This window comes from Thunnus albacares, chromosome 17, assembly GCF_914725855.1.
Source record: "Thunnus albacares chromosome 17, fThuAlb1.1, whole genome shotgun sequence".
NCBI lineage: Eukaryota > Metazoa > Chordata > Actinopteri > Scombriformes > Scombridae > Thunnus > Thunnus albacares.
Window position 1 is genome coordinate 20,507,512 of NC_058122.1, and position 133,758 is coordinate 20,641,269.

The window sequence follows — 133,758 nt, forward strand, 5'->3', positions numbered from 1 at the left end:
ATTTTAGCACACTTTGCAGTATATAAATCTTACTTTCTAATATAAATCACTGTATCAGCGGCAGAAGACTATATAATCACTTTTCAAGGAGTAATTCTGCTGGTGAAATACTCTAAATCCAAGTGATGAATGTATACTTTGCGAGCAAATTAGTGATTTTAAAACCTGTTAGTAATGTTTGAAACATGAGGCATACTGGTAAAATAGTTTTTACATGGGATACTTGATCAGGAAGATTTTTCTGTAATTTGCCTGCTGCAAAACTCTCCGGAGTGCAACATAATTATCTACATCATCAAAAGCAATTATGGATGCATAAATTGAATGCATGTCTACATCCCATTGTCCCTTGCATATTTGTCCCTTGCACAGATAACACAACATTAACATTACAATGGAGGGGGAATAATGGAGTTGCCCAGCTGGGGTTAAAGGGACATGACAATGAGTGTGACAGGCCTCAGTCAGATGCTGGGTACAAAAAAAAAACAACTTTTCATCCCATTCAAATGTGGGCGTGTAGAGTCAAATGAATCACAGACATCATGGCTTCAGAAATCCTCTGCCATGCTAAACGTATACCCAACATTAACGTGGATATAGCACCTAAAAGAGAACTTCAGCATTCAAATGGAGTGTTTTTGCAACTTGAGACAGCCTTAATTTTTATTTTAAGAATGAAGAACACACTAAGTTGTTTCTTTAGTAGGGATGTGCTTATATTTTTTGATGACTGTTGTTCCTCTGGAGGTTGAATGCACTTATTGTAATTTAATGTAATGTAATACACAAGAAAGAAGGTGAATATATAAGCTTATTAGGTTAACATGTTCTTGTGTTTTTCTGTGAATAGGCCATCAGGAAATGTACCAGTTGTCCTTTTTTTCTCTGTTTAAACAGTAACAAACCTACTTCTGCCTACTTCTGATTTATCCCCCACCAACCTCCAGTTTGTATCCCTATAAAATACAATTTTGTTGATGCTATGCAATGATATCCTTCAGAAAACACACTTAGATCTGTCTCTGGCTGTCCGAGTCAGTCTTTGTTCAAATTAATCTAACACTTTGACCAGAACTGTCAGTTTGCAATTGAATTAAAACATTTTTTTGAAACATCTGTGAGTATGTCGGTCGACTCCAGGACAGATTTTGTGGTTAGAAGCAGACTCCTCAGTCATTATTTGGGAATTGCACCACAGGTCAGTCAGACAGGCTCATTTGTCATTCACTATTAAAAACACAAATACTACATAAGTCTGTTTGTTGTATTCTGCAAGAAACAATCCACAGTACACAAACTGCAGTTATTTTGCCTGACAGGGACAGAAATATGCCAAACACAGCTACTGCTTGCAAGTAAATTAAGAACATATTCAATATTTGATAACGGTGGCAGAACGGTAACTGTTTGCTGTTAAATATTAGAATTATTTTTAAGCCTCTTGAGAGTCTCTGAAATTATTTTTCTCTTGTTTTATCAGAGGACCAAAATCCTCTATAGACCCTTAAAATAAAGCATTCCCAAACTGACGTTATTCAGAAATTTGAAATATTCAGACATGCTCCAGTGACTTCAAGTCAAGTTTCTTATAATTTGTCATTAAAAAAAGGCTGCACATTTCTGCACTGATCAACAAGTGCAATGATAAAAAAGAAAAGCACATCAAAGTTGAGTAAGTATTCACATTTAGCAATGTTTAATATTTCAACTTGTCATTCAGAAGTTGGTCTTTGTCAGACAGCGAAAAAGAAAAGAGAATATCTCATGAAATGATGGATTGTCAAACATCAATTCATCCCCTGATCTAACATCCTTATCCTCAATCAACAAGGAGTGATAAACGTCTCCAAATGCTTGATCCACATTATTATCACAGTCTGCTGCAGTGACTCATTTTGGGCCTCTTTCCTGAGCTGCAGTCAGCACACCAGGCCTTCTTCTCCTCAGCTGAGACACTCTGAGAATCCCTGGCAGCTCATATATCAAGGGAGATCCTCACAGCAGTACTCCTCTTCCTTTTTCAATGCACAGGGTAAGTATTTTAATTAGTTGGCTAATTGTCTAAGTAATTGGAAGACAACTTAGCTCAAAGAGTAATCAATCTCTACAGGGCTGTGTTCTATCACATCAAAGGATCTGTAATTAACACTGCGAACCATGGGATGGTCTTTGACTGAGCTCGATAGCGTGGGGGCGTATGATCACAGATAACACAGAGGTTGAGGAGACAGATCTGGGAGGCCTCCATTGAGCATGGAGAGGTGTTATCATTTAGACACAACCAGAGTCAGACCCAAACACTTTAAAGGCAGAGACCTTGTATATGCAGACTGTGATGCAAGAGTTGCACTCTAAACAAAAGGCAGATAAAACCACTGCTTACCAAGTACTGTGTGCGTGTCTGTGTGTTTGGCTAACAGCGTTTATCCTTCAAAATTCTGGAAATCAGTATGTCTTATTGTCAACAACAAAAAAAAAATTCAATATAAATGTCTTACTGCAAAGCTTGGATGTTCAAATGTGCATTCTCCCCCCTAAATTTCCCAGAAGAATATCTGTTAGCTTGATTTTGACAACAGAATTGGCAATTCATTAAATGTTTTCATATACCAAGTATCAATTTCACTTTTCAGCAAAGCTCACGCCAGGCATTAAAAAAATTATACATTTGGGATGAACAAGACTAATCATGTCTCAGATTCATCCATTTGAGGCCCCTTAATTTCCCCATTGTAGAAAACAAGACGTATAATGAACAATTATACATAAAGTCAATTTCAGTGTTGTGCAGAAGACTTAATTAAAATTACTAATGAAAAAAAAAAGACTGCTTACAGTGTGGAAGTTTACTCATCAATTTCAAAATGAGTAAATGCTTTGTCTTCATGGACTGTAATGAAAATGACCTGAATGGCAATACAATCCATTTTTTTGTTTACAAACAATCATTATGAATAGAATTAGTCATCACCAACACATCTTTTTATATATTCTGAAAAGAATTTGCCATAATTGGCCAAATTGCAGAAGGAAACAGCAGCTAAACATCAATACCATTACATTATTCCTGGGCAACGTATCATTTTATCAATTAACAAATGTATTCAAAATGCAGAAATGAATGTCATGCTTGTGGCAGCCGCCTAAAATGGATAATTATGATGAAACATCCAGAGGAGAGCATTCATTGGAAGACATGATATTCCCTGAAGTGATCCCCTCCCCCCTCCGGCCCCGCGCTCCCCGCCGCAAGGCACAATCCTCACTGTGGCACTGACAGATTGACAAATAAGGTTAATAAGTACTTTCCACCTCTCCTAAAGGCTAATCAAATATTAATCCTTGAGGTGTGGTCAGCAGAAAAAAAAAGAAAAAAACAACAAACAATTGGTAGAGGGGAATTGATCGAATTGATTCTCTCTCGTAATGCTCAGGGCTGGGGAAGAAGAAGAAGAGGAAGAGGAGGAGGAGGAGGTGAGGGTGTGGGGTGTTGGGTTGGAACGGTAGGAATTCATTTCAGACTGAGAATGGACAAATATTTGGATATAAGCGCTTAAAGCAATTTCAATTTTTAATCCATCTCCACATTCTGGTGGCTCAGTGGGTGAAGTTTATGCGCCACATGCTCACAGCTTTGTGGGTGTGAATCTGGCTCATGACCCCCCACCCACAGCCAGCCCTTCCCAGTCCCTACACTCCCCCTCCCCTTCCTCCCCCCCTACAAAAAAACAATGGTTTATATGTCATTCTACATTGTGCACTACCGACCTTTCAACAGAAATGGCATGAAAACTGTCCTTAATTTAAAAACAACAACAAAGGGATGAAGCGAGTTAAGTTGGTAAAACCTATACACATGAATATGATCTTTATAAATGCCACCTTGTGCACACAAGGCCAAGAATCAAAAATGGGACCCTTTAAAAAACATACTATTGGTGACAAATTTGAATTTTACACAAATCTCTTTCCCCCCTCGAACAGTTTTCACTAATCGGAAGCCCCGGGACATCTCGAGGCCTAGTGGCTAGTGGACCATGTGAGCAGAGCCACACACTCATGTACTGATAGGGCAAAATTGGATCCAGTGAGAATGCAAAGAAGCTTATCAACCAACACTTCCAGGCAGTGCTCTCTGCAAGAGCATATGTCAACATCATTTATTAGATGTGGCCAGGGACTAAATTATGTATGATCACAAAACGGGAAAAAAAAGGGAAAATAGGATCACACGCAGCAGGTGGATAGAATAATATTAGGAGAGAATATGAAATTATTAATAGAGGCCCTTAAGGGAGAATATTTGTTAACATTAACCGGTGACTCATTTGTAATGCTTTGAGTCTATAATTAATCATATTGGACATTTCAGAATCATATATAGAGTTAAGTGAATGTTTTATTTGCTTTCCTGTTTTGAGAGATCCAGATTATTATTGGCACATATATCTTTATATTAATGTGTACTGATACAACAAGAGGTAAATCAAACACTTTAAAATTACACCCAGTAAATTGTATATATATATATATATATATATATATATATATATATATACATATATATATATATATATATATATATATAAAACTGCGTGTGGAATTTAAAAACCTGTTAACTGTATTTCCTTCACTCCAGCCAAACATATACTAAGTAGCTTTAATATTGCCAGATGAGCAATCTCTCAAGCAAAATACTCTTCAGAGATACTATGTAATTGACTCCACATCTAACAGTATGGAACAAATCCCACTAGCAGAGGGAGTTGACAAATTGCATTAAAAACACTCAATTGGGCCAGGATTGGATAGAAGCTCATGTTCCTCCTTATCCCATTAAACATGAAACAGTTTAATCTCTAAAACTTGCTGACATACGGGGAAACGCTTAAGCATGCGGCTTGTATTTGATTTGCAGAAGAAAATCGAGGTACAACATGCCTCTGAACTACTGTACATCTCTGTGTGTGCGTAACACACGTAAGACAAGAGCAAGAATTTACACTCGCCTCAACAAAGAAACAGCATTATTTTAATCAACGTCAATTACAACATCGTTTAATAGTGCGGTAACTGCAAAACCGTAGACGTGCATGTCATTTGTTTCAGCCGCCTCAAAGTGAGCGATATTAAAGAGAGTCAAACTGTCAAATCATCCAAGTTTCTTCTTCAATAGCTTACCCGATTTGAACATGTTCCGCTTCTTTTCAAGACATGTAAACAGGTTTTGACATGGGTCTAGTTAAATGTGTAAGACATGCTGAAAAAAAAAAGGAAAGGGAAATGCCTGTGCAAAAAAACCCAAACCTGTCAACACACAGTATACCTGCTTTAAATCTGTTCCCCATTTCAGGCAATCTGTGGGAACCAGGCCTGTGGAGTCTAATCCTGTTTTCATCCGTACCCCCCAACACCCCCCTCATCTGTATCACACTTTCAATTCCACTTGCTGGTGCCTTTGTGTGATTTTCATTTGATCTCGCTTTTAAAATTCAAAATCTATTCAAGGTTTTTTTAGTTGGATTCACGCTGTTGCCGTGAAGCCCTATTTATGTTCTAGATTTGGAATTGCAAATCAAGAGTGTGTGATTTAGGGGGGAATGGAAGTCCAAAATTCCCTGGCATCACCTTTTATGATTCTGTAGGTTTAAAATGTTAACAAGGTGTTTTAGCAGGCTGATTTGTGCACTATCAGCCTGTGTCTGGCTGTGTGTGTGCAGAAGACAATGATCATGGTAAACTTACTCTTTGAACACATACAGAGTATTTACTGAGTCTGTGGCACAGGAGCACTGTGGTGTTTTTTAAGTCTTGGGTCTAGACATACCCTGCGTCCTACATCCATAGTACTATAAAGTACATGCTAATGTTGACAATGCACTGGTTTTGTAGTTTGTATATACAAAATATGAATGCAATTATTTTTATTTTATTTTTATTTTGTATCAGGACACATTTCAGATCTGAAAACTTTAGAAATAGAAAGTTAAAATGCAATAAAAATGCTCTCATTTCTTGTTTACTGTCTGCTTGTGGATTTCATTTTGGTTAATGCATGAGTACTTGACATATCACTAATTTGCTCTTTCTGTGGCTTAACAAACTTGAAACACCATCCCTATATTTTATTTTTTTTAAATTCAATAAAAAAACGATCACAAAAACAAGAAATAGTGAATAAAAAGACATTTTTACAAGGATTTCTTTTCAGAACTGTTACCAGAGCACTACTTTTCAGCTTTGCATAGCTTCTCCGCTGCTGTTAAACTTTGCACTGTGGTTGCACTGTGTTATGCAACATGCTTTTTTTTAGGTACACTTAATTTTGTCTTTTTTTCCAGTATGAATGTACAAAACATAGATAGCAGACCATTAGTATGCGGTTGGGAAAAAGGACAGTTCTTAATCTTCTTTTTTAGAGTTTTACCAAACATGCAGGTACACGCTGTGACGCAGCTCCTGACACAGCTGTGGCTGTTGGGAGCCGTTGTACTCCTGAGCCTGCACACTTTAGGCCTGATCATCACTGTCTCGTTAGTCTCAAAAGCACCAAGATAACCAGATATAAACACATGAATGATGAGATATCTTACTGAAACTGAGAAATAACCTTTTCATTTGCCAGATGTAATCATAATATTGCGTGGAGTTGTCTGCATGTACAAGAAACATGAATTCTTTGATCAAAAGTATAAGAAGCCTATGTACCCTTACAGTGGAACAGAGTGGTTTGAGAAAACATCACAAAAGCATTAGCATCCAAGACAGCATGCACTTTGAATAGATTCTTCCTCAGACCATTATAGTGATACCAATGGGGTAATATCAGTATCGGCCAAATTAATAACTTCCCCCATTGTGAAAGATCTCAGGCTGTGCTGTACCTGTATCTATTCAGAGTCCATAGGAAATAGTGAGAAAACAAACTTTGAATCTATTGAATAAATTCCTATGAGCAATTTATGCAAAGAAATTTAATATTGCTGCAGACTCTCATCCACTCTGCAAATAAATGGTTACTTCTGCACTCAGATATGATTCTAAAGAGCACATCATAGAGAATCCACACTTGGCCCATTCATATTCCTGAATCACTGACGTTAACATTCAAAAAAGGTACACTTTGTTGTTTTTCAAATGTCACGCCGTAATAAACAACTGAATATTTCTTACGTGTGTGTCCCAGCTCAACAGTATGTACTGTAACTAAAGCATGAGCTTCACTAAGTATATGTGAGCCTTTGATCATCACTCTTGAAGTCATATTTGTTTTGGAATAAAATATAACTAATAATCATGTTATGGGAAAACAGTATATCTGCTTATCAGAGAACAGTATTGCCTACTTGATGCCCAGTGAGGGATTTAGGTGAAGCATTATTAACAAATCCCACTTCCTGTGATTATCTGACACAAGGTGCTGACAGACGCTCACTGTTGACATTTCTGTTGATATTGGCAGTGAAAAGGACAGCAATGGCAGAGACTTACAGTGCTTACAGGACTTACACACTTGTATTTTCCTCTTTGTCGGCCTGCGTTGCAGGACTTAGCATATCATCGTCAGTTGAATGAGCTGTGGTACTGACCTGTCGTGACAGACCGGGATCATACATCAGGGCTGTTTCCTCTCTGTCATCACAGTTGTATGGTCAGGCCTGACACCTGGAACAGCTGAAACATCACAAATGCAAAATGTAAAAGCCTCATTGTAGCGCAGCATGACAAAAAGTATGTGTAATGGAAAGAGGGTCACAGTGTCGCTGTTTTTTTTATGTTGTGGTCTGATCCTCACCTGATTGGTTTCTGTTAGAAGTTATTATTAGAATAACACAGACCCTACTTACCATAAAATAACAGGTGAGGTTAATGGCAAATGATTTGTTGCATTAAAACCACAATTTTTGCATCTCTCTCACTTTTTTTGCCCTAATGGATTTTATTTTACTGAATATTCTCTGAAAGCATACATAATTCTGTGTGAAAGCAAATCTATTTTTCATGAATACAAAGCAATATTAAAAGCACAACTTAAGAGACTATGAATTAATAATTTTGCATTACAGAACATGAAAAATGCACAATTAAGAACATTTTTCCACACCCTCCTGTGTGGTGGCATAGCAGATGATATACTGTATAATATTATACTCTGAAACAGACCTTGAGTTGTTTAGGTCTTATTACACAGTCCTCACTGTGTTATGTTATGTTATGTTATGTTATGTTATGTTATGTTATGTTATGTTATGTTATGTTATGTTATGTTATGTTATGTTATGTTATGTTATGTTATGTTATGTTGAGTTCAGATGTAATTTTGCAAACATCAGTATAATATATAAGTTACAAATTGTAAATAAGCATCCACAATACACTTAGCAGACAACAACAGATGCATTGGATGATGCTGGAAAAGTCAATTCTACATCAGCCGACATCACTAACACGCTGGTTATGATTGCATCCATAAAAAAAACGTGATACTTGATCTATTGTGCCTCCATGACATCTCCAGAGGACAAACTCTGGAGTCCCATAAGAGCGTCAGACTAATTAGACCTAATCACACCTTCCAGTAACATAATATGTCCACAGTGAATGAATATGGCTGGTGACAACAAATCCTGTGCAAAGATCAAAACCAACAATATGTTAGTCGGTCTTTCAATACTTTCCAACTTACCTACATTATCTGTGGCTCTCAACCCCAAGCCCATCTGTTTCTACTGAGGATGCAAATCTTTAAAAACAAGTCATGAAAGTAAGTATTCTTTTTTTTTTTTCAAAAAAAAAAAAGCTAAATAATCTCCTTAAATAGCTGGGCGCTGTCCTTTTAAACAAAAGTTACCCAAACAGGAGTGACTAGTGACTATTTTCTGCTGTTGATTTGGTGCGCTAGCGAGTATTTATGGTAGCAAGATGAATATGTGGGATCGACTCAAAATAAACTACAGTGCCAGTGTTAATTGTAATGAAGGAATGTGTCATCCATTTTTGGACAACGATGGTATGACTAATAAGCTAAAGAATAAGTTAAAGTATATCAGGCTTCAGCTACACATGCGACACTTGTTAGCAGGATCAATTCATTGTTGGTGTTTGTCTTTTCATGGGATTTGTTGACAATAAGGGAAATATAAAGTATTACCAGAAATATCCTTTGATCTACAATTAACCTTCAAAATTAATATTAAACTGTGTATCAGTAAGGTAATGGTACACTTTTGGCTCACTAAGACATCCAGAAGTGCCAAACATCAGAGACTAACGGAACAATTGACGATCATGGTTCTTGGTTGAATCAGCAGCCATGGTTGGATGGGTGGCAAATTACAAAGCAACAGATTTGTGTGTAAAATCCCTATGGTATTGATATATACTTTTCAAATGCATACTTTAATTCCTGTGTATTACTGTATATATATATTCTGTCACTGAACCTTATACTGTACTTGAAGCACAAGCAGAAATGGCTGTGGCACCGGCTTTTCCCATGACATTTGGAGGTTAATTTGCATTGGTTTCATGGTCATTTATCGATGGAGGGTTCAGAAATTAACATTCACCACGCTTTTTATTGACAGAAGTGTTTAATAACCCATCAAATCAAACAGGATGGTCAGCCAGGAAGCAGTTCTGCGCAGAGAAAATATGCTCCATTCAAACTAATACATTTTTAGTATCACACGCTACGTATTGTAAGGGATTTATGCCAGGAAAGCTTTGCGGTAAATATTCTGTAGGAAATGATGCCATGATGTTAGGCTAATGTGTGTGGAGGGATTTGCAAGATGATGAACACGCATGAGCTGCTTTGATCCAGATGGACCTGGTCAATGTAGTGGAGACAGGCGAGGGAAAAGGAAGGACTTGGCTTCTTGTTCTCACCACAGGTTTCCTTTAATTTTGACATATTTACAGCCTTGCTCAATCTGTTATGTCTTTTTTTTTTATCACCTATACAGCATGTTCTGTCCTGCACACTGCTTGAGATTTACAGTGTAGCATTTCTCCTCACTTCCTTTCACATCCCTATTCCACAACTTTTTCACAAGAGGGAACATGTTTACTTTTGTGGTTGAATGAAAGATGACTGGCTGCAGAGAAGGTATTGTAGGTTTTGGAACAACGTACCAAATATATATTGCTGTAAAAGCTGAAACATGTGCATTTTTTGTCTTGGAAATTAGTTCAAGCCCATAAAATACATTGCACATAATTTCTGTGATCTCCTTTATAATTCCCAGCTTCCTCCTCCACCCTTATCTTCCTCTAACCACTGTTGTGCTCAAATGTGTGTAATTTCACATCCACAGATTCACACGGCATGTCACCAACTCAGAGTGAAATATACTTATGTTCAAAGGAGATCTAATGTGGAGTGATGGGTGGGCCTACAGTAGCCTCAGAGCCGTTGACACACAGCTGTCTTTGCTATAAATCTTGCAAATCCACTCAAAAAAATTGAAAAAAAAAAAAAAACCCTCTCTCTTGAGACTTCTTTGAGTGGTAAATTGCTTCAGCTCTCAAAGTAAGCGTAGTAAGAATCTTCCTGTATACACCACTATTGAGTGAAATCATTTTAGTCCAATGGAGAAAGTCAAAGCACAATTGCAGTTCTAATAATACGGAGAAATTATTCTAGATTACATGTGTGTGACCAAATGTAAATAAGTAAACAAATCTGACTTCTAACGTATAGTTACTGGACAAGGTTAATCCTGCAGGTTAATAAATACAATGCATCCCTCTCTTAATAGCATGCATGGCCTTGTCAGAGTTCCTTTATCTACAAGCTTTGTCTGTGAGGCCATTATATAATTATATCATTGCATTTGTCATTTGCGTTCACCCTTGGGGTGAAGAACAAATTAAAGCACCGAGTATGTTAGCTTCATAAGCAGAATGTCTGCAACACAAACCACAGCAAAAGTTCATATTTTCTGTGTAATGAATGTTACATTATTTATACTATGAATTATGGATGAACTTGTGCAGACCTGAGCAGCCCTGAATGGGATGGCTTGTAATCAATCCTTGTCTGATGGACCTCTCCAACAAACAGTTATTAGTGGTTACTCTGACTCAAGTGTGCCTGGGAAAACCTAAATAACTGGTAGTGAGAGTAATAATATGAGATATTATTACCTGCGCCCTAGGTATAAATTAGGCTTTTATTCACAGGGAAAAAAAATCATTGCCAGTAATTTGGGAATAAATATTAAGATATGTGACGATTTAAAGATTGTAGAGATTAAGCAGTTCACTGATTTAGCGTCGTTGAAAGGCTTATTGAGGCGGATTGTTAATACTTTTCACAAAATACTAAAGAGAATGCACATTAAATGACAGCATCCTTTGAATTAATACACTTTGTAGCTTCACAGGCAGTGGCATAAGCACTGAGCTGAGATAGGGAGGAAACATTATTCATGGTGTTTTTCATCCTAACTCTACTTTATTAGCTTATTTGATTCCCCATTCTCCTCATAGTTGATTCAATACATTTCCTATTTGCATAAAACTGTCCGGTAAGATTATCTTCACTTATTCGATCTATCCTAAGAGTCACCTTGTTCAGGATCTTATATGAATAATGAGATTTTAAATTGGAAGACACTCACACAGAGAATGAGGCATTTACAGTTAATTCATCTCATTGAGTTACATTGCTTAGAGGTATTGGAGGGTTTAGATTTTCATTCAAGCATCATATTTAACAGTGTCTGCTTCCCCCCACTTTACTGGCATTGATATTTAAATGGCCTGAGCCTGACAGATCCAATATTGCGACCCACTGTTGCTATTTTCCTGGGAGCAAATATATTGTCAAAATCCGTATATTCAGAGAATGAGAAGGCAAAAAAAAGGGTGATCACATGGAACCCCTCATTTCTGTGGTTTACCCAAATATTTCAACAGGACCAAGCTCCACTCTTCACTTGCCTATTTATAGAAACTGAATACATCGGAATGATTTCACATCTCAAGAATTTGCTTTTAAAAATGACTTTTTTTCTGAAAAAAAAAAATTACATACATACACGTTTGCACAATAGCATCACATACTCAAATTTCTGTCACACATGCACACACATTCACAGTGATTTGACAGAGAGAGAAAGACAGAGTGAGAAAGAAAGGGGGGGAGGGGGTTAATTGGCTTTTTATGACTCCAATTAAATAACATTATGCATATACTGGCTTAACGGCTTATATGTGGCCTCCATTAACAATGTCCTCTTGATTGGTTCTTGGGCTTAAGGTCTCCTCCAACTCAGGCAGCACTTGTCATAGTGTTTAAACCCATATGTGGAGAAAAGGCTTGTGACAGTAAGAGATTTTATATGTGTGTGAATAATTTAAAAGGAAAACTACAAATCTTGAAAAGATCGGTGACCCCCCTTCTATACCGACACAACCTGCAACAAGACCGCATGAAACGTTATCTGTCTGAGATGACAATTGAATAAAATAAATCTCATCATTAAGGCCTTTGCGTGTTATCTTGAAAGCAAAAGAGAGAGAAAGAAAACAAGCATGTGCCTGTCCTGAAGCGGAGCTCCTGAGGTGTTAACTAATCTCTGGTGGCCAGTCTATGCACTGCCTCCTCTAATTGCTCCCTGTATTTCAGTCTGGTGTGAGAGCAGCCATTGTAGCGAGCGCCCAGTCAGCCCCCAGAGGTCTCACACCTTCATTATCACTCTTTATTGCAGAACCTTATACGGGCACTCGGCACCAAACAGCCTGCCCGTTAAAAATAGAGCCTTCTCCTCTTCTCTCCTTTTGGTGGTTTCAGTTTTAATTACTAACACAGAGCCAAAGCCAGAGTCCTCAGCAGGCCTAGCGTTTTTTTGTTCACTAATTAAAGCGAGGATGGAGTTTATTGAAGGGACCCTGACTCTGCTCTCTCATCTATTATTAAGAGGGCAGGACAAATCATTTTCAAATTTATATGCTGAAACCTGTCCAGGGACAGGCACGGGGCGGTAAAGGTTGGGGGAAGGTGGGGTGAAACGGTGCTGAACACAAGGGAAGGTGGTTGAGATGCTGTATATGTAGAGGAGATCCTGAAGAAGGATAAATGCAGAACTGTTATATAACACAACATCTCAGCATAAAGGAGGGAGGTACAGTAGATCAATGCTAAATGCTGTACATGTGCAAAGGCACCTGTGATGCAGCACACCTTAATTTAGATCATTAAGGGATGAGAGTCTGGTAGACCTGCATCAGAAGTATTAGCAAAGATAATGGCATTGATTGGAGGACCCCCTCTGTGTGCTCTGTGTAAACAGTGGGCATAAATACCAAAACAGCAGGGTGGTAATGTGAGAGCACAACGTCCAGCCAGATTGATGTTCTTAGTGATTCACTAACCCCCTCTGTCTAGTATTCTTAATTGTCTAAACAGCCGCGACCCTGACAGCTGCACAGGTACCTCAGTGAAAGAACAAAAAGACAACCCTTTGACTGGAGAGACGGGAGGATGCAAGACAGCTGGCAACAAAACAGTAGAGACGGTTGAAACGGATACGTGAAGTCTTTGTACTTTTATGTCATACACATAGCCTTTATCTGATATTTGTACAGATTTTAATTTTGGAAAATCATTTCATTTAAAACACTGAGATGAACACAAGGATTTGGTTTGTTCCTGCCGAGGAACTGTTATATGTGATATCAATTGAAATCTTAAAACTCTTTGATTTGAATATACGTTAGTAAAAACAGATTTTTTTTTAAATTGCATATTGCCTGCTGCAGCACAGCGAAACTGTCAGCACTGGAAAGGCCACTGGGTTGTTAAATGATTTGGAGTCTAAGAGAAACTAACAAGCTGGTTCTTCTGTAGCATTAATTCACAGTTTTCCTTATTTTTTGCACAAAAATGTGGAACATCAAAGAGACATCAGCTGATCATAGCATTAGCGGACATGATTCAACTTAAAAATAAAAGAATAAAACATCCCTGACTCTTCACCTACTTTACTTACCTTCTTTACTTTACTTTCAAACAGTTATATACGAAGGAATGCGTTGTCAAATTGCCGCTATACGTTAAATTGCTCTCTAACAGTCACAGTATGTGAGGTTTCCATGCTGAAAGACACAAGTGGGGAGGAAGGCCACATGGAAAATTAGCAACATACAATTAGAGAAAGAAAATCTTCATATCTGGTCTCTAACCTTTATAAGATGAGGTAGAGTGAATTGAAAAGGAGAAATAATGAATTTAGCTGGGTGAAGAGAAAGAGAATCCTCCCTTAGCCTAACAAGCAGCTCGCATCCTCAGGGCAATTAGTCACTGTCATATGAGGGCAAATGTAGAACCCTTTGCATGCTTGTTAAGTAAAAACTTACACAGAGGTCACTGACATGTAAAAGAAATGCAGTGTAACCACTGAGCTATAGAAGATTTCCAGAGTAAAATAAGCCAGCCAAAACTCCACCATTACAATGAGTATGTGTGTGATTTTAAATAAAATCTAACTTAGTCGTATTAACCAAATGCTAAAGCGGGTAAATGAATGGATGTGCAGCAAACCACAGTTGACTTTTGGGGATTGGAATGGTATTGACCACCTTTATTTTATATCTGCCACAACATTTAATGTTGTCAAAACATATAAGCGTCCAGTACCAAACAGAATAAAGAAATTTAAATTATTTACAAGTTCTACAAGTAAGCATTCAAAAGCAGCCTTCTGGCATACACGTTTAGTGTTTATGTTGGATTTTACTGATTTTCACTCAGCTCTTGACATACTGTGCATGCCTGACATATCTCCATCTAGACAATTTGGCCCAGTGCTTCACCCAGCTAACACCAAACAAATCCTCTACGTACAGCAAACTGAAGAATAAAGTGAATTTCACAACCGTTCAATATGTGATTGTTTAATTTCACCATTTCTATGCATTATAAATGTACATTTCTTTCAGGGTGGATTTTTCCAATACATACAGGGAGGGATATATAGGTCAGAGACCCCAGTGCCTTATCAGTAATTCGCCATTGCCTGGTTATTAAGGACAGCTTAGGTGGAGAGGGCTGGAGTACCAGGAGGGGTTAAGGTGAATTGATTGCCTGTGGACATGTTAAACATGACCCTGTCAGGCCTCCACTCCACTCCTAAAATGCACCAACCTGTGCACCTCACTCCAAGTAATCAGCTGTAGAGGCTTTAATAAAATTCAGAAAGCCCCGAGAACTTCCCCCCAGGGACTGTACCAAGTTGGAAATAATCGAAACCCGCGGCAAGAGACATTTGCACTATGTTACCGTAGGAAGCATAACAAAATGCCTAGTGCTCTGAACCCTTAAAAATGTTTTCAGGGGAGAAAAAAAAAGAAGTTGTGGTTTATGAGCGTAATGGAAGCACATAGGTTGTTGTTGTTCACTGTTAAACAGATTGGAAAGTAATCACCAAAGTGTCTGTTCCTCTGCTGACTGGGTTCAGATGCAGCAGCTTGCAGCAGAGGGGCAGTGGCAGGGTAATTACGGGGTAACTTGGGCTCAATCTGTCTGTAGACGCCCTCCCTCTTGGAAGGGGGTGTTTCCCTTGATTAGCCCGACTCAGGGTGAAGCCCCCTCTGCAAACGGCAGATTGAAGTTCATCACAGGGGTCTCAGCTGCCAGTATGTTGCAATGAATTGCTTGCTGTAAGAAGGTGTTGACAGGAGCAGCTGGACATCAGAGAGTGATGAAAAGAAAGGGAAATTCATGGAGAACCCAGACAGAACGGTCCACTGGGGGAAAAGACAGAGAATTGGTCATCTGCTGGTGGAGAGCAGAACTGCAGCCATTGTAGTGTGGCCTCAGGGTGTGTGCGTACAAGTCATATTTGTTTATGTGTGGCCTTCATTGTGGAGAGAGTTTGAGAGTTAAGAATACTGAAGTTCAGTCACGCTGATTGATTGGATCACTGCAGCCTCCGGCAATTATTCAAGTAGTAACTTGCCTGAAATAGATATTTAAGTCAAATAATAATGTGAACCATTCAAAAAAAATTATGATATGCCTGCAGCATGTTGATAAAATGACAATAATTGTGAAACTACATAATACGTATTTCTATTTTCTTTGTCATCTTTTGTCAAGCAGAGTGCACACAGGCAGGAATTCATGTTAGAAATGTTGACTATGTTTAAAACACAGATCACATCAAACCTTGTTTAGCATCTAAATTATAAATAATGACATTGGACAGGCCTTTCAGGGTGGCTGACAGTGACTGCAGGACATTACACACATGTGTCTATTGTCTCACAAGTGCTGCTCCTTAGCTCAGCAATGGTGACTAATGTTAGTGAAAATGAGAAATGTGTGTGTGTGTGTGTGTGTGTGTGTGTGTGTTTTGATGAATAGAGATGGTGCCCTAAGGTGAGGACAGACTATATTGGTGTGATTCTACCATTCACTATATTAATGAACTGCCTAAAGGTGCAAATTAGGTTTTAATGGGTGTTACTTTACTAGCTTGCTTCTACCACACACAAAGCCTTTTCACTCAATGTTCCTCCTGCACCTTTTTTGAAAAAAAAAAAGCAATTACAATTTGTAGTCTCTTCAGTAATGTCAAAATAAAATATAAACATTAGCAGCTCAACTTCTCAAGAAAAAAAAATGCTTATTCATTTTGTTATGACACTATGTTCTGAGTCTTTTCCCTACACATTTGAAATGCCTTAACTCATACTGCCAAATTTTGTCTTCCTCCAGCTTACTGTGAACAAAGCCAAACCATTTTGCATGCCTGCGCATTTGAACCCTTCATGCTGTATCATTTACAGTCTGTTTTTTTGCAGCGGGAGAATCTGGAAAGAGGAATTGTAGATTGCAACATTTCAAAGAAATCGGTGGAAGGAAAGACAAGTTTAGGGGAAAAATAGACAGAGAACAAACGCCTTTTAAATCAGTGGTTTTGAGAGCAGCTCCCTGCCTAACATGGTCTCTTAGCATACTTGACACCAGCCACTACTTAATTAGCTGCCATCATCTCTGAGCCCCGGAGAAAGAGGGACAGGCTAATGATTAATGATAAAAATGCCAGGAAAAAAGCCTTTGACAAAACACAACATGTCATCCTGTGTCCTCTACAGATGTGAACTACTGCTGTGATTTACCCTCCTTGAAGTCCATAAAGATTATTTATGCTCACAAACCTGATAAAGCTCAGATTTGTTGTCGCTTTTCCAAACACAGATGGAATTTTAGGACACTGTTTAGAGAAAAAAAAAAAGTCTGTTTCTGCAACATCAGGAACTGATAAGATATGTTTGACACATATATTGGCTGACTTTGCAAAGTCTACAGGGAAATCTGAGGAGTCATGTTTCTGTCTGTATGTAATGGTTAGGCAGTTTTGCATTTTTATGCTTTAACTCCACTGAATCTCCACACACACACACACACGCGCTGCACAATCAATTGCTTTATTGATCTATAACAAATTAGGGGAAGATAAATGGTTCAACTAAACAAATACAGGCTCTATAATGAGCCGATACAGTGCATGACATATTAATTGAGTTCTGCATAATATGAGGCTACCCTTCTATTAGACCTTGCGTGGTGTTCGAGAGCCAATGTGACTGATGTTACGCGACAGATACCCGAAGCCTGATCAACACTGGAACATAAAATCATTTATATATTTTTATATATATATGTTTAGCTTACAGTAGAAAGATGTGTCCACAGCAAGGTATTTTGTGCTCTTACACCAGTGCAGCAAACACATCCCATGGTAAAACCACCTCTCCGGTGTGACTCGTGTTGTGTGCAGTCACCAGCGATCAAAGGCTAATTAGTTTCAGCTGACACAGGGTACGGCCCCCAGGTCAAAGATCATGACTGATGTTATGGAGATGATGGTGGAGAGAGAGAGAGGAGCAGGGGAGAGCCGGGGGAATCCTCATTAACCAGAAATTGTTGCTCTTACATCAAATCCCAGACTAAACCGGACACATTTCTTATTCTAATCGCTTTGAAAAATCTGAACTTTTGGCTGTTTGTGTGAAACACCTTGTTCCTTTATGTGTGTGTGTGTTTATAGAAAAGGCAGAGATAGACAGATATGTAACAAAATCAATCTTTTTTATGTTTCCCCAAAGTCCATTTTACAAAATCCACAAAAATACACACTATGCAATTTACATTAGTGCCAGTGCAGTTCATAGACAGACTCATAACCAGGGGCTCCCTCTACAGGCCGACCGCTCAGTCCAACAGCAGGCAGCTCAGTCTCTTACTGACAACATGCTCTCTCGCAATGCTTCATTTGTCATAGCAGATGCTCAAAACTATTTTCCCTGGAAGCCTAAAATCTGAAGAAGTAAATTAATATCCCCTCCCCTCCCGTTTTAAGTCCCTCAGACTCAGTTCATAGCCTGCACTAAGTGCCCTTGTTGACTCAATTGGATTAGCACTAATATGTAAACACAGGAGGTAAGAGGAGTAATCCTCTAATGAGAGGAGAAAAAGTGAAATAAATAACTTGAAATGCCATGCCTTGCCTTTAACGGAGGCATCTGTCAGGTAAGCTGGATATGTGTAGATTCAAAGCAGGTATTAAATTTGGACCAGGGGATATTCTGAGGTAAACAGTTGTGACCATTCAGTGACAGCGTAATTACTCGTTTGTAACTTAGTTGGATAATAGGAATACAGCCTCCAGGGGATAAGACAAAGACTTGTTAATTATTAAAGCTTACATCAGCCAGGCACTAGAGAGTTGCAATTATTAATGTTGTTGTTCTTGTTTGTGCTTAAACACTACCTCTGCTGTTAATATGCTCATTAACCAAAATGAGTGATTTTATTACTCTTGATTTGGTTTGGGGTTTGTTCAGCATATCAGGGCTCAGCTGTCGTTGTTTACTGAGGGGTAAACACTTCTGGCAGATGTGAACAGGTGATGGGTTTTTGCCACTGATTCCTATTTTCTCTGATTAATTACAAAAAAAACAGAATTGAGAGCACAAACTTTTCTCTCTTTAGTGATAGTGTGCACTACACGGCTGTGCAGTTAACCATAATCCCATAAAAAATATATATTTAATTTAGATTTAATCACACAGATACACTGCAAGTTTAATGTCAGTTAACGTACCACAAAGAATCACTCACAATTTAAACATAATATCGCACTGCGCTCAAAATATACAAGTCGTGTCTAATTATCCTGTGCCGTTGTTGAAATGGTGCACTGCTTTAACATTCTTTAACGCCTTCCTGTAAATGAAAAATTGGTCTATTAATATCTGTTGCATAAAATATTATGGCTCAAAATTTAAGTTGCAGAAGTACAATCCACAAAAGTAATTCGGTAATAAAACAATAGTATTATTATTCTTCATATATAAACTTTTCCATTATTTCTCAAGTCAGGCATCATGCAAATTGAAAGAAAATATTCATTGTGATAAAGAGTTGCTTCTATCTTGTATTTTATGTCACAGCAGCCCCTCAAATGTTTTCTTGGTAAAACACTCACCAATAAATGCTCCTCTTACATCTTGCCAATAGTGATTTCAGATGTCAACACTGTTGATGCTGCTTGTGAAGACTCTCTAATTGGACCTGTCTGTTGATCCACTGAGTGAGGAGAGAAAAAGAAAAGGGATCTAAACTCTGAATGTCACCTATACTACAGCCATAACTCTGGGCCATATGACTGTGACAGTAGTTTTACTTAAAGTGTTATATTTTTGAATACAACAATAATTACCTTCACTGTAAGTCAGATATTCCCATTTTTTATCACCTCACATCTCGAGTTCTTTATTTAGTTTACTTGAGACACAGTGAGCTGTAACTGCTGTGACTCTTAAAACTGCTACCAAGGCAAATGTAGCCATTGTCCAATTTGGAAAAAAAAAAAAAAAAAAAAATTTAACTGAACATATTCTTGAAATACACAAACAACACAAAAAAACATAAAGCAAACAAGCAATTATATTTGTTCACTCTCCATTGTGAGCTAAAGCCATATGCAGCTTTAAAGGGTGTTCTTCTTCCTAATGGGCCCCATGGGAACGAAGGGGTTAATTGATGCAGATGTTGATCGCTTTTACACACGATGCAGGGAGCATCTCCCCGGTGGCTCCTATTAGAGGCAGTTTTAATGAAGTGCTAAACAGAAGGCCTTCCTACAGTGTGGCCTGTCCTCAGGAATACTCGGCAAAGAAAGCACTTCACAGGAAAACAAGGTCCCCTATTGATTGTCATGCCAAATAACTGAATCCTTTCTCAATCAATGCTTATTTCTCAACTTATGGAACCTAATAGAAGACAACATGAAAGAAAGTCAATCAGAGAGGTGTTATTTTGCTTAGGGCACATGAATGAGTGTGTGGTTGTCATGTGGAGAAAAAAACCCTGCTGATTTTAACCTCTTGTTGGCAGTGCTACCGATAATTCAGCTGCAGTTAAAAAAATGTTAATTCTTAAATACTGTTTTATGGGATATTTGCCTTTTTTATTATGTTAGATGCTTTAAAGGTAAGAGGTAAGGTAAATTTACAATACAGTGTTTATGTTGTGACCAGGGTCATCCCAAAATTCATACATGAATTTGAACCCCAAACCATTTTTATTTCTAAAATTACACAAGAAAAAAAAAAAAGTCATACCACATAATGTGTACTAGTCAGTGGAGGTTGGTTAAAGTGATGGTAATGTAATGGGGCTTCTCACGCAGCGTTACCAGCCCATAGTCACTAAATTCTGCTCATTAAAATGACAAACCCAAACACACAGTTACTCAGGCGTGATCTTCAGCTGTGTATGGCATCTGGCCCTGACGCACCTCCGCCCCCAGCTCCCCAGAGAATAACACACACACACACACACACACACACACACACACGCACACACAGAGAGAGAAAGAGAGAGAGTAACCCCAATCAAATTTTAAAACAATCAGCATTCCTTTCATTTCCAATTTAGTCACCTGCCACAGCCTCCTATTAGTGTCCACCATGATACAGTATTAGAGGTTTATAAATGAGCGCCGTGTCTTCCTCCCCTTCCGTCTGAAGGAGTTTTCTCCATTTTCCCCAGTCAGCTTCTCACTCCATCCGTCAGCCTCTTCCATCCTGATTATCAGGAGACACCAATTTCAAAGAGACATCTTAATAGTGATGTCAACGTATTAATTAGAAGTGTTAATGAGCTAAAAGCAACCCAAATTAAATTAATGCAGCAATAGACAGAGAGCGAAATTAGCTTCAATTTCTGTAAATGATTCTGAAGTGTGCACAACATATCAGCCTGTCTGAACATTCCCATCCCCCAAAGCTAATCAAGAGCTACATTGCAATTAGCTGCTTAATTAAAGCAACACTCTGCTCGGAAAATCCGGCACAATTAAGTAATGGCTGTTATAGCATGAAGACAGACTGTATTTTTCTTCTGGAGGAAAAAAAAATAGAAAACAACATATTCTATCCCTAATGGCCTGCAGGGGATTGAGCCAGCCAAGATGTGCCAAGATGGAGAGGTTTCTATCTCACGCTTCAATGGGGATCTTTGCTCCAGCTGGAAGCCTTGTGAATCAATGACAGCGAGGCAGATCAAACTGCCGTGCCCAGGGTTGCTAAGACATCTGAATTGGCACTGACTGGGGTGACTGTGTTCTAATCACCAGTTCTGTTTTAGCAGCTCAATGGCTTCCAGTTGGACAGAGGAGCTCCAGACTATTGACACTTTGCACATATTTCAGCAGTGGACCTGTTACTGATCCCTGTGGCTGTGGACACTGTTGTCCTTCAGTCCCTGATGGTGTGGCTGGAATATACCAGCACTGAAGGATAAACAGTGTTGGAGCCAGGGGAAAGTAGCTGCAGCTTTATATTTAAATTTAGTTTAGATATCCACACGGAAAACACACAGAGTAGATAACTAATTGGAAGATTGTGAAGTATAGATTTGTAAAGATTTGTTTGTCTGAGATCTAATGAAAGGAGCTTATAGGTAAGGTAATTTTTATATGATGAAAACACACATTTCAGCAGCTAAAAGAAGACTGACCTGAAAACTGAGCACCACCCCTAAGTCAGACTATGCAACTTCCCTATAGAGCAAGATGTGTACAGTATTTAAACTAAGTTTCATCATTGCTGGAGCAGTATTTTTTCTGAGGTGTTGTCAGAGTGACAAACAAACACTGACATTTATACACTCCATGGAAGAGTAACAGCTTCCAGAGTCTCCTAAATGCTGTATGTACAAACACAAACACGGTATCATATCTGACAAACAAAAAAAGCACAAGTTCAAGTTATTTGAACCACTACTCAGTTGTTTTCTGGTTTTAAAAGTGCCTGGCTGAGTGGTGAGCTGTGAGTAACAGCCTTCTCGAGGTGGAGTCCAGGGACTGTGGTGTAAACGCCATCCTTCAGCAGGTGTAGGCCACAGCAGAGCATATGCCGTCAGGTAACCAGGCTGGTTTGCTCTACAGAGACTCCACTGTGATCGTTTCCCTGGGCCTGCTTCTGCTGGGAACCAGTGTCACTCACAAACACCATCTGCCAGGAAACAGGTTTGCCTGCTAAGAGCATTTATCAGCAGGTCAAGGAGTGGTGCCTTCTTCTCAAAAAAAAAAAAACAAACGACACACACCTGCTGAAGAAAACAAAGGCACTGCTTTTATGGCTCCTAATTTCTTCTTTAGGAATCAGCCATGTAAACATAAAACAGTAAAAGCTTCAGGCACGCACAAGAGATGGCTCAGACCCCACAGAGCTCCAGGATACCTTTCCCTTTGCTGAAGAGAGGGGAAAAGACACCTGAAGTGTTTGACGCTAAATTAGCTTTTCAAAGACAATAATTAGACTTCTCCCCCTAAAGGTAAATTACCTGCTAACCAACTGAACTGTGTTCTAATTATAGGATCTTGCCCATGAGCCATTGCCAAGGATCCTTGTTCCTAGCAGGAGGATGTAAAACACATTTTGAAAAAAATACATGTTGAAGTGGTAAAAGCCTACAGAATACAGAGTGGAAACATGCTCTGTAACACAGAGTTGAAAAACTGACGGATCACTTGGATAACTGCAGTAACCTTTAGAGGATTTAAACAAGATAATTTCATACAGCAACCAGATGGCAGCTATCGTTCCTTATGTGAATTTTGACAGAAGAGGTTGACTGAGCAACACTGGATGGGTGACAACTAGGTACTTATCTGTGCTTTGCATATTTTGCAATTGATGTCATGACACTGCAAATTGATTTGTAAGACACACAGTCGGTGGAAAGGATATTGAATATTTACAGTCGCCATGTAATAAAACCTATCATGTCTGTGATGGGGAGGGTTTAGTTGGCCTTTAGGTCTATGTAATTTCTCATTGTTCTGCTGGGTTGAGTGTGGAGCCTCCCGCAAGGCGGCACTGTGGCTGCGGTTCGCTGCAAAGCCACACAGCAAAGGGCCACACATTTGAATTCATCACCCGTGCTGATAGCCTGCCACTAATTAATATGTAAATTCAACATTGTTTGTTTGCTGCTGTGTCAAACTTTGATGTGAGGAGCGGCTTCCAGGTTAACAGAGATTTAGCGGAGATTGAGGGCTGGAGACCTGCCGCATATCCCAACCAGCCTGTAATCTAATATTTTATTTAAATACATCGACTAATACTGTATGTCTCCACAGCTTAGAACCTGGGAGACAGGCTAATGATATTTTATTAAGCCACAGTAATTGAGGATCCCATCAAAATATGTAATTAAACACTTAAGCATAATTATCCAACTCAGTAGGAACCCGAATGAATTAATTAAAAAAACGTCAATACATCAATTTATTTGAATTCCTTTGTCCCTTTTCTACTTGTAATAATTAACATTTTAATTGCCTTAATTTGTGATGAGTAAAAGAAATTCATACTTTATTCGACACCCGCAATAAAGCAAGAAATTTGAGCTCACAGTAATGTGTTGGTAGGAAAATGATGATGAATGTTAGCCACATACAGCTCATTGCAGCCAAAGAAAAAAAAACTGTAATTTTTTTTTCTTTTTTTGGTTGTAAAAGTGGGGGATATGATGGGATGTGCATTCATCTCTGTGACTGTGTGTGTGTGTGTGTGTGTGTGTGTGTGTGTGTCTTTGCTTGCTTGCCTGGGTATATGTATGTTCATTATCAGCAGGCTGCCTGGGTTTGATGCATACCTGGAGAGCAACTTAATATCCTCAGGCCACTACTACATGTCAGGCCATGAGAAAGATACACACACAAGACAGAGGAACATCTCTGGCCCCGGTGGAGCCATTTACCTTTCTCCAAGTAGGTTCAAGATATTAATTAAGATAAATCTACCTCAATTCACACATTCTGCCATCTGCCTATTTATCAGAATTATGTTAATCATTTCTGTAGGGCAGAAGAATTATTACCCATTTTGTACGTAATTCGTATTAACATTCAGAACTAAATGATTTTGCATTCTGCTCCATGTGGACTCCTTACACCATGACATCTTTTCAGCATACTGTAGTAAAATAAGGGACACATTCATAACACTCATACAGAGCGCATGACAGCGTTCCCCCCTCTTGTACTCCCACAAACAATATGGAAATGTATCCATTCTAATCATATGCAGCCTCTCAGGATTTATTCGTCATGATGCACCTCGTGCGTTTGAACAGCTTTAAACAAAACAATAATCTTACGATGATCCGTTCTGTCTCAGTGGCTGTGATTTGAAGTGATTCAAGGTTTTTTTTTTTGTTTTGTTTCTTTTGGGCCAATAGATGAGCTAGTTAATTAAACTCTAAGGAGATAATTAAGATGAGACGGCTGCTTGAATCACTCCGGTCATTCTGCCATTATCTGGGGCAGGCCGACAGGTGGCACAGGCCTGCATCAGGTGACAGCTCAGCCAACAGATAGCGCCATATGATGATATGGGCGAATTTCATGGCATCCCCTGATACAAGACACTCCTGCAGACCCACATGTCACGCAATATCCAAATCTACTGTAGAGCTACACTCTGTACAGAGATGTACGGACTCGATCTCAGCTTTGAGTTAGTGGCTGCTGGCTGATGGCATGTCTGGGTCAGAGTCAGGGGCTGGAAGGAGAGTGCCAAGGCTAAAACAGGGCAGATCATACTTCTGCACAAGCCAAAGACTAATGAGGGTGAGGACGGGGCCAGGCGATGCTATGTGATTAAATTTAGATCTGGAGGGAGATCTTGACCCATGGTGGCCTACGTCTAAGTGACATTTACCCAAGAGAAACACACTGCAGCTGAGGCTTATTAACCTTTTATAGATCTAAGCACTGCCGCCTGTCTTAATTGGCAATTGGATTATTAAATAGACCAAAATCAGAGTGATTTGATCCAACAAGGTCTACAATGTGGAGGCTATTTTGAAAGGTCCGGCCTGTGACAATGTGTGCATCCGATCCATGTAAGAGGTTCAATTTTCTAAAGTAAATTCTCTGGGAAGATTTTCAGTCAATTATATACTTGCAACAAGCCTTATTGGAGGTAAGTTGTTGAGTTAACTGTGAATTACAGTCAAAAGGACAGAAGTTGAATCAGTTCTTATAAGAAATATATAGTATAATATAGTATAGTATATATAGTATAATATGTCAGTGCAAAAATCTGACGTAAGAAAAATGAACCAACACAGATAAATGATGGAAATTGTCTTGACTATACTTTATGATTCCTTACTTTTCAAATAAAAACATCTTGTTCATTATTCAAATCTCCATTTAAGATTCATTACAATGAATTTGACAAAGTGAAGAACGATATTTTAATCTGTGTAAACATACTGTCTTCTTTTGTAAATAGTTTAATTACATATAGAATTGTAATATATTGTATAATTGTATTGGACTTTGTACCAATTCAACTCATATAAGTCTAAATTAAGTGAATTGCAAATTGAGACCATAAAAGTGACGTTCCCTCCATGGCAACAACTATGGCCTCTTGACAAATACGTATTTCATATACTATATAAGAAACTGAAAGCAAATATTTGGATGATTTGAACATCTACAATAAAAGAGTAACTGCTGAAAACACATGAATTTATTTAGAAAAGGAATATTAAAACAGCTTTTTTCCAAAAAAAAAAAACTCTTTAATGAATGAATGGCGCTGTGCATTTGTAGAGTATACTTTCCAAAAATTTCATGATATCAACTTTTTTTGAAGCTTTTTAAAAATAATCCTGAAAAAAATCGAGAATATTATAGAGACTTTATACTGATGTGTATGGCATTAAGTACTGTATGTGTTTGTGACTGATGCAGAAGGACGACATGCCTGACTGTAACTGTGGAGCATCACGTGCATATTTTAATACTGTATTCGATTGCATACTGTAGCATCACTATTCAGTAGGTCTTCATAATAATAATCCAAATTTTGGCAGTTATAGTACATGTTGACTGCTTTGTCTGAATTTCATAGATAATTGTGTTCAGCTTTCCTTTTGCACTTGTGTCACTAAATAATTTTGTGGGTGTCTGAAGTTCTTGTTGAGAGCATGATTAGCTTTTTTAAAAAAAAAAAATCACAGTGCAAATATAGTACTATATTACATATTTTCTTTTAAAGATAGTACAATATGTATATCATTTCAAGGAAGAAGAGATTTCTGTGTAGTATTACGGTAACTTACAGTAATACACAAAAGAAAAGAACCCAAAAGATTTCAGACTTTTTCAAAGAACAAGTATTCCTCTTGAACCAAGGGACTGTAACTGAGCATAACTTCACCTACTGACTGATGCATCACATTTTTTAAGTCATATACAGTTTATGTTGCATTACTTATTCTGCCATATAGTATATGCATTGCAGCACCAATGCATATTGTATATTGATATCCAAATACCAGAATAATGTCACCTCAGAGTAAATTACAGCAGTATGTTATCCTGTATGTAGATGGACTTAATGGTTTTAGTCACCTGTTTAACAGTGATTATTGTTTGTGGATACAAAGTTTATTTGCTCAGTGAGTTTAATGTAAAATAAAGAAGACGAAGCAGCTGAGCCAAATATCATCAGTACAACAGATTTTCCCAGCAGCTCCAAAACTTATGTCAGTCTTGTAGTGTTGATGCAGATATTCATTCAGTACAAGACGGCCACTTTTATGGACTTCTTACAGTCAGTTAAGATGACCGACAAGCACTGGGAACATTAGTTTTGTGCCACAAGTCCCATACATCAACTGTCTTGTGACGAGTAAGGGAGGGGATCAACATATTCTAAATGAGCAGACATAATCCCACTGAATGTGGAGTTAAGCCATTTCATAATTAGCAGATTTTCTAATGTATGCCAGGCTTTAATGACCTTTGCAAATGAGAATGGTTGTTTGAATTTCCATCCTTCACATCGTTTTATCCCTGCCATATCTGCCTGATAGAATGAGTGCACCAGTTGATGATATGCATAAGCTTAATGAACAAGTGCACACACTTCTGAATGGAAACTGATGGGCTCAAGCCAGGGAGATTGGAAATGCATTTCCACACCTTGCATATCATCATCATGGCCATAAGTGGTGTCTCTCTGACCCGTTAACAATGCATTTCAAGCCTTTTCCTTTAATTAGGTACACTTCTCACTCAGATTTCTCTCATTAAATTGCTATTAGCATACTATAGCATAAAAATATACTAGAATTCTATAGCATCACAACCTTTTAACTATTGTAAATGACAAGGTTACCATTCATTCAGCAGCACAGATGACACTCACACAGAGCAGAAGACTGTATTTGTAAACAGATTCATTCATGTGTAGATATCTAACCTGAAACTGAAATTATTGAGTATCAAGCCTTAAGTATAAGCTTTAAAATAAGTTGCCACTAATTCACTATCCCTAGTGATGGAAAAGCAAACATGTTAAAGTTGTAATCTGATTACTTTTTGCCCATTTAACCTGGTTACACTAATGCAAATATATTATGTATATATTATATAGTTATTGCAGTGATTAAGTTGATTTTAAGGGATACTCTCACAAATCTCAGCAACATTTTGTAATAGATATGTTTTTTACACATCACAAAAAAAACAAAAAATCAGCTTTACTAGCCTTTTTTATGGATAGTTCAGTTTCATAAATACTGAGACAGATATATAAATGAGATAAGCACATAGGCAATTATGCAATTTCAAATCTATAATAAGGATTTTTTGGCCATTTGGAGGCAGCGGAAAAAGCTATAAACACAACACTGACATATCATCACCTTATGAGGCTGTTATGGTGAACTTAGCAAAGAGTTGCCCATTTACACATGCAGCAGACACAAAGCAACATTCATTTGGAGTCACATTTCTGCCCACCTGATGAATGTAAGTCCAACATTTACTCTCTTTTAACTTTGTTCTCCTGAGGGAGAAATCTTTTTAGTAAATAAATGTGTCGCTTTTTTATTTTTATGTTACCTCTTTACGTTAAATAAGATGTGTTCTAAAAAATGGTGGCCATAATAAACTGTGGCTGTAGTCCACACCTTTTTTGGAAGGCATACATCTTTATGTTGTGTTATTGTGTTGTATTGTTTCCAACTGTGGTATTTGAGTAATTGCCTTTTTATTTGTATGTGTATTACAGACTGAAATAAATTTAAATTACAACTACACAGCAAAAGTCTAATTTTGTCTGTCTGCCATTTAATGTTGCACAAGCAGTGTAAAATGGGGTTTTAGAGCTTTTTCCACTGAAAACCGCTGCCCACTTCCTCAGGAAACAATGCTGATAAGAGTAGTGACAGTCACGCAAAACAGTAAAGTTGTAGGCTGTAAAACTAAAACAATGAGAACCCACTGTTAACTAAACTACACATGATATGACTATTAACAAAAAAAACAAGATTTCATCAAACATCCAATCCACTTTTTATTCATATGCAGGGCAACAAGTATATAGAGTTCAAATTTAATGTGTACTCATAAAAAATCTTTGTTAATACAACTAAAGGCTATGAGTACAAAGTATGAAACCCTCAGTGATGAACATGTATTTGCCTACTGAGCACTGGCTGCTACTGATCCCACAGACAAGTATCAAGTAGCTCAAGCTAAGCTAAGCTCACATTGTAGCATACCCTAAAATTGCACAAGACATTCAAATGTACCCATAAGTTTATTGCAATCTGGATAATGAGGGGGAAATACCCCAAACGTCGAACAATCCCATTTTAAGATACACGGTCAGCAAACCATGAAAGAAAGTTTCATGAAATGACAACACTGATGTATTTGCCGTTCCACAGTCACTCTGCCTAACTCTGTCAGATGCCTGGTAAGGCGCCACGTGGTGGGCTCTGCTAAAAGCCACCAACATTCATCATGGCTTTCATGCTATCAAACTCTAATCTGTCAGGGATTTCATGTGTGTTAACACAGCTACAAATGCAGAGAGCAAACACTTCAACAGCACTACATAAATGTCTCAATATATTAACTAGACAATAAACAACCTATTCAATTCCAGGGATTTGCATGAGAAACGTGAGCATTAGTGAACAGACAAGTCTTGTGCCTTTCTGCGGAGGGGAAGGATTGCTTCAAACATGATCCTTTGTCAGACGGGATGGGAGACACAGACACACAAGCCTCTCGGTTTTGGCAGATCTGGGCTCACAATGCCATAGATTAGTAACAGCCTGACCACAGAGCTGAAATAAGCTAATTGCTTAATTAGCTGACCCAATTCTATAAGCTTCTTTTAGCATATTAACAAGAGCTATGTAACAAATAGTTGTGTTTCACAGAGGCAGTGTTTGTTTATGGAATTACAATAATGAGGATCAAATACAAAACATACGGTCAATGGCACTCCTTTTATGGAATCTCTGCTTTAAAAAAATCAAAGTATTATATGATTTAAGCAACACTGAGGTGCCATTTATTTATCTACAACTGAATTCAGCCTTTGTCTAATCCACATGCAAATTATTCTGGTGCTTATTTGTAATTGACATCAATTTTACGTCTGCTTTCCTTCTATGTTTATGTTTTTTCCCCATTTTGTCCCCTTTTTTTTTTTTTTATTAAACAATTAAGCTGCTTCGGGGGAATAGTTTGACCGCCCTCTCAATATTTCTGGACATTTGAGCAACGAGGGACAAACGAGAGAAGGGAAGGGAAAAAAAAAATCTTATTAGATTGAATGATGATTGAAATGGATTAATTTACATTTTCTGCATGCATACTTTACATACATGATCTTTGCTCAGCACAGGGAGTTCTGGGCAAAAGAGCACTATTTGTATGAGATGAACTCATCTATATGCTAATTCATTGGCATGTAGACCTGCTTCATTTCTTCCATTCAGAACTGTTTACCTATTAGCTCATATAGATGCAAAGGGAATTGGAATATTAAAACCAAAAAGCTAAGGAATATAGAGCATTAGCAGTACATCACCTGTTATTATATTTATATTAAGGTGGCATTAGTGCCCTTTGTTTAAGCTGTAACCACGAGCCAACTTCCAAGACAGTTATTACAAATAAAATAATCCAACTCTTTCACTTTAAGTGAGACTTGTTGCCCCTTACAAAGGCACTGTGTGTTTTCAGAAGTCCTTCTTCAAATGACTGAACCAGACTACACCCTGCTGAAAACCATATGAGCTCTCCTGATTCAAATGAGGAATGATCTGACACTCAAAGATGGAAAACAACTTAGACTGTTTAGCATTTCACAAGTCAATTTCCAGGTTTCAAGGTGCTGTAATGTCCTTTTGCATGTTAGTCTCCAAAATAATACAATTCATAACATTGCAGAGCACAAAAACATGACTTAAATGCTTCATAGAAACACTAACATGGCCTTATAAGGACATGTTTGACAGATCAAGTTACAAGTGATGCCTAAATGCTAATGTAATTTAATATGAACCACGCTGAAAGAGATGCAATCAACCATTCCTGATTCAGACGACTGTTGTGTTTAAGAGGATGACAACCGCCTTTCTTATTGTCTATGTAATTCACCAAAATTGCCACTTACAGCCGCTAAGAGCAGGACGTTTCATCTCCAAGCTTCCTCTGGTCTTTGCTACTCATCCCATTTCTACTTCCTCCAAAAGTGCCACCACTTCATTAACCTTGCCAGGCATGAGATAAGAGAGGCAGTGCATCAAAGCTGCCTGCCCACAGAGAGAACAGAGCCCTGCATGTCTCCACTACACAGCAGCCATGGCACACACTGGCAGATACACAGTCCACAACCCATCCGGCACACAGAAAGGACCTTTTGTGTTCCAAACTGTCATTCAGAAATGTTTTTTTTTTTTCCTTTTTTTTGCACAAGACATCATTATGTTTTAAATATAACTCTTAGAGAAGTGGAAGCATTTGGTTGTTCCAAAGGTTTTAAACAAGTTTGATTAGGAGGGAATGCAAAATAACTGGTCCGGGTCAGACTCGTCATTGCCTCAGACACTACACACACTTATTTAAGGTGTCTCATAGCAGTGTTATAAGAGGAGTTCAGGTACACGGTGCTGTCATCACTATGACCTACACACTTAAAACCTCTAGAATGAGAAAATCTAACAAGAAAAGCATCAAAGCCAACTTCAGCCCGATGAGTAACAACTCACGACTTCCTCAAAACATGAAAGTGGATGGTAGGAAATGTATTAACTGAGTCACAATATTGTTTTACTTGCACCACATACAAATCTCTCTGGTGCATTTAATCCCTCTACCCACAGTTTCTCAGAAAGGAGGATATAAATTATTTTCCTTTGGTGGAAACTGCAAATCCCTGTCTGGATTCTGTTAAAAGGCTTAAAATGTCACTAAATGCCAAGGCTGAGACTCCTGCTAACACGTAGGTCTTTAAGACAAGATGTTAAAGCGTTGAAAGTTACCTGAAATTGATGAGGTTAATATTCTTATCGCAAACCAAGGCTTCTGTGGAAGTGGATATTGAAAATAGCCAGGTAACCCTTCATATTAGAGGCTATCACAAGGATTAGCAGCATAAACACCAATTACACATTTAATTGTTTATTGTCAGTAGTATTTAGAAAATATGCCACAATGCATAAATTAAAAGGATTGGGGTGTAGAGGGAGGAATATAGTATTATCATCATAAGTACGTATTTCAGTGGAGAAGACTGTAAAATACACCCGAGCAAGAAAATGTCCCCAAAATAACAAGTCAAACTGCTGAATGCCGTGCTGTAAATGAGTAATTTACCATGAATATCCTTCTCTATCCCTTTACGGCCATATGAATTTCCAAACCATGTTATACTAGCGTGGAAGGGTCTGTCACTGAAATTTGAAATAGAGGACAAAGGGCTGCCGAACAAATAGGTTTTTTAGACACCATCCTCTGAGTTGTGTGCCAATGTGAATCAGAGGTAAAATACAGTGCATTAAGTCGACCTCTGAGGCAGCACAGAGGGTAGAGTGAGACATTCTGCTATCTATTAAGACTTGCGTTATGTATATATTGTGTTTTGAAGGAATTTTACTGATCCACAAAACCAGCAGGAAAGGATAAGAGTGAGTCCCTAAGACCATGTGGTAAGCAACTGCAGTGCAGAATCTCAGGCAAGTTGAAAGTTGCTGTGCCGTTAAGGAGAAAGTCTGGCAGAATCCTGCATGCCCGCTGATAACATGGTTGGATTAAGGATGTTTAAGGGAAGTGAAAATTATTCATTTGAGATGGATGAAAGCTGCACTTGTCAAGTCTACCAGTCATGCACTTTATACATTTCATTTCCACTAGCCAGCATGCATAATTTCCCCTCAATGCAAATTTCTACACACTGAAAATTGTGAGCATATTTACCCCGCTCCCTTAACACATTCTCTGACACAGAAAATGGATCATCTCTATTGAACAGGGAACAAAACAATGCAATTTTGTTTGCAGAGGTGTGAGAATCTAATTTTGTGCAGGAAGATAAAGTTACAAGACTCGGCAGAATACAAACAATGGCTTTCATTCGAAATCATGCCTGAATCAAAAAGAGACAATGTTTTTTGTGCCCTGCTCATCAGAATGACATCTATGGAAAATAATTTTAGCACATGCCCAATTATGCAAACAGTCTTCATGTCATGAGTGTAATTATTGGTTTTAAGTCACAAAAAGTCTCAGCCTCTGTGTTACTCTAGGAGTCTTGCAGCTGAGTATATGTACTGTATATCTGTCTCTCTGTACAAATATTATGATCTCTCTGATGAGAATTAAGTCTCCAGCCTGGATGGCCAATAAATTAGAGGCACGCTTCTCGTTTACTCATCAGAGCTAATGAGCCTGATAAAATTACCTCGAGGATCATAATTACAGGCTAGTGGCAGAGACTCTGGCAGAGACTGGAATAAGACGACACACACACACACACACACACACGCACACACGCACACAGAGGCAGAGAATTTAGATTGTGTTGCAAGTAGCAACGTACAACGACTAACCTAAAACATTACAAAGCACTCTCGTCTTATTAACAGAATAACAGACTAATGTCAATGTGCACAAGCAGAGACTGTACACCCTGCACATTTTCATTCAGGAATTCTAAACAATTCAGCTAACGAGCCATATAGAAAGCTATATCGTTGGACATCATCACATTAAAAAAAAAAAAAAAAAAAAATGCACAGGATTAACATAATGTAAGGTGCTGAACAATATCACAATTTCCACCTTTCTGTCAGCGCAGTTCAAACAGATTTTACCACCCTTTCATAAAGATTAAGCACTTCATGGGTAATGGCATATTTTAATGAACGATGGCAGCCTGGACACAAGAGCTCACCTCAGAGGATTCCATTTCATCACACATTCACAGGATGAATTGTTTTACTTATGAATATTAATGTCCCTCTAATTTGAGGCTGTTGTTAATGCTTGTCGCTAGGAGCTTGGCAAATCAGGTCCCATTCCTGTTAAAACCATGTATTAGACACCCCCCTGACACTAAGCCCTCGCCTTTGATTCTTAATTGCAGAAGTGCAAGCATTTGCAGTAGATGGGGCGCAAAGCTTTAATTAACTCTAATATCACACATTCAGTCTCGACTGTCACCCACATCACGCATGGCATTTTGTACCAATATCATCCCCAACTCTGCTCAGCTAGAAAGATTGTGTTCCAAGTTCATGATCACAATTTCATGCATCTCAAAATGAGGGATATGTAGTTTGTAAGTAGCTGCAAATATATTGACGCCAGTGAATTATCTTGATGCCATCCTAAAAAAAAAAAAAAAAAAGCCTTATTAAAAAAAAAAAAAAAAAAAAAGCAAAGCATACATTGATGCAGCTCTGATCACTGCACAGCTTTAATGCAAAAAAGGAGTTGCAGCATTGTTGGTTTCTCACTGAAAGCAACGTCTGATCTCGGCACTCGTTGAATCAACAGTCACTGGTGAAGCTTGTAACATGGGGAGTGGAATGATAAAAAGTTCAGTGATATGTTTAAATAGAGAGATGTGTACCGAAAGAAGATATTAAGTAAATAATTCAACCTCACACTCACACACACAGTAATCTTCAAAGGATTTATTGGACAACAGTGTTGAAGTTTAAAATACTATAAATAGTGTACAAGTACATACCATTCAATAATGCTTCTAAAATGCAACATTACAGTACATTCCTCACGAGCACTGCAAATGCCATTTTCACAGATGAGCGACTACACACGTCGTTTGAACATTTTAATAGCTCAGGTGCCGAGCCATTCTGATGCAGATATTAGTAAAGAGTAATGTTTAATTAAACCAGGTTTGAAGATAAAGAGCTCAATACAACCTATAGTTTATAAGCCTTCCCCAGCCATAAGCTACTGCTCTACCTAATCCTCTTTCACATAACATTATTGCATCAGCACAGCTGAACATTTTTGCAGCATTTATAAAATTAGCAAAGAAATTAACTGTCTGTACTGTGGCAAATTGGATTTTCAAGTTCTCGCCTTGTGATACAGCATACCCAGGCTGCCACCTACAGTACAATATGAGAGAGGAACGACGGTCTACAACAGGGCTGCTCAACATGTGTGGCTCTCCATGTTGCACTCCACAGCAATTCAAACTTAATTGTCAAGGCTTTTTCTCCTGCTAATATCCTTACAGGGAAATTTGTTAAAATCCGTTATTAAATGAATACTGAAATAATTTCATTTTGGATGAAGACTGTTGTTGAAGGATTATACATTTATTCTGCTCATTCATATTTGCATGTGGAACAGCCAGTGTTCTCTGTGGAAATTGTAATTTATGATTTGAACTCCCCAACATCCCAGTTTTTTGACCCAGTGCAACTTAATCTGCTAAAAGGATGAATCAGATACCTCATTCCAGTCATTGAATAAATATACAGTATCTTCATATAAACACATCCATAAATGGTGGCATTGTGTTTTGTGACGCTTGAAATGTTTGCAGCAGCATTTGCCACATAATAAGACAAGAAAAAAATAGTGAAAAACAATTGTGAATATACAAGACACCCTCTGTGAGAAATGTGGATGGAAACATAACCTATATAGAACAATCTAACACAAGTAACAGCAAACTGAAGTGTGAATCTTAAACCACAGTGACATTTAAGTGAACATTTAGAAAGTGAAACACAGACAAGACAAAACAAATGATTTGATCCAATATGCTTCTTAATTTGACATCTTCATCTTCCTTTACCTTCTCATTAACGCACTACAGTACAATATGTAATACAGTACTTAAGTATAAAAATCTTAAAATTGCTAAAATTAAAAATAATAATTATAATTATAATAATTTAATCATCATAAACATATTTTCTGTTCATGTAGCAGGGAATAAAAGTTTAGTAAAAAATCCCTTGAGGATCATTCCACTCGCCTCTTACTTCTTCGTCTGAACAGTTTTGAAATGGAGGATTTCCTCTTATTTTTGGCTTTCTTTACTCCTGTTCACCAAAAAAAATATATTATAAAATTATATAGTATATTATATATGGTAAAAACATCCAAAAGAAAAGTATTTTCTACAATACTTACCAAGATTTTGCATCATTTCATTCAACTCTTTATCCTCCTCCACTTCCCTGAAAATGATTAAATATTAATTCCGGTAAGCTCGTTTCTTTTGTTTGCATAACAAAGTGTTATATTATCAGTGATCACTCCTGTAATGTAACAGTTAATTACATTAAAATGCACTGTGTTACCTCAGCCTGTCTTCATCCAGAACCTCAACAATTGCATTTCTGCCATCCACAATCTCCATTAGTCTCTGCATCAACTTCTTCTCCCGCTGTTGCTCCTCTATGGACTTTAAATGATCTGTGATACCAAGTTGACAGACTTGAGTGTTGGAAAAAGAGGAAAAAAAACAGAGTTGATGTTGAGCAGAGAGCCTGTTGTCTCTTACCTGGCTTCTCCAGCAGCCTGCGAAGTTCCCCCTCAACACCTGGCTGCTGCTGCTCCAGCTCCTGTGTCCTGGCTCTGAGATGAGCATTCATTTATCACATGCAAATAAAAAAGAGAAAAGAAAAGAAAAAGGTTAAGATGATCTGTTATGCATGTCACATTTATCCCAAAACTGTAAATAATCTTGAGAAAATGTGTTTCATTTGACAGCTAAAAAGTTTGATTGATTCTTCCCAGTGGCAGAGAGGACGTGTGTGGCGTCAAATAAGGGAATAATGAAAATTATAACGGGCTACAATCTCAGAGGAAAAATATAGGAAAATACCTTAAGGTGAGGAGTTGTTTTATATAATTGAAAATTTAGAAAAATAGCCTTTTTGGCACAAAGTAAAACAGACTGTGTTAATTACAACTTCAACTGAAAGAAAACAAATAAGCTCAGACACAATAAAATGGGAAGTCATTTAACAATCTCACTGTGAATTTGCCCTTCAAGTTTTAAGCAATATGCAGGCAGTACTCACATGTATACAAGCTCTGATTCCTTCCTAATGTACATCTGCTTCTTTCGAATGAGGTTGAACCAGTCGACCATGAGTGGGTCCATCAGTATGTCCCCCTCTCCCTCTGAAAAACACAACAAGTTAAAGTAAATATATATATATAAAAAGCAGGATGTGTATAAAATAAAATGTATTTCTGTCTTGTGAGTAAATGAAATCCTGCAGGACTGAATTAAGCTCAGACAGAAACATTTAAATAACATTTATGCCTTTCTCTGGCATAAATGATACAGTGAATGAGGGTAAAGAACTGTCAGATTATTCTGTTTGCTTTTATCCACAACATATAATTAGATGATTTCAAATATACTAAATGAGATAATTTCAAAAACAACAAAGAAGCCTCCCTTCATCCAGAATTGCGTTCTAATTTAACCAGCTCTTAACCGGTCTGTATTAGTGACACAATAATAAAATTAGGTGCAATAACACATTAGGTTTTTGGATCATTTGGCCAGTAAGCAGCAGGGTGCAGGTTTGTAATGAGTGAGTGTGACTCACCTCTTGGGACCATGTCAACACTGTTCTTAAAAAAGGGGACTGTAGCAGCCAATAACACACAGCCCTGCACCTTAAAATGGAGCCCTGCAATGCTGAGGGTAATCATGAATCTGACACTTTAAATTTAATGACCAGTCAACATGACTGTCTAATGCTGTAGAACAAAGATGTTAAAATAAATCTGTCCTCATTTACAGTATAATTATTATTATTAGTCATCCATGTTGTTGCATATTCTTCAGATTAGAGCGCAATTTTCCTTTATTTTGCTGAAAGCTTTGGCAAATATTTCATTTTAAATTGGGTTCAATTCATTTTCTAAAAACAGTTCATTTTAGATTATATGATTATGATCAACTAAAAATAATCTGCAACCATTATGATCATCACTTTTAGTCAGTTTTCGAGCAAAAAAACGCCCCGAATTCTCTAGTTCCAGTTTCTCACGTGAGGATTTGCTGATTTTCTTAGTCATGATATTAAACCGAAAACTATTAAGTGTTGGTCACACAAAACAACCATTTTAAATAGGTGACGATTAATTGTTTAATTGAGAAAAAAACATCAGCAAATTACTAGATAAAATAATAATTGCTAGTTGCAGCCCTACAGTAAATATAGAGACCCCAGCTTTCCCAGCATGTATTATATGATTCTCTTATCTAAACACTCAAACATCTTAATATGCTGAGGATGTAGAGCAACAAAGAGGGAATACATGAAGAAGTACATATTTGTCTTCATCATATATTTAATAATGATTTAGCAAAAAATCCAGTAGGGATTGGCTTTTTTATGTGCTTTGCAATCTGAAAGGAAAGGAAGAAGCTCAAAAAGTCCTTGCCAAATACCAAATACCAATTTTACCTATTTACCCAACTTCCTATATACAGTTTTAGTGATTTTGTTGGTCCCACTTAAGTATTAGGATAGACACTGCGACACAGCACTGAGCAGAATTGTCCACAGCTTGCATTTTCTGCTTCACCAAGACAGACTAGAATAACTGAGTAGGTGGATCAATTGATTTTTAGATTGAAAATTTGCCAATCCTAATTAGAGGCAAATCAATCAACACACACCAAAAACACTGAGATCACAAAGAGTGATCTCAGACACCGAGGACAAGACAGTCCACATCCTGCCATCACCAGAACAAACATGATTTTTTATTCTGAATCGAACTCGAGTGCCAGGGTTTAGTTTTTACACCGACAAATTCCAGTCGAGAGGTAGATGATCTCCTAGGTGGTGTGCAATTGATGTCAAATTCTGGCCATGCTCAGGCTTCCTGGGTGGCGCGTGGAAAAGCAGTACGCAATCGACCAGAATATATATTACTATACCCGAGTCATGTTGACCTTGAGCAAAGCAATCAGGCCCCCTACTCCCACTACCTCAAAAGGGAAGCAACCTCCCTGTGGGCTGTCTGTGCCTCTCACCTCATTTGGCTGGAGAAACAGTAATAGAAATGGCAGGTAAATCCCACACACACACACACCAGCCAACCTCCAGCTGACGGTGAGTGAATCAGTATGTGTGTGTGTGTGTGTGTCCTGAGTGAAACAACCAGGACGTTTCTTCACCAGAGATACTCTCACTGAAGCAGCGGTGGGACTCAGCAGTTTGCACAAATACAATAAAATATCAAAGTTTGTGTCGAGGTTATTCACTGCAAGAGAGCAAAAGTGACCATTGACATCTTCCGTCGCAGAATAAGTGAGTTGTTTGAGGGACTGTTTATTTTCAAAATTGCATAGCTTGCGTTTGACATGTCAACATTCAATTTTATTTGCTCGCCTAAACAAGAAGTGGGAAAAAATGTCCAGTTGCAGGGGAAGGGAAGGGAAGGGAGGGGGGGGGGGGGGTTGACGAGGAAAAGTACCTTCCTCACAGCTGCGGAGTTTCTTTTCCAGCTCCACACCCTCCTTCTCCAATTGTGCCAGGTTTGTTTCAATATCAATCAGCTCCCTCTCAATCTGCTCCACCGGGATGTTATAAGACTTCACCTGATTTAAAACAAAGAACTTAAAGAGTCACGTTCAAGTATAGATAACTTAAATTTGAAAATTCTTACTTTAGAAACTTAAATGTGAAGAAGGTCGTCCATTTTTTTTTTTTTTTTGCTGGGAATGTAATGACAGCATATTTGTAGAGCTGTTAATTAATCTCTTAAGAGACTTAATGGAGGGAACTTACAGAGGGTGACCTCATTTCAGTCCTGGAGGCGTTGGTGGGTGACAAATACTTTCCCTTTTTAGCACCTAAGAGGTAGATAAAATAGGATTAGATAGTCCTTTCATGGCAGCTTTTCAGAAAAGCATTGTCACATATGACTTCACCTGATTTATTTTCATTTAAAATGACTGCTCATACAGTATGTAATCAACAAGATGGCTGAGGACATGTGCGTGTGCTTCAGATGATGACATTTAAAAAAAAAAAAAAAAAAAAAAAGCTTCAAACCTACCTGACGGATGTCCGTGACTGTCTGGAGCAGTGGTTGGGGAGCTAATAGATTCTACAGCTGGCCGTCTTGGTGGGGATTTTACAGGCGAGTGACCCTCATGTTTAACAGCTAAAATAAGGACAGGGAGGTTTACTGTGTGTTGATCTGCAATAAGTTCAATCTGCAAATGGTTTGAAATGAAAAAAATCACAAGAAAACAAACACAAAAAAGCATGTCCATGTAGGAATCAGTGCGTGTGGATTAGAAAGCCTTTAGCATGGAAGCAAATTGAGCTAGACAAAATTTCAAAATGTTGGATTTGCCATAAACTTAAAGGAATAGTTCCACATTTCAGGAGATACACTTATTTGCTTTCTTGCTGAGAACTAGAGAAGATCAATGTATGTACACAACATATAAAGTCAGCAGCCAGTTAGCTTAGCATAAAGACTGGAAACAGGGGGACGCAGCTAGCGTGTTTCTGTCCGGAGGTTAACAAAATCAATTTATGTAACCAACACATATGACTGAATGACAAAAAGTAATTACTTTACAGATCGATTAAGCCTTTTGTCTTTTTTTTTTTTTTAAACACACAAGTTTTAAAAAATGTTTCAAGCATGTGTTATGCCACAATGCGCTTAGATAATATAGCATTGAAGAAGAGTAAATTCTAAACATGGTGCTTTTTGATATCCAACATTCAACTGATATAAATTGATCCCACTGGAAGACAAATATCTTATTATAAATGCTAAGAGGTGACTCACCCAGGTTTCCAGAGCTATGCTGAGGTTTCTGGGGAGTGACTTCTCTGAAGTGTGCAGGATCAAACAGAGGAAAGCTAACTGGAGGTGCTGCGGGTGTTGGAGCTGAGGGAGGCCTTGTTGCACTGATGGAGACATTAGGGGAAGTCATGGACGTGAATCCAGGCTTATGTTGCTCAGTAGAGGCTTCAGAATCTCTGGAAGAAAGACACAATTAAATTAGCCTTTTCATTGTGTGACCATTAAAAGAAACATGGTGTAGAAGTAGAGCATTTATCTGACACAGATGTAACATCTATAGGCTTAACATAAAGAATGAAAATATAAGAATAAGGCCTCACCTCTTTATTTTGTAATGAGAAAGGAGGTGAAATGGAAGAGTCATCAGCAGGGGATAGAAATGAGTGAATCTAGTGTTAGAGTAGGAAAAGTTCAGGCGTGGCACTCCTTGGGGCTTGTTAGGATGGGGACAGAGCTAGCGGCTGAACTCTGAGCCAGTCAACAATAACAAAGATGGGCGAAGCTCGATGACTCTGCATTCTGGAGAGTGAATAAGCTGAATGGTCAGGAGTCTTTAAAAAGACAAATCTTTCTTTTTTCCACCACCTGTGTGAACTTCCCGCTCCCAGCTTAGTGAGTAATGAAGTAACAGTGGTTATTAAAATGGTTGCACAGACTTACCTTAGTGCTGGTTCGGTTTTCACAGGGTTGACGTTTGTTTGCCGCTCATAGGCTGGATCTGCAGACAAAGAGATTTAGACAGAAAAAGTGAACGAATGACAAAAATAAAAAGGATGATAGTAAAGTTTTTTTACTTATAACTATTGACTTCATGCTTAATTTCAATTAAGGTGGCGACAATTTTTTTTTGATTAAACTGATTAGTAATTTTATCTATGAAATGTCAGAGATTAGTGAAAAATGCCCATCACAATATTTCCCAGAGCTTTAAAGGTTACCTCTTCAAATTACTTGTTTAGTCAAAAAAAAAATTTTACAAAACCCAAGGATATTATTCCATTTACAAAGATATAAAACAAAGCAAATCCCCAGATTTGAGAGACTGGAACCAGAAAATGATTGACATTTTTGCTTATAGGACCAGTGTGTAGGATTTACTGACATCTAGCGGTGAGGTTACAGATTGCAACTAACTGAATACTCCCCTGCTTCCCCTTCCAACCTACGGCGGCCATGAAACTCACGATAAACACGAAAGGTTTGCCAGTGTTTGGTTTGTCTGTTCTGGGCTACTGTAGATACATGGCGAAGCAACATGGCTCTGTAGAAGAGGACCTGCTCCCTATGTAGATATAAAGGGCTCATTCTAAGGTGACGAAAACACAACGATTCTTATTTTCAGGTGATTATACATTGCTTACATTGCCATTCCGCTAGACGCCACTAAAATCTACACACTTCACCTTTAAAAAATGAAACTATTAATCGATTATCAAAAAGTTGGCAATTGCTTTTATGTAATCATTTCAGCTCTAATTTCAAAACAAGTTAGAAATTAGCACATTAACTTTCTTTAGCAATAAATTGTTCACTCAAAGCTAATTTTCATTATCTAGTATCCCACAACAAAGTAGCTGATCTTCACCTGCACATCTGTATTAAAAGACCCAAATGATGCTCTAATCTGTGCACAAACACAAGTCCATTAGGAAGCAACTGAATTAATTTCCATGAGAGCAAGACTTTTACAAATGCTGATAATCTGATGTTGTGTTTCTGCAAAGCTACCAACTGGCAGGATGTTGCAGCCATTCATGCATATCCATCAACACGTGAACTTTCATAGTTCATTACAACACTGAGTTGACATCATGCTAGATGTGCTGGCTGTATAAATAGGCCAAAAAAATGACAAAAGGGCTTTGTTTTCTATGAATGCGTTCTGAGACAGACAGAGAATCAGGGGTGGGTGGATGTTGGCTAGATGTCAAATAATGGATCAGAAACAAGTGGAATGTATTTAGTACTGCTTGCCTTTGGCGGTTGTGTGTACAGTTGTTGGCCTTGTGTTGTCTTCGTTGATGGTCTTCAGACATGGCGATTCCTTATTGTTTGTCTGGCTGGTGGAACTCTGTCCTGCCAAGTTTCCTGCTGGGCCTTGGCTGTATTTATCCTTTCTCAGACCGGGGTTGTCAACTGAACTTGGCTCATCTCCAAACCTGCAGAGCGGGAAAGCCCTCACCATTAACCTTAATAACAAAACCATACAGATAGTAGGAAAGACTAGAAGTATCCAAGTCTATTGCAAAGACGAATCTACTCAAGGCCACAGAAAGTATACAGAGTGCAATATTCACCGTCTCTCTGCTGATCGGATGGTGAATGGGTGTTTGTTGTTATTGTTGCAGTTTTGCTCTGCTAGTTTCTTTCCAATCACTGTCCTGGTTCTGTTCTTCTCATCATCAGGACTCAGTGAGACCTTTGGTCTTCCCAAAACATTTGAGGGCTCTGTCGGCTTCCTGTCATCTATTGAGGCCTCTGTGACTGGTTGAGCATCCTGGAAAAACCTCTGCCGGGCCGTCTGAGTCCTCTGGGCTGAGGCTGTCCAGGAATGCGAAGGTTGACTGGCACTGACTGGCTTCAGAACCATATCTAGTGGGGCTGACAGCACAGAGGAGGGGCATGGCGCAGGCTGGGTCTTGCTGGCACTATTTAGTTGCCCAGATGAACTGGTGGGTCCGTTTTTGATCTCAGAGGAGGACGGTTTGCAACTGTTCTGGTGGGCGTTACAGATAAAAGTGTCTGGCTCCTTACCGGGTTTGTAGCCTCCTACATGGAGCACGCTGGAGCATTCACTGCATCTGTTGTGAGTTTATTAGCATTAAAATCAGTGCAACATACACAGTATGAAATAGGAAAGTACAGCTCATCAACATAACTTAAGTTCTTACTTGAAACAGCTTCTGTGATAGAGCTTGCCCTCCACAAAGTGCCGTTGAACCAGATGAACGTGACTCTTGCAAGCAACGCATTTGCTATTGAGAGTCCCATTTTTGTTGACATTTTCCGCCAAAACCGCCTTCTGTGAAAGAAAACTAAAACTGAGGTAACCCTCTGTCAAGAGATACTACATTTAACTAACCCACAGGAAACACGAACACCTCCTTGTTCTTAAAATATAATAAAAAAGCAATCAAACCACAGCTCATGGTAAGATGTAACAGTACAAGACAATCAAAATGTATTACAAACACTAGTGTAACTTCAAGTGCCATGATGACATGAGTACTGACCTGAGCAGCAACCCTGGCAAACTTGGGTGAGGTCTGGGCTGTGCGAGTTGGAGGGAAACGATTCTCGGTGGTGGTTTTAGACACAAAGCTTTTGGCAACCACAGGGAGATTTTTCTTCTCTGATGGCTCCTCCTTGGAGCCCTCTGCTGGCCTTTTTACACCTCCCACTGAGGAAAAGTAAAAACCACTATTAGTGTCAAACATCACACCGCAGCACAACAGAGAAACAATATACCTCAGCCTAAACCTAAAAAGGGAAATATGTAAGAAAGATCCTTGAAGTGAAAAAATCTGCATGGTTACGAGGATGCACATCAAGATTATCTACACAGTTGCTAAGGATGTTTAAACTAGCCATATTCTCACTGGGAGGCTGTCCTTTGAAGTAGTTGTGGTACTGGGAGACGTAGGTAAGAATGCTGAGCCTGTCTGGGATCCTTAAAGCCACCATGTCCTCTGCATCTAACAAAGCCGGAATCCCCAGCTTCTCCTCTGCGACCTGAAAAGCCTTGACAAAAAGAAAAAACAGTTTAACCAAGAACTCTCAACTTCAGCCAAGACACCATTTAATGGTTAGTGTATGTTGGACCAAGTAAACAGAACCAAGCATGGTATTCACTGGGCACAGTAATGTCAGCTCCTACAATTACAGCATGTGCAACAATGTCAGACAATACAGCCTCCTTTAAATAGACGAGGCGCAGTCTGTGGCATGGCCCGGAGAGGTCTGAAAAGGGCTGTATAATGAATAGCACACTTCCTGTGAGCTTGTAGGGATAAGAAAGAGGATGGAGGGAGCAGGATATCAGGGCATTGTTTAGGATCAGTCTGGGCATGCTCATTAAATTTAAAGTAAAGCCTTACTTGAATACCAAGTCTGCCAACGTCAAAGAAGAGGAGCACGAAAAAAAAATAAAGAATCTCTGGATGTGTGAGGTGTGTTCTGCAAACTAAAGGCAATTTCTTATTGAACAACTCCTGAAATAACCACCTGTGAGAAACATGACGCTATTCATGAAAAATAGAAGGGTGTGAATTACCAAGCTGGTCACATTCTCATGTTTCGTTACAGCGAGGGGAACATCTTCAACATCTGAGCAAACCTTAAACCTCATCAAACACACTATTCTTTAGCTACAACTATGGTTTAAAGTCTTTCTTCTTGCATATCCTTCAAGAGGTATACAACTGTGTCTTCAAGAGAACTGTCATCTTGAGGATCAAGTGGCAGATGACAGCAAGCCTCATTCAAAATAAATAGCCTGGAGAGCCTCCCCCCTGAGCTCAGGTTTGTTGCTGACACTACCAGGACCACCCTGGACAACAAGGAAGTTGGCCTTTAAAAGAACTTGTACAGACTGCATACTGTAGCGCTCTGGGAGGCCTGTAATCCTCAGAGGAAACTGGAAGAAAATGGAAGAAGACTAAATAATGGAAAAGTCCCAGCTGGGCAGTTCGGGTCATGCAGGGGATAACAACATAAATGAGGTCAAGTGGACAAAAGCAAGAGTAAAGATTTAGGAATTTTAAAATTTGAGGGGAGCTGAAAATTTGTAGAAAGACACAGTTTACCAGGTGGCTTTGGTTTACAGTGCTGTGCTGTTAATCTGTGGGAATGGCTAAATATTTAACCAATCTACTGCATAAATGCCAAGGCAAGAACAAATACTGTGTGTCTGTGTGTGTGTGTGTGTGTGTGTCTGTGTGTGTTGCCGGATGTGCTTTCATTGTGTCTGGGGGGTTAATGAAGTGGATGTGTTGTGCTACATCAGATTTCGCAGCTTGAGTATGAAGTCTGCTCCACTCAGTGCAACAATAGGTTGAACAACTTGACATATCTTACCAGGCTGTTGTTCTCAAACACATCCTCCATTCTGAGTGAGTCATAATCTCTGGGAAAACAATTCACAAAAGAGAGACGTTTTATTTGAGCTATAATTATACTTACATTTATCACTCGTATACCCTATATGCTGGGTTTCCTTAGATATAATATTTAAAAACAACAGAACTAACACTACTAATAAAACTTAAAGGACCACTGAAAAAAACTGTTTTAAGATTGGGGGAAAAAAAACACAAAAAATCTGACTAAAAATTACTTTTAGATCAATATTGTACTTTGGGCTGCTCCAAGACTTTTCACTTAAGCACCCAACCAAACCCCAGCACAATTTCACCACATTTAACCTTCATCCTACCAACATATTTATCACACAAGGACTACAAACTGGGGTCCCTGGGGACCCCGAGAACAAATTACTGTAAGAAACAACCATCATAGTAAAAAGTTAACTTACTTCCTCTCAAAACATTATTAGTTCTGAAGTACCTAAGTACAATCTTTCCACAAAGCCTTCAAAATGATTGATAGAGTTCCCCTACACCCCTGATAGTGTGTGATAGTTTAAATTAGGACACAAGGCAAACATGAACTCACTAAATAGTTCCATCCATTGAAACTGGATAGGCGGAAACTGGGTGCTTTTGACTGGGGTCCCCCAGAACCCCAATACATTGGTATTTTTTAAAAAGCACTAATTAAAACAGAAAACAATTATATGAAGTCATTAGGATGAAATTGATTGGTAAAGTCATGAAAAATAGGGATGATACAATAAAGCACCTGTGAGATATGACAAAAAGTAGCTCTAGGATCGGTGGGATTAAGGTTAAACTAGGTCTTCAACGTTAAATACTTACATCAGGTCCGGTCTGTACTTGTGGATAAGCGCACAGAAAGCCAACCCGCTCCTGAATGAAGTCGTCATGTTGGTGATGGCCACATCTCTGTAGCCTTCACATTGCGTTTTACACCATTGCTCCAAAGCTTTGATGGCAGCCATGCTCCCAACAGCGACAGAAAACACTGTACAATCAGACAAAGTGAGCAACAGGCGGAGGTGTCAGCGCGGAGGAGCCGAAGGAAAGAAAGATAAAAAAAAAAAAAGACAAAGCGTCTCTGCTCAGGGTTTGGCCGTGAACTGCGGCGCTGCTGCAGCTGCGTCCTGTAACTGTTTCCTTCTGGTAGTGTGTGTTTCTGCGCTCATTACACTAATTGACACCGACCGCTGATTCGTCATTCACAACAGTTGATTTAAACTTGATCAGAAAGGTAAATCATTTGTGTTTGGAGTCAGTTTTTAATTCAGCTTTTAATAACAGAAAGTTGAACCTGCAAACTGAATAAAAGCAGATTTATGGATAAAATATCAGGCAGACAAAAAGACAAATCTCTGGTGTAAAACATTATTGAGAAACTGCCCCTTGATAGGTTGAAGTGTGGGTTAAAAGTCATATTTTTGAGTGTCCAACATCTAATGGGTGACAGACGCAGTTTGTCATTAAAGCACACCACTATGAAATGGTAAGGGTCTTCCAAAGAGAGTCCCACAATCCTTTTCAAAAGTGATCTTTAGGCACATTAAGGGCATATTCTGATTATTAATTGCTCTATATTATTTGTTGTGATCAAATGCTACATGTCTTCAGAGCTGTGTATCTCTATGGTAGCAGTCAAACTGAAAAGGATCATTTTGTTTTATTTTACATTACTCCTGGTGGAGCAGAGATACTTGCAGCATATTTAATAGTATAAATAGTCTAGGTACACTGTATTGTTATCTGGCAAATGTGTGCTTTTTCCCACTTGAATGGTCTCTTTGAATCTCATCTAAGGACAAAAGCTTCAGCTGTCATTCCCATAGACTATATGTACATTTACATAATATTTTTATTCAAAGCTTAATGAATTTCATCTTTTTTTTTGAGGAAAGGTGTACAGTTCTTAAGATTCTTGATGTAATTAAACACCAGACTTCAGGGTCAGCATGCTCAAGGAAGGTGGTGTGAATAAATGAAAAAATTACAGAATCCATAACACGCATTTTTTTCCCCCTCATTCATCTTTGTGTGGGGCCTAATTGAAGCCTAATTGAGGCCAACTATTGTCATATAAGGATTCTGAACAAATTAGCCCCTATTAGAGTGTCCCACAAAAGTTTGTACCAAACTTTATTTCTCAGAAACTTTCAACCTGGAAATGGCATTCCCCTGAAACTAAACCTTCATATGTGCTTCACTGACCTATTTTGAAAAGTAGCTTCAAATTTGACCCACAGACCTCATCGCTGAGTATTCAAACCTCTAACATGGGGAATGTGATTAGTGTGACGCCAGTGTTGAACTTGAGTCTTTTGAAATGTGAGTGACCCACTCTGACCTCATTCACTCATACAGGCCACACATACTGTTAGACACGTATTGTTTATTAATTGACACAAGAGGCCTCAGAGATTTCAAGCAGAGACACGCAGTTCTCTAAGTCTCACGGTGTTCCACACAACAGATAAAATATGTGTGACCATACATCACGGTAAAAAAAAAAAAAAAGAAATACATGCATTAGTTGAAATGTATTATTTGAACTACCTCATCTACCCTGTCTGAGGACAACTTCATGCCCAGAAGGGGGCAGCGTCATACTGCATGGTTAGACTGTCCTAACACTGCATGTGGTCCAATGCATGAATAATGCATGCACATAAACAGTGTCATTTACATGCAAACCTTTATGTAGGATTTATAAAGTAGAATTATAGCAGCACACAAACTATTAAATATGTGCATGATTCAATACAAACAGTTGACACTATGGGGCAGGCAGTTTGAGCATCCATTACTTATCTTATAGTATAACTACTATCAGTTGTTGTAGATTTATATTGTAGCAGTTAATCTTTATAAATATAAATATAATCTATAACATATAAAACTGACATGTGAATATGCAACACTTGGAATTTATTGTGTGGATTTTATTAGTTGATTAGATGTTTAAAACCAGGTTTCCCCCTGTCATGATGCATTTTGAGAGTAAAGTATATTGTAAAATACTGTGTGCAGTACTTAAACACACACAGAGATTCACTGCTGTGTTTGCTTAATAGGTTTAACATGTGAAAATCACTAATAATGCATACAATCGACTAATAATTAACCAGTTAAGGCATTAGTTAAGGCATGTTTTAAGGCTTATGTTTGGGCTAAACTGTTGTTGTTGTTGTTTGAATGTAAACCAGATTAAGGATGTTTCAAAAAGACCTAAACAGTTCTGTATATCTATACCAAGTCATATTTCCTGTCCTCATCCATGATAATCATCCATGATGTTATTTTGTGTTTGTTGATTGGTTTAAGTCACTTCAGACATTAAATGACGACTCAAATCTTCTTCTCTTTAGATTCACAGTTCTTTATGAAATCTGTCTCACTATAAATGGAAACCAGAAAAGAAAAAAAAAACTGTATATTACGTCTTTGATGCATGCAGTTCTGGAAAGAAATAGACATTTGTCATGTAACTTATATACAGTCACTCTTCATGATTTCATTTTTCAGCTATTTCCATTGTTTCCCGTGAGGACGTGTGGCTGCATGTAGACTTCCTGCCTGTCTGTGAAGGTGACCCGAGAGGTCAGCGGTGAGCTTCTCATTAGTTAAATTATCCGACTGTATCCCATTTCAGTCAGAATGACATGATGCACTGTCACCCGCATTCATAATAACATGTAAGATAATCAACCGATTCTTAAAGGAATGAATTAAGGACAATGAAAGTTTTTACAGCATCAACATTAAAGAAGACAAACCAGTGATACCTGTTAACCACCACAACTTCAAAAGAACTTTAAAAAGTCCATTTAAATAAAAATGTTTAAAAAAAAAGTTAGTTGGAATGCACTATCAACATAAAAAATGAGTATAATGTGACAAGTTTCTCGTTTCTCATTTAAAAGAACATCATATATAAGATTACTGCAAGATTTTATTATTAGAAGTATTATTAGAAGTCATTATTAGAAGTATTCTATTAATGATAGGTAAATAATGAAGCTCCTCATCCCAAAACATTAAAAATAAGTATATTACTGCTGCATATTGAGTGTCTTTTTTGGTTATGATTATCTGTACAAACAGGAAGAAGGAAAATGATCAATCATTGCGCATGGCTTCAGCTTCCTCTGTCGGTGACTGTGTGTCGCCTCCTGACATGTTTACAGTACTGTTGATCTCGGCCTTGTGCTCTCTGGCTTTTGCCCGCAGCTTGGCGATGCTGCAGGAGCGGAGCTCCTCTGAGCTCGGTCCCTCCGGCCTCTCCCACTTCCCTGACCTCTGGGTCACAGGCTGCATACGCAGGCTCAGCGTAGCACTCGCGGCTTTTGTCCATGGATAGTTCTCTCCTTCCTGTTGTCTCTCCCAGTGCTCAGTGTCAGAACACTCTGTCTGCTGTTTTAAACTCCTGCTTGCTTTGTCAGACGTTTCATCATTGTCTCTTTTTACGTAAGGCCCCACAAGTTGGCCCTGGAGTTTCAGCTGCCGCCTCATCTTGGCACGGCGGTTCTGAAACCAAACCTGGAAACAAATTGAGGATTATAATCACAAATATGAATAATATGGAAATGTGAATAAACAAATACAATAGTTTATAAACAAAGCAAGAGTTTGAAAATGTTAATAGCTCAAATTGTAGCTTCAAAGTTTCAAAACTTTCTTTCCAAGCTATTGCAGTCAAGAGATACCTTTCAGTGTGACCACACAAAAAGATTTGCATTAAAAAGTCCTAAAAACTTGGGAGGATACCCACTTCATTTGTGACATAAATTGTGACTGCTGAAGCCTCATATTTGTTTCTGCTGAACTTTTGAATACATTTTTGCACAGAACGAGTACTGCAGATTTTCACCCCCAACTCTCTACAGTGTAGTTGTGTTAGGAAGGAATCTCTTCATAGTCACTAAGGGCAGAAGGAACAAGTACAGAAAAGAATAACTCTTCCAATATTTGAATGTGAGTTATGTTTTCAGACAAACTTAAAAATATGAAAACATTCTTTAAAGCTATATCACATTTACACTGATAGAAAGATCAATTGCTCAGGATTGTAGGACTCCATTCTTGAATTGTTTTCATTGTTTCCTGTTTTTTAGTGCAAATATGTTTTTGTATTATTTTTATCTTATTCTATTATGATATTCAACATTGACATGGTATTTTTTGGTTTTATGTCTCTGTAAAGCACTTTGTACTTGTATTTGAAAAGTGCTGCAGTATATAAAAAGTTATTGTTATCATAATTGCAGTTCTTTGGATTTAAATTAAGTTTAACACAAGCTGGTACTGATGGACCTGAAGAAGAGTCTGTAGGTCTGTAAGAGGTTTTACTGCACACTGTGCAGAAAAATTATGAATGAATGAAGTGAACATTTCCAGAAGGAGTTCAGTTTGCCAAGTACCTGTACTCTGGCCTCGATGAGGTCCAGTCTGAGGGCCAGGGCTTCCCTCATGAAGATGTCTGGGTAGTGGGTGGTCTCAAAGGCCTTCTCCAGCTCCTCCAGCTGCCAGCTGCTGTAGTTGGCCCGTGCACGACGCTGCTTCACTGGCCTCTGTTCATCTGGAAAGCACAGCGCAAGCACCAATTACACAATCGCCAACGGGTGACAAGGAACTAATGGCTCTAGACTGGATAATTAGCGCAGCGATCATTAGGCCCACTTTAACACTGCTTGATAATTGATTTTTAGTTACGAGCTGTTAGCCAATCTTTTGTAAACATTTACACTGCAATCAGATGGTGCTCACTGACTGTCTTAGAGACTGTGGTTGAACAGTGCCAGTTTGGCTGTGTACTATCTGTCTTGTATCATACAATCAGTCCCTCTTTAGCCACAGTAGCTGCAGTTTGAACTCACCTATGCCCTCTGTGAGTTGCCCCATCCCGACCGCCTGTGTGGCCAGAAGCAAAGCTTCCTTGCATGGCTCTGGCTGCAGATAATTCCTCAAAGATTCATAGCTGATAAAGGGCCCCGGGATCAGAATCTGAGGTTGAGAGCCCAGTCTGGTTGGGAATGCAGGGAAAAAGTGAGCTGCAGGTGAATGGAAAACTGCAGGCAGGAGAGTAGATACCAGTTGCCCTGGGCCAAACATGTCCAAGCTATTAAGAGTCCAATATCAAGCGTCAGTCCAGTAAAAAGGGCCAGGTTGATTCCTACAGGGATACTGGTGGAATGGTAAAATGCATCCCAAAGTGTAGAATAAAAAAAGAAGAGAAAATAAATCAGTTGTAATAAAAGCACTTGTCCATTAGATGTAACAGTTGGTTGTTGAGTGGCTCAGCGCAGGTATAAGGTGTTGCCTGCAGAGTAAAGGTAAGACTTGAGTGGTGGAGGAGGTGGAGGTGGTCTCATCTTGCTTTTTTCTTTCTCTTCCAATCCTCTCCCCCTCCTTTCCAAGTCACATGACATCCACACAGACAGCAGAGCTTGCTTTATAGGACAGAGGTGAAAATCCAACCTATGATTCATCTCTTGGTGGATTATCAGTATTACCCCATCAGTGTTTGCTGTGTTTGTCATTAGTTTCCCAATAACATGTGTCCTATAATCTTCTTTTTATGCCTTATATTGATAGAATATGTGTCCCATGAATTTTCTCTCTGTGCCTACCTGCAGACAAGTTGCAACATCTTCTGAAATTTCAATCAGTGAGATGAATGGGAACTCCTTGTGCGGAAAAGTGATTGGGAAGATGTTCATTTAGACACGTACGCCTGAAAAATGTGCACAACTCTTATCTGACCTTCTTTAAACAGATGTCAAATCTAATAAAAACAAATTACTGCAAAGGAGACATAATGAAAACACAAGTTGTTCAGTCCTGTGGGACTGAAAGGAGGGATGAAAACAAGCACAAAAGCAGTGGACCCTGAACAGCAGGTTCCAGGATAAACACACTCTTCCTGACAACAAAGTGACAAACCTGAGAGCTCATTTGCTGAACCCTCCTAGTAACCCTGTGTTTACTCCACTGTTGATTAAATTTTATTGTTTTTTTTCTAAAGTTGTGATACTTTACTTCCCACATCACCAAGACAGGCGGTGCAAAAATGATCATGTCTGTCAACCTTTATAGCAATTAACTTATTGAGTCGCAGCAGTGTAGACTAAAAATCCACTAATGGAATTTTAAACCAGGTGCAATGATAATTTTACACCTGTAAGTATATTAAACACCTGAATTATTGTACTTAACCACAGTACAAATGTGCATTTTGCATGTCATGTTTTCAATCTTTATGATATAACACTTGTTATCCTTATACATTATGTTTATATTTGAGACTTTGACAGCACATTTGGTCCCTAACGTATGGATTTCTTAATGCTATTTTAACCTGTGAAGGTCTTGATTTATATTTCAGTGGCTTAGTTTTGCACATTGTGAGCTTATCTTCATATGTTTGTACAAGTGTATTATACTGTTTCAACACTGATTATTTGTATTGGAAGAATAGTGCCTTTTCTGTCATTTATTAAAGAAAAAAGGAACATAGTGGAAGCTTTTTTATAACCAAAATGTTAAAGAGAATCCCATTTAAAATGCAAAATACTTACTATCCTGAAATCTGTAGTTGTAACTGATGAATTAAAAAGACAGCAAATCCTGTAAAATAGAATGATGTCAGCAAGTGGCTCAAATGCCAGCCCCATTTGTGCCTCTCGTGTATATGTATTAGCATTAGCATCACAGAGCTAGTTAAAAGATAATGTTTGATAAACCCAGGTCATTTACCGTTCTCTTGAAGATATTATCAGAGCCCTCAAATACTCATCTAACCACGTGGATGGAAAATAAATTGGTCTACTACAGTGAAAAAATATTTTTAACCCATTTCTCAAGTTGCAACTCTGTTTGTTGAAGAAGGTTACCATGCAAATGGTTAGGAGAGTCTTTGAGGATTCTGGAAATAGCTAATGAACCTTCAGAACAGTGCTAAGTCTTGTTAAAGGTACAGTGTATAGAATTTAGTGGCATCTAGTGGAACAGACTTGGAAGAAATGGAATATAATATTCATAAGTATGTATTAATTAGTGAATGTATAATAAAAATCTGAAAATAAAAATCGTGTCTTTGTTACCTTAGAATAAGCCCTTCATATCTACAGAGGGAGTGGGTCCTCTTCCATAGAGCCCGCCATGTCGCACCACCATGTTTCAGTAGCCCAGAACGGACAAACCAAACATTTGCTCTAGAGAGGGCCTTTCACATTTTTTATGAGTCTTGCAGCCACTGTAGGTTCTCCTACACGCTTGGAAGGGGAAGGATATTCAGTTGGTTTCAAGAAAGATAGATCAGCTGGTCCTTTAAGAAAGATAAATACCTTGCGCTGTTTGTCTTTTAAAGGACCAGTGTGTAAGACTTAGTGGCATCTAGTGGTGAAGTTGCAGATTGCAACCAACTGAATGCCCCTCCCCTGCCCCTCCCCTTCTAAGTGTGTAGGAGAACTTACAGTGACTGTGAGACTTGCGAAAAACAAAAAAGGCCCTCTTTAGAGCTGGTGTTTGTCCATTCTGGGCTACTGTAGAAACATGGTGGGCTCCATGGGAAAGGACCCGCTCCCTATGTAGATATAAAGGGCTCATTTAAAAACACAACAATTCTTATTTTCAGGTGATCATACACTAATTAAAACATACTTACGGATGTTATATTACATTTCTGCCAAGTCCGTTCAGCTAGACGCCAATAAATTCTACACACTGGACCTTTAAATGTAATGCTAATGCTAAAACATGAAAGGCAAAAATCTGGGCCAGACCATGTGCATAACTTTACTTTAGCATTGAGTAAAATGTAAACAGTCAACTTAAACTTACTGAACTTGTGATTTAAGCATATTTGGATCCAAACTTATCTGGAACACCACTTTTTGAAACTTGCTAACATGCAAAGAGCATGTTTGGAGTCTCAGCGGAACCATTTCTCTTGATAATTAGTAAAAACATTCAGATGCTTGCACTTTTCATTCATGTTACATCATACATTTGTTAATTTCTTAAGTATAATTGCAAAAGATTAATGGTTATGTATTCTTGTTAAGTATGCAGACAGTAGTCAAAGTGTTACCAAACACTTACAGGATTTTTCCATCCCAGATCAAAGCATACACCTCAACACATTAACAGCCAAGACAGGAAGATTATTAACACTTTTTTTTTCTTTGAGCAAGCCAGCTGTAGCTTAGTGTTGATGGATCTCTGATGAGATGAATTAAACACAGGTGTGTCAATTAATCCGAAGATACATATCACCCAACAACACATCTTGCTAACTGCTTGTCAGCTCAGACGGCAGTGAAAACATTCCCCCTGTCAGTGTTGTCACCGCTGAACTGGCGTGCGTAGGCGGCTTTGATCAGCCCAGGACCTCAGCAGGAGGCAGCTGGTCAGAGCTGAGGTGAGTCACAGGATGGTCATTCCTGTGCTAGCAGTGAGGACTGCAACTCCCTCACCTGTGGCCCTTTCATCTGCACCTGTTCAAACACTAAATTAATGCCTTAGTGGAGGTAGAGGTCAGGATTAGGGTTTGACTGATTTGGATTTCTTTAAAGCTTGTGTTGAGACAGAAAGCGGATACTTAAGTAAATCTGAATGTTTTTTGGTCTCTAATGGGCAAAGATTTTGTGTTTCTTCCATAATTTGATTCTTGGTGTTGTTAAAAAATCTCTTACAGCAATTTGAACATCATCGGACGCTTGAACTCTCCGGTGAAGCATACAGGGCCATCATTAGTGGTAGACGACATAACTATCTGATTAAAAACAACTTTTAGCACTTCTGTCTGTATGTGTGTATGCATATGTGTGTGTGAAGGAAGGAAAGGACAGACAGAGACTGAAGAAAAAAAAATAATTTCTTGGGTTTTAAAGTTCTGTGGGGAAAAGGAAAATAGATTAAAAGTGTCTGGTTTGAGCTGTGGCTAAACAAACACTGTGTGTGGTGGGACTGACGACTGAATAGCCATCTCCATTTGTCCCTGGCACACAGGTAGTTACAGGGATTTCTGCTCTGTCTGAAAGTGGACCCCCATCCCCATCCTCCCAAACTACTGTGTTTGTCTTTGCCTGGGTCCTTTAATGCCCATTGATCCAGATAATCAGGGACAAAATTGGTGAAAAACTGGTGGGGGAGGTTCTGACAGTAGTTGCTCAGAAGAGCTGCTTGTGGGTAATTGAAGGAGGCATTAAGACAACAATAGTAATGGCTAATGCCAGGCTTTATTGGTCTCTCAGGTATTCTTAGCTCCCTGGATGACAAGGAAACAGTGGAGATCCACAGCTAAAATGGCAATCATCGTATCATTAGCAGACCTTCAGCTGCGGGGACAGAATGTGCATTATCTGTGGGTTTAGCAAGCCACCAATGGGATGCCCTTCAAGATGGCTTCAGCTTGAAATGGACTTGTTTGAGCTTGCGTTCATTCATTGTAAACCAGAGGAAACGGGACATCTGAAATCCCCTTCATATGCAGGTTTTTGGCTCTCAGATAATGAAATGATTCACAAAAATCAATGATCATAACATCCAAATAGGTAGAATCTCAATTTTGCATAAAATGTTCTCCATAGATTCAAATATCCACGTTAAACAGAAGGTCATTGTCCAAACTGTTACTAAGGCTCATAAATTGATGTAAAAATCATTTTATCTTTGGAATTTTTTTTACAGAAAACACTTTCAGTGGACTGAAATTTGAATTAAATGATGCAGGCTATTTATCACCTTTTTTCCTTGACAAACATGGCTGAAGTGGTTTAACTATCACATTCTGCCCTCACTGTGATAAGATACAATCTGACATAATGGAGATCCTGAACACTGCACACTATTATTCTTTCTCATCCACTACAATGACACTTAAGCTCATAAAACAAGAGTTCTGCCAAATGTCACGCGAAGATGGATGGTTATCGTCAGCTACAATGTCATGGGAGTATATCTATCTGGTGTAATTTGCAGGCTGGAGCAGCAATGAGCACAGATAAGATCAATATTTAATGAAAAAGTAAGTGAAGCTTAAGGGTTGTCACTTATGCCTCTGCTGTTAATGACATGTCACATTATCATATTTATCAGATTGGGTCAATCTCAACTGCAATTACTGGCCTCATTTCTTTTTAATTCATTACAAATGTTGGATCATTTCAGTTGTCCACCTCTGTGCAAACACCAGGAATGTGTTCTCTGGTTGCTTGCATATGTATTTTAGTGCACAAACTTCAAACTAAAATCTATTAATGGGAACGTGGATTGGTATAATTCAATCAACACACCTAAAATGTGTTTGTAACTTGGAAGAAAAGTGTATTTCATGGCTGAGGAAGCCCCTATGCTTGGTGCCTCACTCTCCCTGGTAATAGTATCCCACAGTGAGCAGGCTGATTGTTTTAGTCATGGATCACTGGCCATGGGATAAACCTGAGAGCCCAGCCTGCTTTTCATGTCAAAACCTTCAAGGGAAAGCGGCCACAATCCAAGAGCAATCACACTTGAGACATCAAAGTTCCAGCGAGAAGAGAGGCGAGAGACGGTCCACATTTTTTCCACGCAAGCCAAGTGCAACTCAAGCGTGGAGGAAGAGGAGATGATCTAAGGCGAGGGTGCCATTGAGAGGAAGACAGAGAGCAGACAGATGTGCATGGGCAGGTAGCGGCACATCAGGGCCCCTCCTGTAGCTGAGAGAGACACCAAGAACCGTCCGCTGGTCGCATTCCTGCTCGCTGCTCATTCACTGTCCACTTTCACATGCGCAGGTAAGCCCACTGACATTCACAACACAACACGCCAATGATCACCTCAAAGTCACACTATGATATTTCATTTCTAGAGGCAAAATGTTCATCATGGACAAATGAGGGGTTAGCTGTTAGCAGCTGCATTTCAGGGCATCCAGACTGGTATGATGAATAAAGGCAGAGGTTGTTAACTTGTCAGTGATCCGTCAGACTATTCAGCAACAGGCCAGCAGCCCCCGCCCTCCCTCTCAACCACTACTTCCTCGTTAGCTGTCACTCATCTCTGTTCCGCCTCACTGCTGCCCAGCCAATAGGATGCTGGCGCCTGACCAAGAGCCCAAGCTGCCAAGACTTGTGTAGTAAGTTGATAGATAACCATAAACAGAGCTTTCGGCTAGTTATAGGACACCATACAGGTGCAATTAACACATCTGACAAAAACAGCAGTGGGAAATCAGCAGGTACGGTGCATGATGGGTAGGACATGATTGGGTTTACAAATGGACAAGTTAATTACGGGAATGGATGTGTGAATACATATTCATTCAAGGGGATTTGGAGGCATCACGATGGTTCAGAAGACAAAGGCACATATAATTTATTCACATTGTTTGAATGATGTATGCAGCCAATTTATATCTTTTGTTACCCAAATAGGTCAAATTCATTATGTCCTTATTTTACGCCTTATGCAGGCAGTTTTTGATCCAAATTTAGAGCAAATTGACCTCATAGCCATGGTTACAAGCTAAGACTTTAAAACAAAAAGCTGCAGAAATGAAGTCTGCAACAAGCTGCTTTCAGACATCCAGCTCATGTATCTTATTGAATACCTGTTATTTCTGAATGACAGGCTCCACTGACCCACTAGTGTGGGCATGTCTCACCCTCACTGAGGATCCTTAACCATGCTGTGGCTTCATCCTCATGTTCTCCTATGTAACAAAACACCAGCAGCAGCCTGTGCTGTAAAGTGCCTTACCCACATCACATCTTCAAAGAACGCTTTGGTCTGTGTGATTGAACAATTACCGCCATGGTTAATTTACCATAAATAGGGACGTCCACTTTGCTAGTTTACCGGCATGCCTCCACATTGTTTAACTTATCCCTTTGACTCCATCAAGAGGTTTTCAGATGAAGTCAGTGGCATCGGGCAAAACAACTCACACTTTCATGGCAAAATGGTTTCCATCACAGCATGTGCATCACACCTTTAATTTGTCTGCTACACCCCAGTGAAAAGCAAGCGTAGCTATGACAGCTGTTTCCAGCTTTATCAGGATCCAAGAATTATTGGAATAAAATGAAAGGCCACAAACCTTGCGCCGTTTATTTTTTTTTCCCTCCCCTTCCGTCATGTTTGAGGTGCTAGAATGTTAATATGAAAGGTAATTATTGGTTCTTGTGAAATTTGTTTTTACAATTTCTACATTAAATCGCTTTCCAAATAAAGCAGCTGTAAAATGTCTGCACTGAGTCGCTCAACTACATAAATTAACTGCTGCCATAAGTTACACTGTTTACTCTCTATTAGTAAAGGCTGAATAAAAAATGAAAAAGGCAATGTCCAACAGTTATTTTTATTCAGTTCACATCAAGGTGGCTCACAGATGTTCAGTAACAATAAATCATCATGACTTTAAAACAAAGACACCTGATTTCAGCTATTTAAGGAGTTTGCAACATTGTATTAAGGCAATAACATATCTTTGTATTTTGGCTTCTTATTCTTAATAATTTGAAAGTCAAGCACTGTTTTATCATTTCCAGTCAGACGGGATGAACGGTTAATACATTCAAGCCCTTTGTTTAGTAAAAAGTCAAATTCTTATCGTGTTAACTTTTGGATTTGGCAAACTCGAAATTTATTTGCACACTATAGCAAAAATTGTGTTGTTTAAATGTTAAACTGTACAATAATGTTGATATTTGACGTTCAAATTAAAAATATGATGCCAAAAACAGTGTCCTATTTTCCAAACACACACTGAGATTTGAAGTACCCAATAATGTGACTGCTGATAATTTACTAACTGCAGAAATGCAAAAAATATCCCTCTAAAACAATTTAGATGTTTTCAATTAAATTAAACCATTTCAAAAATTATTACTAATTATCATAATTTAATATGTATTATACGATTAATTTAGTAAGTTTTGTTGACTATGACTCCAATTGTGTATATTCTGCGTGGTCTTTAACAGATGATATAATATCACCTAATAATGTTTCAGTTCTTTTTTTTTTCATTATTGGTTAATGTATTATTATATCATCAGTTAAAAAATAATTTATATCCCTTAAGTAATAAATGCACTAATTGTGACATTATTACAATGGCAACGATTTTACTCTTTTGATTATTACATTTTCAACTCAATTAGAGGAAATTTTTAATACATTCTTTGAAGTCACTAAATTATCCAGAAGTTATTACATTACTGGTAACTACCAGCTCACTGGAGGATCCTTTCATTTGTATTACTGAAGAGCCACCGAGTTTGTTAATCTGTGATGATAAAATTAGAGCCATGTTTGAACTAAAGGCAATAAAAAAATAATCTAGCTCTGGAATGCAGTGAATGAATGACACTATTTCCGATCAGACAGGAGATGTACGCTCGCTGTTATGTTGTTGCTTCCATGTGAAGGACCTTCATGGACTCTGAGATCATTGAGCTGGTGTCAATTTGTCCGTAGATACCCACTAAGAACGCCTTGTGGAGCAAGATGTCTGCATGTTCTGGAGAGGGAAAGAAAAACACATTACAGCATGTAGCTATGGATGTGTCACTCACTTCATTCTTAGGCTTTGGTTTCATGTTTTGTTAAATCAAATTTTTGGTCATGTGACTATAACACAAGACCTGCAAAGGAGTGACTGTTTCTTACAGCTGTCTGTCAACATGGATGTGACTAACAAGTATCTTCTTACCTTGACAGAGCAGCACGTACTCTGGAAGATTCCTGAGAGCAGTCTGTACCACGTCGAAGTTACCGCTGCCCATACAGTACATGAAAGTCGGCAGGAAGTCTGTTGCCAGGCTGCAGCACAGAAAATATACACTATTATTACATAGTGAAGAGTAAACAGTAACAAACAAAAGCGTCTTCTCTGTCTATCTCGACACATTTCCTCTCAGCTTTGGTATGTCGTTTATAGGTGGAGTTTCCCATATTTATAATTGTGTTGAAGATTCGTAAACTTACCAGGGATTATTCTGGATACAGCGCAGAGCCAGACTGAAGGCCATGTTCCGACACAACTCCTCAGAAGAAGTCATGAGTCTCTGAAGATCATTCTACAAACAGTGACACAAAGTGTTGATTCACAGGTTACACACTGAGAAGTATTTAATTTGACCTTTTTTTTTTGTCTGTTGTTTGACTCACTATGAAGTACTGGATGATCTCTGGGCTCCTCCTAGACCTGTCATCCACCTCTGTCAACACTTCTAACACATCTATAGCAGATAAGAGAGAAATACGTATATTACTCATTAAGTTCAGGGGGTTAAACATGAGACATTGCTGCAGTGGTATGTTATGTGGTTACCCTCGACTGCCTCTCCTCTTGACATCTTTTTCAGGTACAGTGTCATGTCAGCCGCACTCAGTGAAACTGAGGCAGATATGTTGACTAGGGGCAGGGAACCGGTGGACATGTCGTCTGATAAAGAGCACAAAAGAATATTTAGCAAAACAATACGCTTCTGCAGAAACTAGTCTGCACCTAGCAAGGTGATTACTTATATTTTATGTTTAAGATACAAGGGCTCTGTAAAAGCTCTATAAGCTAACAAGATCCTAAAAAGCTGATATGGGAGCAATGCTTACCGTCTCTCTCTTCTGCCGTAACCTCTGTAGAGGAGCTCTTCACTGGCAAAGTGAGTCCAGCCAGCAGAGATTTCAACTGGGCCAAGTCTGGGTTTTCTGCAGACAGACGCCTGACAGGAGGAAACAAAACCAGTGTTTCTGTAAATATTATAATAACTCCTTCAAGGTTTGCTATTTATTTCTGTCACAAATATATCTTTCAAAAGATATTGTTGCCGTAACACACTTACTGCAAAATGTCAGAATGCCTCTGTAGGTAAGGAATAGCTGCCGCTGCGTCGTGAGTTATGTACTTCTGCGTGAACTGCAGAAACTTGTTGATGAAGACTAACGGAGAACGACTCCTCTGGAAATTCTACAAGAAAGAAAGAAGCATTAAACACACAGGAAGACTGTGAAACTCTGATCTGTAGTTAATTTAAACAAACAGATTCATCTAATCTCGATCCTAAACCCTCTGTTGAAGATTTGAAAGTGTGTGTGAGCCACCCACCTGAAGGACCTTCATGAAGGACAGAAGGCAGTCTTGAAGTGCCCTCTGGTGGTCGCTGTGGAAAACAAGCGGCTGCAGCAGCTCCAGGATTGCCAGCACGTTACTGAAGAACGTCATGTGGTTTTGCTGTCGGAACTCCTGCATGTTCAGGTGAATGCGACCGTGAAGGAGACCTGCGATCATAGGTAGGTGTCTGGAGAAAAAAAAACAAAAACAAGGCAAGACAGTGAGCGGGCTGGCTGACATCAGACAATCTACAAGTTTGTAGACTGAATCTAAAAACACTATTACATAGTCTTTTTGTTTTCACCTGAGCAAAAGGACAGGGTGCGACACGGCAAGTTTCCGACATGCGAGGTTGGCATCAGACACGCGGCCCTCGGCGGACTTTGAGTCTCCTATATCAGCCAGCAGCGTGACCAGGCGATGGACCAGGACGTCAAGCTGAGAAGAAGAATTTTCGGTTGTAAGCAATGACTTTACAACTTTATTGAATTAAAAAAAACACAGTCATATTTGTCTTTGAGTTGTCAAATACAGACAAGAAGATGATTATGAAGTCATATCACAGTTTTCAGTGTTATGAGTACCTCCTGTGGAGCACAGCCAAGTGTGCAGTTTATGCAGCTAAGTGAAGTTTTAGGTCAAGACTTGTGACCTATTGTGTGATAAGCTGTGGACTACTTTAGTTCTGTTTGTCCCGTTGGAGCACTTACAAAATCGGTTTTAAATCAGTAATATCCAAGTTTATACAAAATGTCAATACTGAGTCTAATCCGTATTTTCTGCTAAATGTGAATTATATTCACCGGGAGGATCAACAAAGGGATAAAATGTCTCAAAGAAAATCAGTTATGTTGAGTTGGTAAGAACTATGTGATGTATGAAACAGGCAAGAAATCTTTACCTTGCAGCTGCTGCCGTCTGCAGCCCCCCCACTGCTGAGAGTGCCTTCAGGCAGGGTAACGTGCTGGATTACTTCGGGAAAGTGCAGATAGATCTGCAGCAGCAAGTTCTGGCAACGCTTACTCATCGCGCTGAAAGACAAAATAAACAAAACGGGATGTATACTTAATGCTACATTTTAGGGACAAGCCAGCAACATGACCAATTCCATCATAAAGCTTAGTAACTATCAAGACTGTAATCCTTGATGTTATTGGGTTGTGTAGCCTGAAGCTATTTAATTGAAAGTGAGTGGTTGACCAATTTTTGTGCACCCATAGAAAGTTTGTCACAGCTTTTCAACTGAAGTGACTTATGAAGCAGACGATGTTCCCAGCTTCACAGAAAAATTACCCTCAAGTTCTCCATCTCTTTTAACTGATTTATCAACAGAGCTGATACGACATCAGAGATAAGAGACCGTGATACAGCACGTCTCTATTGTTTCTATCCGCGAGCGACGAAAATGTATGTACATTAATACAAACTAGGCACATGAATAGTGTAATGTAAATCTCAAGTATTTGCCTTCAAGTCACCGCAGTTTCATGAAATCCTCTTACTGGCTAAGGCTCTTGTCAGGCTCAAATTATGCTAACCGAACTCTACTAACTACTAACTGAAGAGTTTATTACAGCTATGTATTAAGCAAATCAGAGCGACCTTGAACAAGAGTAAAGAGTCTGCTCGGTGCTCAATATTTGGTGTGTAATTGGAATAAACACCAGCTTATCTGACAGCGAGCTTTCACAGGAAGAATGCTTAACATACAATCAAGTGTTTATTCAACACAAGGCCAAAACCCTTTAACTTTCAACATGTATTTATCCGGCCATATTTTCACTAGCAACCATTTTACCAGACAGCTTAGCTGTACTTAAAATACTGTAATTCGGAAGCTAATTTTGCTTGACCTTGGCCAAAGTTTCCTCATTAAAGTGGTTTAATAACCAGAGACATATTCATGAAAGGAGGGTTTGCCTCCACAAAGAGTTGCACCCTGATCTCTGACAGCTAAGTCAGAGCAGGAATTCACAACACAGGCAAGTTTAGAGCTTCAGCCTTAATCCTCTTGGCTTCATTATAATACACTGAGCTTTTAAAGAGATCACAGTACAGACGACTTCTGCTGGTTTTAATTTCACACCAATAGACCTAATTATCGAGTTTTCCCTGGTCCACAGCATTGTGGCTGACAGAGGAAGTCTGAAAAGTTCATCTGCACTGAGAAGGAAAATCTAGTGCGATTTACCCCAAGTTTATCAGCACACCATAATAGGGTAAAAAAAAAAAACGACTTTCAGTATTTGGGCTAATTAGAAAAGAACAATACAATATGTCAGACTAGATGGGATGAGCACTTTGGTGAACCTTATATGACAAATGTGATGAGCATATGTGTCTTCATCTAAGGAAGGATGAGCCAGAGGAAAGAGAAAAGTATTGTGTATGATGCATTATTACACTTGATAACAACAAATATACCTGTCCTCCCATTTCTTTGTGCAGTTGATGAGGTAATCTGAGACCTTCTTGATGTTTTCTACATCGCCGTTGCAGTAGGAGTGAAGGAGGGGCAGCCTGGACTGGATGAGAGAACAGGAGGCCTGGTCCATGCTGCTTTTGTCTTCGTGGAGTGAGTCGTGACTGTTGAGCTCTGACTCTGATAGGATCAGGTCCACCAGGCTGATGAGCTCCTCTGAACTGAGTCGCAGCACAAACTTCTCTGTTTTCTTCTGCACAGACCAAAAAAAAAAAAAAAAATACATGTCAGCTGTCAGATGTCAGCTTCAGCAGAATGAACTACCTCTGACTGTGGTCTCATCAGAAAGGTAGGGACAACTAGGGACTTTGTAAGTGGGAGTTTGATCCTACTTGAGGGATCTTCTGGTCACGTCCTTGCCAGATACGTGGGATGTGGCTGCACGCCCACAGGAAATCCAGGGCTGATGATGGATCCAGTCTGAAAGACGTGACCGGCATTTAACTCACATCATGCTCAATAACATCTAATCAGAATCAGAACACATTATTTCTGTGTGATTACATCAATCTACTAAAGTCATACAAGCTATCACTGATAAAATGATAAAATTATGTACTTGTAGTCTCTGCGCTTGCTGAGAAGAGCACTGATACACTGCAGGAGGGTGGACCAGTTGGACTGATGTGTAAGCAAGGCCAAAAGATAAGGTCTGTAGGCAGGACTGCCTCGTGCCTGAAATAGAGAAACCATAAGAAAAGATAAAATATATAAATATAAATACCAAGCACACACCTACTCCACTGTGATAAGACAAGTATATTATCTGCCAGCAAAGCTTATTTTACCTTACTGAGGGCAAACAGCAGTTTTTGTTGAAGGTCTGGACACACTGAAGTGACCTCAGGGTCGAGATGCTCCAGCCAATCGACCAGTAACCCAGAGCTCAGTCCCGACTTTATCACTTCTGAGCTGCTGGCAAAGATGAAACTGAAAGGTTACATCTGTAGAAATGTAACTGAACATCTGTTGAGTTTCCTAAAGCTTTAATTAAGCCTCATATAAAAATAATGTACAACACAATAGAGCTGCATACATTATGCACAGTGTTTGGAAAAGTTCTCTGGTTCGATACAACCATCAAATCCAACAGCCCATCACAACAGAATGATAGAAATGGTTAATTACTGTTGTGATGACACAATAATATCACTAATCCCATTACTTCTACAGTTATATCTAGATAATCAATTTCCTGGCTGTATTCTGCTCAAAGGAGTGCCTAGACCTTGCATGTGACAACGAGTCTCATGATGCACCGCTGGCAGGGTTGAAGTGAACGTAACATAGAAAAGATTCTGTGATTTTCACAGTATATAAATCTGTAAAGCAAACAGAAAGCTGCAAAACCAATTAAACCTTTCCGAATCAAATCCAACAGCACAAGTTTACGAGTGCGAGAGAGCACATACAGCGAATAGTGTTTCGCTATTTTTGTCACAGCCAACCGTGTTTGTCATTTAGTCCCGTCAAATATGAATGTTTCTTGCATGACTTGAGAAGGAAATGGAAGTTCGGTGCTCACTTGTTTGCGTCTACTTCCTTTTTCACAGCTCGCTCCTCACTTTCCTGAAGCAGCAAGGAAATCACCATGGCAACAGGGCCGGCTGTCCCATTCTGTGTACCAACAGTCATCAACAGAGACAACAGCTCCTCCAAATATGGCGACTTCACCTCCATCAGCCCTTGTAACACTGAGAAACAATAAAAACAGCATGATTAGTAATGCGCTGTCGTTATTTACCGTGTGCTATAAAGCTAGCTTTTGTGTCCTATTGGCAGCAAATTATAGGTCTGTATCTCGAGATGTTCACCAGCAAGCTTCTGATTAAGTACACACAAATCGACCAATTCATCACACATTTTATTCAAGGGTGTGGCTGCTGTTTCTCACTGCTTTGGTTTTTGTTTCATTTTACTGTCTGGTGTTTACGCCACTGTGGAAACAAGCAAAAATGGTTCTGGGAGTATTGAGTTGTTCAATTTTAAAGTGTTGAGTTGTACACCTACAACATTGAATATTATTTTTCCTTTATTAAAAGCCCCCTATAGTGTAATAACCATAATTAATGCCAGTCACTACTAAAAACACCTTCATTTAATTATGCAAAATAGTTGGCATTTTGACTTGATATATGAAAAAACTTTTACTTATTAAAGCAATGAATCAATTTTCAACATTGTAGAAATTAAAGTTCTGTGAATAAGTGAACTCAGTGGCTAATACTTAGAACACTAGGTGTGATACTCATTTTAAACTTAATGCAAATTCAGATCCACACTGTTTCCATTAATACCTTTCCCAATGAGCTCAGCCTCTGCATTACATCTCTCTCCAGCCTTCAGCATTGCGATGATGGCTCTCACTGGCACTTCAGCGTCTCTGCGATACGCCAAAGCCTCGGCCAGGTGGAGGAAACCTGTACGCACTGCAGGGCAGAAACTTCTATCACTCACTGTTTATATAAAATGAATTCATCAGCATCTCGAAAGATATATAAAAGAGTTGCTCACCATCATTGTGCCTGTGTTTGTGAGAGTTCTGACCAGCAAAGGATTTGAGCAAGGTTTTCAGTGGTCCTGCCTCCACAGTTGGATTGTCTAACCAGATTAACATCTCAACAATGACCTTGAGGAATAGTGAGGAGAAAGCAATGTCCTGGGACACGAGGCGCTGGAAACAAAGGACATCAAGCAGGAGAAAATAAGAAACTATGCCTCCGCCAACCAGTCAAGTTGCAGTTTACATCCATGTCTGTACAATCTCATATTTGTTGTATTTAAGGGAAGACTTTGAAGGAATTTAATAAAAAAGGTATTAAGTGTATTTTCCTTCTATGTGTTCACATGCTTGGCAAATAAAGCTGATTCTGATATAACACAAAGTTGTAGCCATGACAGTAGACAATGCTTCAGATATTGATGATCGGACAGACAACCCGAAAACATCGTGCCTCCAGCTACAGCTGTCACTGGTGCGGAGGCATAAAAATATATGTAATTCAATGTGCAGAATTATACAGTGTTTGTCGGCATGTTATACCTGATAGAGGTGAAGTTGGCGCATCAGAGGACAGGAGAGGGCGTGGTTACGGTGCATTGACATGACAATAGGTCCTGCGTGGGTAGAGGTAAGCAGGGCTGCAAGGGCCTGTAGGAGACGAAATGCCAACCCGCCCTGCTGGATGTGGCCCTGCTTGGCCCGCATCAGCTCTTTAGCCAGGGCCTGCTGCAAGGCCAGGGAGAGCTGGCTGGGAGGTGGACCGTGCCAGCGAGGGTCCACGTTTAAAGGGAATATCTGTGGAAGAAGCGACAACAGAAACAGGTCAGTCAGTGTTAAAGAGAGGTTTAGCCCAGTGTTATCCAAACAAATCATAAGGCAAAGAGATGAGAAACAAACAGTGAGTAGTTTCTACCTGAAGCATCATTCCAGTTAGATCATCATCAGGACCGACCGCAGGAAGCTGACTGGCTGCTCTCATTTTAACAGAGCTGTGGGGCATTTCTACGGTAACTTTGGCCTTACTTGTTTCAGCACCATCTGTGAGGAGGAATGTAACCAGGATATGGACTCGTTTAGAAATATTAATATTGTTGAACTAATTTACAATATTGTGAGTCATCTTAACTACTTTCATGAGAGTTTAACATTCAATTAATTCCACATAGAAAACTATTTGGAGGATAAAGCCACTGACCTCTGTGTGGAGGAAGAGAGGAGCTAAGTAATCCATGGAAAGTGTGCCCCCCAGTGGCACCTCGCTCATGCTGCACCTCAACCAGGTGGGCCATGTAGTCTATTGTGGAAGAAATACAAAATGAGATTAATCAAAAGCCCCGTTTCCACCAAAAGTTCCAGGTACTTTGGACCCAGAGGAACTAATCTCAGGGACAAAAAACTTGGAACTTTAAAGTCCCTTTAGTGCAGTCCTGTTTGCATTTCCACCTTGTCCTAAACTGGTCCTAAATTGATATGAGAGTACTTCCTTGTTTTATGAATGAAGCGGCACACAAGTTGAAGCAGCCGTGTTGTGTGTGTTTGAACAATCAGCGATGGTCATCCTTGTAAACCCCACCCCCAAAGTTCCTGTACTTTTGGGAAATACTACCCCCCAGCAGGGACTTTTCTTGTGGGGTAAAACAATCCCCCTGTAACTTAATTTAGACCCTAATCCCTCCGGTGGAAACGCAGGTAGAGGAACTGAGTGCTTCAAAAGGTTCTTAGTACCTGGAGCAAGTTCCTAGGGCTGAACACAGCTAAAGATTGTAACACTATCAATCTTGAAATCTTAAAATGCTTCAAGAGTAGAATATCTGCAGCCAACTCTTACGCTTGTCCATGATGTTCTGCTCCAGTGTCTGTGGATCATGGGAGACAGCCTGATCCAAATACTGAAGCAGTTTACTCATGCTGGAGACCGGAATGCCGAAGGACTGTACGAACAACAGCAGCTGCTGCGGCTCCAGGTCTTGCAAAGCTGAGGGAAACACATGCATTGTTCTGTTAAAAAGTCAAACATTATACACTTGGTGAGCAAAACACATTTTTCTATATTATGAGAAGTTGTACCTGCATCAACTAATCGAGAAACCTCTGATCGGATCATCCTCAGTTTCAACCAATCAGGCAGCAGAAGGGCCTCCTCTGACGTGTCGACCAGGAAGGCAGTGGGTAGAGGTTTCTTATCGGGAAACCAAATGTCCAAAAGATTGTAGAAGTCACTCTCTCCTGTAATATCACACAAAAAAAATACATATTAGTATGTTTTCACAGTGCCTTTATCAATGCAAGGATCCCAGTGTAAAGTGAACAGGACTACCTTTAGGAGGCCCAAGAGTCAGCAGGATAACCATGGCATGGACTACAAGGATGTGCATTGTGGCAGTCTCACCCGTAGTCCACCGCAGAAACACCTGGTCCTGAGATTCTGACTGAAAAAAAAGACCAACGCAAAGATTTATAAAGTGACTCCATCCTTTTAGATTTCCCCAATGCTGCCGGCATACAGTCATCAAACAGGGATTCATCCTCAGTTCCACTCAAAATATATTTTTCAAATCTGCTCATTGGTTCCTAAAATGTTTATTTTTTCTTGCACCTAATCCAGTAAGATCAATCAATAATCACAGGAAACTTGTCAGGTCACTAGGTCCAACACTGCACTATTTTTTATTGCAAAAAGACTTTGGGTATATGGAACTTTATGCTAATTTTTAAACATTTCCCTCACAAGTGAGCAAGTGAGGATCTACAAAAAGTTTCCCTAAATGTAAGTGACAGTGTAGTTCAGTTAGTAAAACAACTATTGGCAACGCTCACCCAGCTATAGAGATCCTCTCCCTCCTTGGTCTTCCTCATCCTCTTGATGTAGGTGGAGAAGATGGTGAGGAAAGCACTGAGAACAGCATCGGATTCGGGTCTTGTGGAATGTTTGGAGAACAGGCTGTTCATGATGGTGGAACGCTCAACGATCAGCCGGGCGACATCCTATAGAGAGCGAGAGAGGAGAAGCAGATCCATGTTAGTAAAGCTTCAAGACAAATCTGATTGAAGAAATATATATATATATATATATAAGTTGGAATTTAAGCAACTCGCCGTGATTACCAGAGCCAAGTCATTATGGGAAGCCTGCTCTTCCACTGGTGCATGCTGGGATAGGTAGATGAGATAAGCGCTGATGGTCTGTGGATCTGTCTCCATGTGGATGGCCTTGGAGGTAGCAGACAGATAAAACATGCTTTCAGAATAAACTCCTCACTTATCCTCCTAAAATAAGTAAATAATTAAAATATTGACAGCTCACTGGTGAGACAGACACTGACCTGCTGCAGAGCAGTAGACGTCATACCCCTGACGCTGTCAAACAAGGGGAGCTTTGGGAGGTCTTGTAGCAGCCACTGGTACCCGGGCAAGAGCTCGGCATCTGTCGAGTCTTCTTCCATGGGCTGGTCCCGCTCCTCTCCGTCCTTCAAGCCTCCTTCACTCAGAACCAATGACAAACCCTGCACACAAATATATGATGTAAAATATTTTTTTAACAGCAACACAATGCTGTTAGAGATCATAAGATGTTTCCTGCTTCCAGTACAGTACCTTCATAGCTAGGACTCTTGATGCCACCTGAGAAGAGCTGAGACGGCGCAGGAAGTAATCCAGCACTTCACAAGTTGTCTGTTCATCAGCTTTAGGACCTAACAGAAGATCCTGGAGCCGTCCAAGTAGCTGCCTTTGCTTTTGTTGTCTCTGACAGGAAAAACATAATTCAGCATTAGTAAAAACTATTTCATACCCAGCTGAAAATAACTATAAATAAACACAATTATAAATTTGGCATGCAGAGTGTTACTTTGAGAGCAAAGATAAATAAAGGCCTGTAATTAAAAAAAAAAAAAAGAATTAATCGTTGCTGCATACTTGTCTCTTCTTGGCCCTTTGCTCTTTGCTCTCTCCCTCTTCGTCATCCTCTATTGGCAGACTGTCATCTGCAGCGTCATGCAGAAGGAATTCACACAGGCACTGAACTGGAAGCACGTCCAAAGACCCCTCACTGGACTGGACCAGATCAGCCAACCACGGCATGGACTGAGAGGAAGCCTGTGAAAGGATTCAACATGCGTTACGTTACAGGACACAAATTGACAGTAGAAAGCAAAATAATAGTGTGATAGTGATGTGATAGTTCCTCTTGTATAAGCCAGTCTATATGCTTTTAGGCTCAATTTATCTTTTCGTAACCAGTGTTTTAGCTACCGACCTCTCTGTCGATACGTTTATATGAGACAAAGATTCTGTGTTTTTCCATCAGTTTGAGATTTGAGACGTGTTTTGAGATGAGCAGCAATAGCTCAACGTGCACATCAAACAATATAGACTATTCTTTGTCTATTATGACGGAGCTTTCTCCATGTGGTTTATTGCAATTCTGCTCTCTTTAACTTTTTTCCTCACAAATAACATACACAAGATTAGCACCCTTAAATGCCCTCCTTTCATTTTATATTTTCTTGGGTGTGAGAGAAAAAAAAAACTTTTGCTTCCACAGACCAAGAATCTTCAGGAAAAGATGGTTAAACACAGTTTGAGTTGTAGCAGTAGTGTGTAGTAGTGCGTGCTTCCCATTACCTGTCTCTGTATGATATTGAGGAGGAAGTCTGGGTTGCGGCTGCGGCAGAGGAGATGGCCGAGGCGCAAAGACTGGTTGAGGCTCTTAACCTGCTCCTGGACCTGAGGTGGAGGTCGACGAGGAGGACCCCTGAAAACAAACTCAACACATGAGCTCATCTTCCGGTCACGCAACTAGTAAGAACACTTTTATCAAGATTTTCTGAAACTTAAGTGCTGATACAGCAAAATTCTAAACAGTTATCTCCTTGTGGTAATAGTTTGGATTGTCTGCAGCATAAATTTATTGTTAAGGCTGCAAATTAAGCTGCCCTCGCCTCAACCAAAAAACCAAAAACAAAAACAAACTTTCAAGTCCTACTTTAAGTACCTTAAAAAGGAGCTGGAACAAAACTGAGACAAATAGGATGCTGCTTATTGGCCTTCTTTGCAATCTTTGTATAGGACATATGGCATAATAATACAGTGGGCAGGCCTGGCGAAATGCTTACTGGTTAAAGCCTTGTATAATGCTGTGACTATCATGACAAAGAGAAACAAAATGATCAGTGTTGAAAATGTTGCACATTTTTCTAGTAAGTGATTTCTGATTTAATAAATGTACCACAATAGAATAAACTTGAGTTAAATCATGCGCATAAAGTAGTTCCACTTGGTCTCTTACTGTGGGTCCAGGCTGGTAAGCTGAGACAACAACAAGCTGTTGCTCTCTGTGATGGTCTGTTTGGTGGAAGCTGCTGCCAAGTGGCTCTCAAAGGCCAGGATCTCTTGTTTCTCCCTCTGAGAGATCTGCAGCTCGCGGTTGATCATCTCCGTCTTTGTGTCCTCGTCGGCAACGGTGCAAGGCGGGAAGGTATAGTTACTGTGGAATCATAGAGGCGCATGTGTGTGTTAGTCGTTCAGCATCGTCAACATGAAATCATTTAATTATAAATGGTAATTTTCACCTACTTTGTCATAACCATCTCCATGAGCATTTTCAGTGTAGGATAACCATCCCAGGCAGCCAAGCCTACAGAAAGAAATGTCAGATAATATACCATATTTAAAGAAATTATTAAAATACACAGAACTTAGCATATAGTCTTGTGTATGCAGCATAGAATTTTGATTGTACCTATTTTCTGTGGATTAAACGCAGCCACCACGAGCAACAAGAGCCATGCCTTCCAATAAAGCGTGGATATGGCCAAATTTGGTGGTTGGTACCTTAAACATTAAGAGTCATTTGTTATTTTAGACTGTAAACTGTGTAGCCTGTAAGTGTTTTGCAAGCCAGTAAAGACGTTTGTAGTACCCTGCGGGCAGCTGAATGTTCTCTGGGTGGTGGTATGTACACAGATTCAGCACTGCATCAATGAGTTGGATCCTCTCCACTTTCAGGACCTCCAGATCTGTTTAACAAGAAACAGTCAGTCAAGCTTTAAACTGATATGCCAAGAAATATTCAAATTATAACAATTAAGACCACATTTTCCTTTGTTCATTCTTTTCCTAACAGTCATTTTCCCGACTTGTAAGGATAAAAAGTAAATAAATAGTTGGCCCTTCGTAAGACTTACACTGGCTGTTCATTAAACTGAAACACATGTGTTTACCAAATGTCCAAATATTCTGCCACAGGGTAATATACACAGCTTTAACTTTGATCATAAACAGTTACAGCCTAAGTGGATCTTCACACACCATCAGACTGAACTCCAGCAGCCCTCTTAACCAGGTGATCTGCCAGCTCCATGGCATCGGCCGGGCCCAGAGGCAAATCACGTGACAGCCCGATCACCAGGATGCGCATCAGCGTGTCCTCCAACAGAGGCACCTCAGAACAGAGGCGAAGGAAGAAACTGAGGAATGAAAAAAAAATCAGCTTAGCAAAGTCACAGTGGTAGATAGAGTCATTAGAAAATGTGGAGGAAGACTCACTTTCTGTCACTCTCAGGAGGCCAGTTGTCCCACTTGTAATATGTCTCAGGTTGCTCTGTGAAAAGCACTTTGTGAAGGCTGCGGACACGGGAGAGATCCGATAAATCATTCATAATATAGCTGAAAACACAGCTTGTGTAGTCTGAACAATGCAAACTGTTAAAATAAACACAGATACATACCAGTGGACGTAGTCTTTTGCACCAACTTTGCTGATGGTTGGAACCACAGTGTGAAGCCACCACACAGCGTCTCTCTGTATGGCAGCTATCTGATTCTGAAACGATCTGAGGACCTCCAGATCTGAAGCAAACCAGATACACGTTGAAGGAAAATCTAATCACGCTTACAAGGACTAATAAATATGCCATTAGAACAAATAATCATCGCTCACTCTTCTTCTCTCCTTTGTCCCATGCGATGCCAGCTTCTTTGACCTGAGCTGTGATGCCCAACATCATGGAGACGGTCAGCAAATCTGTCACCTGGATAACAAAACGTTCCTATGGGAGAGATGAGGATAAACGGTTTCAGAGTCTAAATACGGTGAGACTGCGGCTGAAAAGAGGAAGGATTGAGGGATTTTCATATGCATTTACTTTGAACTCCATGTCCACATAGCTGGCCTCCTTTCTCTCTTGCATTAAACCGAAGCAGAAAGACTGGAAGTTAATCTCATGCTTGGTCTGTTTGATGATCTCCCTCAGCAATGCCCGGGAAGCGCGGAGGTAATCATCTTTATTGGTTAGCAAGTCTTGGAACACCATCGCCAAGAACTAGAAACACAAAGAGACGGGAGGGATGCTAATTTAGAAAAGACAATGCAAGCACAGAATTTCATAGCCAAAAAATGAAAAAAAGACACAAATGAGCATCTTTCCAAGATGCTACTGTTTTAAAAAGTAACATTACTTACAAATGTATCTGATTTAACAATTGAAAAGGAAAAAAAAAAACACCTTTGGAGCTTGCTCTGGGCTGTGCTGCAGCACTGTGTGGAGGACTTGCATGTTGTTGGGATTCCTGGCATTGGACAGCTCATTGAAGATCACAAGCTTCACCATAGTAGCCAGGTTGTCTCTGTGTGCATTGAGCAGCTCCCTAGAGATTTACAGCCAAAGCAACAGTTAGTGTAAACCAGTGAGTAAACAAAAAGATAGAGGTAAAAAAAAAAAAAGAGAGAGACTCCACAGACCTGACACAGAGCATGTAGTGGTTGAGGAGGACTTTAGGTTTGAGGCGGATCTTGATCAGGTTGGAGATCACCTCCATGTCATCAGATCCGTGTGTGTTGCAGTTCATACACAAAGACATGAGGAGGTCTTGAGCTGGTCGAGTCAACTGTACACACAAAAACAAAGGAGTGAGTTAATACTTATCAATTACAAGAATCGAAATGCATGATCATTTTACATTTATCACAAAAAAACTGCACGTGTGGCAGTGCCACAGGGGTAGAAGAAGATAAAACACACTGGTAACAGAATGTATAATGATATTGGCACCACTGAATTAAGTATCTATATCATGATGCCATTGTTATGGTGGGCAACATATTGTGATAGTATTGTATCAATAATTATGTAATTCACTCCCAAAAATGCAGTATTTTAATACCGACAGAAAATAAAACCAGTGAGATATGTGAAATTCAGTACTGCAGATGTCAGCGTATTCCAGGATATGTGTTAGACCTGTCACCTTTGGGTTCTGGAGCCACATCTCCAGCCTCTGCACAGCCATGAGCCGTGCCTCTTTGTAGCCACATGTGGCTGTAAGCAGACGCAGAAGATTTCGAGACACGTTGTCCATCGGCTGCCTGCGGTTTAACTGATCCCTGAGGACGTCAAGCACATAGTCTTCCACGCTCTCTGCTAGTTCCTCATACCTACAGTACGCCAGAGGGTGAGACAAAAGACATAATGGTCCAGGAAGTCAGTACAGTTTTTGCAAGAATCATTAAAAATAATTTATTTGTCATGAGTTAATATCAAAATCTTATCATCTAGAAAAAAAAATATGACGTAATGTAATTGTACATTGTAGCATACCTGGGCATAACCTGCCCATCATCCTCAGGGCTGAGTTTCTCTTCTGCTATCAGCAGCTCAGTTTGGCTGTCGTCCTCATCAGGGGTTGAGGGGTGAGGGCTGCTACCTAAAATAACAAACATAAAAACCCAAAAGAAGCATTACCAATCAGCACTTGTTTCTCGCATCAGCAAAAAACAAGCCAGTGCATTTTCTCAATGTACTGTACCTGCACTGAGATCTCCACCAGAACGGCCTGTGTCAGCCTGCAGAAGCATACTTTTAGGAGGCATCTTTGTGCCAAAAGCAGTCTGGATGTTATCAACAAAATTCTTACAGTGAGAGCTGTCTACCCAGATTCTTTCCCCCAGAGAGTCCTCAATGTACACCTGAAAAGAAATATTGGATTAACATATTGTAAAAAAAAGAGTTCATACATATCTAAATTAAAACAATGAAAAAGGAATGTAAAAATCTGGAGTTATTAGGAGATTCTCACTTTGACAAAGATCTCTGGCCAGTTTTCGTCCTCCTCATAAGCTGCCATTAGCAAGTTGCATGCAAGAACAGACACCAGGCTGTTCCCCTTCGCTTTAAAGTTGATAGAAGCATCTCGACGCAGGAGGCTGCACAAGGCCTTGTGATCAAAAATGTTTCAGTTAAAACATAAGTTAGTATATTATGCAGTTACACAGAAAAAGACTCAAGAAAGAGAAAAATGTGTGAATAAACCACCATTAAAAGACTGAAGTCAAAGGATCAGTTGATGTAGATTAAACTATCAAAAATCATCATAAAAAAAACATAGGCTATCTATGTGCATACATTTTTTTCATGACTTTTTTCAATTTTCATCATATACAAAATCTACCCCATTTTTTGTACTTTTGCTATAAAAACTAGTAAGGACTGAAGAAAAATATATATTATAACATTATAATTGGTCCCTGGGTTATTTTTCCCTCTAAGCATACATATTACAGCATACACAGAAGTCTTACCTCAATAATTCCTTCAGTAGCGAAAACGTTGGGTTTGATTTTGGCCAGAAACATAAGGCTGAGATACAGTGTGATGTCAGGTTTGGCTCTGTTTAATTTGAGTTGTTTCACTGCTCCACACAGCAGTCCCTCGATGCGATCATCATTTCCTTCTGACTCTGCAGCCTCAATCTCATCCAGCAGCACTGCTGGTGACACTGTCATAAAAAAAGAGAACATGTAAAATATACAGCACAAGGTTTGTAGCATCTTGGAGTCAGTGTTTTAAAACTTGTCACATAAATAGACATAAAGCCAATGACTTACCTTCAATAGGTACCACTGATGGCTCCTTGATCGAGGGTGATATTGCCCTCTTGTCCACAGCTGCAACATCAGCGAGTCGTCCCAGGGCACTGACTGGAGGGGTGGTGGAGAGTTTGGGCCGCTTGGCGAGACTGGACAGACCCGATGAGGAGGGCAGAGTGGAGGTCGTCTCTCTCTTACGGTCAGCAGGTAAACCTGTGGCTGCTGGCTTTAGGAGGACAGCAGGGGCTTTGGGTTCTCCACCTTGACTCTTTGATCCAAGGGCAATGAAATCTCCTGGTGGAGGGTGCCCTGGGAAAAAAATTACAGTAACTCGTGAGTTTTCTCTGCTTAACTACAGTCATACAGCATTTACATAACACTGGGATTGGCATCATACCTGATGGTTTTGCAGCACTAGGGCGCCTGAGAGTTGTCGGCTTTGGACGATTCATCTTGAACTTAAGTGGCAAAAGTCAACACCAAATTCACAGCAGGTTGAGCATGTGTCATTGCCTAGTCTGTGTATGAGACAAACATAAGAGAAACACACTATTAGCTAACGTACTAGCTAAGACAATCAAATGGCTACAGGTAAGTTAACATTATTTAGCTAGCTAACGTTAGCTAGTTAGGGCCAATAAGTCAAAATAACTAACCACCTAACTTTTGAAAAAACATTAGCGTTATCGACCGACACTTCAGTAACAAAAAGACTCAGTCTCAGCTTACAGACTTATACTTGTGCTATAGTATATAGTGGACAAAACATGCTACGCTAACGACAACAAATACGGCTAAAGCTTCATGTTCATATGTAGCTGTTGGCAACTTTAACTAGATTAACAGTGTCAGGTGTTTGCAGTACCTACAAATGACTAAATATGAATCCAAAATGGCTCACTTGTTTTAATCGGTTTCATAAAACTGGTCGTTGTTAGCCCACAATATGCACAATATCAACGTTAGCCGAGTCAAAGCTAAACAAGCTGAACGGTAGGTTCTTCTTCTCTGTATTAAAGATGTTCGCTAACAAACATTAAAGCTCATACCGCCACCTAGCGCCAGTTGGTGACAGCTGGTGACGTCATCGTTTGATACCACTCAGCTTTTTAATTTTTAATTATTTTTTTTTTAAACTTTTTTATGTATGTAAAATTTGCCCATTGATAAAACCAGCAGAACAAAGAAAATTAAATCTTGTTACATTCAAAACGCCAAAAAAAAAAGTCTTTATCCTCTAGTTGTAACCTATGATTCACAGCTCATAAAATGCTCCACCTAACACACACTCATGATTAAAAATGCATGTTAATGAACTCAGCTCCACGAATGTCAAGGCAGATACACTCATATCAAGCTATAAAGCTAATTTTAAGCTATAATTAAACTGGGGTATCGGCGCACTGTGATTACAATAAAGCTTTCAAAGCAAAGAGCCGTTAAATCAATCTTTACATAATAGTCTACGACCATAACTGAACAAAAACAGTAACGACATTGCAATACCAAAGGTTTGTCAGCAGATGTCACCATTTTGCGTCAAATTCTTTTTGCCATCTCAGTCATCACTGTTATCACAGTCACAGTCTTTATTGCATTGTGCTTACAACAGCCGATATTGTGCCTGAAATGAGAAAAATCATCCCTGCTTTCCTGCAGCCAAATCCTCTTTCTTATTTAGTTTTTTGGCTTACAGCACAGCATACTTCCATAGATAATCAGACTTCAGTCATTAGCTGTTTTCTAGCTGGATAAAATAAAAGAACAAAAAGAAGGGGAATTAGATTATACATGAAGGTAAGTTTTTACAGTGACATCTTTATATGTCTGTTTATATTTCTATGTCTTCATTATAGTACAGTATATTCACTTTGATGCCTAGAAAAGCAAACTAGACAAATTCCACTACTCTAACACAGGGTGGCAGCAGTCTCCACTCTACTACACTACAATGTCCTCATTTCTTAAATCTACAATGTGCATGTGTATTCTCACTAGAATAGAATTTTATCATTTGTATCAATATATAAACATTTATGAAAACCTAACAAAAAAAAAAAGCTTGATGTAAACAGAAATTATCAGCCCTGATAAGAGTACAGCTTTTAGATCTATCGTAGACCACACACCTGAAAAGGGTCAGCACCAAGACAAAATAAGAATAACTTTATCATAACTCTGCACAATTCAGCACTGATAACACCGAACAACACAGCGACCGCAGAGCGTACCTTCAGATCAAAGCCAAAAGGGAACAAGACGCAGATTTCCTCAGTCTCATGTCATTAGGCAAGTTGTAAATCTGAAACTACATGATTATGAGTCAGACTCTAACATCATGTAGACGCAGTGATTTCTGAGGAATCATAGTACGTAATCTTTCACCATTACCACTTGAAAAATGTTAATGTCTCGAGGAAAACACAGTTGGAACATCAAAGCTTTGCCACCCTCAATAATGTCCATATTTAGTCCCGCCCATGGTCAGTGGCGGTGATTTGTTCATTCCTTGAACATTGCTAAGCCCTGAATAGACTATCAAACATAGAAACAGGCCACTCTCTCCCTGACTGTGTTTAACAGAAATGCTGGCTGCACTGTTTTATGTCCCCAAAAACCAACATTTTGGTTTTGCTGATCAAATTGTTTTCACTATGGTGAAGTTATAAGAGGATCCTACAGCACTCAGTGAATATCAGGCTGCCATGGCCTGCTACAGCTGCTGCTGCCACCACTACTACTGTAACTTCACCATGTTCATTTCCATGCAGCTTTAACTTGCCAGCTGGTTACGTAAAGTGTTTTCATATGAAACACATTTTGGTGAAGTCAGTGGAATGTTCAGTCAATGTTCCAAATTAAATCTTGTGTCATATGGGAAGTCTGCAAAAACAATTCTTCTTACTTTTGAAATTACATACGGCCCATGCTGTGCCAGAGGCAGCTGTCTAATGTGTCAGGCATTTTCAGTCAGCTATTCCTGAACAATGCAAAAACATTCGGAGGAAGAAAACGTGATAACATTTCATGTTTGTTTTTAGTAGGGGTTTTTTTGTATCCAAATCTAATTTATTTGGCTCATTGTTAATGCTATTACTTCAGTTTGAAAAATACGTGTGGTCAAAATCAGCCTTTCACTCACAAGGAGGGAAAAAAATGATCTTCTACAACAGGGGGCCTCTTTGTGCCAGATCAGATTTCTGAGTTCAACAGTCTGAGTCAGAAAGAAGCAAGATTAGGGACTCAATGTTACTTCCTGTAATCCAAAACTGCCTGTAAGTACCTGGACCCCACAGCTCGCTTGATCTGACAAAAACCCTTACAAGTCTGCCGCACATGGTTCTCTGTTTTTGTTTTGTTGGACTCAGCGGGTGTATTTCAGGTCATCTATGTACACTGTTGCCAGATGGACAGTAATTGGGTGGTATGGCATTGACTGAGCAGCTGGATGCCTGACTGATCTAAAATATCACTGGTGGTCCTGCAGAGACTTTGACCAATTTTGTTTCTCTTTGTCTGACTGCTGGTAAATTCTGCGGGGAACAGATAACATATACACACGATTTAGTCCTACAGTCTTGTTTATGATGTTTTTCTTTTTGTTTATATTGTATATTTTCTGTACTGTATCCTGTAGCCATCTCATCTCATCTAATCTCACCCTTTCTGATCTCTTATTTTATGTAATCTCATTTAATCAAATGTACTCTCATCACATTTTATCTCTATTGTAATGTAATGTAATCTATTCTCATCTCTAATTTGATGTAATTTAATTGCATTTATATCTATCTACTGTGTATCTAACATAATCTAATGTTACTCTCATCAAATCTCATCCCGCCTCACCAAACACGTCACTAATCTCATCTCATCCTATCTCATCTAATCTCATTTTTTAATTTAATGTAATATAATCTCATTTTATCTGTAATATAACCTCATGTCGTCTGATCTCATCCAATTGCATCTAATCTCACTTCTCATCTAATGAAATCTAATCTCATTCTCATCTGGTCTCATCTCATGTAATTATATGTAATCTCTATTGTAATCTAACATAATCCAAACTCATCTCATTTCATTTCATTTCATCCAATCTCATCTCTAATCTACTGTTATGCAATCTCATCTCAAATCTGTTATAATTTAATGTAATCCCATCTAATTCTATCTCATCACATTTTATCTATAATATAATGTAATCCAATTTTATCTCATTTCATCTCATTTCCTCTAAAAATTCAGCTTGTTATATTACCTCGAAATAGAATTCACTCCCCTACAAAGCCCTACATTTTATCCAAAAAAATAAAAATAAAGCAGATTAGCACCTGGATGGATATGGAACATTAACAAATAACCAAACACATGAACAAAACAACCAACAAGCACAGCCAAATAGCATAATTTGGCGAGTTACCTTGGCAGCCAAAATGGATACCAAACAAATGCTGCAACATAAAAACATTATCTAAGTTAGAAACATCTGGAGGCTGTATAATACAGTAGCCCCTCTTTGCATCTGAGCATCAAATGATGCCTGACTTTAACTCATTACAGGAAGGCTACACAAAGAAAATGGTGTGTTGTTGCTTGTGGTCAACATCATGGGGCCACAAAGCAGGTTACTCATCTGATGAAGTTTATGTTCTTTTTACTCGAAACATGCTCCAGTGCAGATGAAAGTATCAGGCTCACCATCTCTCTCTCTCTCGTAAAGCAATTGATTCCACATGTGGTTCAGAGGAAGAAGTTGATCTGTTGAGTCACTAACCTTAAAGCATGACAGTCACCAAAATCAACACCAACATGCATATCTGGCACACGTTCAAGGAAGAGGAGATGGATTCTAAGGAGTTAGTCACTTTTTGCTGGAAGTGGGCTTTTGTGACTTGTATGAGGGAGTGGTCCACTTGTGACTCAGAATATTCAATATTCAACGTCTTTTGCCTAACGTCAATGCTTTGGAAAAACAGCAAAAGTACACACAATAAAGAGACCAACTGTTCTACCTTTTTTTTTTTTTTTCTTTTGGACTAGTCACACTGGAAAAAAATTCTAACTTAACATTTAATGTCATTCACAAGTTACATTTTATCTAAAGGCCAGAATTGCATCATGCATATGATCCAATGTGTATGCTATATTTGTGTGTCTGTGTTTCCCCTTTTGTCTCTCCAGTGGCTAAACATAGCACCATTAAACAGAAACCATCATGGAAAAAAACTGACTCCTCAAAAATGAAGCTGAATTTGGCCTGAAATGGGCAATTAAAAAGCTTGAACTTTTAAACCATAAGTCCTACAGTGACTAAGTTCACGTTGTTGTTTGTCTACATAACTGGTTAACGGACCATTACAGTTCATTATGATGGAATTTCTGATAACTTGTATTTTTTAAGAAGGTATTTCATTTTTTTTTTTTTTCAGTGTTTATTTCATTTGCACAAATCTTGCCTCCAACAACTGCTGGGTTTAATAATGGATGTGACTCTTTGTAAAACTGAGCATATTTCACATCTAATTTCATCAGCCCTGCTACACAGGACATCCAGATGTAGATGGTTAACTTTTCCATGCATGTGTTATGAGGGTGATGACATCTGTGATCTATACTGGTTGTTTAATTCTGAGACAGGGTTTTGCATTTCTCTAAATTCCATAAACACAACATGCCAAGGATGGAATATTTTATAATAAAAAATCTACCTCAGACAACATGTGCAAGAAATGTGAGTATTCCACATAAACATTTCAGTCTTTAAATATCTGATCCAACTCATATTGGTCCAGTCAGCAGAAGGAAAAAAAAAAAAACTGGAAAAGTGACTTTTCCTCTTCTTTTTAGCCTTGTTTGAACTGTGCAGCCCACAGTGTTTATAGTGTAAACACACTGCATCTGTTTTTAACAGGCACCATAGTCTGAAGCAACCTCAAGAGCTTCTGATATCTAACAAACGAACAGGGAAACCCATATGAAAGTGTGCAGTCCTTAAAAGGCTCCTGACTTCACATATTTACATTCAGTACTTAATTACCCAGAATAACCTGTGACGTTACTGGCAGCAGTGCAGTTAAAATAAGAGAAATCCTGTGACTGCTGGGCTACTACACTGCATACTTTCCTCAGGAATGGAATGCTGCTGCTCCCAAGTCAGACGAAGGGAGGAGGTCGCTGCTTTTTCTCAGTTAATGCACATTTTTGAATACCTTGTAGTTCAGACCTGATCATAGAGCCTGCTTATGGGAGGGAGGGGAGGGGGGTCATTAGCCAGAGAGAGAGAGGTGATTCATTTTGCAACTGAAGCTTTTATTGAGTATTTCCTTCTCGGCTAATATTGGCAACATCTACTGACTTTGTACAGATTCGTTTTGTAAAGTAAGCAAAAGCAGTCGCCAGCAGTATCTATTTTCTATTTATGGCTCCCCCCGCCCGGCCCCCCTTCCCAGACTGACGTCAGCAGAAAGTTATTTTCATGAATGGAGGGGGCGGTCACGAGGAATTGGTGACGTGAGTGCTTGCGGAAGCAGAGCGTGGAATGTTGGTACATTGTTGTTGTTTTGTAGTTAATTTAGTACGAGGATACACCGCTGCCCGTCTGCTAGACGCTTTCTACCAACTGTGTCAAGTTACTTCGTCGCCTGTATCGGAAACCTACTCCGCCAGTTTTTACGCATTCCGGTTCCACAGACATCCACAGAGGTGAGGTTGTTGTTTTTTTTTTTTTCTTTTTTTTTTGGGAAGATGTTTTGACATTCCTTTCTAAATTGCTCAAGTTCTCACGGTGACATATCGGCGCATGCAGACAGGCTTATGTTGATCACACTCGTCCTTCACGTAGGATAACTTTTGATGTTTTGGTTATGGAAGCTGATGTTGACTACTTTTTAGATTGTTTCAGTCGTGCGGACACGTGTTGTGTTGGAGTAACTTAACACAATACCCTCCCAAAAAGTGGCTCAGAGCTTGATATATTCGCTTATAGCCTAGGAAGTGGGGAGAAACTGGTAAAAAATTGTTTTTAAAAAATTGTTATTTTGTTTCTACTTTCTACTTTCTGTTTTGCCGGATTGCAGCCATTTGAATCAGCCTGGTAATTTTAAAAATGTATTGAAATTGGTTAATTGTAAGCAACTCCTTTAAAATGATAATAGTTTTGGCAGTCTATGATGAGCACAGAAAACGTGAACATGTAGGCATATTTAGAACATTTAATGAGAAGATAAAAATAAAAATTACGCATTTTTTGCCGAATGTTGTTATTACTATGCGCCACAAAACCACATATATTATAAGACATAGTGGTTTTAGTTTGTCTGGGTTTGTTTATAGACTACTCTTGTCACTGGAGTGAGCTTTCGGGGAAAATGGAAGTGAAATAGACTGACCTGCCTGTTGAAACTCATATCAAATATTTTTACATCCCCTTTCATTCTTGGGCTTGTCAATATAGGCTTTAATATATGCTACAATAACACAAAATATCAGCCTACTTTTGACATTGGGGGGGTGGGGGGGGGGGGGAAACACGTGGTCTGCATTTTAGACATGTGGGACAAAGGGCACGATGTGAAGTTAGACCACCAGCGCTGGCCGGCCTACACAGGAGAAACAAGCAGTCACTAAAGAGCAGGAGGAGCGCATATTTCCACAAACAATAAATCACTCCTGAAGAAGAAAAACCTTTATCTTATCTCTCTATTTAGCTATCATGAACATTTATCATTTCACGACTTGGTTAAAGATAACTGTGTCTTGAAAGCACAATAGAATAAGTTTTTAAAAAAAAGAAGCTTTTTTATAAATAGTTATCTAATAATAACACATTTTTACCAGAAAAATCCAACCCATCGACTTTTTGTTTGCAACTACATCACTGGATATTATGTATCAGCCCTTTGTCTTTTATTGAATAACTTGGACTTGTGACCTTTTTAAGGCCATTGGTATGAATATATGGAAAATATTTGTCTTTGAGTAATTCGTTCCATTAAGATGGTCACAGATTTGTGTCTGGGAGGCTTTTTTGAATCACTGTCGTTTTCTGGTGGGTGCACAGTGTCTGCTACTTAGAGAGGGAGTGGGAGTGGGTGCACTCCTCTGTCATGAGGTTAACATGTGGTTCAATCAACAAAGTGATGAAGTCCTCTTTGGATGCAGAAGTAAACGGGTGGCTGACTCATTTCACCACCAGCAATAGTCTGACAGTGACAAAGCAGTCCAGGAGAAATTCCCCCGATGACACAGGATATAGTTTAACTGTCACCAGTTATATACTATTTCTCATTTTGCTGGTCAGCGGTGATGGATGAAAAGAGGCATAAATGCAAAACGATTTTGTGGTGGAGTATTGTGAAAGTGAAATAGTTGTGGTTAGTGATGCGATGACTCACAGGGAACACGTTGGCTATGATGTGTTTTGCTCTTCTTACTGGAAAAAAGATGTCGACTTTTGCTTATTGACTCTGGAAGCAAGGGATTTTATACACAGCTGAACATGCCAAACTGAGTGTATACAGGCAATAACAGATGAATGTGTGAACAGGCCTGTGGTGCATCCATCCAAAGTGACTCCCTGACAGTTATATAGAGTCTGACTGCCCACTCTGCCACCCACAATGATTTGCATCCTGCTTTTCTGTCAGAATGACTGGATCTCAGTCCTGCTGCTCTCGCCTCAATATGGTCAGAGGTGTGGCAAGTGTAGAGTTTACTCATTTATTTATTTTGTGGGACTGTGTTATTGGGATTTCCTTGTTGGGGCTGACTTGCTGATTCAAAGATCTTTTTCCTTGGCAACTTCCTGATTCCACTGTGACTCAAATTACATGTTGGCAGCAATACAAACAAACACGTTATGGGTCTGCAACATTCAAAATGCATGCTTCGCTGTCACATCTCGGCTGTTCTTGTGCCAGTGCCTCAGCTAGTTGTTTTGAAAGAGAAGCATGAAATCTGGATCAAACAAGAACTGGGTGATTGTGAACATTATTCTAAACAGAGGAGCCTTGCTTTGTTTTGGTATGTCTCATTTGGAGATGAGAGATGTCATGTAATATATGCTCTTTTTCTTGGAAGCAGAATATCAATATTTCTCCTATTATCCACATATTATTGGTATTAAAAGGGAGGACAGGCAGGTCCTTATTTTTTTGCATTCTTGTCATTTCTTTGAATCCCAGCGTCCCTAATCTTTGCTCAGATATTCGGCGAGTTCTCCTCCCTTTCCGCGGAAAAGTTCCGGTGGTCATGCCAACCATTTCCAAGGTTCTCTGTACTTTTCCTTCCTCTCCGCGAAACAACGGGATTTTCCAGGAAACGTCAGATCGGGAGGGTGTGATTCCCTGCCGCTGGTCGTCGCTTTTACCAGTAAACAGCATGACTCACTGCTCAGCTATGCTCTCCATTTCCTTCACATAATATCCCACCAAATGTGCTGCGCTGGAGAAAGAGCAGAGTGCAGCGCGCCCCATGCAGTCTGTAGAAAAACCTCTCCACCTCCCTGAGAAAAATGCAAGAAAAGCAAGAGCTTTCACAGAGAAGCGTATCTGGCTGTCAAGGGCAGCGACAAGTCTACCTTCTGCTTAACCTTTACCTAAAGTGAAACAAATAGAAAAGAAAAACAGAGAGTCCAGACAAGCCAACTCTGCATTTATCACAAGAGCATGAGCGCATAAGTCTTTGATATGCTGTTTATTTTAGGAGAAGGCTGGGCCCCTCAGTTACCTGCTGTAACTGGAGCATTGCCTTGAACTTGACCAGATGCCTGACATTAAAAACATTAAGATGTGGCATCAGTGAACAAATGGTACAAAAGTTTTGTACAAATGGCTCAAAACTGACTTTGTCGACTTGTGCCATGTAGAATTCAGTCTTCTCTTGGTTCTGTGTTTTTCAAGACTTATGAAAAAATACCTTGAAATGATCAAAAATAGCCCTGAAAGAGTCAGTTCATCAAAGCAATGTGTACACCCACTGTAGCAGGTTAACCAGAAAACATTCTGCTTTCCACAAATGGGACACCAACTTAATAACAACCATGAAATGTGTGTAAAGTGTTTGTAATTGACAGTTAGTTAGTCACAGAGTTACTCTCATTTCATTCCTCGTGTTTCTTATCTGCATCTTTGTGACAGTTTATTAGTCAAGCTTTGTTATAAATGAGTTATTGCATTGTTGCTGAGTAAGTAGTACATGTTTGAGCAATGAAACATTATCTGCTGTATGAGAATAGTAATAAAGTAAAATGAAAGATTTTGTTGACAATGTCTCTTACAAAGAAAAGTGTTTGGACTCCCGACTTCCACACGTGTGCACACAGGCTGTGTTTGATTTGTTTGGGCAAGTGAAAGACGTGAGACACTTCTGAATTCCAGACATTTTGTGAATTTTGTTGCCGCTGTTTTACAAGTGGGATCATATGAACTCCACCCCCATAGCTGAGTGCATCGCAGGACATATTCAGACTACATGTTCCCTCTCCAGTGAAGATTTGCATGTGTGCATGTGAGGCTTTGCACATGTGTGTTCACTCAGGAATGTGGTTTTGTTCTCTACCCGCCATCTGTGGCTTTTCTTTGAGGTATTTTCCCAGACTCCCTTACTTAGTGTTGTGAAAAACCTAATAGGAGCTGGTTCTTAACTACACTGAGAGGCCATAATTTGTTGTGAAATATGCCTGTCACGTCTGTGTGGCAAAATAACAAAGGGTGGATTCGGCATAATGTAATAAAATTGCTGTTTTTCCTCTTAAGAAACTTGGGCATCTTGATTGGGAAAACCTTGTCCCTCTGCTGGTTGCAAAAACATAAGCACATGCCTAAAGAATTTCAAGGAAACAATCTGGGCTCTTGGTTCAAGCTGGAGGCCTCTTGTATAAAGAGAGGGAGGCCCCACACCACTTTTCCATGATCTTTGCAAGGAATATACCAAGGGACCCCCGCTGACGCAATACCACTCAAATTAGGCGTTTTAGGCCAACTTGCTGTCGAGGAATGTTACATATTAGCTCTTCATCTTTATTTGATGCCTCTGAAATCACAGTTATGCAATTCTTTACTCCCCGTATTGCAAAATGAATGAAGGACATCAGAGACCGTAAACAGGAGTTTCTGTGGTACTGGGTTTAGCTGTTTGGTGTATTTGTCGTCTGTTTCTTCATTTTTTTTTTTTTTTTTTTCCAAGTGAGGATTCTTTGAGGTTCATCTGTTTTTGACAAAAACACCAAAATGCATTCTGTAGACTGTGATGTTGAATTTAATCCATTATAAGAACAATGACCATGTTTGGTTTCCATTAAAGACAAAAGGGAGCACAATTATTTTCACTCAGCATCAGCAAATCAACAATTGCCTGTATTAGTAATATTTATGCCCGTAGAATGTGAAAAAAAGATAAACATCTCGAAAAGAACAACCACACCCAGATTATTTTCCTCTCTCAAAGCTGCAGCTAACAGAACTGCAAAGAATATTTGCCCTCTTACTGAGGTATCACTTATCGCAAGCTCACTTAAATTGTTTAGTTGGCAGAAATTTGTGTCAGCACTGTGGGCTAAATATATCCACCAGAGTTAAATAAGGGCATAGAGCAGCTCAGGAAAGCCCAGTGTAAGAGGATCCAACCAGCGAGACACAGCCCTAAATCGATAGAGTACATTGTCTCATAGCAAAAATACACCAGTGACTATAAAGGAAACTATTTCTCTGTGACACTCTATCTTCAGGAATGTTCCACATGCGTATCTGCTGCCCTGTAAAGTTCAGCATAACTGTAAATGTTATGCTGATGTGATGGTCTGTTTTAATGTCTGTGATTAGGAGGCAGAGTGGTGTGGACTGACTGAAAGAAAAAAAAATCATGAGACTGCATGAAGGGGAAGCAACAGGATAAAGAGGAAGATCATTACCAAATTGAGGAATTTTGTACATGAGTTGCATTTAAGTTACCGGCACAAGTTAGCTGGGGTATGTGCCTCTTATTTGTACTATGTATAGGCTCTGTTGCGGTTATGAATGAGCCTTGTTTACCCTTTTGGTGACCATGTGACTCACACTCCCACGCCCATTTGCAGGGCGTTTCCATGGCAGCAGTCGAGCATGGAACAGTGCACTAGTCAGCCTGGTCTGCAGGTCCTGAAATGGAGCCTTGGGGGATGTGTGCCTCTCACAGGATCACAGCTCAGCGCTCTTCGCTTTTTTTGGCCATGGCAGCAGTCTGGAAAGCATGTGCTTCACTGTAATGAGCGTAGGGAGGCTTTTTCTAAAAACTGCCCTGGCAAAAATCGCCTAGGCAGAGAGCTCAAATGCAAAGTTCTAAGAAGAGAGGGAGAGAGGTTGCCTGTTTCTAATCTCGCCTGGTCTAGTGAACTACATTGCCAGGGCCCTCCTCCTGTTCACGAGTAAACATATAGGTGCTCCCCAATGCTGGCGTTTAATGGGGTCATGCTGCCCTCTGCTGGCATCTGTGGCACTAACACAAATATTGACACATGACGTCACTGTGGAATGTTGTTGTGACGTCTGTACAGTGAATTTATAGGGGTGAGTGCCAATATAGATGTCATTTTAGCTCCCATAGCACACCCAGTGCCTGCACTACACAGTAATATGCAGAGGTGGAAGAAGTATTCACATCTGTTACTTAGGTAAAGGCATCAATACAAGAATTTAAAAATACTGCATTGTAAGTAAAAGTCCTGTATTCTTGAGTACAGAAGTGTTGTTAGCGAAATATACTGGAAGTATCAGAAGTAATAGTACTCATTATGCAGCAGAAAGGCTCCTCTGTGTGTGTGTGTGTGTGTGTGTGTGTGTGTGTGTGTGTGTGTGTGTGTGTGTGTGTGTGTGATTTATTATTACAAATTACATTACTGGATTATTACTAACTTGTGCATTTACATGTAAGTAGCATTTGAATGTCATAGCTGGTTGAAAGGAAGTTAATTTGAAACAATGCATAGTATTTTATAAAAATGATCATATGTTTTGTGTGTAAAATTTAGAAAAATCAATCTTTAATGTAGTGGAGTAGAAGTATAAAGTAGTATTAAATGGAAATACTCAAGTAAAGTTCAGTACTTGAGCAAATGTGTACACTAAAATGTCTTGTTTCACTTTTTTTTTTCTTTTCACTTCTCAGTGTGTCTTCTGCGAGATTCTGGCCGGTTGTCTGCATGCAGGGAATGACGACTAATTTCAAGACGAGCAAAGCTTTAAAGGTAAGTGTGAGATGCATGTGTTTTTAATGGACTCAACATCCAGATGTTGGTGCTGCTGGTGCTGTTCTTCATCCATTGCTCATGTCTCATGTCCCGCAGGTCAAGAAGGAGGCGGGCGAGAATGCCCCGGCGCTCAGCGATGATGAGCTGGTGGCAATGTCTGTGCGGGAGCTCAACCAGCACCTGCGTGGGCTGACCAAGGAGGACGTCGTGCGGTTGAAGCAACGGCGACGGACCCTGAAAAACCGGGGCTACGCCGCCAGCTGCCGCATCAAACGCGTCACCCAGAAGGAGGAGCTGGAGAGACAAAAGACAGAGCTGCAGCAGGAGGTGGACAAGCTGGCCCGCGAGAATGCCAGCATGAGGTTGGAATTGGATGCCCTCCGAGCCAAGTATGAGGCCCTGCAGTGTTTTGCCCGGACTGTGACCCGCGGGCCCCTCTCGCCGGGAAAGGTGGCCACCACCAGCGTCATCACCATTGTCAAGTCCGCCAACCACAACAACTCCAGCCCAACCCCGTTTTCAGCTCCCTCCTAGTGTTGACAGGACTGGGCTCTCCTTCTCCTGCCTGGTCCTTCCCGGTTCTGACCCAGCCTGAACCCACTCATCCTGTACTGAGAGGAAGCTCAGTAGTTAGACTGGGGGATGGAATGGGGTGGCAAGCTCTATGTGATGTTATGCTGCATTCACAACTCTGTCTCCCTCCTTCTGTCTCTATCACACAATCTACATTGTCTGTGCACTGTGCAAACCTGGCTCCCCGACCCCCAGCACCGGCAGGGTATTGGGCCTCTGTGACCTCCATGACTGATTAGCAGAGATTTGCTTTTACTCCAGTGTGGAAAAAAGTATTTGACATGCCTCACTGTGGCAGCACTGGCCTGGGACAGCTCTTATGCTTAACGCTATTAAGCATAAAACACGAGAGATTTAAGTAGTACGTATGTGACAGTAAAGCTATCTGTAAAGCCGATGCCAAATCCCATTTTCTTTCTGTAAAAGTACATATTTACAAGTGTCTCAATGTAAATTGAGCCTTTGAAACTGTTGCCTTAAAAGGATCTATGAGTGATCCATCAAAATGATTTTCTAATCCTCACATGCGGTTTAACACATTGAGGTGTTATCTTTCCAGTTTTGAGGTCAGGTGGACACCTCTTCACAGCCATAGTCACCAGTGGTCCCTAACCAGATGCCTTTAAGTGCCAGCCAAACACAACACCAGATGTTTTCACTGATAAGTTTCTTTTTTGGAAGGTCTGAACAGTAAAAATCACCTGGTGTGGTGTTTGGTTGGAGTGAAAACCTGCATACATGTGGCTCTCTTTGGCCGTTTGTGAAGCAGTGTGCTATGCAGTTGATAACTGACCCATTTTTAGCTAAAAGGCTCCACTAGTGACATGCTATTGTTTATCTTTCAGTCTTGGTTATGCAAAGATTTACTTGGTGTGTCAAAATGTCAAATAGAGTATTTGCCAGTGAACAGCAGTCAGTACACTCAGTAATGACTTCTATACATACAATGATTGTGGCCTAATTTGGTAGTTTTGAAGTAACATTTTCAATTTGTGTTTGAAAACTTTAAAACCTCCATTAGACCTGAAGTCTTTGCTGGAATATATTGACTCCCCTTCTAAAATACTATTAAGGAGGATAGTTTGTGCCTTTTTCTCTTCTATTGGCAACTGCACAAATATAAATCTACCTAGTCTTTGTGTCAGGTGGATCAGTTTTTTAAAAAAAGGCATTTCCACGGCATCTTAACGTTTGATGTCATGATAGCTTATCCATTGAAAGCTTGACTTGTGTAAGTATTTGGGCAGAAAAGCTGTTCAGTTTGTCAGGTGGTGCTGAAAAGCGTTTGTCTAAAAAAAAAAACTTATTTCAGTCCCTTTTTTGTAGTTATCCATGTTGTTGATGACATAGGAAGCAGTTGGGAATATGTTGCTATCTTTGTAGTCCCTTTTGACTCAACAAATTATTCACAATTTCTATTTCAGAAATTTCAAAATACGAAACTATACTTAGACTTGAATTGGTACACTACAATTTGAGCTCGGAAGGTTTTGAGCCAGATTCGTTTGGCTTCAGTTGTAATATTGCCCAGTGTCTCTCATTATATAGCACTTATGGGGAAACTGTAAATTTACAGTATAAAAGAAAAAAGATACAGTAAGAATTCACAGGGCTAACAGAAGCTATTGTTGCATTTCTGAAGTTACTTGGGCTTAATTGCACGATGATTGAGTGTGGTGTGACCACTTACTGCAAGGTCAAGCTTAATGTAACTAAGTATGGCACACTTTCTGATATGTATACCGCAGCACTTATTGGGTTATGTTTTGCCTCTTTCTTTTATATATGCCACTCTTTGGTAGGTAATCCATATTGGATATAGTGAAAATGAGAGAGGTCCTTACAAGTGAAATGCAATTCAGCTTACTTCCTGTATATTACAGACTCGGTTTTCACTTTTATCATGAGAGAAGAAATGTTAAAGCTCCCACTGCCTCCTCCGTTGTCACTTTACATTGAGAACTCCGTCCAAATAGAAATCATTCCTACTGCTGGGTCACGAGAAGTGCTGCTGCCGGTGTTGGTAACTCTGAAACAGTAGCTATTTACCTTGCTTTTGACACACTCTTCTGCAAGAGAACTCCTGACGCCCATCTCTAGAAACAGTGGTGTCATGACAACTAAATGCAGTAAACACCTTGCTCCTGTTGTTGCGTTTTGAGATATTTAAATATGTTCATTCACTTGAAATCAAGCCGTTCTTACCGAGGATCCATTCCTAATTTGGAGTGAAGTCAATAGAGATTGTTCATGTCAGGATTTTCTCTTGGCTAAGAGGACATGACTGTTCTTCCCCTGTTCCATAGCTGCAAAGAACAGTATGGGGAACTTTGCTGCTGTACAACCTGCTGTGATTTTTAAGCAGGGGCATTGCTGTGTTCTTACTCTAATTTTGTATTTTCACTTGGTTTCTATGTTGATACATCCTATGTTCCCTTTCTGATACTTAGTTTTATATGCATATACAGTATATAAATATATATATATAAATATATATATTACATATTTTTCTATATTTATGTTACTATCCTGGGAGTGGTGTGATTATGTAATCATTCTTTGAAGTCCAATTATGTTGATGCTGACCTTTTTCTGAAACAGATGTACCCACATTTACAATGAGAAAACTATTCTCATAACTTAAGGCTTTTTATGTGAGTATTTATGCCCCATGAATAGTTCTTCTCAGCACATTTACTATTTGTCTAATCCACAAATTGGGCAGACAGTGACTAAGGTTACATACAGGCTGCGGCTAATTATCTCTAATGGTAAAGAATTAACTGCTAAGAAACACAGAAATGACATTCAGACTGCTGGTTCACATTGTTAGTGGACAGCAAATGTGCATCTATCCTATTTTACTTTATTTCACAGATTTAAATGTGATGAAGTGAGAAGTTGCAAGTGAAACTATGCAAAGGAAGTTCACAAATTTGACATAATTTCTGGATCATTTAACGCAAAGTTTACTTTAGCACAGAAATCAAAGTACATCATTCAACAGAGGAGAACATTGGTCTGATGTGATCAGACTTAAAATAATTACCAAATGTTCAATTCTCTGTTTGGCTCCATTAGTTGAAGAGTTAATTAAAATAAGAGAAAATGAGCTCTTAAAATGGAGTATTAACCTGCTTGTAAAGCTAGTCTGTTATTGTGGACTTAAAGACTGATTTGACATACTTTTCTAGAGGATCCAATTTATTTAGTTGACAGTTTCAAATAATGATTATGATGATGATGGTAATTTTTGGCTTTTGTAACCGCTAAGAAACCTTACCTGAAAATAATTCCAAAGCTGCTAAAGACTGTCCATCCAGACTTGTATTGTTTTAAGTTCTGCTGAAAGCCTGTGTGAAGATTGAGGCAGAGAAATATAAAAATGCATATTACATGTTTACATAAGTCAATTTTCAGCACATTAGGGTTACAAGACATTGAAGACAACACTGCTTTAAGTGTTCTCTCACAAACCTTTTAAAACATTACAGTGACCTCTTGTGGTAAAAGCTTCAAAACCAAATGCTGTAAAATGAAGCATTGTTTAATTTTAGTACCTATTTACTGTATTTGGATCTAAGGTGAATGCTTTTTTTTTTTTAGCAGCACACCTTAAAAATAATACAAAAATGGATAAATTTCTGTGCCATGCCATAATAACAGACAAACCTCTCTCCAGGTGAATTAAGTATTTTATTGGTGATACAAACGTGACCCAGTGCAGGTCCATTCAAGCTCTTACACTCATGTTGCTTTTAGGCTAGTTTACTACAAGCAAATATTTGCCAGATGTAATAATTTCTGTTTTCTACAAGCCACATTTTTGATAAAATAAACAAGAGCAAACCTACATTTTAATATGAACCATAAACAATGCAATGAGGTTGCTCTGTATATCTTGAGGAGGTAATTTTGTTTATTAATTTAAAAGTTGCTCCTGAAAATATGTCTTTGAGTTAATAAGCTTCGACACAAAAGCTTAGCCAGTCCTACAAGCTATAGTATTTAACTTTAGGCTTGTAGAAAGTCTGTTTTAGTATAGTAGATTGAAGAGTTCAGTTCCATAATAGGAGTGGAGCATGTTATATGGGGTGAATATGTGGGTGAAATAATGGATGAAATACATTGAATGTTAGTTCAACAGCAGCAGTTTCTATGTTAAGTTTGTACTTTAGAGATAAATGGAATTTCCTTGTTTTAGTCTCTTGGCAACATGTTGAGACTAAATGAATGACTGTCAGCGAGGACAGTAATAAGGCAGCATAAACTGAATATGTACCCGTCACAACTTGTCATTACTCTGCTCATATATATTTTGTATTTATTTCATTGATTTGTGTAATTTTATTAAAAAAAACACCTAAATTATTTTTATTTTACATTCATTTACGTGTTTTCTCAATGAACTACCCTCATGTACAAATAAAATCTGTATTTGTTTCTGCTCTGATTTTAAGTATGGTAAATTATTCCTATACATTAGGTCTGCTGTGTCTGTGTTTTGTTTTATTTTTGTTTGTTTTTTTTGTACTTTCAAATAAAGCTTTTTTCTTCACTGAAAAGTGCAAAATTACTCAGTTCCAACATATGTGAGTTACACAAGCAAAATTGTTTTATTCTGCACAAGTGCCAAACAGGAGTAAGAAACATGTGTCAAAACTATTTTTGACAAAAGTATTTTCAAATATTACTGTGTACCCAACTGTAAGTTCATTTCTGCTTTCCCAGAAAGGCAGCAATCATTGGCACAAGAGGGTATCTTAAACTATGAGTTGACACACAAACTTGGACACTACTGGTCTCATGTGACAAAAACAAAAATGATAACATTTTAAATGACAAAAATTGACATTGTACAATATAGCAGATTTTGATTCTCCTGACTATTCCTCAACTACACACATTACATATATTAAGCATTTTCCAATTCATAAACCAGAGATTTTTTTTTACACAAATAGAACATATTAAACACCACAATTAAGCATTACACCAATCAAATTCTGTACATATTTTATAATTTTATAATCCCTGGAATATGGAATTATAACATAAATAGTGATGTGAACACGAGAAAGTTTACAATAGTGCAGAAGCTACTAAAACTACTGTCTAGTTGCACTGAATTACACTCTTTAGCATGCTGGGAGAATTAATGAGAATAATACAACTCCCACTTTGTAGGAGACTGGTTAATCCAATTTGTCCATGGTACGGTAAATACAAAGGATTCAGAAGCGCGATAGTCTGCAGTTTGAAGTGCCTGCTCCAAAACTAATGTGTCTTTGAATGAATTCTTCCATTTGTCAGGAAACTGTGCAGAGGAATGCTCAGCAAATACTTCAAACAAGCACATGCGAGAGACGGTCCATGAAGTGTCATTCCCAGCCATCGCTGGCTTCCCTGCTTTTCCACCTGGAGTCACATATTAATCATCTCCTCTTTGAAACTGGCATGAATCAGAACAAACTTCAGACAGCCAGAGAGCGAGCACTGATATAATGACAAAAACAGAATCAGGATCGGCGCTGAAAATCCAGCGGCTTGATTTACAGAAAATGCGCAGCTCCATACTTTTGTGATACAGTAAAGGTGACATGTCATTTTCCTGTGATTACTGCTGAGGTGGAGACAGATCAGTTCTCTGGTCACTGAGCTATCAATTTCAAAACTATTATTCATTTCATCCTCTTCTTGGTGCTTAAATTATTCATTAAAACTGGACAGAAGTAAGCAGCCCATCTTAAATACTGGGATCATGAAAATTAAACACCTGGATTCAATCCAGCTTCTTGTGATATGCGATACAGCTGTTTCCCCAGAGGGTCAGAGATAGGGGTGGCAAGGACAAAAACACCTGGATCTTGCTGGAAACATGCCTAGAACTCATCATCGGAAGTGATCAGCATGATTTTGTCAGACTTGCGGGAGCCTTTGTTGCCTGTGGCTATTTTTCCGTTCATGTTGGGCTGGACCACTTCCTGTGTGGACTGCTGAGTGTACTGCTGGTAAGCTGGGGAGAAGTTATGGATGGCATCCTGCACCATGTCTCCAGGGTTTATGGTTTCCTTCAGACCGCTGGAGATGCTCTGCATAGGGGGGATGTTCTCTGTGGGAATAACAAAGGAACGGGGACAGTGGGAGTTTCATGGTTAGACAATCAAACATTTGACTGCTATGCTGCAGTTTTAAATCCCTGAAACAAGACAATCAATCTGGGCACCTGAATACAAATGAGGGGGACGTCAATTTGAAGTAATTGAAGAACTGTGCGTAATAAAAGGTGCTGTTTCTGTGCAGAGTTTAGAGGAGTTCTGGAGTGCTGGTGTGCTCCGGCAGCATACATAAACCAGTCAAAAGTTTGGACACATCATTCTCTTGAATGAGAATAGATGCCCTAACTTTTGAGTGGTGCTGTATGTTATTTTTATACTGTATACCCTTAGCTTAGCTAATGATTAATTCCATTATCAAATGATTTGATGATTATTTTGTTGATTAATTGTTTAATCTAAGTAAATGTCAAAACAGTCAAAACTGCCCATCACAAGCTGCCAGACCCCAAAGTGTTACTTTAAATTGCTTGTTTTCTCCAACAAACAGACCAAAACCCAAAAATATTTAAAAGATACCCTCTGGAGTTTTTGACCAATAGTAGCGCTATGGAGCAATGTTTTGTTTGTATTGTGCACTTTCACGAGCACGCGGGCAGTGCAATAAACATCCTGCCCTTGGTTTCAAGCTGTTCCATAAATCGACGGTGGTGATAATGTGCCAACAAAGCTAGAGAGGAAGACGCCTGCTAGCAAGCAGACATGGATTTAAACAATACAAATTTTAAATGCTTTAGGAGTAGAGAAATGTACTCAAAACCTTTGGAAGACCTCAAGGAAACACAATGTGTTAATGAGAAACACTGATAATAAAAGATAAAAGTTTGTTTGTTTACAAGAAAACTTCACAGGGCTTCTTTAATTTACTATGATATAAAATAGAAAGACAGCTAATCTTCACTAATTCACTTTGGCTAATTCATATGCCAAAGCCAGACTTTTGTTAATACTTCTACTTGATTTTTCAATTTTAATTTTCTGTTGATCAACTAAGTGATTAATAAGTGATACTGTAAACTATCAAATGTAAGACATATTAGCAGTAACATTTAACAGTCACAAAATGGATATGATTTATTTTTCTTATTGTGACTTCTTCTCAAGCAACAGTAAATAAATGGACTGAACAGAATCCAAAGTCTCCACTGATGGTCCCTTAGCACCCGGCTGTGACCTAGGTTGAATTCATCCCCGTACTAAAAGGGTATCCAAAGCAAAAAAACAAGAGCCGGCAGACATCCACAGCCTTCTGTTTCAGGGTCACTGGCAGTGCTGTCGGAATTGGCTTTTGGAGGTGGCAAAAGAGAAGGGCAAGGTGGATTGGAGAGGGGGGTACGGGGCCGTTAGGCACGGTCTGCTGAGTTTCGGGAGCTGAGGAACGGTAAGCCAGATGTGTGGCAACGTCTGCATTCACACACATCAACACCTGCAGGTGGGGAGGTGCAGCAACAGAACTATAGTGATAAGGTTAGTGCCAAAAAGTTCAGTTACAGGAAGGGAGAGGATGTTTGAAGCAATAAAACATATCACAAAGAGGAAATGTAATAATAAGCTGTCAAACATTTTAGAGAAACATTATTATTATAACTTAAACTGGATGGTAAATGCGATGAATAATGGAAACCTTTTCATATAGGCGAGAAGAATGACCGCTGATGAAAACCAATAATTTTATGTCATTATCTTCTTTGATTTTAAAAAAATAACAAGTATCAAGTTTATATGGAAATGTTTGAATTGTCATCATCACTTCCAGCACTTCTGCATGTTAAGCAGCTCTAGGGGACAGAGGGTTTCCTACAGCAGGAAAAAAAAAAAAAAAGGCAGAATGATTGATATCGCTGCGGAAGGCTTTTCCCTTGCCTTCCATTTGTCTTTTACTTGCGAGCAGCATTGACGTCAAAGGGGACTGCTTGCTCCCTGCTTGTTACTGTACTCAGGCTTTGAATGTCTCATCTTCCTCTGCTTTGCTTTACTGGCAACTGTCCTCTGAGCCACGAGTAACAATGTATGCCCTTAGGCCGACGGCAACCCCTGCTGACTTCCAACCTGACTAATACAGCTCACAACAGCACTATATTAAAAAGTACTAATATGTAAATATGGAAACGTACCAGCTTGTGTATCACAGATAAAACAGGGGGACGGGGATGTGAAATCTAACTTTAAAAGTCAGTCAGGGTGAAGTGGTTATAAAACTGCTAACACTTTCAAACTTGTGTCACTCATTATTCTGTGAGGGAGGAGGACAATTAGCCTTGAAACACGTTAACACATTGTCAAGGTTTCACACACTACAGTGCTCACCTGGCACTTCATTTTTCTTCTCCTGGTAGACGGTGCAGGTGAAGGCGTATCGGAGCGCAATAGCAGCAAAGAACATTTCGATGCAGATGATAAAGTTCTGCCAGCCTGCTGCCACGGTGCCGGCGCCGACCTCTTGCCCGTCGATGAAGAGCGCGTTGGGAATGACGCCGCAGCGTTCCAGGATGGCGAGGACCATTCCTAGAAAGCATCAACATTTTCAACAAATTATACTTTTATCTTTAAAGATAGTGGAATATGCAATAAAATAAGCAGAATGGAGGTCTTACCTTGCCAGAAGGATAAGAAGATGACAGATTTGATTGTGAGGAATTTGAGCACTGGCTCATACGGCCTGAGCAGGTCACTCGTGGCGAAGTAGAACAGGAAGAGAGCGTAGAGGGCCAGACTGACTGAGAAGTTGTAGATGATTGTGATGTACAGGTATCCTCCATTCACACTGCACAGAAAGCTCAATTGTTACATATTTGTCATTTAATCATGACAAATTTGTGATCAGTGTGCCAAAATCTTGCATTCGGGATGCCAATTATTGCTTAATTGCCGTTAATAATTTAATCAATTAAAAAAAATGTTAACTGATAATGCAGAAGATGAGGGATGTGCAGTGTAACTGTCAGAAAAAGTACTGCTATGATGCAGTTACAGGCGTGATTGCTGAGCGTCCGTAAGGGCTATACAAATTGGAAAACAAATAGACGTCCTTGCAGTCCAAGGAAGAAAAAAAGTCACTGAGGAGCTGAGCGGCAGACGCTTGTCTAATAACTATATCTAATTATTGTTAGATATATGCAACACATCTAGTCTTACCTAATGTATGTTCTCCAATGAGCTGGAAGTTGTGCAACATTGTTTGCTGTGTTTAATACTTTAATACTTTTGTCAGGGACAATCATTGAATATCAACAGACGGGAGAGGGAGAAGTCATTATTTTGTGTTATTTAATTTGTAATTCAAGTAACTTGGTGTTTACTCAAACTGTTTTCAAATTCCCAATGCACACTGATTATGAGCTGAACATAGTCAGTAGTTAAAAAAACAATTTTATTATGGAAAAACTTGTATTTCATTAATTATTAACAATTATTTGACTATTGATTGTTAATGCGGCTGACTACTGATTAAGGACATTGCTTAAAATTTGTGTCCCTATTTGAGCATATGATGACATCTCTTAGGGTTACTTTGGGCTGACGGAGTGAAAAAGACCGGCAGCTTTTATTTCATATTTCAGCAATATTGCACGAGCAGCAGTTAATGCAACCTTTTCATCCTCCCTATATCAAAGAGCAGTTAATAAAGCCTGTTTGTACATGGCCTTCTTATTTCAGGATGCATCCAATAAACAGGCAGATTTGTCTATATTTTATTGTCAGCCTGCCTTTCTACTCTCTTTGCATTCTAGAGAGTCTCTGGAGGACTCAGCTGTGACTACGCTAATTACTCGCATGCGGTATAGAGTGCGTGGTTGGCTGAAAGCGAATAAGTAAACAATCTGTGAATCATCATGGTTAAAGAAAGAATTAAAAAAAAAAAAAAACTGTTATTTCTCCCTGCTAATTTTGCTGTTGAACTCTATGGAGAACTAAGCAGGAAGAATTTATTCGTGTCTGTCTTTCAGCTTGACAGTAAGAGGGTGATGATACAAAGCTGATTGAAAACGTCTGTCTCGAGCCCTCGTTAAACTCTGCGCGTCTTCTGAGTAGCTTAGAAACAAGTGTTGTCACAGCTGAATCTACAGAAAGAGACGCTGAACTGAGAGGTGGAGAAGAGCACCTGAAAGTAAGTCAGGCAGAGTTTATGAGCGGTAGATTTTATAGCTTTTGATTACACGCTAAAGACGATTTTATTGAATATATTACCCTCTCCATATTCTGTTGAGACCCTTATTGGCTCATATGGTACGCCTGGAAATACACTAAAATTACATTTGTCAGTCTGCAGTTTTTCCCTATCCTTTGTATCACTTGACATCTAAAGTAACAGTATGAAATGAAACAATTCATCTCTCCTTAATAATAATGTGCTTCACTGAGCGCAACATACAATAAGAATTAAGAGGTTTCATTTCAGAATACTTACCACGATTGGGGAAAATGTGCATTATTATATTCTTTAGTCCATATTTCAAAAACTCTTGAATTATTCCTTGCAGTAATGGTACCCAAGAGGCTGTTCTGTGCTATGATTATGGCGGTGACAGTGATATAACATGCGGTTAGAGTACCTGCACACAAGTTTGACCTCAGAACTTTCCGCTTGAAATGAAACCCCTTTTAATTCTAAACATTTCACCGTGCCTGCTGTGAAGAGATAATATAATTATCTCCATTTGCAAATTGCTTCCATGTGCATATAAACAGCAAACAAGCCTGCTGGCAATGACACGGATCCATAAGATACATGATGAATGAAATAATGAAATGGAAAAAAAAAAAAGGAGGTATGGCTCACTTAAAATCTCCATCGTGATATTTGCCAAAGGCCTGCAGGATGATGGTGATGACGGCCATGATGGGTTTGACAACGCAGAACTGGAGAGTCGCCTGGAGAATGCATTACAATTCAGTATGAGACACCCAAACATGCAATGACACTATGAAAGAGGAGGAGGATGAAGGATGAAGAAGGACGTTTGAACCTGTTTGTACATCTAATCAGATGGAAAAGATTTATAACTGCTCGCTGACAACAAGCAGGTGTCCATGTGTCCCAATCTTTTTTTTTTAACCTAACCAGAGGGCATATCTCCCCTTCACCATCATGGCAATGCATTTGTTTCTTTGTTTTTTACCAATATATATAGAGCAATTCAGTACTTTAATTAATTTTGTCACCTAATGCAATGTTTTGAGATCTCTATCTTATCACAGTAACTAAATTATGAGACCTTAATTTATAAGACTTAATTAAAAAAGGCGGTCTTTCCTTCAGTCCTAGAAAGTAAAGCATCTGATACTGACGCCTTACTGCTGATGTCATAATGGTGATGTCAACGGGGACTGGCTGGGACAACAGAGGATACCGGGGGGGGGGGGGGGGGGGGGGGGGGGGTATAGACCTGCATGCAATATCAGACTGAAGGACAGATGTCCTCTGTGTTGTGAATTGAAGCCTGAACCAACCAATTTGACAGAGACTGCTCTAAACTCTCATCACTGCTGCGACACCTGAAAGCAACAGACCAGGAGAGTTCAACTTGATTAGCCGGAGGGAGGCTTTTTAGAATGGCCGGAGTCGGCGGTGGGCTTGACAAAATGACATCAATAATCATTTTTATTGCTGATTTGCTTTGAAGCTTTTAGTACTGACAGTCTTTGCTCGCCCTATGCCTGTTCTAGTGCCAGCTTGTCACTCTGAATATGCTCAGGGAAAATAATTTTGCATGATACTTCCTGACATGCTTGATATTCAAAACACAATGTGCGTTCATAATGCCAGCAGATTAAAAGTCAACTGTGGTTTCTGCCTCAATTTAATTTAGAGTCAGTACCTGCATTCATGCATGCGGACTCTATACAGACTTTAATACTAAGCTACATGTTAAGTCAGTGTCAGCGTATAATGTTCAATACAAATTAAGATAAGAAAATATGTTGATTCTACATACATTTATATAACATGCGTGAGATATTAGGCCACCTTGTCGCGAGCTTGACTAACCTCGTTATCACAAGGCGGTGCATCAAATGTGAAATCGGGATAATGTGCACGTCTATTAGATACATCATATTTGACTTTCCTGTTTTCTGTTAGCAACCTGCTGGCGGTTTCAATTAAAAGATGACCTGAAGCATTTTCTTTTTTATAATTTGTAATACTTTCACTGCAGTGTTCATTGCAATAGTTCACTAGTGGCAACTATTGACAAAACTGATTTTTCATACTCTCCTGAGTCTTAATTAACGGCAACACCTCTCTACATTGTGCGTTACAATGCCGACCTCCAAAGCTGATCCTTTTAAATTGTTAACATTTGAAATATATATATCACAACACAAGACCATTGTTTTTATTGTACTGCTGCTTCACACACTGCCCCAAGCCTTTGTGCCTCTGTCTGCTCTTGCATATTTAATTTCCGCAACAAAACTCTGAGGCCCTTTTGATAAAACCTCTTCTCAACATCCAGAAATATATGAATAATTTTTTTATTAATTGCTTGTGTATTCTGTTCTTGCCACTAAAAACTAGAAATACCACCTTTCAGTTGTACGTCTCTGCCCACCAGTCAAGTTACAGTTCACTTCCATGCCTGTTCAGACTCATAATATTTAATAAAAAGGTATTAAGTACATTTTCTGGTGAAATGGAAGTTATCACTATATTGACATGTATGATTCCAGTGAATAATTTCCAGTGAGAAACATGCTGGCTTCACTTAGAGACTATTTGGATATAAAATGTCATCACTTCATCACTTTATCCTGTAAGACCTTTGAGTGAAACTTTGTAATAATTAGCATATGAATTATTCGTCTTCGTCACAGTGACCTTGACTTTTGACCACCAAATTCTTATCAGTTCATCCTTGAGTCCAAGTGGATGTTTTTGCCAAATTTGAAGAAATTCCCTAAAGGCATTGCTGAGATGTCACATTCACGAGAGAACAGGATGGACAACCCGAAAACATTACGCCTCCAGCCGTGGCTGTTGCCAACGCTGAGGCATAAAAAAGAAAACTCTTACAAAAACTCTTGTGCCACTGCTTGATGATAACATTTGGGAAGAGAGAGTAGAAAAGAAAGTAGAAAAGAGAGAAAGTAGAGAAGCCAAATATATTAAGAACCCTTTTTTCATGCTGATGCAAAACCAGGTGTAGTGCAAAAACAGCTGCAATGAACTTTGTTAAATGGTAGTCAATTTTTTTTTTTTTTTTTTTTGCGATTGTGCATTTTTGGTGTTATCTTGGACCTTTTCTTGCTGTTTTCAGGATGAGTTCTCTAAATAACAACAAGATAGGGTAACACATAGTAATAATGGAAACATATTTTATTGTAAGACAAGTTACTGAAGTTACGGCCCTCATTACAGTCCAACTGATGGGAATCAGTATGTATGAAATCATAAATACAACTAATAAAAATGTAGCTTCTGCCATTGACAGAATTAATTTGAATTATATATTTGTGTTTTAGGACTTTGTGGTGCTTAATGGAGATGAACTTCTCCTCCTGTTCCATTTAATCTGGATGAGAGGAGTTCATGTGATTGTTCAAAGTCAACCTGACTTCACCTGCTGGTTCTGTTGAACACAGAACCACCTGCTATTAACGATTCATCCTCTGCAGTAGCGCTTGATTTGCGCCACCAAAATTGCGAAAAAACTAGTTGGTCACACTCACGTGCAGTTGTGCCGAGAGATTGTTTAATTATTGTTATTTATCTATTTGTACACCCATTAGCTGTAATAAGCACCACAGCTACCCATAGGGTCCACAGGACTGTGCTTGTGCCCAGTTTCAAGAAAATAAAGCCCTAAAGTGTCCTACAATATGATAAAAGACTTAAAACTGAAATGTCAAAAACCAGTTTAGGATGCAAGAACAGCTTATCCTCTAGCCTTATCTCCAAGAACCACCATAACTCTAGGCTGCTTTTCCATATCAGTGATTCATTTGTTAACGCCTCTTCTAATCACAAACTGAAGCTTGTGCAAAGAATTTTAATGTTCTTTACCAGTAACTGGATCAAGGCCTTTCAGATCTTCTGTTCTGCCAGGATCCTATCTGTCAGTTACAGTACGTGTCTGCAGATATTTTATCCAGGATGAGAATTTTCTCTCACCTGAAGTTTTCTCTCATAGAGAACACACTGCTGTTTTCTAACTTCAATATAAGGTTGACAGGCAAAACTGCATTTAATAATTTGTTCAATATATTTATTTGTGTAATTTTCTGTTTATTGAATAACAATGAGGATGACCATTTTAAAAGCAGAAGACTCCACTCACTGTATACTTTTAAAAGTATTCCAACAATGTAATACACTTTTTTTAGAAATACTCTAAACTGATCATCAGTTGTGTTCTGGTAGTTAATTATCCTTCAAATACCATCTATTTCAGAAATGCCACCAGAGAGAAGTTGCAAGGTTTTCCTTTTAAAACAATTCACGTAGGATTCCTGTCAAGGCACATCGAGTGTTTATCACTTGAGGCATTAAAAAAAAGAAAAAAAATCACTTCAGCATGTATTTTGTTTTGGAGACATAACTCTCAGTTCCAGTTTGCATCAGTGTTAGACTGGGAGCTTGTGTAGCATCCCAAGACACTGTGAGGGAGCTCTGTGCTGACAGCTCATATCATCTCTCTGTGTTTATTATCAAGCTGGTTTCACCTGGCCTCAAATGCTTTTGTTTTCCTTTTTTTTTTTTTTTTTTTTAACTAGTGGATGTTATCCTCTGAAAAGCACACAGCCAATTATAACAGCTGTCATTTTTAAGGAGTCTGGAGATCCGGACAAAATGGTAATTTACAGCACAGTATTGTTTGTCTTTCAAGACAATTTGATGTATTCGTATTTTTCAATGTGTGTAAATTTATTTCAGTGGCTTAAAGGAGCGTCTCTAGAGCCGAGATAAGGGGATGATTGAAGCTCACCTGTTTGCAGAATCTTAAAAAGCCGATGGAGTAGCTCATTCCAACCAGACAGCAGGTACCATACAGGCAACTTGACCTGTGAAAACAGCAGGAGATAATTCACTATTCAACAGAAGTCACGTCAACACCGAGACATCATATATTTATCATCAGATAACTGACACAAGTTAAAATATATGTATGGAAACACATATGTGATAGAATACAGAAAAAAGAAGCACCGGCTTGCTTAACATGTTTTTGTTGACATGCTTTGGTTGGCTGTGTGTTGAATGGTTCATTACTGGGTGGTGCAGCATTTGACGGCAATGTACGGAAAGGTGTTTTTAGTGTTTTGTAAACATCATTTACATATATGTAGGAGCACAAATGTTAGAGAAAACACAAACACACATTATAATGTTAAGAGAGTCATAATTGACACGGATAATTGCCAAAAATTGCGTCCATATATTTCATGCAAAACCACCTACATGATAATATCTCAGCTGGGAGTTCGTTACAGGCTTACAACAGTTAATTACAGCTAATTATCCCCAGTCAATTAACAGGTTCATAGAAAAAAAACATATGTAACATGTACTCTATGTATATAAAGTAACTTATGTAAGTAAAGTAAAGTAACATCACCCATTCACTATTTATTCCAGCACACCTTGCATTGTGTTCGTTTACAATATTTTACAATGATTTTTAATCTTTGTTCAGCTTTGTTGTCCTTGTTCTGGCTGCATGTCTGTGTGTTTTCCAAAACATTGTTCTTGGAACTGTGTGTTAGTGCATCAACAGCCACTATAAACCAGAGTCAAATTCCTTGTATGCATAAACATGCTCCCAGTAAAGCCGATTCTGATTTTAACATAGGTCAAAGTGTCATGTGAAACAGAATTTAAAAAAGGCAAAATCCAAACATCATCATCAACAATAAACTGGACTTGTCTGACAAAACAGAGGCACTGGACAAAAGAGGGCAGATTAGAGATTTTCTTGAAGAGGCTCTTTGTTCAGCATATAGAGTATAAAATATTCTTTGCTACTATTATTTGTCAGTATTATTATCATCAACCCCGGAGATACTCTGTGGTCAGTGGTGTTGTGTTTAGGAGGCAGTTTAGGGAGTGTGCAGCAGCAGAGAGAAAGATTAGGACTAATTTAGCCTTGTGCTAAATAACAGCTCCCTATCAGTCTGATGCAGCTACAGCTAGTGCTTGAGGTGCTCTTCATGCTGCTAACCATCCAGACTGTGCAAAGGTATTGTCCCGTTTTTAAAAACAACATTTCATTACTTGTCTAGTAATTTTTTTAACCCTCCTATTGTGTTAGGGTCAAATCTGACCCGTTTTCAAGCTTAGATGTGTGAAATATACTTTTAATTTTTTCTGATCAAAACAAGGCTTCATTGCATCCTCTACAATGGCCTACTGAATACAATAAAACACATTTTGATCATTTTTCTGTCTTTTAATGCCTATAAAAAAAAAAGTTACATCTGTTGTGTTGTGGGTCAAATTTGACCCGGTAGTAATTATGGGTTGTTTATGCACATAAATACACAGTAAATGTTGCCAAACCATCATGAATAACAAAAATCACAACAAAACAAAAATAATAGTAATGAAATCCTATAAAAAATAGTATAATAATATTGTGTTATAATATTAAAATTATGTTTCATGCCAAGAAAGCATATCTACTTGAATTCAATTGTAGAGTGGCACGCAGCAAATATGATCCCATGCACACACCCCCACTCTCTCTTTCACTCCCCACCCCATAGACACACACACACACACACACACACACAAATGTTGACCTAGGTTATGTTTTGGGGACATTACATAGACCTATATTAATTTCCTGGAGACTTACCTTAACCCTAACCCTAACCTTAACATAACCCTAACCTTAACCACTGACCCAAAAATCAACTTTTTCCCCATTTGGGGACACAGCTGTTGTCCCCAATTGGACAAGCCGTCCCCAGTTAACTGATCTTTAGTATGAAATTTGTCCCCAAAAGTAGCCTATGACAGACACACACATATGTACGCACAAACACGCACACACACTGACACAGACACAGATACACATCTCCTGTTCCCCTGTTAGCAGTATATAGGCTGGGGCTTTCTTGTGCTTTATTTCTCACATCTCACCGCACACCGTGACGTGTAAAATATAAATATAAACAAGTTATTTTGGGAATTATTTTGTTTATCAGATCATCTCATAGCCTTATTTGCCTGTTCGGTTCATCATAAGCAATAAAAAATAGATAAATTGTGCCTATTTTAAACTAAAAACGATTTGTACAATGTAAGTTAAATGTGGTCTAAGGTACATAAAATGCCAAAGTAAGTATATATATGTTATGGTTATTGATGAATAATAAGTCACCTAGCAGGTAAAACATTTTATTGAATGATAATTAGTGTTTTTTTTCAGTGCTTGTTAATGAATTCTAACGCGGGTCAAATTTGACCTGTGAACACTAGGTGTAAAACCTTTTCTAACACATAAGGAGGGTTAAACCACTGCAAACAGGTTACTGATGTCCAAGCATTCAAACGCCACTTGATCGCTTGCAAATACAACATAGACATTCAGTCAAATTGAATTTGAGAAATAAAGCAGAGTGAAAGTAGTCAAAGTTTTTATTGATCTCTGCCTTGATTTCCACAGAACTTACATCTAAGGTGTGTTTTTTAGCATTTTCAGTGTAATTTAGCTTATTAATTGGAAGGTGACATATTAAACTTAATGGAATATAGATATACAATAGCAATTACAGTATGAATAGGCTTAATTTGCTACTAAAATGGTTTAACACGCTAACAAGACCGTGAGAACGGCATGCATATATAAATCTTATCTGATTCATCTCACATGCTACTGATTAAAATATACTCAACTTGAACTTTGACAGTATGAGTTATCCTCTCCCTTCCATAAAACTATGCAACATATAATCTGCTTTCAGGAGATTATGAGGATACAAATTATCTGTTGAGTTTTTAGGGATTTAAGACAAAAAATATCGGATTTCTATGGAAATGTTACATGAAAGCCATGTAACAGCAAAGCAGAGCAGTGAACTATTCAAACGCAAGATGTAGACTTTGTGATGTGTCTCCACTGGCTGGAGTTAAACAATGCCATCATTTATCAGGGCACAACATTAGTGTCTCCACCGTCTTAAGAACTTGGCAAAGAGCTGCTGCCCTGTGGCTGAGTCAGCCATAAAACACAACCTATCCGGGCCGGTCAAAAGCCCAGAGATAAAGGATAACTGTCACAGATTAACAATGCAGTTGTTTATTACCAGCACTTTCACTCTCCTGCTTTTTTTTTAAACTAAATGCTAATTCAAGGGCAGAAAAATGCACCTTTAACCCTTTATGATGATACACATGGCGCCAAAACCATACAACAGTTAGCCCAAGTGGAGCTAAAGAGAAGGCGATGAAACATTTGTGATTTATTTATTGCTTCTGATTCAACTTATTATTGGAAAAATACCCTAAAAATCTTCCAAACAAATATGTGCATGTATGAGAGCACTCACTGTATGGGCTTCCCTCGAATCTCGGACATAATTGCACTCTCTCCTCCCAGGTACTCAAATGACAGGCTCAGGAAATTGTAAATGACAAATGCTGTAACAAAAAAAAAAGGAAAAAAAAAGAGAGGAGTTACTTCTTTCACACAGTGCATGTGTGTGATTTAAAACTGCAGAATAATTTCTCATCACCTTCAAATATAACTTCATTTAAAAAAAGGTCAATCATTTCAGGAGGAGAAAAAAAACTTCCACACGATAAAAAATAATTAGTCCTACTGTTTGGAACAATAAATGTTTCAGTCCTTACATTAAGAAGCTTCCAAGGGTTCTGTGTCTTGGAAATCCCTTCCTAATCCTTTGTTGCTATTTAAGGAGGGATTAAATGAAGCTAATGCAGATGGTGTCCAGTCAAGAGAAGGTTCATTATGTTTTAGCCGTAGCCGCTGGTGGTATTCTAGTCTGCCTGCTTTCTGATGCGCTTCACTATCAATCAGCCACAAAATTGGCCCGCAAACTGGAAACTAATCTCCTGAATAATGGATTTCCTCCTTTTCCCTTTCTCAAATTACTTGTAATCAATTTTGCATGTGATTCATCTTTGCCATTGGTGAAGTGCCTTGGTCTTATAACTTGAAGACATAATTACACTGTACAAAGGTAATTAAACTATAATCTACAGAACATGGTTTACATAATATCTGAATGTAAATTACACTGAACGAATCAAGAAAAAGTTTTAAAATAAGTGTTACAACCTGAAAGCACACTGTAGGTGTTTTTCCTTCAGGAAACACTATGAACTAGTTTCCTTCTAAAATAACTCGTCCTAGAAATGTAACACCTTAAATAATAGGGTCTACTACCATGAGAACAATGGCTGGTGTGAAAAACTAGTTTGGTCAGTTTCTTTTATTTCCTGGCAACCATTGGAAACCTGCGGGTAGGGGGGACTCACTTCATAAATGACAGTGTTACACCGGAACAGCTGTGACAGTTCTGAGAAGACGCTCTCAGAAAGCAAAAGGGAAAAGTTGAGAGAGACTTACCTTCATAGCAGTCTCGAATAGAATCAAAGTAGACGTAGTACTGGTCGTTGCTGATGAAGAGCAGGCTGAGCCAAGAATCGAAGGCATAAACTGGCACAATAAACAGGATACGGATGATGTAGCGCTGCTCATTGGGGACGGTGTAGGATCTGAGGTGTGTGTAGATCTTCGATGAGAAAACAAACAAAAACACATGAAAACATCAGTAAACAAGCACATTCTCCTGATTTTGGTGAACATTGTTACAGATTTGAGAAAATGGGTTATGATGTACGAGATTAAAATGCAACATGATACAGCCCACATATAGAAAAGTACAGACTGCCTTGAAAAATATATCCTGCCTTTACTAAAATACTTAAAGTATACAGGCTTTCTGATTGTGGCTCATATTTAGGTATCAACAGTAACAATTCTGGTTCATCAAACACCTTTGATAAAAGAAGGGAAAATGCCAGTTTGTTTATTTTGATCAGGGCTCCAACTAACAATTATTTTCATTATTGTTTAATCTGTCAATTGTTACTTGAGTTAAATGATTAGTTGTTTGGTCTATGAAATGTTAGAAAATTATGACCACAAAATATTCACTTTTGAGGAGCTGGAATCAGAGAATTTGGACATTTTTTCCTTTAATACTGACTCAAAACGATGAGTTAATTATCATAATAGTTGATGAATAATTTTCTGTCGATTGACTAATCAGTAAATCATTGCAGATCTATTTGGATCCCTGTTGGCTGCTGTATCACAACAGTTAGGAACATAGACGTTGGTTGTTTTCCTATAGTGCTGACGGTGAAGTGATACAAACCACACGGGTACGATCAACGTGATATGTCAGCTTCCTGAGAGCTAACAGCAAATAATCAAATATGTCCCTTATCTGCTTGATATTATTTATGGCTTTATATGATCTCGCCCTGACTGCTCTCTCTCTGTGTAAAGATCTGCGACGAAATGCAGCAGCAGGTTTGCCTGCTGAATGAAGAGAATAAAGAGAGATTGCCCAACTCCCGTTTTAATGCCCTCCGTAAAACATTCCCGCATTAAAATTACTGGCCACAGCTAATATCATAGAGCTTCAACTTCACAAACAGAAGCAGATAATTAGATCAGTGAATAAACTTTGTTTTTTTTCACACAACTCAACAATTTAAGGGAATACGCACAGCATATGGCAGATGATAATCTGATTATCATTCTCTTCAGTGACCTTTAGCTTTTAGACAACTTCAAACTAACACCTCATACAACAATTTTTACACTCATGAGTGACATTTAAATGATGAATCAACAATTTCTGAATCACTACTGAAATGCACAGTTTGCCACTGCAGTTGAAGCTGAAGTAAGGACCGATTTATCCATTCAGATCTCAAGGAAATACAGCACAGTATGATCCGTATGTCAGCAGAAGAAGATATGTTTTCAACAGTGTGAGCAAAGTACATTTAAACAGCTCCTCTCAGTGCTCCCAGTCATCTCTGCTGACAGATGACTGCAGATTATCAAACTGATGTTTATGAACAAATTGATCAACACAAGCTGTTGGGGAAACTGCTGCAACCACGCAGCATCTCTGATCCCAACAAGGGGTATTTAATAGAAATATGTCAATAGTTTACTTCACTGCTAGTGTATTACGTTGTGTTGTTTCTCCAGTATTACAGATGAATGCGGTCATGCAGAAAATGCTAATGCTAAAACTTAGTGCTGATTAAAGACCAAAGCGTATTAGGGATGCCAGAGACGTGGCAATTCTCTGACTCATTGTTCTTAAAAGGCCATTTAAAAAAAAATGACTAATCAACTCAAAATTTCTGTCGACAAAGATGCTTACGACCCATTAGTCAGCTAATTGAGTTTTAAGGGGGCAATCCAAGTAATCACAACAAAACACTTTTGACTAATAACTCTCTAAAAAGTAGGAAACACACACACACACACACATACACATCACTACCATATTCATGTGTTACCTCATCAGACAATCCTGGGGAGTTTCTTTACAGAACATTAGCCATGAATCCTACAAACATCCTTTTTTCTTATTAATCATAAATATCTGCAAATGTGTTAAGAGTGTTTTGCTGTTTTGTGAGAAATACTAAGAGACAATAATTAATTTAAAACTTTTGAAATTGCAAAGTTTTCTGATTCAGTCATTTTCATAACTGCATACAGTAGTTTCACTCATTCTTGGGCTATTGACATTATTTTGCACTATTTTAACTCACCATCAGTGGGTTTGAACATTTTTAAAATTTTAAAGATCTACATTTAGAGGAGCAAACCACCACTCAACATCCAGAGTCTCAGTCTGCTCTACGTGTGCAGCTTGATTAAATGCTCATTAGAGGCTGCACATTAAAGCCTGATTACTGTGAGGGCAGGGGGTGTGATGCTTTTGGCCATCTCTACCTGTGACGTGAAGCAGAATGATGCCCTCCATTTGCCTGAAAAGCCGAAAGAACACCTATGTCCTTCCTGATTCCATAACGCTGACCTGACAGTAATGCATACTTGCGTGCTGAATAATGGCTTCAAGCCCGAGTAGAACTCAGACTAACCTGACTGACAGTATGGTTAGGGGGCAGAAATCCTTATATTAAAAAGATAAATACCCTAAAACAGAGGTGATTGATTCTACATATTGTAGCTAAATGAGAGGGCCGTGTGCAAAACATGATGCAGCTTTACAGTAGGAAATAAGTCTATCCTGCTGCTCTTAATCCCAAATGCTTCAGGTTACAAAGGGACCACTAAGCCCACCAAGAAAATGAGCCACACTCCAATGGCTACCAGTTTGAAAAGTATTGGCGACTTTAAAGGTGCAGTGTGTAGGATTTAGTGGCATCTAGCAGCCCCCTTCCCTTCCAAGCATGTAGGAGAACCTACGGTGGCTGCAAAACTTCTGGGCTACTGTAGAAACATGGCGGTGCGACATAGCGGGCTCCGTGGAAGAGGACCTGCTCCCTATGTAGATATAAAGGGCTCATTCTAAGGTAATGAAAACACAACAATTCCTATTTTCAGGGGATTGTATACTGATTAAAACTTACTTATAAACATTATATTACATTTCTGCCGAGTCCGTTCCGCTAGATGCCACTAAAATCTACACACTGCATCTTTAAGGGAAAGAGGATCTGAGGTCATTGTCTATCTGTGTTTGGTATTCAGAATGCGAGTTTATAGCAATCCTCTGGAGCCAAGTGAGATGAAACACCACCAGCATTGCAACGCAAGTCCTGCAGACCGTTTTATCCGCCCTGTGTTACAAAAAGGATGCCTGTTGCAAACCTGCTCCACTCTCCCTGCGGTACACTTCCTATTTATTTGTTCAATTAAAACGTCTTGCTGGCAAGTGTTTGGCCAAACAAGTACTGTATTAAAAGAGATAGAAACCAATTTGCTGGATATTGAGTCACAAATCCCTAAGCAAGGATTGTTTTTGGATCAAAGGATGCAACATGCTGATGCTTTGTGTGCAACTTAAAAAGCTTTTGCAGCTACGCAAATAATAACAACTCATTAATTAATTAAACCACACAGCCGACACAGTTATGACCAGGCGTTTGACTTCAAGGCTGAGGATGCTGGATGGACATAAGGGTTATAAAATCTTCAATTAAATCTGGGAACTATTACAGCCGCACAACATTAAAGCAGCAGTGAACAGACAAAACAACACCCTCATCCTTTAGAACGCTGTAAAATATTATCTCAGTATCAATTGATTTCCCTGCTGATAATACACTGCACCCTACTGCATTCTCTACAAATGATAAAACTATAATGATAAGCTATCATCTGCACACAGTGGGTAACTCACACACACACAAGAGAAAACACTCATTTACACACAGCGCTGAAATGCTTGCAGTGTAAAGGTGGCCTGTGCTGAGCCATTTACTCTGTCTGACCATCTTTTCCCACACACGGGGAGTGCTTGCTGTGTTTTCATTGTCCTTTAATCAGCTAAAGGATTTTCTCCCGTTTTAATCTGATAGTCTCTGTTAACTGTAAGAGGTAAGAAAAACAGTCCTGTAATGCAGTGTGGCAGTGCAATCGTGAGGTAAAAAGAATAATAAGTGCCCTGAGAGAAAGAAATACTTCATGACTAGATAAGACAAAAAAGTGTCAGTGTGGCTATGAAAATAAGCAGTGAAGCCTGAGACGCTGAATTCACCACAGTGAACTGTGAGGTAATAAGCCTTAATGGAAGAATTTGTTGTTGTCCTCTGGCAAGGGAGGTGCATTCTGTCAACTGTCTCTGATTACGCATTTAAACGACTGTGAGAGCAATGCTTTGAGGCTGCATACTCGCTAGAGCCGTGTGATGCAGTGATTGAAGATCTTTCAAGCAGAGGTGTTTAAAATATCTCGCCAAATGACACGTGCTTACCTGGTGGCATGTTATGAGCAAGGCAGACCAGACAAATATCCCAGAGAGGCCTTGAGCAGCCATTGTGTTTAAAAACATCTGGTCCTCTATGATTGACCCGTTGCTTGTTCGGATAATGGTCATATTGGAGATATCTGACTTGTCTGGGAGAATTGGTGCAGCCAGGTGAACAATAGAATTATTTTCGGCTGATGAATCCATGTCCTCGAAAGAGATGTTCATCTGAAACAGAAAACAGGAAAAAAAAAAAAAAGGGTCAATGTGGGGCTTCTAGATAAAATGTAAGAATACTGTATTCCCAAGTGATTTCATGCTGCCTGCCGGGCACAAAACAAACCAGTTTAAAGTGTTATAATTAATGAAAGAGGAGAATATTGTATGAAAACGTGACAGAGAGTCCCACAAGTGCTATTCAAGTGATCTTAAACTAGATATGGATCTGCTTTACCGTCAACACAGACACAGCTCACCTTGTCCCGGGGGAGGGTGGAAGCTGCTTTATCCCGTCGACTTGAGACTGTCCACAAACAGTCCAGGAGTGACACAAGCCAACGTTATAGGATCAACATCGAGGATAAAATCGCCTTTCAGAACCGTCAACAGCGGGCATTTACCGTCATTTACTAAGGGCCTGTCGGTTTCATCAACGCAGAGCTCAATAGGCTAGACTTCCTTGTTTGAGACAGGTACCTTGACCGAGGTCCAAGTCCACACAGTCGGTCGGCAACAACTCAAACAATTCCTGTCGCAAAAAAAACACCAAAGAAAACAAAACAAAACAAAAAACATTCATTCACTTTGGTGGTCTGAAGCGTTTACTGTGCGAAACCAGTTGAAAGTAAAACGTTTAGTGTAAACGACGGGGACTTGGATTTATTCCCGAGCGGCGAGAGGAGCGGCAGAGATAAACAGGTTGGGCACAGGTGCACGGGTCACGTGGCCATGAGCCGACGTGTGGCGTCATCACGTTGCCTGTATGTTCTTGCCTAAGGTGCAGCATTACCAACGTTCAGATATTGCATGTTAATAATTCTTTATATTTTAATTTACTTACATTTATAGGCTACTGCAGTCCTAGAAACCACCTTTCATACACGGAATAAGTTTCACAAAAGTAATAAATATATGCAAATTATGCTGAATATTTATGATTTAGTAATTGGATGTTTACAAGAATAAGACAAAAAATCTACTTTTAAAAAGTTAAGGCCACTATCATAACCAAATTCATATAAATCTGTGTACATAAGTTCATATTTCCTACATTCATTAGTACATAAGTATATACATAAATAAAAAAAATCCCACATTTTATAAATGCATTATATTCCAATAAGGCCTGGCTCAAAAAGTGGCAGTCTCGCAGATTTGTGGACCTTCTGCAATGCTGCTTTCTCTCAGGAGTTTAAACCGGCTACCACGCTATACATGGCATGACATTTGCTGAAAAGGACACTAAATGAGTGTTTAACTGCATTGCAGCCAGCGTAATATAGCTATAATTGATAAATAAAGCAAAGACCTTAACCAGATTAGAAAAGGTCTGGCCCAATTTTCCAGTTTAATGGCAGTATTTGACAATGCTTAAATAGTTTATCCATTACGAAATCCAAATTATCCTTCACTGGGGCTGGGGCGATTATGTTTCAAAGACAGAAAAAAGACAAGTTTTTGGAAGTGAACTGTTTTATTTCTAAATTCTCCTCATGTAACAATTTAGTATATTTGCATTGTACAGTACAAAAAGAATGAACAGTAGAAAGTATTAAAAACTACAAAACAAACAGAGTAAGGTAAATACACATTTCATACAGTGGTGGAACTGGAACAATGATCATTTTGCAAACTATTTCTCAGTTTTTGAGAGCACAGGGGAAACCCAACTGTAAAACCAGATAAACTTTAAGTTGTGTTTTCCAGAAGACATTCGTCACTGTCTCACAAATCAAGAGGATCAGAGTAAATTAAATTGGATTTATATATTTCTATCTTAGAGTACAACCCTAAGGGCTTTTTTTATTACTGACTGGCATGTAGGAAAGAGTAAAATCCTTTCAGTTTAAAAAGATGCAGAAGAAATGTGACATTATGAGGCATTCCTCCAGGTGGCTTGTATTTCATCAAGCCTTCAGGCTTCATGTCCATTTTGTTGACTTCCTACCAGACTTGACAACTTTTTATGATCTCTTTCATTTGTTTTATTGCATCTACAGAAGAATCCTTGAGTGCCAGTCCCAGCAGGACAGGCCTGTTGCTGGCTTCTTGCGACACAAACGTTGCCAGGTGTTTGGCACAGACATGTGTCAGGGGCTGTAAACAGAGACACAAATCAGACGTTAGATTATGAAATACAGAAAAGCTGTGATGTAACATGTTTATAACAGAAGAAAAACTGTGTGCAGTGGCCTGTCATGTGTGGCCTCACTGATGAAATGAAGAAATGTAGTACATTTCTCACACAAAATCAATGATCTTCTTTTTTATATAACATACAAAACAGGGATTTCCCTTTATTAACATGTATTTTTACACAAGTATAGCAAATGATTTTCCCATATCTTCAAACACCGCAGGTTTTTCCAAGTATCGGCTCACTTTCCAACTTGTTTCATATTGTAAACAGATTGTCCAGAAAAAACAAAAAGACTTTTCCATTCACAATCTGTACTGTTGCCATTGTATATGTGGTAAATAGTTACAGCATGCTTTTACTGGCATGAAGTTTTATTGATTAGTCTATATTTCACACACGTCTGAAAAGTAATTAATTTTTGTGAAGTTCTCCTAAAGTGAGCAGCCTTTCCACATCAGATAATGTGATCAATTCTTTTTTAATGAAACCCCTGATGTGGTTGTAGCAGATTATCTGTCTGCTGTGTAATCAAGTACAACAGACAATAACAGAGATGAAGACTCGACTGTTGACATAAAGCCAAATTATACTGCACAACAGCATTCAGTCATGGTCCTTCACTCAGTCTGTGTCACGATGCCTCTACACTGCATCTCCTTCTCAAACAACTGCACACTTTACGAGAGAGTGCAAATATTGTCTTTTTAAAATTACCAGAAAAAAGAAAAGGTCTGCTCAAGGTCTATCTCATGCAAACATTATTATACTTTATTTCTCTAATGATGATTCATGTTAGCACTCTATGTCAGTTAGAAAATTACATGGTCAGGCAGAGATGAAATAGGTTTCCTTGTGCAAATTTTAACAGACCACTGAACTCTATGCCTGCACACATTTAATTTCTCCCCGTCTACCGGAGCAGCTCAGAACCGATCTCATCTGCTCCTCAACAGCATGAAATGATGTGTTGCAACAAGTCTCTCTGATGTCCTGTGAATAAGTCTACATCACACTGTTACAATATTTATCTGTACAAATTAATCCAGCGTACCTCTTCTTTTCCCAGCAGCACTTTTGTGGAGAACGTCGGGGTGCTGATATCATTAGACCTGGAGTCAGGTGTGACAGATATCAGAGTTCCGATTTTGCCGTACTGAGTGATAACTACGAATATGTAATTACTGAACTCTGTACAGACGACTTGTGTTGAGATTCCATTGACTTCTTTCTCTGTCTGTCTCGATCGGATGATGGGCTCAGCTGAAGACATTTTTTATTAATCCTGGGGAGGAGCAAAACACAGAAAAACAATGCATTAAGATTATTTATGTTCACTATATTTGTTGTCTCAGACTGTCTCAGCTCACTTGTAGTATGAAGAACAACATAAATGTGAGACCAACACATTTCAAATGTTGTTTCATTCAGGAACTCTGATGAAGGCCACAAGCCAAAACGCATTGGTCATTTCAGCTTGTCAAAAGCTGAAACAGTTAGTCAATTAATCAATTAGTCAATAAACATAAAATTAATCATTAACCATTATGATAGTGGATTAATCGCTCCAGTAATTTTCAAAGCAAAAATGCCAAATATTTTTTTCATTCTAGCTAGTTTCTCTGATGTAAAGATTTTCTGCTATTCTCTGTTTTATGTAAACTGTAGTTTTTGTTTGTCATATAGTATATCACTAAATTGAATATGTTTGGATTTTAGATATTTATCCCACCTTTTTCATTTCAGAGACAAAACTTTCAATTAATTAGGTAAATTGATAATGAAAATAAGCATTATTTAAAAGTGTTGCTGGAATTTTGATCCCTTCAGACTGTTTCTCTTCTCTACACACCGTGGAAGATGCTCTGTTTGTCTGAGACTGTCACAACAATGACACTATAAATGACTTATTTATGTGTTGGTTTGTTGTGACCATAGCCTGTGTTTAGCACTACATGATACTGCATACGTGCAAATGAAAAACTTCTTCAGTCACCTATTTCATGGTTTATATTTTAGGGACTGCTCTGTGTCACAGCCTTCTAACAAGAGTGTGCCTTTCACATCACTCTTTACACATTAAAGTAGAGCTGAAACAATTGTCAATTAATAGATTGACAGAAACATGAATTTGCAACAGTTCTGATAACTCATTAAGTTAATGGTTGCAGCATAAAATCACTGGTCCCAACTTCTCAAGTGTTAAGATTAGCTGCTTTTTGTGTATTTTATATTTTTCACTGTAACATGGGGTTTTGGGTTGTTGGTCGCACAAACAAGACAGATGAAGATGCAACTTTGGAGTTAAAAAAAAACACAGTTTTTAGCTAAATAGGTAAAAAACAAAATGGCATAAAACTTATACAAGTTACGCTGAGATCGTTAGACTCTTATTACAGCACATTGATGACGGCTATGTAAAAAAGGTGTTTGAGAATCGTGTCCTCAGAAAAACAAACACCCCCAACACTAGCAGAGAGCTTATATATCTATCATTTCTGTTTCCCTCCTCTCCTCAAGTGATGCTCGGCTTCGAGGAAGGAAGCTAACGTTACTGTCATGTGGAGGCTAATGTTAGCTACACAGCTAATGTTAGCTTCCGCTGTAAACTTCACAGTTGAGATAACGATAAACAGCTTTTTCAGCGTGTGTGTAAAAACAAGTCCTCACCGTTTGACTCAGTCTGTTCTCGCTGTGAACTCGGTTTTTTCACTGAGACGCTTCACTTTCAGCAACTTTACCAGCTCTGTCATTCAGTCTCCACCATGACAACAAACGGCTTTCGCTTTAGAGCGTGCGCAACGTACCTCTGCGTAATGACGTCACCTGAAGTCACTTAGTGTTTTCCTCAAAGTGACAAACTATCCTTCTATCACAACAAGCTGAAACAAGACATTGCGGTTATATGTGTCTGCATACTTAGCAAATAAAATTCACTCTGATTATTTTGTTAGAATTCAATAATTACACTTCCCATTAGGCTTTTCCAGTGGTTCAGACTTAAATGCTCTTTATAAAATGGGACATTTAATCATCATTTATACACTCGCTGCACCACATCAGAATCCATATGATCCTAATGTTTTGAGCAAAGTAATGTATAATGTTGTTCATGAGAAAACAAAAATTAAAAACACAATTGAATGTGCTTTGCCCACTTGATAGGCTACTTATTGTCTTCCTAAATCAACAACTGTAACCATTAATATTTATATCAGAGTGCCATCATCTATTTGGAAAGTTCTGCAAAAATCAATGTGTCAAGAATAAAAAGTGTTAAAATCCACTGCAGTAAGCTACTATAGGTCTGCACCTGGATTTGTTTGTTATCACTGAGTCTTTCTGACCTTGGGTACTTCCTTGCAGGCTCACAACAAATATGCTGTAAAAAAGATAAATATGGTTGACTTTACTGTCTTTGCCCGCAGTTGCCAGAGACCTTAAAATTAACTGAGGACTAAATGTACACTCTGTGTTCCACAGTGCATGATTATACTAATTCGATACAGTCATATCTCAGAAGTGATGAAGTGAGGATGATTTAACAGGGCTTTAATAACGTATTATCGTGAGTTAATTTCTTTAAGTACATAAATAAGTTGATCCTCTGCCCTGGTACATTTCAATCAATATTAGTGAACAGAAACAACCCACCGTGGCAAGAAATCACAGAAGCAGGATGTTTTTAATTAACTGTCAATAGAGCTTTAATTTTAGGAGCAGATAAAGTCATGCTTATTTATTTATTTAGTTATTTATTTATTTTATCTTATTTATTTATTTTATTAAACAGTGGCTTTTTACACCCCAGGCTGCAAACCATTTCTTTACTAGGAGAGACAAGAAAATGTCGATAGTCCTATGACATGAGGGGACATGTGATTGATAAAAATGGATGTATAAATAGCTAATGAATTGTTTTACATATGGTACCAGTCAAAAGTTTGGACACACTTTCTCATTCAATGGAATGAGAAAGTGTGTCCAAACTTTTGACTGGCACTGTGTGTGTGATGAAAACCAACTGAAAAACTGTTTTCCAGGCACACAGCATGGCATTGCACTGACATTCAAACTGTATACAAATGCAATAGGTTGGCAAAGACAATTTAGTAAAGACCTTTCCATTCTGGCCACAGATTGGCCAACTACAGAAGTCACATCTGCGTTCACAGCTACAAGAGAAATGAGCAGTTTAGGAATTTTCACTGTTAGCAAAAGTGCATGCATGACATTTTTTTTTCCAGGCGGATGTGAGGCTCCACTGAAGTCTGCGAGTGCTGCATCAGGCTGATCCAAAAGAAGCCATCCCTATGAACATGACACATTCACAATGTCAAATAGAACAGGCTCAGCGGAATTGTTATGCACTCTGAGTAGGCAGCCGTAGGTATGAAATTGGTTGGACCGCTCTCTATACTCCCTGGCTGACCATCTGTGTCCTTGACTGACCATTTTGATCTAACTAAATTGTAATGCGAATATCAATATACAATATTTCAGCATTAATGTGTGAAATTGTGTGTCTGTTGAATGTTAGTGAGTGCTAGTGAGAAATTGCCTGCTGTATCCACCGCCTGAACAGAAGGATCAGAGTTTCAGAGTCTGTGATGGTGTAACAGTGAGGCTAGAGTCAAAAAGACAGATGGGAAACTCTTTAAAAGCACAGACTGTAACATTATGAGGGGATATGAACACATTTTCTTGTTCAGAACTGATATTGCTTAAAATGAATAAAAGGGTGTAAATGTTCGGACTGATAATGGAAAGATAGCTTCATATTCCTGGTTAACAAAGCAACTTCAACACTGTGTGTCATCTTTCTGATTGTCTGTCTTGGGAATACGTTTGTTCAAGTTCATGGTTACTGGGGATTTTGTCTTCTTGCTCACAAACAGGGTTTTTATTCAGGTCTGCTATTCCTTATACACTAAGACAAGAACCTCTTGTTGGAAAGTTCTGCGAGAAATACTGTCATCTTCTTCTTTTTAATTAAAGGTCAAACTTTATGCAGACATGTTTAAAAGGAGAAATTTCAGAATTTTAAAAAATGTAAGACAGAGAGACATGTTCATGTGAACTAGCAACCAACAAAAATGTTTCTGAAATAAGGCCAGGCGCTAGTGAGATAATGAGGATGTAAAATTAATGATTACATTATTCTATTCCTTGCGATGAATATGCATTACTATTACATGAGAGGAGAAATTTCCACATATAACTTGACAAACAACAACGTGTCCCCCTTGGCACTTTTTGTACACTGTAGTTTAAAACACACTAGAATGAACAGCAGCGTACAACACAAACATGTGTTCTAAAGCTGTTTCTAACATGTTGTATACTGTTTTCTTTTCCCCATTCTCCATATCATTGATATTGGTTGAGAATTTCCAAATGTCACAAATGCTGTTCGAGGAATAAAGAAAAAGATCTCATTCTGGGTTTATCCAGCGAGTGATGAGTAGGTTTTTATTATAGAAAATACCACTGAGGCATTGTAATGAGTTCTACTTTCACATGAGTTATTCAATATGAAATGCTTCTTTGTGAATAACACAGGCCGTGCTTTGTGCTTTGCATCGTGAATTACAGTAGACTCACACTAATGGTTACAGTGGCTGTTCTATAAGTTCAAGGGTCCTTGAGCCATTGCCAGGAAAAATGAATACTTAAACTTATTGTAATGTGATTAACTGAAGGTATTACTGGTTGAGAATAATTATATGAATGTTGTTCAAATCAGAGGTTTTGTACTCTTCCATTCTTGTTACCCACATGTTCTCTAAACCACCTAACATAAAGGATGTTTAGTCTTGCAGCTGAATGAGCATGTATGGCAGGATGGCACTGACGAGAGATATAGATAGATGGGTTATATTTGTAAGAATCGCAGGCATTTAATTTTGGTGATATGCACTTCGGATGACACGTTGATGTCAAATTTAGGAACCAGATGCACTTTTAGACCGTCTTGGAAGACATCCTCGAGAGGTGTTGTTTCATGATCTTACTTTGGGCAATAAAAATACTACAAAGATGCCAACTGTATTTCCAAAGCTGAGCGTTGGCGTCACACTGGAAAAAAAAAAAAAAAAAAAAAAAAAAGTTTGACTGTGACAGCTCTCCAGAAGAGTTGATGGTGCTTAAGGGTTCTCAGCTTTACAAACAAATCCAATTTCTCTGTCTGTATGACTAGTCAACCATTTTCTCTGTCTGTCTCACAAACAGACTCTCTGTGTCAAAATGTCATCCCAGATGAAAATATCTTATTTGCCAGATGAGGAAGTTCCTGTCAGCTGGCCCATCACTGCTCTGCATTTCACCTTCACATTCAAGTGTGCTGCATGTGTTCGTCTCATCAAAACTCTTTTGATACTAACTGAATACATATCTTTTTTTTTTGTTTGTTTCTGTACACTTTTTGTATACCTCAGTATTAGGTCATCACTGATGTCAGACAAACTGAAATATGTCCTTCACATTCGCTCTTGAAAATCAGCTCATAGAAGTGAACGGTGGTGAGGAAGAACACTTCCATGTCACTGTATGTCTCACACACACATACACACACATAGATAATTATTACCCTTGTGGCCACTAGAGTGCTGTGCTGTATTACAGATACAGTAGAGCTCAAAAGTGACTTTACCATGACATTTGAAAGTTGCACTCATGCCACATGGGATTAACCAATGGGGCTTGTCTCCCTTAAGTGTTAAGTGTGTTGTTTTTTTTGTTTTTGTCTTTTTTTAAATACAGGCAAAGACAAACCAAAAGGGAAAAAAAACATGTTCAGAGCATTTGTTAGAAAGCTTCAATGACTGTGATTCACCTTTTACTGCCAGCATATAGCAATTACTATAGTTTTGGTTTAAGATGGTTTTATGATTTCATTATGAGTTTGGTTTATCTAGTCAGACCATGAAATAAAAGGAAATAAAAAATATTTAAAATGAATGTGCATCTCACTAATTAAGAGGCAGTTTGTAAGCGTTGTACCGTCCAATGGCAGAACATGAATACAACAAGCACTGCAAAACATTTCATCCTATACCTAAAAAAGCAGATGTCGACTTATTTCATGATCAAGGTTACCAGTTTCTCATGTTTTGAAGACTACGGTGTAGCCAAAAGAAGTCTGTTACTACAGTTTGTCTCTTGGCTTGAACGGGTTATGACTGACAGGCAGGCAGATCCAAATATTTTGGAGTGGAGAGAATCAGAGAAGCAGCAAAAGACACCTCCCACCTTGTCTCATCTCAGCGCTTCACAGCGTTTCAGAAACGCACACATTAAATCGTTACAGGAGCATCTTTCAGCGAGTAAAGGTTTTTAGCCTGATGTTTGAACGCTTTGTTAAATTACTCGTCAATGATGAAAGAAGAGAGACGACATCAAACTACTGGGAAAAAAAAAAAAAAGATTTCTAACAACTGCATAACATCATTTACCGTGGTTCAAGTACATTTGCAGTGTTGATGTTCATCTTCAGCACACAAGCTTGAAGCTGAGGATATTAAAGACAGAAAGCAAATACGAGCTCTTTCATTTTCTCTTTATGTCTCTATTACAGATGAACATCCTCTGTTCTTCTTTTGTTCTTGCTCTTCTTGTGAGTGACACTGGGCAGTGACCCTGCACTTATGAATGTATACAAATCAGTAGCCAGTTTGTAAAAGCTCCCCCATGGCCGATGCAATGGCAGCCATTAATATTTTAAGGTGTAATGAAGTTAATACTTCAGAGGAAACAAACGCAGCATGCTGAGGTAATCTTTTAATCCAACTATGATCCGATTAGGCTATCTTTCAAAATAACGTAACTTTCAGCTAAAAGTTTGTCTACAGTACACGTCTGAGGGTGATAAACAAAAATATTCATCAGGATTATGTTTGTTTGATTTAGTTTAATGTACAGTATATACTTAATATGAACAGACAACTTGTCTTACTAAATAATGACCCTGTTTCACACACATTTTATGGGTTATTACATGGTTTGTGTAGTATAGTGCATACTGTATATAGATAGATATATGTATATCTATAGTATACTAAAAATGTTTGATGTCTCAGGTGTTGTAATGATTACATTGTTACCTCAAGAGCTTAAAAACTAAATTTGCTATGTCGTGATAGTGAGATAAAGCTGCTTCAAAAATGTATCATTTAACAAACTACAGAATGAGAGAGGTTGAGAGAGAGACATTTATATAGCACCTTTCTAGTCTTATTGACCACTCAAAGTGTTTTACAATACATGCCAACATTCACCCATTCACACACATATTCACACACTGATGGCAGAGGCTGCCATGCAAAGTGCCAGCCTGCCCATCAGGAGCGATGCAGCGCTTCCAATCCAAAGCGCCCCACAACGTTTCTATGCTCACACACATACTTATGAGTAATTTAGGGTTCAGAGTCTTGCCTAAGGACACTTCGACATGCGGAGGAGGAGCTGAGGATCGAACCACCGACCTTCAGATTAGTGGGCGACCCGCTCTACCTCCTGAGGCAAAGCCACCCTAAAGAAAGTAGGAAGAAGCAACACATACATAGTAATTTAGCTTTTATGTCAAATTATCTGTTTGTATTTATGAAAAAGCTTTGCGCTATAATTTGTGGTGCATATATGGAAGATTAGTGTGGTACACAAAAACAGAAAGAGCCCTGTTGTAAAAATGTTTCAAATAAGGATTCCCCCAAAACAATTACTAAAAACACATAAACTTTATCTTAATTAAATCTCCATCTAACTGCAGTTAACATATGAGTTAGAATTGTTGCTGAAGTGTTGAATGTGTGAATCAATTTATGAAAAATCCACACAGAAGAGAAAGGCAGAATATATCCGTAGACCAGAGTGGAGGTGGGAACTGTGCACTATTAATATTTCCATCATGTTGAAAGTGAAACTTCATCCTTTGGTTGCAAGTGCAAGGTGTTATATAACTGGCAACCCTTCCACACCTTCATATTCCTCAGTATTCAGGTCAACAGTGGATGTATACTTTGCGAAGAAATCCTTGTTAGTTTCCTCTGCATTATTTTACTAACGTTTTTACATTTTTCCCCTTTGATTGAGAATATTTTCGGAATATTAGAAGCAAGGAACACTTTGCTTTAAACAAATTGGCCTCATCTCAGGGATGCTTAAGATATTAAGTGCTTCACATTTCCATTGTTCTCTCACATTAAGCGGCAGTATTTAGTCCTCAATCTTGTATTTGTGGTCATTAATCATCACTAATGACCTTCATTAGGTTTTAACTTATCTATATCCATGCATGTTTGCTGTGCAGACTGAGAGCCAGACTTGGGCAATTATGAAAATATAATAGTTAACACAAGATGGAATTAATGTCACCAAAGTCAGGAGATATAGATGGGTTTCTCTGACGCCGTCTAAATAGTTGAGCAAATTTGGTTGATGAGTTCATTAACGGTAATCAGATTCAACTGCTGCTTGACACATGCATGTAAATGAAACATAAGTAGCATGCCCTTTAGTGTTGTCACACAAATGTATCACCTGATTAATTCAAATAACTTTGTTAATTTGTGCCACTGATTATCTGCCTGGTCTGTGATGCAGCACCTCATTAGATAAGACCGGCCAGAAGGCATTCATCGCAGTCTAGCTGAGAAATTAAATATTCTAAACAATTAATATTGATATTCAGCGGCGTGATGTGCAGCAACACAATTCCTAATTGAATTATTAAATGTGCAATGAAACATATTTGAAACTTCCATTCAGTTCTCGCATAGAAATGGGGAAGCCGAGAAGAAGTTATAATTTTACACCAGCAATGCACTCCAGTCATCACAACTGAAATAATAAAGAGCACTTACTTATTCTTGAGGACAACATAAAAATTGCAGTGGACAAAGTATAAAAAAGTACATGTGGAAAAAAAAAAGTACATAAAAGTACAACCCATGCGTTTTCACAGATGGTAATGGGCAAGAGTTATTTTTTCCTTGATGCCTCAGGAACTGGACTCAAATGGCATCCATTAGTTTTCTACAATGTCGCTGAGTATTCCCGTGGAGAATTCACCCCACACCTCCAGACTCTATTGATACCAGGACATTAAAGGCCTCCTGGAAAAACTGTAGGCGTGCACACACACACACACATACACATCTTCCAAATCACACCTGAGGTTTAGAAAAAATGTGTGCATTGCATCGAATTCTCCACAACTTGCATCAAAGAGGTCAGAAAATATGAACACCCTCTTGAAATTTTGTGTTTAGGACAAGATGGTTAAATATGTGATATTAACTATTTATTTCATAGATTATTGGAAGACAATGGCTCTAACTGACAGTTATGAATGTGCATGTACAGTTATTATGTTTGAATTCACACAATCCATTAATATTTTAATTGGAATGACTAATGAGTTGCGCATGTTAAAGGAAATCACATCCTCTGATATTTTTATACTGTTAGATTTTATCAGTCTGTCACGGTTAGTGAACGTCAGCGTAACTCCCTCCTCTAACTAAAGTGACTGATCTTCTTCATTTCCCTGGATGATTGCAACAGCTCCCAGGGGAATGGACATGAAGTTATTGCTTTCAATCAAAGATGGGTGTATGATCATGTAAATACTGTACAGCTGGTCAGTCCAGATTAAGTGTAATATGTGACTGTTGGTTAAATACACAGCATTTTTTGTGGCTGTAAACTGAGGCTGGTGGTGGCTGGCTCTTCTACAATGGATTTCTCCCTGTATGATTGTTGAATAGCTATGCAAAATAGGCAAAAGACACCCTCTTTTTTCTTTGATGCTGAAACCTGATCAAAATGAGATTTTTTACAGCTGATCCTGCCAGTAAATGAAACATTTAAATTCGTCTGTGTTCTGAATAAGAAAGAATCCCAAACTCAGATTACAGACACAGAAAATGTTCTTTGCTGACAGCTACTTATATCTAATGTTTTAAAATGTATCAGGGTGGTTTTAGACATGCAGATTTACAGGTCTGTATTTTTATTTCGTGGCTTTGCTGGAATATCTTTGCATGATTTACAGTAAAAAAAAAAAATCTTATACTTCAGCCTCTGTCTGCAGGCTGTTTTAGCTCCTGTCTCTTTAAGGCCCCCCTAACGATGTGTCCACTCTGTTCTGATTGGCCAGTTGGAAGCTGGACGCTGCCATTCGTTAGACTTCTGCCGACTTCAGAGGCTACGTAGTCAAACAATAGGTGCAGGATATATAGAATAACCCATGAAACAATCCTACCAACAAAGGCTAAAGAACAAACAGCCAGGGTGCATTTTTGCATACGTTCACCTCACATTTTGGAACTTTGACCATATTTAACAAGGACACCCAACATTATAACCGAATATAAATGACAGAAAATCCCAAAAAGCATGATATGTCCCCCCTTTTTTTGTCAAACCCTGGCTGTCACTTAAGTTAAATCTATGAATGGTGGCAGTGAATGCAACACTGTTTTTTAAAAAAATGTCATAACTTGAAACACCTTGTGAGGAAGTGTTAGACATGCAGCAATCATGACTGGCCAGTGTTGAAAAAACTATGATTAATCCTTTTCAGTTGCATTGGAATTGCTGTCATTACAGTGAAAAAAAAACAACCTCTCATCAGCAATGTTCAAAGTCAATGGCTACCTGTTGGAGAGAACACTTGCTTGAAAATCACAGGTTTTTCTCACCTTCCTTGCACCTTTCAGAACTTGCTGTGCCTTATCACTAGGTTGGTACCATGTTTGTGTGCCTGCAGGAGTAGAGACTGAAATATAACCAGAGATGTGAGAAAACTTTGCCCATTAATGCATTTTTAGAGAAAAGGATGATGCTTTATGATATTTTGATTTGTGTATTTATAATGAAATTTCTCAATTAGATTTGAAATAATTTTAAAAGTATTTAAAAGTTCTTTAAGATGGTGATAACATATAACCAAAATTTTCTTAAAAGCATGTGTTCTTTGTTTAAACCAGTTCACATCATCACTTTATTCAGCATGATGTTTTCTTTTATTCATACTGCTTTCTTAAAATTATTCTTAAGGCATCAAAACAAAACAAAAAAGAACATTTTATTCTTTTCTTGTTATTGTTGATTCGGTTGTGACTGTTATTAGTGGTCTACATTTTCTACTGTAAGCACAGGCTCAAATATCCACAGGCTAAGTTCGTTTTAATTGTCGCTATGAATATTCATTTAGAATCTGGACAATTAAAGCACTATACGCTTTGATTTATGAACACTGAAACACCAGGCGAAACCAAAGCAGCTCACTAAGGACCAGTATGAAGGTGGCTACATATTTTAATGACTTGGCCTTTAATGGAACATGCTGAGACATTTTCAAATCCCTAAAGAGCTAGGAAATGAGGAGCTTTAAAATGCGGAGCACTGTGAAACTCTCTACTTTATACTCTGACACTAGAAAGGATAATTCGCTGTGATTAATCCACTTACCACCTGACAAATAAACAAAAAAAAAGCAGAATTATTCAGGGTAATGAAGTACATAAAACAAGATACTCTGGCTTGTAAGACCTTTCACATGGAAGTGGTGGTATTTCATGTTGGATCAAAACATACATGATATGCATATTTCAGAGAGCTGAGCTTTCTCACCCATGCACTACTCTTAGGAGGCGATTCACATCTGAATGCTTCATGTGACGAAGCGATTCCATTTGCTGTGCGTTTGGCTCGATGCAGCCGGAAGGTTCAGCCAACATGAGTTGAACCTCAAAACAATCAATGAATAAAACAACACTCGTGGCTTCTGTGAGAATGGGTGCTTTTAATTTCCCTGCCCAGATCAGCCGCTGCACAGCATTCAATTTTTCAGTAGTCAGTATTGCTGCCTAGGAGGAGGCTTGTCACAGGGAGCTTAGTTGTCTGTCGCCTGTCCTTGTGAACGATGAGGAGAGCAACTGAGAAAGGTTTTGTTGCAAAAAAAAGAAACCTTTTAATCACAGATGTGGTCTCAAAAGACAGCTGTGAAAGCAGCTTCATAATGTTTGGGTCGCTGCATGCCCTAATCTAATATTCTTAAAGGTGGAAAACACTGTGAACAGATTTTTTGGGCTGAGCCAGGAAAATGTAATCTGTAATCTACAAGCGGTTTTAACAAGCATTCTTCATTTTAGCGCAACATAGCGTGTCATTTTTGCAGTCGCGCTGGGTGTTTCAATGCAGCTGTTGTGTGTCATTTTTGCATGATTTATCACCAGTGTGATGGCTGTTCACACGCATCGAGGACGGTGTCAGGACTCAACTGAAAAAAAGTGCAAGAAAAATGAAATGAAATGAACTGAAATGGGATAACTTCTTCAATATATGACATTTATGCTAATTTGAAATGAAGATCCTCATTTTGAAATACCAGCCTTTATTAAGCCTTTTACATTTCGCCCGCCACCATTGTATCAGTAGCCGTATTAATCTCACATCTTGGCTGGTATTCAGTTTGTTGTTTGATGAATACATGAGACCGTTTGGGCATTGTGTTTCATGAGACATAATGGGCACAATATTTTACAATGACATGGCAATGTCTTTGTAGGCGGACCACCCTAAATTCATTCATCAATCTGGGTGCCTCTGTTTGATGACTGGGTGGCATTTTGTTAAGACTGAGTGCAGGTACAGTGGCAGGTCTGTGATTCTGCCTTGGCATTATTTAGAACAGCAGGAGGCACACAGATACACACCTGAGAAAAGGTCACAGAGAAAAATGGAGAACACTGGCAAATTGCCTCTCCATCCCACTACCAGTCTCTGTTACCACAATATATTACCCAGTCTGCCATGCTATAGGGCTGATGTGAACTATGGGCTCTGACTTAAAGTAATAATCTTGAAGATTTTCATTTAAATAAATGTCTGTTAGGCCACTATCTATCGCTGAATAAGGTAACACAATGGTGATTGAGCCTATGGCCCACTTGCAGTATTATGATTATTACGAACTGGGTGTCGGTTGTGACATTCAAAAGCAGTGCACAGTTAGTGACACGTTTTTCATCACCCAGCAATGGTTGGTCCACCAGAGAGGGTAGGCGGAGCTAACGCAACACACTCGCTCTTTAATTCACTTGCGGTGTGAGGTCTCTGCTAGCGTGATGTTACACAGTTTGGGTCTCTGGTAGTGAGGTCGAGTCAGGGTCGACAGAGATCCAAAAAGACACCTGCAATTACTGCTTCCTGCCATAGGTGCCGCCAAAGAGAGCGAAACAGAGATCTTTGAGATTGTTACTTTCAGACCAGAACTTTCACTGTTACATTAAACTGGTCTGGGTGTTTTCCACTTGTTAACAAATTCTTTGATTCTTTGAGGGTGATGAAAATATCTCTTCCACCTGTTTAACTTTTAATTATGTGGTTATCTAACATCAAGGTCTGATCTTATTGATAAGTGTGGGTTTATAAAGTTTATAATGACATATATGAATTGATCCTCCAATTTTTCCCCTGTTAAAGGTCTTTTTCAGGGGAGTTTTTTCTTACACGAGTCAAGGGTTTAAGGATAGAGAATGTTATATTGCTTCACAGAAGAAAATTTGTGATTTGTGATATCGGGCTATAATATTGACTGGACTGGATGAGCGAAGTCCAATGGGTTGAAATTATTCCAGAAACCTTGAAGCTGTTTTTTTGTTGTTGTTTTTTGCTTTCCAAATAGCTAATCATGTCTAGGTTATAGGTTTTTAGAGCTTGATTTATTGATGGAAAAGTGTTATCAATGATTCACAAGAATTTTCAGTTGCAAAGATGAGATCTCTTCTCATTTATTTCTGAAGGTTGTGACTAATAGTCACACAGCTGGTCTGTGAATGGGATGCACATCTCTTCATGACATATTGATAATAACATACATAGAGTGCATTCAAGGCTATAGCTTGTGATGACTTAAACTGATCAAATGTAAACACCTAGGCATACATACTGATGAAATGTAAAGATCAAAGAAGCAGTATATATTTATGTGAGAAAAATTATAAATTAATGATAGTTAAGAGAATTAAATTCTTCATTTAGTGAGGGCATAAAGGTTTAGAGAAGAAGGCCAGTGACCAGATTCATTCTGCCTGACTGGCTGCCCCTCATTACCACCACTGAGGTGCCCTTGAGCAAGGCACTTAACCTCAAACATCCTGTCTTTCTCCTTTTTTTTTTTTTTTTTTACAGTTGCTAATATTTTACTTAGTGCTTTAGTTGGAACTTGAGCTCAAAGAAGCCAAATATGAGCGCATTCAATGTTGCCACCCGCTGCGTTGCTGTGCATGTGACAATAAAGCTTTTGAATCTTGAATCAAACTATTACAGTTTTTATTGTTTCATACTGCTGAGTTAGAATTTTGAATCTGTGTTTGACATGTCGGGCACGTAATACACTAATTATCTCACCAGATATAAAAGTTTATAGGCAAATACAGTTACATGCCCTGTGGACTTTCACAATAGTCCAAGCACTTCTTCAGCAAGGTCAATTACTACTCAATGTCTCTTTAAGTGTTTTTATGTAAAGCACAAATCTGTTTTACTTGCAACAGTTAAGAAATCACAAGTTAGTGGTTACTTCAGAAAGTTTATGGCACATTTCCAGTTGTGTAAGTCTTGTAAGCACTAACCTACAAGTTATCCTTTAGGATACTGTGGTTTTGTGTTACTCAGCAAATCAAGCTTCCCACCAGCCTTAATTTTAATTCTCCTTTAGCGCTCCACTAAATTAACAACATGGCAGGAGCAATTCAGAGTGGGAGCTCAGTGCCAGTCATCATTCACAAAGGCATCAGAGCATCAATGGAGCACTGTGTGTTTGTGTGTGTGTGTGTGTGTGTGTACGTGAGTGGAGGTGTAAAGAGTGAGAGGCTAGTGGCTGATGAGGTTAGGGAGGTGTGTACCTCTGTGGGTCTCTGTGGTGTTTGCTTTGGTTTACAATCTGTTTTGAAAAGACTCCCAGAAAAACCTTGAATGTTCAAGGCTACGTTTGTCCCAGTGTCCAGAGCTCGTCAAGCACACAGAGCAAAAAATCTGCCAGTTTAATGTGCTCACTGAACAGGAACATTATGTTTGACTTTGCCTGTTCTTATCTGCCCCTTGGTAGTATCCTACTCACATTTTAATTTACTTTCCACTGAAAGGCATTTTTTGTTATTAAATTATTCAAATGAAGACCGCCACAGTATACGAAATAAACTTAAAGAGAATGGGTTAATATTCCACTTTAGGCAGTAATGGATGCTCTCTATTTTCCAAAAAGAAAACAAGTTAAATCAATAGCCCTCAAACCACGAGGGAGGATGTGGTGTCATGTGAATACCGTACAACAGGAACTAATTAATTCAAACTTAAAACCCAACATTTACCTCAATGTATCACTGTCAAATTAGTTGTATACTGTAAATGTATAGGAAATTGAGATCATGTTGTGTTTATGATATCGGTTGCAGGTACAACCACAAACAGAAAGCCACCACCAAACCAAGAAGTGGTCTTTATTACTCTGCTTGATTTCATGTATATATAACAGTTCACCAATTTCCCCAATCTATAGTCAAGAAGAACAGATGTAGTCTGTACAGCCTCACTTTCATTATTTTATCCAAGGTGCAAAGCATGACAGCTTCAAAGCAAATGGAGGCAGCACACTTTTAGCCATATTTATACAAACTGCATGTTTGCTAAACATATAGGTGGAGCAGATTAGAAGATTCTATGGAAGTTTTAAAGGACCAGTGTGTAGGATTTAGTGGCATCTAG

The 133,758-nt window shown here is 38.8% G+C and overlaps 6 protein-coding genes across 11 annotated transcripts; 1 reads left to right on the top strand and 5 right to left on the bottom strand.

Moving 5' to 3' along the window:
- Positions 1–34,546: 34,546 nt before the first annotated feature.
- micall2a (mical-like 2a) lies at positions 34,547–47,001 on the bottom strand. The gene is made up of 17 exons (XM_044332516.1): positions 46,655–47,001; positions 45,795–45,843; positions 44,318–44,459; positions 43,952–44,118; positions 43,610–43,740; positions 43,016–43,519; positions 42,693–42,877; positions 41,379–41,436; positions 40,701–40,894; positions 39,951–40,058; positions 39,680–39,744; positions 39,366–39,489; positions 36,941–37,043; positions 36,418–36,491; positions 36,215–36,329; positions 36,045–36,091; positions 34,547–35,953 (listed from the first exon to the last, which is right to left on the bottom strand). The coding sequence occupies exons 1-17, from the start codon at positions 46,795–46,797 to the stop codon at positions 35,874–35,876; spliced, it is 2,289 nt and encodes a 762-aa protein (XP_044188451.1). The 5' UTR covers positions 46,798–47,001; the 3' UTR covers positions 34,547–35,873.
- Positions 47,002–49,776: 2,775 nt separating this feature from the next.
- On the bottom strand, positions 49,777–55,595 carry si:dkey-43p13.5 (visual system homeobox 2). The gene is given in 4 exon segments (XM_044331341.1): positions 49,777–50,365; positions 51,247–51,404; positions 51,703–52,085; positions 55,522–55,595. Coding segments are annotated over 4 exon segments (1,035 nt in total). The 3' UTR covers positions 49,777–49,945.
- Positions 55,596–59,154: 3,559 nt separating this feature from the next.
- On the bottom strand, positions 59,155–77,799 carry ints1 (integrator complex subunit 1). 6 transcript variants are annotated; one of them, XM_044331135.1, is made up of 48 exons: positions 77,677–77,799; positions 77,173–77,293; positions 76,794–77,084; positions 76,488–76,684; positions 75,986–76,123; positions 75,716–75,875; positions 75,508–75,613; positions 75,158–75,344; positions 74,652–74,797; positions 74,416–74,557; positions 74,056–74,232; positions 73,851–73,959; positions 73,639–73,759; positions 73,457–73,534; positions 73,220–73,377; positions 72,831–72,927; positions 72,651–72,742; positions 72,485–72,545; positions 72,198–72,395; positions 71,534–71,663; positions 70,826–71,005; positions 70,505–70,654; positions 70,234–70,413; positions 70,016–70,120; positions 69,728–69,895; positions 69,228–69,339; positions 68,978–69,136; positions 68,739–68,885; positions 68,106–68,204; positions 67,824–67,948; positions 67,451–67,705; positions 66,922–67,081; positions 66,705–66,836; positions 65,933–66,101; positions 65,196–65,319; positions 64,967–65,082; positions 64,740–64,827; positions 64,350–64,600; positions 62,827–62,956; positions 62,230–62,363; positions 61,920–62,112; positions 61,657–61,781; positions 61,427–61,536; positions 61,146–61,259; positions 60,983–61,053; positions 60,800–60,891; positions 60,525–60,634; positions 59,155–60,332 (listed from the first exon to the last, which is right to left on the bottom strand). In XM_044331135.1, exons 2-48 carry the CDS (start codon positions 77,225–77,227, stop codon positions 60,217–60,219), a joined length of 6,558 nt encoding a protein of 2,185 aa, XP_044187070.1. In that variant the 5' UTR covers positions 77,228–77,293; positions 77,677–77,799; the 3' UTR covers positions 59,155–60,216. The 6 variants fall into 6 exon arrangements, with proteins under 6 accessions (XP_044187070.1, XP_044187069.1, XP_044187068.1 ...); XM_044331134.1 differs by having other exon boundaries at positions 65,196–65,322; XM_044331133.1 differs by having other exon boundaries at positions 70,007–70,120.
- Positions 77,800–83,284: 5,485 nt separating this feature from the next.
- On the top strand, positions 83,285–94,918 carry mafk (v-maf avian musculoaponeurotic fibrosarcoma oncogene homolog K). Its single transcript, XM_044330261.1, has 3 exons — positions 83,285–83,480; positions 89,919–89,997; positions 90,097–94,918. Exons 1-3 carry the CDS (start codon positions 83,317–83,319, stop codon positions 90,532–90,534), a joined length of 681 nt encoding a protein of 226 aa, XP_044186196.1. The 5' UTR covers positions 83,285–83,316; the 3' UTR covers positions 90,535–94,918.
- Positions 94,919–95,168: 250 nt separating this feature from the next.
- On the bottom strand, positions 95,169–115,666 carry tmem184a (transmembrane protein 184a). The gene is made up of 9 exons (XM_044330260.1): positions 115,106–115,666; positions 114,636–114,857; positions 110,225–110,390; positions 109,182–109,272; positions 105,617–105,692; positions 101,470–101,561; positions 99,284–99,453; positions 98,997–99,194; positions 95,169–96,685 (listed from the first exon to the last, which is right to left on the bottom strand). The coding sequence occupies exons 2-9, from the start codon at positions 114,855–114,857 to the stop codon at positions 96,456–96,458; spliced, it is 1,245 nt and encodes a 414-aa protein (XP_044186195.1). The 5' UTR covers positions 115,106–115,666; the 3' UTR covers positions 95,169–96,455.
- Positions 115,667–116,303: 637 nt separating this feature from the next.
- psmg3 (proteasome (prosome, macropain) assembly chaperone 3) lies at positions 116,304–119,792 on the bottom strand. The gene is made up of 3 exons (XM_044330262.1): positions 119,656–119,792; positions 118,040–118,270; positions 116,304–116,945 (listed from the first exon to the last, which is right to left on the bottom strand). Exons 2-3 carry the CDS (start codon positions 118,256–118,258, stop codon positions 116,793–116,795), a joined length of 372 nt encoding a protein of 123 aa, XP_044186197.1. The 5' UTR covers positions 118,259–118,270; positions 119,656–119,792; the 3' UTR covers positions 116,304–116,792.
- Positions 119,793–133,758: the final 13,966 nt, after the last annotated feature.

Excerpts from the sequence above, each read along its gene's own strand:
- psmg3 (XM_044330262.1), bottom strand. The coding sequence starts at position 118,258 with ATGTCTTCAGCTGAGCCCATCATCCGATCGAGACAGACAGAGAAAGAA. Across the intron at positions 116,946-118,039 it reads TGCTGCTGGGAAAAGAAGAG|CCCCTGACACATGTCTGTGC; the intron begins GTACGCTGGATT and ends CTCTGTTTACAG.
- tmem184a (XM_044330260.1), bottom strand. The coding sequence starts at position 114,857 with ATGAACATCTCTTTCGAGGACATGGATTCATCAGCCGAAAATAATTCT. Across the intron at positions 101,562-105,616 it reads TTTTAAGATTCTGCAAACAG|GCGACTCTCCAGTTCTGCGT; the intron begins GTGAGCTTCAAT and ends TGCATTCTCCAG. Across the intron at positions 99,195-99,283 it reads CTTCTTATCCTTCTGGCAAG|GAATGGTCCTCGCCATCCTG; the intron begins GTAAGACCTCCA and ends GATGCTTTCTAG.
- ints1 (XM_044331130.1), bottom strand. The coding sequence starts at position 77,227 with ATGAATCGTCCAAAGCCGACAACTCTCAGGCGCCCTAGTGCTGCAAAA. Across the intron at positions 73,760-73,850 it reads GGACAAAGGAGAGAAGAAGA|ATCTGGAGGTCCTCAGATCG; the intron begins GTGAGCGATGAT and ends GGTTTGCTTCAG. Across the intron at positions 70,121-70,233 it reads CGTCTACTGCTCTGCAGCAG|GCCATCCACATGGAGACAGA; the intron begins GTCAGTGTCTGT and ends GCTACCTCCAAG.
- micall2a (XM_044332516.1), bottom strand. The coding sequence starts at position 46,797 with ATGGCTGCCATCAAAGCTTTGGAGCAATGGTGTAAAACGCAATGTGAA. Across the intron at positions 43,520-43,609 it reads TATCACAGAAGCTGTTTCAA|ATGCAGTGAATGCTCCAGCG; the intron begins GTAAGAACTTAA and ends AACTCACAACAG. Across the intron at positions 36,092-36,214 it reads CTGGATGAAGACAGGCTGAG|GGAAGTGGAGGAGGATAAAG; the intron begins GTAACACAGTGC and ends AATCATTTTCAG.
- mafk (XM_044330261.1), top strand. The coding sequence starts at position 83,317 with ATGTTGGTACATTGTTGTTGTTTTGTAGTTAATTTAGTACGAGGATAC. Across the intron at positions 83,481-89,918 it reads TTCCACAGACATCCACAGAG|TGTGTCTTCTGCGAGATTCT; the intron begins GTGAGGTTGTTG and ends TTCACTTCTCAG. Across the intron at positions 89,998-90,096 it reads AGACGAGCAAAGCTTTAAAG|GTCAAGAAGGAGGCGGGCGA; the intron begins GTAAGTGTGAGA and ends CATGTCCCGCAG.